Raw genomic sequence first — 144,179 nt, forward strand, 5'->3', positions numbered from 1 at the left:
ACGGACTTTGGGTAGAAATCACTGGAAGAAGAAAAGGAACCATACTTTAAAAGACTTCCATCTGTTGGGTTCAAAAATCTATTTTGTGTTTATTTGAATTTAGACGGGGGTTCCTAAACAACAACAAAAGCTTCTTACCATTTTATCACTTTCCTGGCACATTAATACCTTTTGGGGGGTGTTGTCTTCAATCTCTTGTAATCACTGGTTCTGAAATAAACTTCAGAAACTTAATGGGCCTGGGCAACAGCAAGAGGAGAGGAAATCAAAGCGGGGCCAGGATCAAAGGGGCAAACAGCTCTCAAGGTGGAAGTAGAGCCATCGACTCCCCTCGGCTGCCTTTTCCTGGTTTTCTCTTTAATAAACACCCAGCGTCCCTGCGCCAGGTCTAGAGCTGCAGAGAAGGCCTGACTTGAAAAACAAAGAGGGAGCCGGGGAAGAGAGTACTTAGCACTTGGAGAGGCCTCCGTGATATCTGGGGGAGTCGGTGTCAGCACCCGTGGTGGGAAAGGTTGAGGATGAGAACAGGACCGAGGCCCCGCGTGGCTCCATCCTCACCAGCCTTGCGGTTGCTGCAGAGATGTCCCCGGCCCCACAGAACGAAGTGTTTTTTCACTCACCTCTTTCTTCCTGCACCTTTTTTTTTTTTTAAATAATACCTTACTGTGTTTTCGGTGAAGGTTTACACAGCAATTTGGGTTCCCATTCAACGATTTCTACACGATGCATGAATATTCTCATTATTTCCGTTCTGGTTGTTCTATTTCCATTAATCTAGTTTCTCTGCCCCCTTACAGTCTCATCTTTGTTTTAAAATAATTGTTGACCGTTTGGTCTCTTATAGGTGATTTTTTAAAGGAGTACAGTACTGACGGGTGGTATTCATTATTTTTTGAGCCAGTTTGTTAGTTAGCCACAAAGTGACTGCAGAGATTAGTTTCGGTTCAAAGTTTGAAGAGTATCTCAGGGCAATAGTCTTGGGAGTCCTCCCATCTCAACCAGTCCAATAAGTCTTTTTTTTTTTTTTTGGAAATTGAGGTTGTGTTCCACATTTTTTTCCTATTCTGTCAGGATCCATCTGTTGTGGCCCTGATTGGATGGTTGTAGTGGTAGCTGGACACCATCTAGTTCTTCTGGTTTCAGGGTAAACCAAAAGAATCAAACCCATTGCCATCAAGTCAGTTACAACTCTTAGTGACCCTGCAGGATAGAGCAGAACTGCCCCATAGGGTCTCCAAGGAGCAGCTGGTGGATTTGAACTGCTGACTTTTGGTTAGCAGCCTAGCTCTTAACCATTGCACCACCAGGGTAGATGAGGCCAATGATAAGCATTTTGTTACCACTTTCCTCCTGCACTTTTATTTGTATTTTTACTGGCCTTCCTCCACTGTACAAGAAGCTCTCTGAGGACAGTCTTTTCACCTCACTCTCCTTTGTGTCTGTTTCAAAAAATATAAATAATAGACCAAATATAAATAATGGCCCAAAGCTCTCAGCAAATCAATGGCGAATGAGTCCAGGTGTTGCTGAGGGGGGATCCAGACCTTAACCTCAGTGATCACTGGCTTCAGCCAACCTTGGGCTTCAGCCTACCGCTGACTTGCTTCTGTAAGCCTACTTAAAATGTAGTTAAACTTTACAGATTATTTATCTTGGGGAAATAACTTGCAACAATTATTCTTTAGGATATCACCAAAGATGAAGCTCTTTTCATTCTCCCATTGGGGAAACAAGTGTAGATGAATAAACAAATACAAGAGCCAGAACTTGATAGGACTGCCTTGTTTTTCCGGATCTTGAAAGTTGTCCACCCTTGACAAGGTGCAGTCTTACCACTCTTCTGTCGAGCTCTATTAGTGAAAAATATTTGAATTTTCCTTCTCTGGCAGGTTTCCGCCTCCCACAGGTTCTGGCTTTTCGGGGTTTGATTGTACTCATCGTTAGTCTGCGGTAGGATAATTAAGGGATCTAGTTCTGCACTTAGTGAAGAACCAATTGCTGCTGAGTGAACTCTGACTCATGGCGACCCCATAAGTGTCAGAGTAGAACTGTGCTCCATAGGTTTTCAGCTCCGCGTCCCCTCACAGCGAGCAGATAGCAGAGAGGAATGAAGCCCAGGCAGAGGACTGGGAATTTCCACACAACAAGCTGGAGAATCCCCAGGACTCACGGCCCTGGCAGGGTTTCTAGTTGCTGGTTATCTCTGGCCGGTAAGGCTCACCACAGCCCGTAAACTGGTTTCTGGGACTCAGAGCCCGCTTGTTTCCCTGAAGCCAGAGAAAATGGACCTTTGGAGATGAATTAAATGACTACTCACCATGGTAGTTGGCAAAGATTTGGGGAAGTAATCAAAATATGGAAGGCTGGTTTTTTTTTCCCCCCCGTCTTTTAAGACTAGTGGTAGAGTCCCTGGGTGGAACAAATGGTAAAGGGTTTGTTTGCTAATTGGCAGGCTGGAAGTGTGAGTTCACCCACAGATGCCTGGAAGAAAGGCCTGGCCATCTACTTCTGAAAAATCAGTGATTGAAAACCCCGTGGAGCACAGTTCTACTCTGACACACACGGGGTTGCCACGCGTCAGAGTTCATTCGATAGCAACTGTTTTGTTTCTTAAGATTGTTGTTGCCATTGAATTGGCCCCCTGAACCAAAGAATACCAAAACCAAACCCGATGTAGTCAAGTGGATTCCAACTCAATAGGAACCCTATAGGATAGAGTAGAATTACCCCACAGGATTTCCAAGGCTGTAAATCTTTATGGAAGCAGACTGCCACATCTTTCTCTTGAGGAGCAGCTGATGGATTCAAATCACAGACCTTTCGGTTAGCAGCCAAGCACTTAATCACTGCACTACAGCTATAGGAACCAAACTGGGCCCCAGAGGTCTGGTCTCCACCACCCCTTCCTGTAACCTAATGAACCCAATGTGCCTGAAAGACAACCACCTCTAAGACTGAAGAGGGGCTGTGGCTTCACCCTCCTGCTGGGGGTGGCAGGGGGAGCTCAACAGTGACCACGGGTGATGCCTGGAGGCCAGCTTCGTACAGTGGCTTTGGAGTGATTTGGGCCTTTCTCTGTATTGTGAATATTTTCTGATCTGTAAAATTGGGATAAGAATACTTTATAGGATCAGTTGAGAAAGTACTCAGGAAGTGATTTTTTTGAGTTAATGAAGGAAAGAAAAACAGAGGATCTGACCTCTCATCCCATACATCCCCTTTCTGAAAATCCCAATGGCCTGGCAAAAGAATAACAGAAGAGGAAGAGAGACAGAGAAAGAAGGGGAGAGGGGTGGATGGAAGGAGAGCAGGGGAGAGTATTGTCAGGGCCTGCTTAGCGGGTCTGCACCAGAGTCCTGACCACCTAACCTGCCATCCCCACTGGGAGAGAATCAAACTGAGACCTTCTCTTTGTAGCAGTCCCAAGAATACTTTTTGCTTTGACACCTGGGTTGTCTATCCAGGATGAAAACATCCACGCTCTGCCCAAGGTCATCTATCAGCATTGTAAAAGGGAAGAAACAGGAGCCGGACTGTGCTTGGAAAGATTCTCCACTAAAGGGCTCCCTTTGAGTCAGTGACAGTAAATGGTCCTTGTGAAATCAGGGGTCAGGGGCTGGAAGCAAGAGCCCTAGTCCTCTGCACCTGACGGCTGAGTCATGTGGAGTAATCCCGGCAGGGTTTCTCTCTCTATAAAGCTAACTCAGTGACATCCAATTCAACAGACAGGCAAGGAGAGTCCAGCATGGTGCCTTTTACATAGTAAATGTACAAAGTAGACAATACACTTGAATGGATGAGTGAGTGAGAGAAATGGGCTCCTGCTCTCAAGGACTTTGTAATGTAGTAGGAGAGGCAGACACATAAACCCTGTCTACAAATCAGGATAAAATGGAGCCTTAAATGAGGCCCAAGGGGCAGAGGAAGGACAGATGATTTCTTCAGAGAGAGTGGAAGCCTCATAGAACCCCTTTCACTCTGCCAGTTAGTCTGGGCATTGTTGGGTATCTCTAGAAAGGCCAAACCACTTGTCTGCTAAATGCCGGCCCATTTTCAACCCTGCTTAGGGTATCCTAAGGGATCTTCCAGGTTGAGTTTACTGCCTCTTTATCTGAGGTCCCTTTATCTGCGCCCCCTCCTTCTGACTCAGGATGTGTTAGGGAGGCTAGCAGAGAGCAGGGGCTAGGCTGTTTAACAAACCTGGTACAGGGTCTAGCACGTAGCAGGGGGGGATAAATAAAACCTTTGATGACGACTGGAGGGAAAGCGAGAAATACGGCAGGCAAAGGCCCTGGGCCAATCTGGGTGGGCGCTCGGACCCCCAGGAAGGAGGCTCAGTCACCCCAAGCACTCCGACCACTCTGGGCTGCCCCTCCCCAGCAAACCTACTCTGGGGGATGTTGATTGAGGTGGGTGGCGGGGCGGATGGACGGGGGAGGGGGCGCGAGGGGCCCCGGGCCCAAGTTCACGCCTCCCTCCCTCCATCCCACGGTCAGCGGAAGCGATTATTCCCCCCCAGCGTCTGGCGGGGCTGGGGGCGGGCTCGCACCCCGAGGAGACACGGGCCTCCCAGCGGCCCCCTCTTTGATCGCGCCGCCACCCCAGGCCCAGCCCGGCCCCCTTCCTTGGCCCGGGGTCTGTATAACTAGAGGGTGTCCCCCGGGCGGTGCACTGGGGTCGCGAAGCGATGGCCGCAGCAGAGTCCAACCAGTTCCAGTTCGGGGAGAGCGCCCCGGTCCCTGGGTACCGGCCCGCCCCAGCCGGGACCTTCCTGCCGCCCCCGCGCCCCGCAGCCGCCCTGCTCCCCGCGCCGCCCCCGGGCCCCGGCCCGGCGCGCTGCCCCCCGGCAGCGGCGACCTTCGGCGGCTTTCCGTGGAGGGGCCCCGGGCCCGCCGCGCCGCCCCCTGCCGGCCTGGGCCCGCCGGCGCCCCCCACAGGCGCGGCCGCCCCGTCTGCGTCGCAGCGCCGCAAGCGCACGTCGTTCAGCTCCGAGCAGCTGCAGCTGCTAGAGCTCGTCTTCCGCCGGACCATGTACCCCGACATCCACCTGCGCGAGCGCCTGGCCGCGCTCACCTTGCTCCCCGAGTCCAGGATCCAGGTGAGCGGCCCGGCCAGCCGGTCGGTTCACGGTTCGCCCTGGAGCGGAGGCACTGGGAGAAGACGGGATCCAGGCGCCGGAGGCCAGACCTTAGCGCCCCCTTGCGACCCCAGTGTCCACTTGCGTTGCGTTGGGCAAGTTGCTTACCTAAAAAGCCTCAGTGTCCGGGGCTGTGAAATAGGGATAATAACAGTACCTGCCGCTTAGGAGAGCCCTGGTGGCGCAGTGGTTAAGCGCTCAGCTGCCAACTGAAAAAGGTCAGCAGCTCTGTGGGAGAAAGATGTGGCGGTCTGCTTCCGTAAAGATTTACAGCCTTGAAAACCCTAAGGGGCAGTTCTGTCCTGTCCAGTTGGGTCGCTGAGTCCGAATCGAAATGAAAGACATATATATTTGGGGGGGGGGAGGGGGTTTACTGCCTAGGATGATTGAGGCTTACATGGAATTATTGAGGTAAGCACTCAATATCGTATTAACTATAACACTGCCCCTGCGAGGAGGCTAGCAGGGCCTCTAAAATTGTCAGAAAAGTAAAACTGCGACAGGAACGTGATAGAAACTACTTCCAGACATTTTCCTCATCCAGGGAGAGGAGTCAGATGAGCTGCAGTTGGGGTTTGACTCTGGCTTCGAGTTTGGAATACCAGTTGCCGAGAAGTCGATTAGGACTCATAGCGACCCTAGAGTGTAACTGCCCCATAGGGTTTCCTTGGAGCAGCTGGTGGATTTGAACTGATGACCTCTTGGTCAGCAGCTAAGCTCTTAACCACTGAAAGGGCAGGGCTTGCTCACCTAGTGACTCCCGTGACCACTTTCTTGGCAGGTATTGTTTGTGGGATTTTGGTTCAAAAGGATGTTGTGTATTAGGGTAAAGCCAGAAGCATTTGGAGCGGCTCGCCTTTTTATCAGTTTGAACCAACCCCGTCCCTGAAAACAAAATCTAGTGCAGGGTGCCTTTATTGCCTGAAATAATTTAGATCAGAATCCTGGGGCTTGCAGGTAACGGGAGCATACCACTTTGCCTAGTAGTCTGTAACCAGCAAACTAGTCCTTGGTCTGTGTCCAAGCACAGTTTTAGGTAAAAAGAAAAACAAAAGACCAAACCAGTTGCCACTGAGTCGATTTCCAAGTCATGGCGATCCCATCCATGAGTGTGGGAGTAAAACTGTGCTCCAAAGGTCTTTCAGTGGCTGTGATCTTTCAGAAGTAGATCTCCAGGAAGAGCCAGGCCTTTCTTCTGAGGCATCTCTGGGTGGATTCGAACCACCAACTTTTCAGTTAGTAGCTGAGTGCTTAAGCGTTTGCTCCACTCAGGGATCCCTGCAGTTCTAAGTAGGAGCCTTCATTTTCACACTGGAAGAGAGTGGACTTGTTTTCTCTGCATCCCTGGTGGGAATTCATCTGTCAGTTTCAACAGCTGGGAGGAAATTTGTGGGGAAATGGTGAGAGGAAAATTTTATTCACAGAAGTGAAGTTCCCTGAGCAAAGTATCTCCTTGATTAATTTGACAAGGGAGTACAGACCTTAAAAAACTGATTTTCTAAATGATGTTAATATCTATCGTGTTTAAGTGTAGCAGCATGTTTTCCTAAGAATTCAAAATACTTCTAAATAGAATTTGTAAGAATTCTGATTGCCTCTGTCTACTTCTAGGACCCCATTTTTCATTGCATACGTCCCTATAGCGTATAGATGGAAGCAGGCATTATTCCAATTTTGGATGTGGGAATGGTGAGGCAGAGAAAGCCAGACGCTCCATGCTTCTAGCCGGCAGCCCAAGTACTTTCTGAAAACCACAGGGCTTTTGGATCAGGAAATGTTAAACTGGAACTGACGATGACAAACTCTGAACACAACGGAAGCGTAAGCACTTCAACCGAAAGCAGCTGTTTTCTCCCCTCCCAGGTGTGGTTCCAGAACAGGCGAGCCAAGTCACGGAGGCAGAGTGGAAGATCCTGTCAGTCGTCCGCTGGGCCAGGGCTTTGCCTCAGCCAATCCGCTCCTGGAACTGAAGCGAAGTGTGTGAAGCCCCAGCTGCCTCTCGAGGTAGATGTGAACTGCCTGCCCGATCCCACCAGGGGTGGAGGGGACCTCTCTGACCCTAGCTCCCAAGGCCAGAGTTTTGAAACCTATTCCCCACTCCCTGAAGACACTGGTTCAAAGCTGGACTTATGGGAGGAACACATCTTTTCTGCCTTTGGTAACTCTTGAGGATTCTGGGAGAAGTCAGGCTAAACTCGGAGCCATGATGGATGGCCGGGGAGACCTACGTCAGGACACTGTCCTTTCTAGCTTCCACGTTAAGGATGCTTTCATGTCAAGCTTGACGGTGGTTTTGGCTATCATCTCTCACTTTTGAGGGTTCCTCTCCTTTCAGCTCTGAACCTTTCCCCGTGGCTTAGTCTTTCTCAGTGGCACACACCCCCCAGGAGTTCTGGGACTCATTTTTACCTCTTTATCTCCACATCTGCACACTCAGTTCTGGGTGCAGCCCTGTTCCTTCTTGCCAGTCCTGTTCTTTTTTGGTGGGGGGTGGGGGACAGTTATTCAGAACTCATCTGTTTCACAAGGACCTCTCAACTGAATTGTTTCCCCTGTGTTCCCATCTTCTCCTATTCCCTCCAAGGCTAGTTACCTTAAACTGACTTAAACCTACCTCCTTCAACCCACCTCCTATCACCAAGATTTATTACTTTAAAAAAAAATTACCGTCACCTTTATACTTAATTGTAGGTCCGATGACTCTCCATCCAGATTATTTCAAGAGCCCCTACCTCTGGCTTCTCAACTATTCCTTGAAATTACCTTCTTTAGAAATCTAGTAGCTTCCAGTTGCTACCAAATTATAAAAACCTTTCAGTTATCTTTCCAGATAACCAACTGACATCATCTTTAGCCTACAGGACCACCGCCCCCCCCCCCGCAAAAAAAAAAAAACACACAACCCAAACCTGTTGCTGTCAAGTCGATTCCGACTCATAGGGACCCTATAACATAGAGTAGAACTGTCCCATAGGGTTTCCAAGGAGCTACTGGTGGATTTGAACTGCTGACCTTTGGGCTAGCAGCCAAGCTCTTAACCACTGAGCCACAAGGGCTCCTTGGACAGTCATGCAAATCTTCTCATGGTCTCCCATCCACAATTTGTGCCTCTGTCTCAAAAGCCGCTCCCTTCAGTGTTGGAACGAAATTACTGCCTTTCTTTCCAGTCAACACCCTCTTTCTGAAGACCAAAACTCTCTCTAACCAATCCTGGTTTTGTACGTGTTCCTTCAGCCATTCCAGCATTGCTCTTAGCACTTGTTACGGTACTTCTTTGCAACTTTAGTGGATTATTCAATGTTTGTCACCAATGCTTCAATGTAATTCTATTTAAATGAATTATTTCCTTTAGACAGTGCTTTTCACACCATTATTGTTCAGTACATATTATGTGGCCATGAAAAAAATTTCTTAAAAGAATTAAAAAAAAAAGTTTCTGCAAATGTAGTTTACAGTACAATCAATATTGTATCAGCAGGCAACTGTGCTGAGAAATTTAACTTGGTTAAAAGTATAACTTTGCTTGTTCAAAGTTTAGTAACACATTTATGAGTGTTTTGGATTTGGGAGCTTTCTCTTTCCCAATTTGTAAATTTTAATGTATGTAAACAATGTTCCCAAATTAAATGCATTGATATTCTGAAGATTTTAAACTCCTGAGGGCCAAAGAAAACTGTATAGGAGGTACCTGGGTAACTGTAGGTACGGTTCCTCTATAAACTGTGGCTTAGCGTAGGTTTGTGGGACGCCATGTCTCGGTGGTCAGTAAGAGTCTGAGCTACACTGCATGCCTTAGACATTGTATGTGCCAGCTGCCCTAATGTTCAGAGATGTTACTCAAATGGTTTGCACTTTTCAGAGTAGCAAATCCACTATTAAAAGCAACCAGGAGAACATAGGTCAGGCTTTACTAGCAAAGTGGACTTCGGAACCCTTTGAAAACTGAAACCCAAAATGAGATAATAAATATTAGCTAATATAATTTTAAGTGATTACTATGAGTCACACATTGTGCTTGGGACCTGTCATGGGGGTGGCCAGGAGGTCTGACAATCACAGCGAGCTTCAGAGATCTGTGACATGGCCCAACAAAATGATGCAAATGCATTCACAAGGCTGAAAAACGTGCATCATAAAACTTATAATTGCCTAAAAGTCACATTTAAAAATCTTACAGCTTATGAATTGTACTACTGCATTTACATTGTTAAATTCTATTTTTCCAAGTGAACAATTAAAAAATAGAAATATTTAAATCTTGTCATATTTTTAATTTTTGAAAACTGGGATTTTCTAAAATCAGAAGTGGCCCGTACCTCTCTCAATTTCTATGAGTCCCTCACTGGTAAATGTTACAGGCATCATCTCTTTAATCCTCACAATTACCATGTAAGGTAGGGACTATTATTTGCATATTAGAGATGAAGAAACTTAATTTAAGTAGCTGACCCACAATCACAGAGCTAGTTAAGTAGCATGGCCAGGACCCAAACCTAGGACTAGCTCAGCCCACACACGTATCTACCATCAGATAGTAGCTGGACTGGCTTTTTTATAGTCAGAACTAGTAATAAAGAAATATGATGGGTTTAGAACAACCCCAAATCAGATTTCTACATCTAAATGAGTACCGTTTCATCTTTCAAATCAATCATCATGGAAGCTCTTACTCTCATTCCAATGACACTAACATTGTTTACCACTCTTTACACCAATATTTATTTGGTGCCTATGAACACAGGGCCTGGGAATAAAATGGGGGAGCAAAAACAAACAGGACCTTTCCTCATGGAGGAAGGAGCCCAGAATGGAGACAAAAGATCACTCCAAGACATGTAAAATTGCAAATGTGACAAATGCTAGAAGGAGACATTGTAATGGATGTGGATGTTGAGGAAAGTTGCAGCTCAGGAGTCCCCAAGATGAAGAGGGTAGGAAACAGCACTGCATGTGTGAAGGCCCTGCGGAGTAAGGAGCAGGATGGTGAAGCAGGATGGTGAAACAGGTTGGGGAGGCCAGACCAGCATGGCTTTGTAGGCCAGGTAAAGGAGTTCTGAAATTGTCCTGAGCCCTAAATGACTTGAAAGGCTTTAGATGAGGGGATAATATGACCAATTTTGCATTTTAAGGAGATGAGTCTTCTGCAGGGTGGAAGATACATTTGAGGAGGGGTGAGTGGAAGCAGGGAGACAGGTTGAGAGATGGCTGCAGTGGTCTAGGCTAGGATGACGGTAACTGGGCAAGAGTAGTGGGCTCATGGAGATGGAGGGAAGTACAGGGATTCAAGAGAAAACATTTACTAGGCTAATCTTTTGTAGATCCTCAATGGTAGTAAGTGAATCTGAATTTTGGAACTAGGTTAAAGAATTCGGAACCAAATCTATATAAATGAAAAGCAGGTGGTATGCTTGCCTGTTGGTTCAGCCTGGCTTTGATAGCTTTCCTTTCAGAAATGTGTTCAGCGGTAGCAGCATCATTCAAGCCAATGTATATAAAAAAAAATGTATAGCTGATCCCAAATGACTACTTTGAACTATACAGACTTCTTCCCTAAACAGAAATAAAATTTAAATATATTTTTCAGCACAGTCCTTGCTGCCAACACAAGATGGCACTGAAAGGCATGAACAATGCTTAATTTAATTAACTATGTATAAAACAAGGTGCTATTTGAGACTTAACAAATGTAAAAGAAAAACATTTTGAAATACTTGCTTAATTCTAGACAAATATATTAAAATCAGCCTTTTACTTGTTCTTTACTAAGCCACACTTACTTGCTTAGTGTGATTCACTCACAGATGGGAAAAAACTCCAATAATATTGGATGGTGCCGTACTTCAAAATGACTGTAATGAATCTGTATTGTTTTCCCTAAAAATAAAATTTAGTGGAAAACCATTCTTCAAAACTTTTTTTATATAGGCGGAATACTTACCAACTTGTTGTATTAATTAAATGAGAATTTAGATATTAATTTTCATAGATCAATTTATTTAGAATTACAAATATCATTAAGAATAAAAGATTTATGCATTTCTTAATTAACATAACAATTTAGCTAAATATAAACTCTGCACTGAAGTTCTGCAGTGGCACAATACCAACAAAGAATACAGAAGCATTTTGAAACTATACAAAAATTTCAAATGGAAAATAATCTTGTTTAAGTTTTATTTTACATTAACATATAAAAAGTCTCATTTTATGAGACATCTGAAAGAGTCAATACCACCTTGACAGCTATTGCTTAAACTCTAAATCTGAAAACAATTTATTATACTTTAGCTTTATAATATTCTATATTAAAACAAAGAAAATTCCAAATACATACTTTTTACAAGATTAACATTCTAGACAGGGGTTTCCTTAAAAACACCCCCTCCCCCCCAAAAATCCCCAAACAAACCTTTCTTCTGCATTTCACAGCACTGGTTATTATATTTGTTTTCCTTATAAAAATCTTTTTACTTTACAAGTTGTGTACTGTTGGATTTTAACCAGTAATCTAGTTTTTTGTGCAAATAAACAAAAAATATGAAAATAGTGTGTTATCAGTCTTTTTTTTTTTCCTTTTGAATAAATCTCGTAACAATAGCACTTTTTTGCCCTGAATCAACGGGAAAAGACATGCCAAATCCACTTGCTGAAATTTAGCATTTTGCAGTAATGCTTTTTTCCTGTTCCTTCATTTTTTTCAACAGACAAACAACAAAGGTTTCTTTTATAAATTATGATAAATTAAATTACTTAAAATTATAAAATGATCTATAGAGCCATGTCACATTGCAAGTATATGTCATATATACTTGTAAAGTCCTTATTTTCCATCTCTATTCCAGTGGCTTCCTTAAAAAAGAGTACTTCCCACACCTCGTGATGGTATCTTTTGAAACTGAGATGTTGCTCAACTAAATCAACTGGAATTGTAATTTCTAGATGAATTTCCACACTGCCACTAATATGCACATTTTTCTTCTGTTCTCCATTGCAGTAGTTGTCTGCATGCACTGGGCTGATGTCACGCACATTAAAAAAATGGTTAACATATTCTTCCATGAAATTATATTAATGTGTTCAGACGTTTTCAGTTTAAAAATACTTGCTAATAAACATATGTAACATAAGCAATGCTACTGCAGCTGAATAAAAAAGAAAAATATAATGCTGGTCAGTAATGTTGGCTTAAGAAGCAGTATAGTATATTAAAATGCCTTATTTGGAGATTTTAATTTCCCTTGTTTTCCAGCAGTCAGGTATTTGGTGTTGGAAGCCTATATAAAGGAAAAGAACTTCTCAAAAACAATGTCCTATGCAGTTGGAATAATTAAATCTTCTCAGTCTCTGTTGGTGTTATTTGCTGCAAAGGCATGTAAGTTTCCCATCTGGCTCAAGCCACTCTGAATATGTGCAACATGAATTTCTACATTATTCTGAAAGCAGCTAAAGAAAAAAGAAATAGGGTTAGCTACATTATTTCACAAAATTTAGAAAAGCAAGTTTTAAAAAAGAAAAATTTGAAATTTAACTAGGATATAACTAATATAATGACCTCAGGGAAAGAATAAATTTCCTCTCATATATTAGCTGTAATTCTCCTTCAGAGCTAGCTGAAAAAATATGCTCTGAAGAGTTAAAAGGGAGCCACAGAAGTTCTGGGAAAAGAGGATGAGCCTCTTTTTAATTGGGGAAGCCCTATGTCTAAGCTGAACCTCCATGTTAAACCAAAAACTAATATAAATCTCCTGGTCCCTTTATCTAAAAAAACCCTTGTGAAATTTCTATTCTGCGAATAGACTGGATATAACTGAATAGCTCTTTTTAAATTTACTTAAAGGATGAACAAGTCACAGATATGCAGTATTCTTAAAACTTGTACTGGAAACCACTGTGAATTTAATGTAACAATGATTAGGGTGCGCCTAATGACTTACCTGATATTAGAAGCATCTATTGTACTCTTGATATCATTTAATGAATCTGTAAGTGATTTGAATTCAAAGGAATTCAGGTCTCCTCCTTCTGCAAGACACTAAAGGAAAAAAACGTATTTCAACATTTAATTACAGTTCAAATATAGACATGAACTACTGGATATAATCTACTGGTTATAATTTCTTAACAACAAATTAGCATAGCTTTGTTTAGTGTCAAAATTAAGAAAGTATTTTCTCTAAAATTTACCTTAATTTGTAATAAAATAGCTGTAAGTCTGGAGATTAAGTCTGTAAGGTTTTCATTTTCAACACAGGGCTGTCCTGTTGAGGAGTTTGCATGCCGAACAATTTCCTGTGCTTCTTCCTCACACCTTCGTCTCATATCTGTTGGCTGACCTGCAGGCTGGAGGCCCTGATCTGGAGCAAGCTGAGTACAGATGATGGGAACAAGACATACATTCAAAAGGCCACAGTTATTTCTGTGTGTGTTTGTACCCTGTTTTCAGATTTGAACTTTTACAAAATTAGCATTTATAATCAAAATCACTCTCGCCCAAGAAGTTTCTTCTTTTCTAAGTTTTTTTTTTAAGACCATGGTGTGTGTTTGTGTGTATTTAAGTTGTGGTGATATATATATATATAACAATATTTGCCACTTAAAAAAATGTTTTAAAAACTTTTTTTTTTTTTTTTTGGCTTTTCTTTTTATATAAATGAGGTCATACAATATTTGTCCTTTTGTGATTGGCTTATTTTTGCTCAGCATAATGTCAACAAGCTCCAGCCATACTGTAGCATGTATCAAAACTTCATTTTTCCTACTGGCTGAGTAGTATTCTGTTGCATGTATCTACCACATTTTGCTTATCCATTCATCTGCTGATGGGCATTTAGGTTGTTACCATCTTTTGGCTATTGTGAATAGTCCTGAAATTAACACTGGTATACAAGTCTCTTTTTGAGTATCTGCTTTCAAGTCTTTTGGCTATGTATCCAGGAGTAGATTTGCTGGGTCATATAGCAGTTCTGTTTTTAGTTTTTTTGAGGAAGTGCCACAGTTTTCCACAACGGCATTTTGCATTCCCACCAGCAATGGATAAGGGTTCCGGTTTCCCCACATCCTCACCGTTATTTTCTGTACGTATGTGTGTTTTCATCTCAGCCATCCTACTAGAAGTAAAATGGTATCTCGTTGAGGTTTTGATTTGCATCTGATGACTAATGATGTCGAGCATCTTTTTATGTGTTTGGTGGCCATTTGAATGTTCTCTTCTGTGAAATGTCTATTCAAGTCCTTTGCCCATTTTATGATTGGGTTATTTGTCTTACTGTTGTTAAGTTGTCGAAGTTTTATGTATATTTTGATTATTAGATTCAGTCAGTATATATGGTCTCTGTCAGTACTCCTACTTTGTTCTTCTCCTTCAACATTGTTTTAGCTATTTGGGGTGTTTTAAAAACTTTTTATTATGAACATTTACAAGCATACATAAAGATAGAAAAGTAGAATAGCATAAAGAACCCCCATGTGCCCATCACCCAACTTTGATATTTTGCCAATTTTGAGTTCACTTTTTAAAGAAGCATATTGCAATTTTCCATCAATCAGTATTTAAAAACACAACAGTTGTTAGGGAAATTGTTTTAATGGTAGCCATCCTGGAGAGGGGTGTGGGAAATATATTTCTTTAAAAAGAAACCAGAAATTAAAAATGTTTAGGAAAACATCTGAAGTTATTTGATTTGGATTAGTTTCTGAAATTTAAGGTGTGATAGCACTCTCAGTAAATATAGTATTTCATTCCAACCCTTTCACCAAAATGTGATTTGACCAAACACTTTTTATACAGCATTGGTTATATTTATTTTTTTCAACATCTTGTTGAACATTTTAACCATTTTTGAGTATACAGTTCAGTGGCATTAATCACACTCACAGCAAAACTATGAACATTCTGGTATACATATGCAGTATGACGGATCGCTTTTATATGGCCTTTCTCACCATGGTCTTGTTACTCCCACCAAAATACTGGTTGGGACTATGCAAATAAGGTGCTTGTGGCCCAAGAAGGGGACTGGACAGATTGCTAATAATACAAATAAGGCGTATGGCACCCTTGTGGGGGTGGGACCATGTAATTAAAGTGTATGGAGTCCCAACGAGAGGACTGGTCAGTTTTGCCACCCGATAGGCTTAAAATGAGCCAACCCAGAGGCAGAAAGGGGGGACCTCGCTACCACCAAGAAGAGACAGGAGCAAAGCATGCCCTCTAGACCCAGGATCCCTGTGCTGAGAACCTCCTAGACCCAGGAGACAGAGAGAGCTCTAACGCCAGAGACAGTACAAGATGGTGACAAGTGGTGGCAGAAAACAATAGGAGCAGAATCAGGAAACCAGCAGGGGATGGCGCAGTGGGCTTTCCAGCCCACAGAGTGAGGTGGCTATAGTGGCTGTACTCACCCATGGAGTAAGAGAGCTGAGTACCTTCAGGCTGAGGCTTACTGGAGAAGTGGGGTGCCTCCAGGCACTTACTGAAGCAGATAAAGAGCTTTGTAACACCAGCACAAGCTGAGTAGAGGCTGGGCCAAGGGGATGAGGGCCAGAGACTGGCATGCCTAAGGGCAAGGTTGAAAAGAAGCTGTCCTGTTCAAAGCACTGTATCCTGAGTTGTCGCTGATCCTGAATTGTAACCTGTTGTTGTTAGGTGCCATCAAGCTGGTTCCAACTCATAGCCAGTCTATGTACAACAGAATGAAACACTGCCCAGTCCTGCACCATCCTCACAATCATTGCTATGTTTGAGCCCATTGTTGCAGCCACGGGGTCGATCCATCTCATTGAGGGTCTTCCTTTTTTTTGCCGACCCTCTACCTTAGGCACTGGTCCCTCCTGATAACATGTCCAAAGAACGTGAGACAAAGTCTTGCCATCCACGCTTCCAAGGAGCATGCTGACTGTATTTCTTCCAAGATTTGTTCGTTCTTTTGGTAGTCCATGATATATTCAATATTCTTCACCACTACTATCATTCAGAGGCATCAATTCTTCTTAGGTCATCCTTATTCATTGCCCAGCTTTTGCACGCATAGGAGGCAAGTGAAAAAATCATTGCTTGGGTCAAGCACATCTTAGTCCTCAAAGTGACATCTCTACTTTTCAACACTTGAAGAAGTCTTTTGCAGAAGATGTGCCCAATGCACTATGTCATTTGATTTCTTGACTGCTGCTTCCATGGGTATTGACTGTGGATCCAAGTAAAATAAAATCCTTGACAACTTCAATATTTTCTGTTTATCATGATGTTGCTTATCGGAGCAGTTGTGAGGATTTTTGTTCTCTTTATGTTGAGGTAATCCATACTGAAAGCTGTAGTCTTTGATCTTCATCAATAAAGTCCTCTTCACTTTTAGCAAGCAAGGCCGTGTTATCTACAGATTGCAGGTTGTTTAATAATGAGTCTTCCTGTAATCCTGATGTCTTGTTTTTCTTCATATAGTCCAACTTCTCCAATTAATTGCTCAGCATACACATTAAATAAGTATGCACACCTTTCCTGACTTTAAACCATGCAGAATCCCCTTGTTCTGTTTGGACAACTGCCTCTTGGTCTATGTACAGGTACCTCATGGGCACAATTAAGTGTTCTGGAATTCCCAGAGGAAACCCTGGTGGCGTAGTGGGTAAGTGCTACAGCTGCTAACCAAAGGGTCGACAGTTTGAATCCACCAGGTGCTCCTTGGAAACTCTACAGGGCAGTTCTACTCTGTCCTATAGGGTTGCTATGAGTCGGAATCGACTCGATGGCACTGGGTTTGGTTTGGACTAGGTTGGAATTCCCAGTATTTGTAATGTTATCCATCATCTGTTATGATCCATACAGTTCAATGCCTTTGCATAATCAGAAAAACAGAGGTAAACATCTGTGATGGACTGAATTGTGTCCCCCCAAAATGTGTGTCAACTAGGCCATGATTCCCAGTATTGTGTCGGTGTCCATCATTTTGTGATCTGATGTGATTATCCTATGTGGTGTTAATCCTAACCTCTATGATGTTAATGAGGCAGAATAAAAGCAGTACGTTAATGAGACAGGACTCAATCTACAGGATTAGGTCGTATCCTGAGTCAATCTCTCCTGAGATATAGAAGAAAGAATTGAGCAGAGAGTGACGGGGCCTCATACCACCAAGAAAGAAGCACTGAGAGCAGCGTGTGTCCTTTGTACCCAGGGTCCCTGCGCTGAGAAACTCCTAGACCAGGGGAAGATTGATGACAAGGACCATCCCCAGAACGGACAGAGAAAGAAAGCCTTCCCCAGGAGCTGGGGCCCTGAATGTGGACTTCTAGCCTCTAAGACTAAATTTCTGTTTGTTAAAGCCATGCATTTGTGGTATTTCTGTTAGAGCAGCACTAGATAACCAAGACCGAATTTGGTACTGGTAGTGATGGGTGCTGCTCTAACAGATCCTTTTGATGTGGAAGCGGCTTGGGAATTGAGTAATGGGTAGAGGCTGGAAGAGTTTTAAAGCGCTTAAGAGTAAAAGCCTAGATTGCTGGCGAAGACAGCGAGAAGCAGCAGCAGGATATTATGGATTGCACTGTGTCCCCCAAAAATGTGTGTCAACTCGGCTAGACCCATGATTCCCAGTATTGTATGACTGTCTACCATTTTGTCATCTGATGTGATTTTCCTATGTGTTGTAAATCCTACCTCTATGATGTTAATGAGGCAGGATTAGAGGCAGTTATGTTAATGAGCAGGACTCTATCTACAAGATTAGGTTGTGTCTTAAATCAATCTCTTTTGAGATATAAAAGACAGACACGAGCAGAGAGACGTGGAGACCTCATACCACCAAGAAACAAGAATCAGGAGAATAGCACATCCTTTGGACCCAGGGTCCCTGCACTGAGAAGCTCCTGACCAGGGAAGATTGATGATAAGGACCTTCCCCTAGAGCTGACAGAGAGTGAAGGCCTTCCCCTGGAGCTGGCAACCTGAGTTCAGACTTCTAGCTTCCTAGACTGTGAGAGAAAAATTTCTTTATTAAAGCTATCCACTTGTGGTATTTCTGTTATAGCAGCATTAGATAACTAAGACATAGAACAACCAGGAGACCGGCACAAGACAGTAAGGGAGCTGACCCACAGAGTGAGAGAGCTGAAAGCCTTTGGGGAGGAGACTTCCTGGCAGAGTGGGGTGCCTCCAGGTACTTATTGGTAGCACCAAAGAGCTTTGGAACACTTGCCCAAGCAGGGCAGTTGCTGGTCTAGACCAAGGGTCTGAGGAGCCAAGAACTCAAAGATCCAGGAAGCAGAAGCTGAAAAGACAAGGAACACAGGAAGCAGAGCTGCTTCAGTCTGAAAGGGTAGGGCCCTTTGGAGTCTCAAAGGGTGGAACATGGCCTGCTGGGTCTCAAAGGGTGGGGCCACAGTCTCCGAGGTTTCCAAGAGTCAGGTCTTTACCAACTTGGTTCCGGAGTATGGGCATGCTGTTCACGAGTGGCAGTGGGATGGGGCCAGATCTGCTGCCTAAAGCTGAGGAGGTGGGGCTACTGTGTCCAAGGGGCAGAAGAACTGGGCATGGCTGAGGGGATAGGGCTGCCACTCAGATGCACTAGGAGAATGGGGCTGCCCAAAGTCTAGCGAGCAAAGTTGCTATTCCAGTGGCCCTGGAAGGCAGAGCTGAAGCCCAGGGCAAAGGGGCCTCTACCCAGAATCCAGAGTGTGTGGCTGACACCCACAGTCTGGCGGGCAGGGCCATTGTCTAAATGGTCTCAGAACAGAGGATTATTTTCAAGGCTTCAGACCTAATGCAATGTGTTCTGCTAACTTGCTTGGTGCCTGTTATCCCTTCAATTACTCCCATTTGTAATGGAAATGTCTACCTTGTGCCTGTTCTACCATTGTTCTTTGGAAGCAGGTAACTTGTATTCTAGATTTCACAGATGATATTTTGCAGAAGATGAGATTTTGGATTTAGAGTTGATTTAAGACTTTTGAGATGATATAAGGGGGTGGATGTGTTTTACATGTGGCAAGGGCTGAATTTTGGGGACCAAATAGTGGAATGTTATAGACTGAATTGTGTCCCCCCAAAACATGTCAACTCAGCTAGGCCATGATTCTCAGTATTGTGTGGTTGTCCACCATTTTGTGGTCTGATGTGATAATCCTATGTGTTGTAAATCCCAGCCTCTGTGATGTTAATGAGGCAGGATTAGGGTGTATCTTCAATCAATCCCTTCTGAGATATAAAAGAGAGAATCGAGCAGAGAGGAGAGGGACCACATGCCACCAAGAAAGAAGTGTCAGGAGTGAAGTGCATCGTTTGAATCCAGGGTCCCTGTGCTGAGAAGCTCCAAGACCAAGAGAAGATGATGACAAGGACCTTCCCCCAGAACCAACAGAGAAAGAATGTCTTCCGCGGGAGTTGGAGCCCTGAATTCAGACTTCTAGACTCCAAGACTGTGAGAGGATAAATTTGTTTGTTAAAGCCATCCACTTGTGGTATTTGTTATCTTTCTGGTATTCTCTGCTTTCAGCCAAGATCCATCTGATATCAGCAGTGATATCCCTCATTCCACATCTTCTTCTGAATCCAGCTTCAATTTCTAGCAGTTTCCTGTCAACGTATTGCTGCAACCATTTTTGAATTATCTTCAGCATCATTTTACTTGCATGTGATATTAATGATATTGTTTGATAACTGCCACATTCTGTTGGATCACCTTTCTTTGGAATGGGTACAAATATGGATCTCTTCTAGTCGGTTGGCCAGGTAACTGTCTTCCAAATTTCTTGGCATCTGTTTCTTGAAACACCTCAATTGGTATTCTGTGAATTTCTGGAGCCTTGTTTTTTGCCAATGCCTTCAGTGCAGCTTGGACTTCTTCCTTCAATACCATCTATTCTTGATCATACGCTACACTTCTTTTTGGCCATCTTCTTTTGGCGCTTCCTGCATCATTCAGTATTTTGTCCATAGAATCTTTCAATATTCCAACTCGAAGTTTGAATTTTTTTCTTCAGTTCTTTCAGCTTAAGAAATGCCCAGCATGTTCTTCTGTTTTGGTTTTCTAATTCCAGGTCTTTGCACATTTCATTATAATACTTTTACTTTGTCTTCTCGAGATGACCTTTGAAAAGTTCTCTCCAGCTCTTTTACTTCATCATTTCTTCCATTCACTTCAGCTACTCTCTGTTCAAGGATAACCTGTAACCTCTTACTTCCCTGTTAACCCCCCATAACTATGAGTTCTTTGTGGCCATTGCAATGAATTATCGAACCCAGCAGAGAAGTAGAGAGTGCCATGAGAGGGACGGCTTGTGTCAGATTTGGTAAAAAAGATTAGAGAGTGGAGGTATGTCTGACCTCCACCTCACAGGAATCATCCTTGGGCTGTTGATCTTGATTCTCCTCCCCCGCCTTGTGAAGTTAGAGGAGTCAGACATCCCCACCTCACCATTTTTACAACATCTTATCTGTTGGGTATACACTTAGGATTGGAATAGCTTAGTCATAGTATTTCCTCTCATTTTTTTATTTTTAAAATTAATACTGTAACTTCACAAGAGCTTTGTAAAAATTAAATGATCCTAGTTCATTAGAAAATAAGCTGTCAAAAATGGCCTTGGGTGCATAATGAAATTATGTAAAACAAGGTATCACCAACCCACTTGTGCATGCACCACCGGCTTCGTTGTCTTCTTAGACTGCTTGACCTGTATCTTCTGTGGACAGTTGCTAGCCCAGTGGGGACAATGTATTTATTGGGACAAGTTTTCCTTCTAACTAACTGACAACTATCAGGAAAATAAAAATAAATGATAACGGGTGACTAGAGGAATGAACAAAATACACTCACTAGTTAATAGGTCACCACAGTTCATTTTCCTCAAGTCAATTCAAGTAGATTGATAAAATCACTACTGCAGGTTAAGTCTTTGGAACTAATCTATTATCATAAAAAGCCAACTGTTTACGAATCTCACCACAAATTAAGAGGTGGCTTTCTCTGAAAACACACAAATACCTACTCTCTAAGAATATAAATACAGAAGCAGTCTAAACTCATCTCAATCATTTACTGGTACCTTGCAGTAAGAAACTCAAATTTTAGGTGAAACTTTTCAGCCACCCTCAAATATAATCATATGTTAAGATAATTCACAAATAACCATGTGATCCATGTATTTGAAGTTCAAGAATTCATAGTCCTAATGTAAGGTTTAAAGAAGGGGGAAACAAAATGATATACACAGCATGGTAACAACTATGCAAGGAAAAGCATGTATGTAAAAACAGACCAAGGGAAAATAACCCAAAATATGGCACTTGGAGCAATGGAATTGTAAGTATTTTTCAAAAATTTTTTGAGAGCTATATTATTTGTAATTAAAAACAAAACAAGAGAACTGATAACTCAGTGGGTAAAGCACTCTTTGACATTGACGCTAGGAGGAGTAAGAGTGTATACAAAGTATGGTTCGGCTAAAGGATCTTGTAAAGATTTTGTCTTAGTTTGGATTTTCCAAAATGTGAAGGTAATGGTAATTAAGCTTCAAATAAAGAATGGAGGACACAGTACCTCAAAGAAAATTTATGTCAATGACTTACCTCATAGCAGTACTGCTGAACTTTATGCAAAACTTTGTTGAGGTCTTTGTTTAGCTGTTCAAGCTCCAGAACAATGGTTGCATATCTTCGCTGAAATTCAATGCTGATGGGCATGGAATACGATTTCTGAGAAGAAAAAAAACAATCAGATTTTGATAAGTTTTTTTTGTTGTCTTTTTGCATAATGCAATTTCAATGATCTAATAGAAGATTTTACTTATTCACCACAAAGTAAAGATTATTAAAATTGTCTATACTTAATGATCTTATGTGTGATAATGGTATTACTGTCATTTAGGAGGTGGTCCTTGTTCCTAGAAGCATCATGATGTCTGCCATTTAATTAAAAAAAAAAAAAGTAAAAGCAGCAAAATGTTAACAGTTGAATTTATGTGCATGCTCCTTGTATTAGTCTTTTAAATTTTCCTTAGGTTTGTTATTTTTCAAAATAAAAAGTTGATAAAAAATTTTCTATATTCATTTGAAGTGTTCCAGTTATTTAAACACAGTTGATTCACCACCTGAAATCAATTCAATATAGCATAATGACTTAGAGCATGAGTGCTAGAATCAGATTACCTATGTTCAAATCCAATTCCATCACCGACTAGCTGTGTGATCTTAACCTGTGCCTCAATTATCTCATTCGCAAAATGGGGATAATAAAAACATCTACCTAATGGAGTTACTGCAAGGATTAAATGAGCGAATGCATAGTGCCTCCCACATAGAAAATGCTCAATAAATAATAACTGTTACCATTGCCGTCGTTTTATATTTTATATATATTGAATGGACTCTGATTCTGTTTTCTTTCCTCTCTTTCCAATACCGTCAATAAACTATACTCTCCATTCTACTCCAGCTACAGAGGCTAGCAATGTGATGTCTCCAGTCAAGCCAAATTTAAACACATACACCACCCACCCACCCCTGCAGGATTCCCAAGAAAGTTGATCATCATGTATTGGGGAAACACTACTGCTCCTTCTAGAAAGTATGGTTAGGAAAAGAAAGCACATCTAGACTGTACAGGGATAAACTACTTACATGGGCCCCAAATCACAGAACTGTATATTGTTTTGGTAACCTTAGAGATCATCCAGCTTACCCTTGTCATTTTACAGATGAGAAAACTGAGGTCTAGAAAAGTTAAATGTCATGCTTAATATTAATAGCACATAATGACCTGATGGTGATTACGATGATAGCTAACATATGTTGACTAGAGCTGACTAATGGCCAAGCCCTGTTCTAAGTGTTTTATGGGATCTCATTGAATCCTCAGACAAATGCCAGGAGAGGGGTACTACTATTATCCCATTTTACATATGAGGAATCTGAGGCCCATGTCCCATAGTGGTAAGGGCATTGGCTCAAGCGTTCTCAGAATTTCTCTGCTACTGTGGATCTAAAGCGCTAAGAGGAGGGGGAGGGGAGGGGAGAGAAAGGACAGGTTCTATACAGGCCTTGAATTATAGCCAGGACATCCTATTTTTATCTTATTGTTGGTGCTTCCTTAGTTGCTTCCCTTTCCTAAGTCTCAGATCTTTGTAGTGTTAAGTCCACTGGATTATACAAAAGATTTATATTTTATAAGAATGCAAGGGTAAGTGGGACATGCTGAATTTAACTTCATTTCCTTGCTGGGTTGGTGAACTGGAGGTTACTAAGGATAGAGTATAACTACTTTAGCTAAGCATTTGATCAAATCTCTTCCTGAGAATAAGTGTATACCTTGGCAGACTCAGAACTAGTTAATCAAAATTAAAATTATTAAAGGCTCTGTATCATCTTGCACAGAGCTCTTTAGAGAGGAAAAAAGGTCTCTATCCTCAACTTTTGTGTTCAACATTTTCCATGAATTATTTAAAGACATACAAAGGCTTTATCTATATACATCAAATGTACAAAGTTGGGAGGTGGCTAATAAGTTAGATAATGGAGTGACGTGACAAATACCTGAAAACTGTATGGGTATCATCCCCTACAAAATCCGCATCTGGTTACATCCCCAACATCTCAAAATACTTTTGGAGCCCCTTCTTCAAACTGTTCTCGAAGTCTTCACCATATCCCTTGACTACCCTCAATCATGGCAAATTTTCCCCTTATCTTTTTATATTCAAACAATGAAGTAATAACACAGAAGAATAAATGTGCAAAAATAGCTAAACCAGTTTCGACTAAAGAGGACACACAGGGGAGACTTGTATTGGTAGACATCAGACTGTAGTAACTAAACAAATACACCAATGAAACCAAACAACAGCCAATCTTTAAAACAAACCATACAAACCCATTGCCATATGAGCTGATTCCAACTTATTGCGACCCTATATGACAGAAACGAACTGCCCCACAGGGTTTCCAAGGCTGTGATCTTTACGGAAGCTGACTGCCACATCTTTCTCCTATGGAGCGGCTGGTGGGAATCTTTGGGTTCGCAGCCGAGTGTTTAACCACTGCGCCACCAGGTCTTCATTAAATTTCCATATATATGCTAGAGAATCAGTTTTATTTCTTCCTTTCCAGTATTTATAGCTCTCACTTCTTTTTCTTGCTTTATTACACTGGCCAGGACCTCCAGAAGAGAAATTGTGATAGTGGGCATCCATTGCTTTCTTAATCTTAAAGTTTTAAGAATCTCACTAATAAGTATGATACTTGCAGTAGGTTTTTTGTAAATACTCTGTATCAGATAAAGAAATTTCCTTCCTATTCCTAGTTTGATAAGTTTTTTTTTCCCCACCATAAATGGATATTTAAGTTTACAGATTTTTTTCTGCGTATGTTGAGATGAGCTTGTGGGTTTTCTTTACTCTCTCAATGTGGTGAATTACATTTATCTTTTTTTAAAAGTAATTTTTATTAACATGATAATCGTCAAGTCTCAGCTGCTAGTTTCTTAAAAAAATATGTAAGGCAATTTTACAGTTAATTTAAAAAGTAATACCACTTATTCTTAAAACTGTACCCACTGCCATCAAGTCAGTTCTGACTCATAGTGACCCTACAGGACAGGGTAGAGCTGCCCCATAGGGTTTCCAAGGAGCAGCCGATGGATTTGAACTGCCGACTTTTTGATTAGCAGCTGAGCTCTTAACCACTGTGCCACCAGGGCACCCTTACACTGTAGTCACTTTAAAAAATAGATAAAAGAAAAACTGCTTCAAACTAGACTCTTTCTGGAAACCAGACGGGCAGTTCCTCAAAAGGTTAAATGTAGAGTTACCATGTTTTTGTTGTTGTTAGGTGCTGTTGAGTTGATTCCAACTCATAGCAACCCTATAGGACAGAGGAGAACTGCCGCATGGGGTTTCCAAGGAGAGGCTTGGTGGATTTGAACTGCCAACCTTTTGGTAGGCAGCCGAGCTCTTAAACACTACGCTACCAGGGCTCCACAGAGTTACTATATGACCCAGCAATTCTAGTTCTAGGTATATACCCCAAGAGAAATGAAAACATGTATACACAGAAGCTTGTACATGAATGTCCGCAGCAGTCTTATTCATAATAGCAAAAAAGTGGAAACAACCAAAACATCCATCAACCAATGAATGGCTAAATAAACTGTGGTATATCCATACGATGACATATTATTTGACAATAAAAAAACTGCTGACACATGCTACATGGATGAACCTTGAAAACATTATGCCAAGTGAAAGAATCCAATCACAAAGAACATATTGCATGATTCTATTGATATTAAATGTCCAAAATAAGCAAATCTATAGAGACAGAAAGTAGACTGGTGGTTGCCTAGACCTGGGGGGATTGAGGGGAAATGGAGAGTTACTGCTAATGGGTATGGGATTTCTTTGTGGGGTGATGAAAATATTCTAAAGTTGAATATAGTGATGATTAAACAACTATATGAACTGAACTATACACTAAAAACCATGAACTGTGCACTTAGTTTAAATGGATGAATTATATGGTATATGAGTTCAATTTCAATAAAGCTGTTACTATAAACATTACAGGGACAATTTTGGCAACATGTAGGGAAAGAAAATCAACTTTTATAGTGGTGGATATGGAGGGAAAGAGGAAAAGAGGGTATGGTGCCCAGCGTTTCTCAGCTCCACCAATATGTAGTTTTAAAAATGGTTAAACACACACAAAAAACCCATACACATGACACGCATGCACGTGCACACACACAGCTCTCACAGAGAAAATCCACTTTTCCATTCTTGCATTATTATTAGTGCCCCCATGTGACAAATTTCCAGAGAATCAGCAATTATTAGAGAGACTGATTCAGAATGCCAATATCCACTTTTATACAGTGCTCAGGAAATTAAAATTTATTTTAATAAATTCCACGTGCACTATTGATTTGTATGTGAATGTTCTGTATGTTATTTTAAAGTATTTAAAACATATTTGAATAATCTAAAATAGAAAAGCATGTGAAATTAGTGAGTCTAGACAAATTGTCACCGACTTGAAAATACTATATAATTTAACCAAGAAAAGGTTGCTCAAAGTTTAACTCTGATTGAAATTGATCAAAGCTTGTCAGGTATGTGACTGAGAGAAGAAAATTGTCGCTGTTGCATTATAAAAGTGACTAAGACATTATAACAGAATCTAAAGTCACTTCCCCCCATTCATTTTATAAGTAGAATTTATTTGACTACTACGGCTTTATTTTGCTTTTGCTGGGATTAAAGTATAGTTAAGCTTTCAAAAATTAAAGGAGGCTTTACCAGACCAACTTTGTATTTTTCTCCACAAAGTTCATAAGAAAATAGTATGCCCACAACATTCAACTGCTCAGGTCATTTTGGTAAAAGCAGAACATAAACTGGCTTTCAACTTCAAAATTAAATTAAATAAAAATATTTGTTAGGGCAGAGGCTAAGTGGGGGTAGAGTAGATAAAATCAATCCTAGTTAGAGTTAAAAACACTTGGATCTAACAATGTAAATAAATGCTCAATTATTTCACTGTTATGAACCCGAAGCTTCACATACACACACACAAAAAAATGAATGAATGTATACCAAGATAATTTGTAATCTGTAATTCTGAAATACTCGCTATATTTCTGGAGATCTTTTTAACAATATTTCTGGAGACATTAAAAACGAAATCTCAAGATTTAATACCTAGGATCCCTTCTTTTACCAAGAAAGAATTAAATAATCGGGCAATTTGAATTTATCCCTGAAATACTCTGCAAAATTCCAACTTATAATAGATAAAATAGGATAAACAATACGTGTGTGTATATTAAAAGACATATGATATTTACTACCTCCATGACAAGGTACTATACATACATCACATCAGCATAATAGAAATGGCAGTTTCTGAGAATACTTTCCATATTTTATTTATATTTTAAGACTAATTTCAAAATCACATATCCACATATCTGTTTCCCTTTTTTGATGGTTCTACTTAAGCGTATGGTTTGTTAAAAGAAAGACTATAAGTATTACTATGTTTGTGACCTGGAATACAAAGCAGCTACTTTTAACAGAAATCCATCCCCCTCCACAGTTTGTCTTTAGTAACGGGTGTCAACAATCCTGAACATGGTGGTGATGGTCTCATAACAGGGTGATGCAATTAGTCACCGAATTTACCCTTAAAATGGTTAAAAAGGCAATTTCTTCATATGTATATTTTACCACAATAAAATTAAGAAAAACAAAAAATAATCTTTTGATATTAGCAGTAACTGGCACCTCTTTAAAAATCAACACAATTAGCAACAGTATTCATTCTACTTGTTGCTTTAAACAATCTAAATTGCAGTTCTTTCACTAAATAAGCAAGCATGAAATTTATGCTTTTCTGTCTTTTGGAAATATTTATCAAAGCACTATCGGGTGCTTACTTTGCTCTTCTCTCATAAGCCTGCAGGTTCATGTTTAAATGACACTGCCTTGGATGACAGAAAGAAAGAGAGGGAGGAAAAAGCCACATTGATCCTTCTGTTGTCTGAGAACATAATAGGTGTATGTTTTAAATATTTTATTACTAATGGCCAGGTCATGTTTGCCACTTGAAATTCTTTTATTTAAATGTTTGAGCGCTTTGCACTGTGATACTCAAGACATGAATGAGTAGAACGCTGCAGGCTTTAGACAAGTTGGAGAGTTTCCAAAATTAACTGTCCGTTTGTTCTTCTGCTGGCTATGGAAGCTGCGTATCTTCTTTGGACATCATAGGCATCTTAGCTCTGCAAGTACAACTTTAGTTCTGAATGAATTCTGCCACTTGGCTAACACTGGTATGTTGTGTGCATCCACCATCTCACTAGAATTACTTATTCTGTTCATATTAAATTTGGTTACAAATCTAACTAATGAGGGGCTTCTGGGTATTTAGGTCGTTCTAACTTACAGGTTGTACATTCTGTTTTCATAATTAGTCTATGGAGACCACCACAACTCCTGCAGCCCTCAACCCATTGCCCTCAAGTCGATTCCAACTCATAGCGACCCTACAGGACAGAGAGGAACTGCCCCATATGGTTTACAAGGAGCGACCAGCCTTTTCGTTAGCAGTTGTGCTTTTAACCATTGCCCCTGCAGTCCTAGATTCCATTTATTTGTTTCCAAATGTAAAAATACCATCGCGTTCCTGGAATAAACCTTACTCAGCTGTGATGATGTATCTTTTTAACATGTTGTTGAATTCCATTTGCTAATATTTGTTTAGAATTTTTGTACCTATGTCCATCTTGGAAACCCTGGTGGTGTAGTGGTTAAGTGCTACGGCTGCTAACCAAAGGGCTGGCAGTTCAAATCCACCAGACGCTCCTTGGAAACTCTATGGGGCAGTTCTACTCTGTCCTATAGGGTCGCTATGAGTCAGAATCGACTCGATGCACTGGGTACTGGGTTATGTCCACCTTGGAAACCCTGGTGGCGTAGTGGTTAAGAGCTACGGCTGCTAACCAAAAAGTCAGCAGTTTGAATCCATCTGGTGGTCCTTGGAAACTCTACAGGGCAATTCTACTCTGTCCTGTAGGGTCGCTATAAGTCAGAATTGACTCGACAGCAGTGGGCTTGGTTTCTGGTTTTATGTCCATCTAGGGTCAGTGAAAATGAGGAGGACCCTCAACAAGATGGATTGACACACTGGCTGCCAACAATGGGCTCAAGCTTAACAACCATTATGAGGATGGTGCAGGACTGGGTAGTGTTTCGTTCTGTTGTACACAGGGTCACTACGAGTCAGAACCAACTCGACAGTACCTAATGACAACATGTTCATGAATGGAGGTGCGCAGTGGTTAAGTGCTTGGCTGCCACCCAAAAGGTTGGTAGTTTAAACCCACCAGTTGCTCCGTGGGAGAAAAGACCTGGTAATCTGCTTCTGTAAAGATTACAGCCTTGGGAAACCTATAGGGCAGTTCTATTCTGTCCTATAGAGTTGCTATGAGTCAGAATTGACTCGATGGCAGCAGGTAGTAGGTTCATGAATGAGACTGGCTTGTAATTTTCCTCTCTTGTAACATCTTTGTTAAGTTTTGATATCAAATTATTCAAGTATTATAAAACGAGCTGGGAAGTGTTCTCATTTTTTTTTCTGCTCTCTAGAAGAGTTTTTGAAGGTTTTTGTTAATCTGGCTTGGAATAATTCATCTGAGGCTGTAGTCTCTTTGTGGGCAAGCTTTTAAATTACAAGTTCATTTAAAAGGTAGTTACAGGACTATTCAGACTTCCCTTTTCTTTTTCTGTCAGTGTTGACAAGTTGTGCCTTTCTAGGAATTTGTTCACATCATCTCAATTTTCAAACATATTGGCAGAAAGTTGTTTACAATATCTCCTACAATCTTTTTAATGTCTTTCAGATTACAGCAATAGCCTCTCTTTCTTGATGCCAGTTATCTGTATCTTTCAGTTATTTTTTCTTGATGGGTACTGCCAGGTTTATTAACTTTCTTAGTTCTTCCAAAGAACCAAATTTTCACTTTGCTGATCTTCTCTTAGATTTGTTTTCTATCTCATTAATTTCTTCTTTGGATTTAATATGCTGTTCTCTGTCTAACTTCTTGACGTGGATGCTCAACGCACTGATTTTTCAGTCATGTTCTAATACAGGCATGGCTACATCCTACAAGTTTTGATGTACACAATTTTCACTACCATTAAATTAAAAATATTTTCTAAATTTCCCTTATATTCTTTGATCCATGTTTTTTTTAAGAAGTGTATTCTTTAATTTTCAAGCATAAGAGTTTTTTTTTAGGTTATCTTTTTGTCACTAACTTCCAGCTTATTTGCACTGTGGTCAGAGAACATATTCTGGAGAGTTCTAATAATTTGAAAGTTGTTGAAATTATGCTGTTGAAACAGCATACAATCAATTTTTATAAATATTCCATATATGCTTGAAAATAATGGGTATTCTGCAGTTGTCAGGTATAATATTCTATATATGTCAATGAGATCACGTTTGTTAACTGTGTTTTTCAAATCTTCTATATCTTTACTTTTTGTTTGCTTGTTCTATCAGTTACTAAGAGAGCTATGGAAACTGCCCTGCTATAATTGTGAATCTTTCTTTTTCTTTTCAGTTTTGTCAATTTTTGCTTTATATATTTTGAGGCTAAGTTGCTATGTGCAAATTCTGAATTATTACTTCTTCTCGGATGAATTAAACCTTTCATCATTATCAAGTGCCCCTGTTTATATTCAGTAATATTTATTGCCCTGAATTTTACTTTGTCAGGTATTAATATAGCTATAAAGAACCTCTGTTGTTAAACTTTCTACTGTGTGTATCTCTTTATATAGTTTTAATTTTATCCTTTCCGGATCTTTTATATTAAATGTACATATCATGAACATCATACAGTTGGGTCTTATTTTTCTTTATCCAGTGTGACAATCACTGCCTTTTAATAAAAAATTTAACCTGTTTATATTTAATATAGGGAGTCCCTGGGTGGCACAAGCAGTTAACTGCTGGGCTACTAACCAAAAAGTTTGCAGTTTGAACCCACCCAGAGGCACCTTGGAAGAAAGGCCTGGCAATCTGCTTCTGAAAGAGCATGGCTTTGAAAACCCCATGGCGTATATAGTTCTAGTCTGCACACATGGGGTTGCCGTGAGTCAAAATCGACTTGACAACTGGTTTGTATTTTTTTTAATATTTAATATTGTTGTTTGCTGTCAAGTAGATTTGGACTCACAGCAACCCTACAGGGCAGTGCTGAACTGCCTCACAGTGTTTTCTAGGCTGTAGCCTTTATGGGAGCAGATAGCAAGGTTTTTCTCCTGAGGAGCCACTGGTCAGTTTGAACAGCTGACCTTGAGGTTTGTAGCCAAGTGGTTTTACCATTGTGCCACTAGGGATCCTTATAGTTAATATTATTATCCATATACTTAGATATAAATCTATCATCTTACTACTTCCTTTCTATTTGTCCCACCTGTTCTGTGTTATTTTTTCTTCTCTTGCCTTCTTTTGTATTGACTGAACATTTCCATTGCTCCATTCCCTGCCTACCTCCTCCAATTACCTTAGTAATTATTCATCTTTTACTAGTGTTTTAATAGGTGCCTCTTTAAAGAGGACTGTTCCTCATTCAGTTAGTCAACTACTTATCTGCTGTCTGGTTCTTCACCCATACCAATTCTCTTACATAATTTCATACCAAAGATGTCTAGTGCCACTACTCCCCATTTCCTCACCCATGTCAGATATTGGTTACGCGTGTTCCAGCCAAGCTCAGTCACTGACTCTTCCCTTCATTTCATATTTCTAGATAGCCATTTTCAATCAATCTGAGATAATACTTAAGATAAAACCTGTCATCTTATAAATTTGCAATCAAGATGTGAATTTCACTACAAAGACTTTAGTATTTTCTTTATAAATTGTTTATTTAAAAAATCTGATAGTGCTGTCCTATAAATAAAATTAACTTTTATATTTTTGGAATCATTAGATTAATAAAACAGGGCATTAACTGTCAAGATTACCTGAAGATGACAATTTAGATATTTCCTGATTTATTTATTCTGAATCACTTTTCATACTGTCACTATGACATCCTTAGGAAGAGGCACCAGTCCTAGGGATTCTACACTCATGCAAACAGCCAAAGAACCTGATACACCCATTAATCCTACTTAACCATATAGTCAGTGGCATTGTGTAAGGTCTAGGGTAATAAATCACGCTGTATTATTAAATTACTTACAATGTGCTCAGTATGATGACAGATAGTGATAGCGAATAAAAATTTTATAATAACACTTATCTCAAGTACTTTTAAATCCTTACATAGAAAGCCCTACCATTTCTAAATTAGACAAGCACACGAAGAAAAAAAGAAAGAAGTCCTTACCAATTTTTCTGCTTCTGTGTTCATTTCCCTTAATTTCTTGATGTGTTCCTTCTTAATCATGAGAATTTTGGATAATTTGGTCTACAGGCAAAGAAAAAATGTTTTGGAATAAACAGAGCACTTAAGTATATCAATTACACATCAAATTTCTAATTTTTCACTAAGATATTTCAACAATAAATTTTAGTGTTTAAATATAAATATAGTAAGGCATTTTAAAATCTGATTGACAGGAAGACACTATTTTAAAATTCATTATAACTAAGACATGTTAAAAGGACTGAGGGGTCAATCAGAACAAGCTCCCATTGGCCAAAAATGAGATAATTCATCCATCATTAACAATAATAATTGCAAAGGGGAGAAGCAGAAATATGTTAAAATGCATGTGTTCATAATGATATTAAAAAAATAGTATTTACTGTTGGAGAATACTGGGCACTAAACTCATTATTCTGTAAACTGGAAAACAAAAAGAACTAAGCATTTATCCTGCCTTTCCTATACAAAGTGTACCATTAAGTAACCCAATAATTGACCAGGGAAAGTTTTTTATACAACTATTTCAGGAAATAAATGAAGAAGGAAGAACGATAGAACTAGAAAAGCACCGTTAAGTGACCTTAATGAACGAATAGATCCAGGCATTGACCATCAACAGCTGCTCATATCATTAAAAACAAAGAGAGAACAAAATATTACAGGTCTCTATCAGAACACAAAACCACCAACAAAAGTAGTTACCTAAAAACAAACCAAGCCAAAAAAACCCAAACCTAATTAAAACTCTAGATCCAATTACCAAAGGCAGAAGAAGACGCTGAAAGACACCACAAGGCTTCAATCAGTAAAATCCAGACTAAGGGAAACTCTATAGACAAATAATCTGGTTTCTTCAACAAATAAGTTGTACGGGGTACAAGGACATTCAACATTTAAGTGACAACTAGAAAATTTGAACAGTGTCTGGATATTTAATGACATTACAAAATTTCTGTTAATTTCTTGAGGTGTAATGGTATTGTAGTTATTATACCAAACCAAACCCATTGCCGTTGACTCGATTCCGACTCATACCGACCCTACAGGACAGAGTAGAACTGCTTCATAGAGTTTCCAAGGAGCGCCTGGTGGATTTGAACGGCCGACCTTTTGGTTAGCAGCCATAGCTCTTAACCGCTACGCCACCAGGGTTTCTGTAGCTACTATAGTTCTTTAAAAAAAGAGTCCTTATCTCTTAGAGTTTCGTACAGAAACATTTACAAATATATGATATCTGGTATTTGCTTCCAAATTAATAGCAGAGGGAGGGAAAGAGAAGGAGTATAAATGAAACAGGGCTGGCCATGAGTTGATGACTGTTTTAGCTGGGTGATCAGTTACAGATAGATGCACACTACGTAATTCTGTCTACTTTGTATATGCTTTAAATTTTCCATCATAAAAACTGATCTAAGTTGATGCTGGCAGAAGGCCTGGTCAGAGAGGTTACAAACTTGTTCACTCAGACCTTTATATAGTGCTCATAGGCCTGGAGTGGCCTACCTTCTTCTCTAGGTTGTTAGTTTTATGGAAATTTGTGTTTCTTTAGAATACGAAGCAATAAAAGGAGTTTGGGATAAAGGTCACAGTCTTCCTCTCTCATGCTGTTCATTTTTCTTGGATTGCTTGTTTTTGATTAAAAAATGATGCTGTTTTTTCCTTCGAATTATTTTTAGAAGTGGACCATCTCTAAGAAGTGCACCAGTCTTTAGATTCCCCAGAAACCCTGTTGTTGGTGGTGCTGTTGTCAGGTTCCCGTCGAGCTGGTTTTAAACTCATGGCGATCCCATGTGACAGAGGAGAACTGCTCCATAGGGTTTCCTAGGCTGTAATCTTTATGGGAGCAGATTGCCACATCTTTCTCCTGAGGAACTGCTAGGTGGGTTTGAACCCCGGACCTTTTAGTTAGCAGCCAAGTGCTTAACCATCATGCAACCAGGGCTCTCAAATTCCCTAACCCCAGGAAATAAAGTTTCTTCAAAAACAAAATTCACTGTAAACTATAAATTATAGAACAGTCCAAAAAAAAAAAAATTTAATGGTATTTATTTTGTCATAAGAACCAGAACACCCGTTGCCACTGAGTTGATTCCAACTCACAGCGACCCTACAGGGCAGAGTAGCACTGCCTTATAGGGTTTCCAGGGAGCATCTGGTGGTTTTGAACTGCCAGTCTTTTGGTTAGCAGCCGAATTCTTAACCACAACACCACCAGAGTTTCCACAAGAAACACTAGAACATGAAAAGAAAAAAAAAAAATTAAAAACATAACCATTTACTTCATAGGTTAATATTAACAAGAGTAAAACAGCATCCTGTAAAACCTTAACCCAGAAAACCAAACGAGTTGCCACTGAGTCGATTCCGACTCATAGTGATCTACAGGACAGAGCAGAACTGCTCCACAGAGTTTCCATGGCTGTAGGCCTTTACATAAGCATACTGCCACATCCTTCTCCTGAAGAATGGCTGGTGAGTTAGAGCTGCTGACCTTCAGTTAGCAGCCAAATGCTGTAACCACTGCATCACCAGGGCTTCCTTGTAAAACCTTACACATTACAAAAGATAAGTACATAAAAAAACTTTTATTTTTCCTAGAATGACCTCTTAGATACCTTAATAAAGTGTTTTAACAGGCTTTACACATAGATTAGCCCCATTAAAAAAACCCATTGCTGTCCAGTTGATTTCGACTCATAGTGGCCCTATAGGACCAAGCAGAACTGCCCCATAGGGTTTCCAAGGCTGTAAGCCGTTATGGAAGCAGACTGCCACATCTTTCTCCTGCGGAGCAACTCGTGACTTTAAACCGCGGACCTCTGCATTAGCATACAGATCACTTAACCACTGAGCCACCAGGGCTCCTATCAAGAGTGTAACCCCTTGTCAAGTCGATGCCGATTCAGTGTGGTAGGGAGCGATTAGAGACCGTGCAGAACTTAGCTTCTAGCTCCCTCTAGTGGTGAGTTCTCTCTCTCTCTCTCTCTCTCTCTCTCTCTCTCTCTCTCTCTCTCTCTCTCTCTCTCTCTCTCTCTCTCTCTCTCTCTCTCCCCCCTCCCTCTCACAAACACACCCTACCTGTCCAAACATGACATGTTAGCTTTGGTTTTACTTCCAGTAACAGTTAAAAAAAAAAAAAAAAAAAGTACCCTATTTGTGAGAAGGGCAAACATTGGCTCTTTTCCTATTACCAACCTTTTGTATAAAAATATCTGTGGAAGCCAAAAATATAGGAAATTCTGTACTACAAGATTAGCAATATATGATTGAGAAATAATCATACACACACACACACACGCAAAAACAATAAGACTTTCTTCAAACCACACCAAACTGTAAAAGGTGAACACTTGTGAATATGAATTATGTCATAAACATTTTGTCACCACGAGTTGGAATTGGCCGGGTGGCAATGGGCTTGGTTTTTTGGTTTCAACTATCTTAAATCAAAGTTTTTCTTTCACAAAAGGAAAAGAAGAAACAAGTCAAACATTATTAGACTATGATTAAAACTAAGTAACTTATTTAATCTAAAATTGAAAACTAATGAGTCATTACATTCCTTAAAAGAACAATAATATCATGCTCAGTAGGCCATTACCGGCTTCTCAGAAAAAATGTTCTATGTATTTCTAAACTTATTTCAACTTAGATTTCTTAGTGTCTAATCACTAAATATTTAGCAAGTGAATATCCGTTGCTGGTCTTGGTAAAAGAATTTCTTTTAACGATAAACTATTAAAGACATCAAAACTGTCAACAAGATTACTAAATAATAAATAATACTAAAGAAAAACCTTCATATCACACAAGTTATAAACGGCTGACCCTTCAGAGTTTCACAGGGCATATGCTAGAACATATGAGTCCTTAAAAATAGTGAAATAAGAACCAAAGCTGAAGAAAAGCCCAATAAAAGACTCCACGCCTTTTCTGGCCGTGGTACCTTTTATTTTCAAGCTATGTTGGAAATAAGAGTTTTTAAAACCAACAAAATGGTAAAAGAACAATATGTAAAAATATTTTGGTTGTAGAAAAAATATCAACTTTATTAAAACACAAGACATTAATTGATATTTTTAACAGACAGCCAAGATACTCAGAGCAATTCTTACCACTTGGATAAGGAATTCTACTGGAAAACCGCCTAATGTTTCAGTGTCAGAGCCAGAAATTTTATTTCTCCAAGGTGACTGTCCTAATAAAGGATCATTATCCTATAAGAATAAAAGGGAATATTTAAATATTGACTGTTTAAAAGAAATATCTTATTTTTAGATAAAGGAAAAATTCTGTTATAACTAACATAATATTAAAAATACTAGCAAAAGAAAAATATTTCCAGAGTGGAGGCAATTATTTACTTATTTAATATCTGACAACTCAAAATAATTTGGGTACCTTCTGAAGTTGGTGTAATGAATGTGTATTTCACAAGAACATAATTCACATTAATAATAATCATTTAAGCTACTGGTGACATTTCTAAACTATTATTTACCGTAATAGGTGACTGGAGAGGAGGAGTATAATGTAACCGTGGCGGGGTCATGAAAAATCGAGAAGGCCGCTGTTTTTGTCCAAAGGCAGCAATTGGCATCGTCTCATGAGGCTCATTACTCTTTGGGAAGAGAGAATAGTCCACAGACTTAAAAAGAACTTTACCAATCATTTAAGCTCTATAACCATTATATTTCAGCTTGAAATATATATTAGTTCATTTGATATGACTTATCATAGAATATATTGCTCTAGAAAGATCAAAGGCTAGAACATAAGTCCAAGTATGAAAACACTACTACTTTGCTGCCGGAAGTTTGAACCCATAAAACACAAGAATTAAGACAAAACAACAACAACAAAAAAACACCAAGAATCACAGTTCAAAGAATCAAAGATTAATATTAAAGTGTTCTATGACCACCTTGGTTATCTGTGTGTAAGAGTATATGAATATTTCTTAATTTAATTACAGTCATGCATCGCTTAACGTCCACATACATTCCGTGAAATAGGATCTTGCTTGACTTGGATGTTTGTGAACACCACACTATATACTTAGCAAAGCTATACAGGATACCTTTTGGTTTACTTCCAAATCTACCTCTTCTTTGCCTCTTGCTGCTGCTATCACTAGCACTGGTTTTGGGACCTATGACGCACTTCATGGTAATATTTTCAAAAGAAAATTAAACAGAGAGATAATGCTACAATGCTCAACAGATGCTCAATACACGAGATCAGATGCTGCTGCTACAAGTCAAAGCATACGCTGTCATACGGTAAATTTTTTATTTGTAAGTAGGGAAAGCTCACATTAAAATAATGATAAAAAGTACAGTTCGGTACACACACAAGCCAGTAACAGGTGTTTATTATGACTATGAAGACGTGTGTGTGTTATAGATTATATATGTCTGCACCATTATGCAGCTGGCAGCACAACTGCTCTGTATACAAGAGACATGGGATACATGCTTTGCGTGTGTGGGAAGCTGTTACAATCTCACGTCCGCTACATCCCGTTCTTGGATCAAGATTTCTGAACTCTATTATAACCTTACGAGACCATAGTATACGTGGCTGGACACTGACTAAACAGACATTATGCAATGCATGACTGTAAACCCTTATCTGGATACTAAGAAATATTTGGGAGTTCTCAAAAAGAAAATTACTTTAATAAAACAGAAAAGCAACTTTTCTCTCTTGAAAGGAGAGGTTTAAATATTTTATCCTTTAGTGTAAAACTTTAAGGTTGGTGTACTTTCCCTATATTTAATCTAAATCTTTTTCCTCTATTTCTTCTCTTTATGAAGAATATTTGATAATGAAATCCTCAAAATAAACAGGGAGTCATAGTTTTTAAAAAGTATATATTGGAAAAGATTCTTCTATTTTTGCACTAAGGAGACAGAGAAATTTGGATGTTTAATTAAAAGTTCATAATCTTTAAAAATCAAGTTTATAACAAAGAAAGGAAAAGAGGGAAGCTAAAAATAAACAATTTAACTTCCGTAATGCTTGGAGGCTATTTTGTCATTATTCACTTTTAATAAACATTATTATTTATTTTTTAGTTCTTAAAATTATTTTAACTAATTAGAACGATATCCAATTTCCATGACACTGCTAAATCAAGCATGATCAAGAGTGGTTTAGTAGTTTAAAAGGCTGTGCCAGAAATTCAAAAGATCTGGATTCTAATCTCAGGTTGGTAGGGAACCAGTTCTAGAGCCTTGAATAAAGTACTTCACATACTTACGTCAAAGTTTCATAATGCACAAAGGAGGGGAATTAACACTCACCCTACAACTCTCTCAGGAAAAGCAGAACACATTTGAAAGCGCAAGGTATTATTTCATACTTTCAAAAGCATTCGCAAGAGGGCTACACTTTAACAAAACAGCCTGAATAAAGGCTTAAAAAAAAGGCTGTAGCCACAGATTATTTAGTCAGGAGTAACCGTTCTGTCATACTGAAAGGCTGTGTGGGTACAGTAGGATAGAGGAACCCAAACTATATCCCTTTCAAGTTTCTGGAAAATGTGGACGGCTTTAAGAATAGCTTGAGAATGAAGGGAGTTTTTACTTTTGCTTGAGGGGTCTAGTAAGAAGGGCTGGGAACCCCTAAGGATCTCTTCCCCTGTGACCTGAAGTCTTGGTTCTGTCATAAAATACAATGTCCAGAAAACTCTATATAACATATTGAATAGGCATAAAACACAAATGTATTATGAGATACTACTTACAAGGACTTCATAGTCAGGGATGGTATGGGTTCCAAGCCCTGCCCTATCAAAAGTCACTCTATAAGTAGCATTAAGAGTATCCACAGCATCTATTTGTCCAGTGAACAGACCATCGTGAACACCACGTAACCGTGCTGAGAAAAGAAACAAAGGTACTATGATGTTTGGGAGATACAAGAATCGTCAAACATAAAATTGTTCCAAGTATGTAATTTAAAAAGCAGAAAGTACAGTATTATTGTCTAGTACAGTTTCAAAATAGGCACACACTCTATTTTAGGTTTAGTGAAAAAACTTTTTTTGAAACAAAGGACAATGCTACAAATGATGATCAATAATTTGCTGTATAAAGAAGATCATATAACTATTAAGCTAACAAGTTGTTTTTAAAGGTAAAAATATTTTAAAATAATTGCTTTGAAGCCAAAGTTGAAAAAAAAAAAGCCAAGTAAAAGAATTTTTTCATTATACTCATGAGCGAAACAGTAGTAGTTCAATTAAAAAAAAAAAGACAACAACAAGGATGCTGTGCAGAAAAGAGTTAACACAACAGGCCTGAAACTGCTATCCTTAGAAAGGCCTGCCTGAAGGACTGGTAGCTGGTGGGCATCTGATGACTTGGATTTCAGGAATATTCCCACTGTTCTCTAACTGATAAGAGTGGTTTACTGTGCCTAGACTGTGTTTGTGCAACGTGGTTTATTCTAAACACCTACTCTCTTTCTGCGAGTTTGGAACCTAGGTATGTGCTAGGCAGAGAGTGCCTATGTGACTGGGCCCCACTAAAAATCCCGGGCACTGCATCTCTAATGAGCTTCTCGGTAGAAAACATTTCACACGTGCTGTTACAACCTGATGCCGACGAGAATTTAGCATGGCTTGTGTGTGTGTGACTTCCACTGGGAGAGGACTCTTGCAAGCTTGTGCCTGGTTTCTTCCACGTTTCACCCCATGTACCTTTTCCTTTTGCTAGTTTGTTTTTTATTTAATCCTTTCACTGTAATAAACCTTCACCATGGTAAGTATAACTATATGCTGAATCCTGTGAATCACCCAAGCCGGGGGTGGTCTTGGAGACCACTTACCCAGATGCCCATTGTGTCACTATTAGTTAAGTCCACTCTGAAATTACATCAGGAAAATCCAAACATTCAACATGAGTGAAAACTGTAATAGCAGAATTTTGAGTGATAACTACAAGAACAGCAGAATTTATGGCATTAAATTAGGCAAAGGGACATTTTATTTTGACAAAAAAAAATACAATAAACAATATTTTAATAGAACACAGAAATACTCAACACAAAAAATTAAAGTAAAAGGATCAATTGATAAAAACACATCGGTAGCAGAGGGCTAAAATATCACTTTTAGTTCCTGACAAATCAATTAAGAGAAAAATGGATAGGGATATAAAAGTCATGAATGATAAATACAGCTGAATGAACAAAGATATAAAGGGACTTCCAGTTATGTCGGTGTGAAGAGGTTGCTGATTTCTCTCTGCAAAAGACAAATATAAATTTGAACAAAATTGCCAAAATCAACCATTTTAGGGCACTAGAAAACTAATCATGTGCAAATAAGAAATTCAGAAATGTTCACCGTTGAAAATTGTCTAGAGCTTCAGGTAAGGACAGGAGTCAGTGGTCCTTCTGCATAAGGCTATTCTTACCTCCACCCCACCACCACCACCTTGGTTGGCGAGAATGGTAGTTTTAATAATGTAGGGCTAGCCACGAAAACCAGTAGTATTGCTGTCAGAAAGGGCAGACTCAGTGTAGGCCAAAGGGCAAAAACCTGTGGCTTTGCCAGTTAAAACTGGTGAACTTGATCAAAAAAATAAACAGGAAAAACCCATAGTTTTGTAAGCCCAACATAGTGGAATGGGCTGGGGTGAGCAGTAGACTAGTGAGAAACTTAACAGGGAGATCCTGGAATGAGAGAGCCATAAGAGGGCTGAGATAAGTTCTCTATACATCCCTGGCTACCTGGGAAATTATCTGAGAGAGTGTGGCAAAAAGTAAAAACTAAGGATGACTTTAGAACTTACAGCAACTTTGAATGTGTTCACCAACCCACACACAGATCAACTGGAGGCCTTTCAGGTTTGATGTGTTTGAGCACAACCTCTTCTCAAATCATTTGCTGACCACTAAGATAATGCAGACACAGGGTTGACCCCTAGGGAGCCAAGCTTAGAAATAAAAATAAGAATTAAAAAGCTGGGCAGAGACATTAGTGGTTTCACAAGCAAGTTACTAAAACAAACCCAATAACTGTCAAAAGAAAAAAAAAATCAGAACACAGAGTTGCAACATTATATAAAATATCTACATTTTAACCGGAAATTACTAGACATATAAAGAAACAGGAAAATGTAACCCTTACTCAGGAAAGTGTAGTGAACAGAAATGGACAGAGATATTAGATTTAGCAAAGACTTCAAAAAGTGGGTATTATAAACATGTTCAAAGAAGTAGGAAAATATGCTGATAATGATTCAGTAAGGAATCTCAAGAGAGAAATAAAAACTATACAAAAGAAACAAATATAAACTCTAGAGTTAAAGAATATAATAACTGAAAGGAAAAATTCACCAGAGGAGCTCAACAGCAGATTTGGGATAGCAAAATAAAGACTCAGTGAAAACTTTAGATAATACATTTTAGCAACTCTATATTCTGATATATTGAATACAGATCAATAGATATTATCCAATCCAAAGGACAGAAATAAGATTAAAGAAAAATGAACAGCACCTCAGAAACCTGTAAGATGTCAAGTGCACTTGTAACTGGGAGTACCAGAAGGAAGGAAAGAGAAAAGAGCAGAAAAAAAAATTTAAGAAATAATGGCCAAAAACCTCCCAAATGTGATGGAAAAATGAATCTACAGAGCCAAAAAGCTTAATGAACCCCAAGTAGGATAAACACACAGAGTACCACAGCTAAACACATCATGGTTAAACTTCTAAAATCCAAGGACAAAGAATATTGAGAGCAGTAAGAGAAAAGTAATTCATCACATACAAGAAAACAACCATGCGATTAACAGGTAACTTCTCATCAGAAACAATGAAGGTCAGAAGGCAGGAGAATGACATATTCAGTGTGCTGACAAGAAAAACACCACCAACCAAGAATTTCTATTCTACGAAGCTATTCTTCCAAGCTAAAGAAGAAATAAAGACATTCCCAGATGAACAAAAACCAATAATTTTTTTGCTGCCTAACAGAACAACAACAAAAACTTCAGGATAAAAGGAAATGACACCACAGCCAGGGAAGAAGAGCACCAGAAATGGTAAATAAGTGGGTGAATATAAAGAGCTTTGCACACACACACAAACATTTTTTTCTACTTTCTTCATTAAAAAAAAAAAAATTATAGCAATAATTACATTGTTTGGTTTATCACAGGTATAAAAATTACAAAATGGAACAGGAAGGAAATGGAGCTATATTGGAGTACAGCTGCTATATTTTACTAGAATTAAGTCAGTATTAACTTCAAATAGGTTGTGATTACATTAAAAATACATATCGTAATTGCTAGAGCAACCACTTAAAAAGAAAAACTTAACACATATAACTAAAAATATCAAGAGAAATTAAAATTTACACTAAAAAATATTTAACACAAAAGAAGGCAGCAGATAAGGAATAGAAGATCAAAAAATACACAAGATATGGAAACAAAAGTTTCAGTGTCTCTCTGAGCCCTCTCTCTCTAATGCAGCCTTCTCCTTGACAGCCATTTCTGTATTGGATTGCTTGTGTTGACAATGCAAAGTTAACAAAACAAAAACAAAAGCAGCAACCTAAGTTAGTACAAATGAGCACTCAGAAGAAAAAGTGTTGGTTCAGTGGTAGAATTCCCGCCCTCCATGCGAGAGATTCAGGTTCAATTCCCAGCCAGTGCATCTCATGTACAGCCACCGCCCATGCGTCAGTGGAGGCTTGCGTGCTGCTATGATGCTGATGAATGGGTTTAAGCAGAGCTTCCAGGCTAAGATGAACTAGAAAGAAAGACCTGGCAATCTACTTCTGAACAACAGCCAATGAAAACTCTATGGATCACAAGAGTCCAATCTACAATTGATCATGGGATTGGCACAGGACTGGCAACATTTAATTCCATTGTGCATGGGGTCACCATGAATTGGGAGCTGATTTGATGGCAGCTAACAAGAGATCAGGACGCCAAGTTCAAGAAAGAAAAATTATGCTGAGTGAAACACGTCAATCACAAAAGGACAAATATTGAATGAGAACACTATTATAAAGTAACAACAAAAGTTTAACAAACAGAAAAAAGAAAAAAAAACATTCTTTGATGGTTAGTTACCAGGGATGCGAGGGAGAGGGAAGGAAAATTACCAAACAGATAGAAGACGTGTTAATGTTGGTGAAGGGAAAGGCAATACACAATATAGGAGAAGTGAGAGGCAGGGCCAAGATGGTAGAATAGCCAGACACTACCGGTGATCTCTCTGACAAAAAAGACCCCAAAAAACAAGTGAAATGATTATATTTATGAAAAGCTAGGAGCCCTGAACATCAACGGTAAAGTCAGAAAACAGACTAAGTGGAAGGGGGGTGGAAGAGATGGTTCAGAAGCGGAGAGGAGTTGCCAGAACTGAACCACCAGGATCCCTCAGACACCTTGCCCGGCAGCAGCTGTCGTGGGCTGGTAGTAGTGTTCAGCTGCACAGGGAGAAGCAGCCAGCTGCACAGCCTACTCATACCTCTGGGACCAGAGAACAGAGCTCTCGGCAAAAGCTAAGTACTTGTGTATATTTTACTGTGCCCCCCGCCCTCAGGCCAGCTTCAGAGGCTGTTGATTTCCCTGGGCCTGAGAAAGGCCCCGTTGAGCACTGGGAATCATTCTCTTGGCCTTGGAGAAGGAATAAATTCTCAGTTGGGGGAAAGGATAATTTGTCAGCTCCACTAACCTGGGGAGCTCAGGACAGAAGCAGCTCCTGTCCAGGCATAAACGGTCCGTGGACTTTGAATACCCTTCCCTCCTGCATGGACCACTGTGGGCCTATTTCGGGAGAACAGACCCCAGACTGCAACTGTTTCAGCTGTGTGGTAGAGAGGTGGGTGTTTGATATTTGACACCACTTTGCCTATTAAACAGGGTTCTCACCTATCGACATCAGGAGCCTAAAGACTGGTGGCTCCACTTAGGTCACCCAGCCACCAGCAACAGGGGTCCAAGGATAGCTGGTACCTCCCAGTCCTTACAATCAAAAGCACTGGGTGCCCATGGTCCGTCTGAAGAACCCACCCACCCGTACGCTCTAGGGAAGAGAGATGTGCTTTCCTCAGAGACACTTGGGAGACGATTCTCAGCCCCCTGCCTTGTTCATAGCGTGACCCCCTGCTGCAACCAGATACCAGTACCTACACCAATTATCCCTGTCCCTCTAAGACTGTAGGACGGAGACCGTACCACACACTTGATGACCAGCTACCTGGACACCTAAACTGAATCCATACAAGAAAAGTGAATGGACTCCTAAACTAATATACCTGGTAACAGCTCTAGCCATCTGGTGACAGGACGTCAGAGCTTCAAAGGAGAAAATAATCAAGCTAGCTCACTCAAGCAATCCATTTAGGCACATCAAAACAAAGCAAGAAGCTATGATACAGTAAGCAAACATAAAATAAATAACTTATAAATGGCTTGGAGACAACAGTAAATATCAAATTCCATAAAGAAACATACCATGATAGCTTCAATAAGCTCTCAAAACAAAGAATCAAGGGATCTGGTACATGAAAGTGCCTTCCTGGAATTACCAGATACAGAATACAAAAGGTTAACACACAGAACCCTTCGAGACATCAGGAAAGAGATCAGGCAATATGCAGAACAAGCCAAGGAACACACAGATATAACAGTTGAAGAAATTAAAAAGGTTATTCAAGAACGTAATGAAAAATTTAATAAACTACAAGAATCCATAGAGAGGCAGCAATCAGAAATTCAGAAGAATAACAATAAAATTACAGAATTAGACAACTCAATAGAAAGTCAGAGGAGAATTGAGCAAGTGGAAGGCAGAACTGGTGAGCTTGAAGATAAAACACTTGGCACAATATATTTGAAGAAAAATCAGATAAAAGAATTAAAAAAAATGAAGAAACCTTAAGAATCATGTGGGACTCTATCAGAAATAACCTACGAATGATCAGAGTACCAGAGCAGGGAGGGATAACAGAAAATACAAAGAGAATTCCTGAAGATTTGTTGGCAGAAAACTTCCCTGATATAGTGAAAGACGATATCTATCCAAGATGCTCATCGTACTCCACATAAGGCAGATTTTAAAGAAAGTCACCAAGACATAATTGAACTTGCCAAAATCAAGGATAAAAGACAGAATTTTAAGAGCAGCTAGAGATAAACAAAAAGTCACCTACAAAGGAGGGCCAATAAGTTCAGACTACTCAGCAGAAACCCTGCAGGCAAGAAGGCAATGGGATGACTTATATAAAGCATTGAAGGAAAAAACTGCCAGCCAAGAATCATATATCCAGCAAAACTGTCTCAAATATGAAGGTGAAATTAGGACATTTCCAAATTAAAGTTTAGGGAATTCATAAAAACCAAACCAAAACTACAAGAAATACTAAAGGGAGTTCTTCGGTTAGAAAATCAATAATATCAGGTATCATCCCAAGACTAGAACACTGGACAGAGCAATCAGATGTCAACTCAGACAGAGAAATCACAAAAATAAATCAAGATTAAAAAATGCTCAAAACAGGGAAACAGCGATATTATGTAAAAGAAGACAACCTTAAAACAAAAAAGAGGGACTAAGAAATGTAGTCATAGATCTTTCATATGGAAAGGAAGACAAGGCGATACAAAGAAATAAAAGTTAGATTTAAACTTAGAAAAACAGGGGTAAATATTAAGGTAACCACAAAGGAGACTAACTATCCTACCCATTAAAATACAAGAAAAAAAAAAACAATATGAGAGAAGTCAGTACAACATAACCAGGGCAAGAGAGGATAAGGATACTGAGAGGAACTCAAGAATAAAGCACAACTACGTAACTACTATAGCACAGACAATCTTGCAACAATGGTATTAACAAACAATAATTTGCAAATGGATAAACAGGTAGGTAGATATGCCAAGAGGTGTGGGAGGGTGTAAGGGAGCACACCCACTGGCAGATACAGGCTTGGTGGGAGATACTTCTATATACACGGCTGTAGGTGCTCTTCGTGTATTACTATAGACAACAAAGCACACAAAGAGCAGAGTCAGGAAAACCTCTTAGACATAACCAAACACTGCACGGGATAAAATTCCTAGGCTTGAAGGCAAGGAACCATAGACTTGGGGGACATCTACGTCAACTGCCATAACATAGTTCAAAAAGACAATATTCTGCATCCTGCTTTGGTGAGTAGCATCTGGGGTCTTAAAAGCTTGTGAGCGGCAAGCTAAGATACAACTATTGGACTCTTCCCATCCAGAGCAAAGGAGAATGAAAAAAACCAAATACTCAAGGAAGCAATTAGTCCAAAGGACTAATGGACCACATGAACCACAGCCTACTTGACCCTGAGACCAGAAGAACTAGATGGTGCCTGGCTACCACTACCGACCACTCTGACTAGGATCACAACAAAGGGTTCTGCGGAGTGGAAGAATGTAGAACAAAAAATCAAATTCACGAAAAAGACCAGACTTTCTTGTCTGACAGAGACTGGAGGAATCCCCTAGATTATGGCCCTAAGACATCCTTTTGACCTGGAAATGAAGCCATTCCCAGAGACCACCTTTCAGCCAAACAATAGACAAGCCCGTAAAATAAGCAATAACACGCAAGAGGAAAGTGCTCCTTAGAACAATCAATTACACAAGATCAAAAGGGTGATATTTGCCCAGAAGCAAAGATGAGAAGGCAGGAAAGGTAGAAAATCTGGACAAAAGGCAATAGGAAACCCAGGGCAGAAATGGCGAGATGGCTGACATATTGTGGGGAATGAAATCAAGGCCATGAAATACTTCATATGCAAACTATCGAATGGGAATCTAATTTGCTCTGTAAATTAGATTTCACCTAATACACAATGAAAAAAAAAGAAAAGAAAAACCTGTTATTCTGGCTAACAGCAATATCTTAAGGCTCTGAGACTATTTACATAAGAAAAACATTCTTTACATACGATGAACATACATTCTAGTTAGGCCAGGACAGTGTGCATTTACACTTATTAAACTGGTTCATTTATTAATAGTGTCCCCTTTTACTCTCAAAAGTACATCTGTTTGGACAATAAATTATATGGTCACCATACCTCTATTAATGTTTTGCAAAGTCAAATACAAGAGAAAGATACAGTTCAAACACAACAGATTGCTTAGCTAGTGATTTGCTTGGAATTTGATGAACATACCTAATAGCATACAAAAAACCCAACTCTAGGAAGTAATTTATTACAAACAAGAAGGGACAGCTTTAATAATTAGGGGTCAGAGCACTGGCGAAGGCTAGGATCCAGAGTTTTGGGTTAAGCAGCAGTTGTCAAATTTTAACTTTTCCTTTACTTATATAAACATCTGTGTTTCCTTGATGATTTCTCTTTGTCCCTTTAACCTAGAGAACTGACAGAAAACCTGTCCTGAATTGCCATTCACTTTAAGATTACTTTCAGGCAAGTTCAGATTTTTTATAATTTCTTAACAAACTGATGACTTTTAAATCCTTTTTTATACCTTAACTTCTCCATCTGCATCCAGTTCTAGCTCCAGATCCATTCAGAGTAATGAATAACCTGGCCAACGACTTCATAAAGCAGTCACAGTATCATGTCTACAGGTGTTTCCCTAAAACTACTCCATTATTCAAATTTTCCTGGATGTACTTTGGTGTGTTTGTCAAAACTCTTGTGCTTTTAACTCTGTACCTGTCTGATTCTTTGCTCCTAATGCAAAATTCCTATATAGCTATTTTAAAATTCCTTTTGGTGTTTTTTCTTAACATGGTATTTTTGGTGAAAGTTTACACAGCAAATTAGGTTCCCTTTTAGCAATTTCTATACGTATGTTCAATGCCATTGGTGACACTTTTCATAATGTGTCAGCATTCTCATTATTTCCATTCTGCTTGTTCTGTGTTTCCAACAACCTAGCTTCCCTGCCCCCACCCCCCTTACCTTCTCATCTTTGCTTCAGGGTAAATGTTGACCGTTTGGTCTCATACAGATGATTATTTAAAGGAGCATAGTACTCAGGAGTGATATTTTTTATGAGCCAATCTGTTATTTGGCTAAAAGGTTACCTCTTGGAGTGGCTTCAGTTCCAATTTTAAAGTGTAACTCAGGGCAATAGTCTCGGGGATACCTCTAGTCTCTACGGGTCCGAGAAGTCTGGTCTTTTTTAGGATTTTGAGTTTTGTTCTACATTTTTCTCCCATTCTATCCAGGACCATCTATTGAGTCCCTAGTCACAATGGTCGGTAGTGACCAGGGACACAACTGACCAAGCTGTCCCACGAGACTATGGTCCTAAGCCTTCAATCCTGCGAGGTATTTGGCTATGTCTAGAAAGTACCCATAACTGTACTCCCTATGTACTTTATTATACATACGCAACACACACAAACATGTATATCCATCTTTTGATGTTATTTTTTAGGAAAAATTCATCTACTTGTAGTTTACTAAAAGCTTTTCCTCAGGAAGGAATGTGGAATTTTGTTTACAGTACTTTTCTTTCTAGGTAAAATTTCATATACAGTAAACTAAAAATTTAAGTGAACAATTCTGTAAGCTGTGACAAACAAATACATCCACGTTAAAACACACTTTTATGATCATATCTCAGGTTTCCCCACACCCTCTTCAGAAGAAACCATTTTTCTGATGATTTTCCACCTGTAAATTAGTTTTGTCTATTCTCCAACTTCACATAAATGAAATCATATGGTATCTTTTTTTTTTTTTTAAGTTTTCAGCTTCTCTTGCTCAGCATAATGTCTGAGATTCATCTGTATATCAGTAGTTATTCCCTTTATATTTTTTTGCTGAGTTGTAAGAACTTTTTATCCTGTCCTTTATGGTGTTGTATCATATATATTAATCTACATATGTAATAAGCCCTTAATATATTATCATTTTTCTTTAAAGACATATGTCATTTAAAGGAATTACAAGAAGAAAAAAAAATCTATATTTATCTATATATTTGTCATATCTGGTGCTCTCTATTCCTTTTCTGTAGATTAGAATTTTTATCTGGTATCATTTCCCTTCGATTGAAGAGCATCCTTTGTTAACACTTGTAGTATTTTTTCTGATGAAAAGGCACCTCCTAATTATATCACTGTTCTTCTTATACAACATGTTTTTCTCTGGTTGCTGTCAAGGTTTTCTCAGTAGTTTTTCAACGTTGTATTTGATTGTTGGTTTTATGTGCATGTGGGTTATCCTATTTGGGGTCTGATTTTCTTGGATCTGTCTATTTTATTTTTTAAATCAAATTTGGGAAAATTTCAGCCTTTATTTTGTTTTATTTATTTATTTTTATGTGCCATTGTCTCTCTCCTTTTGGGGGCTCCAATTACATATATGTTACACTACTGATGTTGTCCCAAAGATCTCTGAGACTCCATTAATTCTTCCATTTTTTCCTCCCTGTTTTCATATTGGATAATTTCTACTGATTTGCCCTCAAGTTCACTGACCCTATCTTGTGCTGTCTCCAATCTTCTTTTAAGCCCATCCAGTGAATTTTTCCTTTCAGATACTGTACTTTTCAGTTCTAAATTTATTTTATCTAAATAGTTTTTATTTATTTACTGAGATTTCCTCATCTGTTCATTTTGCCCATACTTCTAAGTTCTTGAACGTGTTTTATAACGGCTATTTTGAAGTTGCTGTCTGCCAATTCCAATAGCAGAGTCATCTCATGGTCTATTTCTATTGACTGCTTTTTCTCTTCACTATGGAATGTGTTTTCTTGTTTCTTTACAGGTCTAGTAATTTTTTATTGATGTCAGGGTGTTGAACTTTTTTTCTAACAGACAAGTTCCTGGATGATCTTTTTGTCCTGTCATGCTTGCTTTTATTGTGAGGGTTGATCCATTTCAATTATGAACTTAATCCTAGAGTGTGCCTCTAACTTCAGGGCACAACTTTACTCTTAAGTTTTGCCCTGCACACAAGCAGCCTGGCCCTTGGCTCAGGGTCCACAGTGAATTCCCACAAAGGTTTTCTAGGGCTCTATCCTCTATGCAGCACCTATTTCAGGTATCCTACCCTGCAAATTCCAGCGACGTCAGCAGTTCAGAACTCCAATCTCTGCTTCCTCAACTCAGTGAAATTACTGGTCATTTGGGCCCCATCTTCTTGCTCCACAGTAGAAATGTGCTCCCAGGTAAAAAGCCATGGAGATCACTGGGTTCACCTAATGTGCTTCCCTTTTTATCAAGGATTACAGTACTACATCGATCATTGGTAAATGCCTGAAAACAGTTGCAACATACATTTTATCCAGTTTTACTGTTCTGGGACCAGTTACTTAGTTATAATTAGAAGTGAATGTTTCCTATTATTTCATGGTCTTGTAGCTTTCGGAGAGCTGGTGCTACAGTGGTTAAGACCTATGGCTGCTAAGCAAAAGGTCGGCAGTTCAAATCTACCAGCTGCTCCTTAGAAACCCTATGCGCAGTTCTGCTCTGGTCTTTAGGGTCGATATGAGTTGGAATCAATTCAATGGCAACAGGTTTGGTTTTGTTTGCAGTTTTTAATCTCTTTGTACACTAAAACAACTATAATGTATACAACGGGCTGGAATTCAGCAGCTATTCCAATTCCCTCTGTGCTCTCCTCTACTGCACAGGTTGAAAAGCTAAAAATTCTATTTCCAGACTCCCTGCAGCTAGGGTTCTAAAGCAATTTGGTGCATTCGGGTGAGAATGGAGGGCAGAAGCATATTCTTTCTGCACTGGCTGTTATTGCCCACAACCCAGTCATGGAGATAGTTTTTTTTTTTTTTTTTCCCTGAATTAATGCTCCACTGTTCAGTCACTAGCTTCATGAGTATCAAGAGGCAACTGCAGAAGCAGTGACTTCCTTATCCTTAGACTACAGCTACATATAAACCTTCCTGAAATTAAAAGTTCCAGATGTCATTTTTGATTCCCTAACTTCCAGACCCTGGCAGAGATAAAACCAGTTTAATAGTGTTGTACTCAGAGTAATTGCTACAGGTCTAGCTTAAAACCTGCCCCTTCAATCTTTCCAACAAAACTTTAAGAAATAATTTCCTGTATTCAATCCTCTTTTGCTTAAAATAGCTAGGGTGATTTCCATTTTCTACATTTAAACTCTGATTGATAAAATAGTTATGCTCTTTTCTATGCCTACCACACACATTATTTCTGTTGTTCTTAGGTGCTGTCGAGTTGATCTCAACTCATACTGACACCATGTGACAGAGCAGAACCAGTCCCATAGCGTTTTCCAGGTTGTAATCTTTACAGGAGCAGAATACCAGTTCCTTCTCCTGTAGAGCCACCCCTTTGGTTAGCAGCTGAGTGCTTAACTGTTGCACCACGAGGGCTCTAGCCAAACCAAATCCATTGCTGTTGAGTCAACTGCGATTCACAGCAACCCTACAGGACAGAGTAGAACTGCCCAATAGGGTTTCCAAGGACATAAATCTTTACAGAAGCAGACTGCCACATCTTTCTCCCGTGGAGTGGCTGGTGGGTTTGAACCGCCCACCTTTTGGTTAACAGCTGAGTGCTTAACCACTGTGCCACCAGAGCTCTGCACCAGAGCTCTAGGTAACTCTAAAGCAGCGTACTATCCTCGAGAGTAGGCGCTGACAAATTTTTTCTATAAAGGGCCAGACAGTAAATATTTTAGGCCTTTTAAGTCATATGGTCTCAGTTGCAACTATTCAACTCTACCATTGTAGAGTAAAACCAGTCACAGACAATACATAAATTAATGAGCATGGTTGTGTTTCAATAAAACTTTATTTATGTACACTGAAATTTGAATTTCAGACAATTTTCATGTGTCATAAAATATTATTCTTCTGATTTTTTTCAATCACTTAAAACATGTAAAAACCATTCTAGTTCACAGATCATACATAAACAGGTAGTAAACTGGATTTGGCCTATGGGCCACAGTTTGTTGACTCTCTTGTTTAACATCAAATAGAAACTTTAAAACATTACTTTAAAATAGCTCTAGCAGTTGATTTATATGAACTTTTCTCGTATCTTGATATATTCAGTGCAGCCTTTTCTCCACTGTAACAAGACTACCTATTTATCAATTCTAAAATTTTCAGTCTTACCAAATAATACTGTCTGACTTTAAAATGCTGGAACACAATTAACTCTTAAGTAACTTTTAAGGCTTTCCTAATTCAGTCTGAGTGTAAGTCACTATATTCATGCCAGGTTCCCTCAAATTAGTAGTTACATTGTAGACTTTATACGGGGTTTTTAGACCTAATTTATTTTTTCAAGTATGCTTATCTCCCAACCCCACATCACCCTATCTCCACCTCCACCCCCAGACTAATTTTGTTAAGGAAGAGATCATGTCATGCATAACTTCTTTATATGGTAAGCTGTCACCATACAATGACTTACAACCAAATTTAGTTTTCTCTTTCCCAGCTGCACTTCACACGCAGGACAGTCTCTTCTCTAGCATTCTCCTTTCCTCTTAATTACCCATTTTACAATAAAATGGAAATAACTACTTATATAATCAGAAAAAGAGATATAAACATATAACTCGAGGTCCCCTTTCCTCCAGAAAATATTTTCTGATCAATCGCAACCATTTTTTAAAACTCTTCAGGACAATTACTATCCTGCCCACCCACTTAACTCCTTGTTATTTCTTATATGAATTGTCATTTTATTTCTCTATCAAATTATTAAAGATTAAGTTAAAATCAAGGTTTTGGTCGCATTTTCCCCCAGTAAATACACAGAATCGCTACTAAAAATTGAAAGAATTTATGCCCTTACAAAATATTGAACAAACTACCCACTGAAGAGTTTTATTTAGTCATTAGAAATGGACTATTTCTAGATCCAAGGACCACAAAAACAATGGTGTTTTTAAACTAATCAGCTAAGACTGGCTAGAGTAAAGGAGAATAAATGATGTGGAAGCAAAAGACAGAATCATTTAAAATTTAAAAATTGAAACAATACATATCTCTATAGTCTTCGATGGGGATTATGCCTCAATGTGAAGAAAATGAAAATATAACTGGACCAATAAACATCATGATAAAGGGAGGAAAATTTGAAGTTGTCAACAATTCCATTTGACTTGGATTAATAATCAATGTCCATGGAAGCAGCGGTCAAGAAATCAAATGCTATATTGCACTGGGCAAATCTACTGCAAAAGACCTCTTTAAAGTTTTTAAAAAGCAAAGATATCATTTTGATGAGTAAGGTGTGCCTGACTCCATTCATATGCATACGAAAGCTAAACAAAGAAAAAGACAAAATAATTGACACATTTGAATGGTGGGTGTTGGTGAAGAATATTGAATATACTGTTGACTGGCAGAAGAACAAACAAATCAAATCAATCTTAGGAGAAACAAACCAGTATGCTTCTTATAAGCAAGAATGGCGAGATTCTAGCTAGTTTACTTTGGACACATCATCAGAAAATACCAATCGCTAGAAAGGACACCGTATTTGGTAGAGAGTCGGCAAAAACAAGGAAAACCCTCAATGAGATGGACTAACACAACAGCCACAACAATGGACATAAAATGATCATGAAGATGGCACAGGACCAGGTGACATTTTGTTCTGTTACACATAAAGTCACCATGAGTCAGAGTCGACTCAATGGCAACTAAAGATTGTTTTAGTTTACGTTGTAGTAGATGTCACTTTGAATCAGAACATTTTTTCTAATTCCTTTTAAAAACAGACTTCACACGTGAAAAATAGTAACCTTCATATAGTAAATAGCTGCAGAACTATAGGGTTTAAAATTTCTAAATTTAAAAGCCATTCTGCTAGTAGAGGTTATCCTGGAGAAAAATTAAAAATCAAATACTAATGAGCTTATCTTCACTTACCCGTAACTTTGGTTCCAATAACCAGGGGCAAAGGAATTTCTTCTGGGAGATCTTTGAATTGTGAAACATCTGCAACTTTCCTTTGTTGTAACAGTCTTATTTTCTGCCGTTTCTGTTTTAATGCTGACCTCTCTTCCTCAAAAAATGCAGAAGAACATCTAGGATAAATTATAAAAATCATATAAACTGAAAACTGTCCTATACAAAAACTTAGCATCTCCTTGCACCCTCTTTTCTCTCATTCTTTTGAGTACTGTATTTTAAAAAAGTTCTTAGAAATAATTATTCCTCCTCAAATTATCTTTAATCTTTAAAAAAAAAAAAAACAGGACCTTGTAGACTCAAAAATTCAAAGGTCTAGTTTATTCCTTCTTATGAAGTAGGGAAATTTGTTCACTAACCCTTGGCAAAACTATGCCTGAATTCCAGGCCTCTTTAAGTCCAAACTTCAACTTCAACATTCTATTCCGAAGAACATGACATTTTCCCTCTGACCTGTGGGCACACTAATACAGGAATTAAAGAAGAGACCTGCCACCATGTAAACTTTTAATCATATTTCCTGCCTAGAAGTCTGAATATTGAATTCACTTTATCTTTAAGGCCTGTCTTACCTCCATCTTCTCATTGTAGGATGAATCAAAAGTATTTAAACATGGCTTTCATGCCATGGTATAAGTACCTTCAAAGGTACGTAATGAGCTCTACTGCCATTTAAATAGTCTCAGAATCCAAATAAAAAACAAAGAGCAAAACCAGATACTAGGACCAGCATAATTTATAATGTAGATCATTGTGAACAACAATGAATAAGAACTGGAAATATACAGAAAAACCGTAGCTGATAATATGATTTTTTTTTTTTTACATTATATATAAGGTTCCTGGGTGATGCAAATGGTTTGCACTCAACTGCTAACTGAAAAGTTGGCCGTTCGAACCCACCCAGTGGTTCCACACAACAAAGGCCTGGCAAGCTGCTTCCATAAAGATTATGGCCAAGAAAACTCTATAGAGCAGTTCTACTCCATAACGCATGGGTCGCCATGTGGCATCGACTAGACGGCAACTAGCTTGGTTTGGTTTCGGACACTATTAACTTCTGAACTGGCTGAATATGCATTCAAACAGTATATATGGGAAGAATATGAGAAGATCAAAGAAAGCATCATTCGGTACTAAAGAGCTGAGTAATCCCCATATGTCATAGGTCAGTTTGTGGCTTACGTAATTTGCTGCCTCAGCATTCATTAATTTCTCCTAGTGGCCCTTCACCTAGTTTCTGACAGGGCCATTCCTATCTTTTTACCCAGCCTCACAACAGTTATGGGCTCCAACTGGCCCTCCTGGACATGACCCGTATGGTTTCCTGTGATAGTGACCCTGCTGCTATCATGTAACCCAGTCTCTTAACATCTGTAGTTATTCCTTGCCCATCCTGGCCATATCCCATATGATTCCCTGTGACAAAAATTTCTCCCTTTTCCCACACTAATGCCCTAGAAGCCTTATTTATTTATTTTATTGTGCTTTAGGTGAAAGTTTACAGCTCAAGTTAGTTTCTCATACAAAAATTTATATAGACATTGTTATGTGACCCTAGTTGCTATCCTTATAATGTGACAGCACACTCCCCATTTCCACCCTGGATTTCTCGTGTCCCTTCAACCAGTTCTTATCCCTTTCTGACTTCTCATCTCGCCTCTGGACAGGAGCTGCCCATTTGGCCTCGTGTATCTACTTGAACGAAGAAGCACACTCCTCACGAGTATCATTTTGTCTTATGGTCCAGTGTCATCTTTGCCTGAAGAGTTTGCTTCAGGAATGGTTTTAGCTCTGGGTTAAGAGAGAGTCTGGGGGTCATGTCTTCTGGGGCTCCTCCAGTCTCAGTCAGACCATTAAATCTAGTCTTTTTTTTTTTAATTTTTATTGAGCTTCAAGTGAACGTTTACAAATCAAGTCAGTCTGTCACATATAAGTTTATATACACCTTACTCCATACTCCCACTTTCTCTCCCCCAAATGAGTCAGCCCTTCCAGTCTCTCCTTTCGTGACAATTTTGCCAGCTTCCAACCCTCTCTACCCTCCCATCCCACCTCCAGACAGGAGATGCCAACACAGTCTCAAGTGTCCACCTGATACAAATAGCTCACTCTTCATCAGCATCTCTCTCCTACCCACTGTCCAGTCCCTTCCATGTCTGATGAGTTGTCTTGGGGTATGGTTCTTGTCCTGGGCCAACAGGTTTGGGGACCATGACCGCCGGGATTCTTCTAGTCTCAGTCAGACCATTAAGTCTGGTCTTTTTGTGAGAATTTGGGGTCTGCATCCCACGGATCTCCTGCTCCCTCAGGGGTTCTCTGTTGTGCTCCCTGTCAGGGCAGTCATCAGTTGTGGCCGGGCACCAGCTAGTTCTTCTGGTCTCAGGATGATGTAAGTCTCTGGTTCATGTGGCCCTTTCTGTCTCTTGGGCTCATAGTTATCATGTGACCTTGGTGCTCTTCATTCTCCTTTGATCCAGGTGGGTTGAGACCAATTGATGCATCTTAGATGGCCGCTTGTTAGCATTTAAGACCCCAGACGCCACATTTCAAAGTGGGATGCAGAATGTTTTCATAATAGAATTATTTTGCCAATTGACTTAGAAGTCCCCTTAAACCATGATCCCCAAACCCCCGCCCTTGCTCCGTTGACCTTCGAGGCATTCAGTTTATCCCGGAAACTTCTTTGCTTTTGGTCCAGTCCAGTTGAGCTGACCTTCCATGCATTGAGTATTGTCCTTCCCTTCACCTAAAGTAGTTATCTACTAACTAATCAGTAAAAAACCCTCTCCCATCCTCCCTCCCTCCCCCCCCCATAACCACAAAAGTATGTGTTCTTCTCAGTTTATACTATTTCTCAAGATCTTATAATAGTGGTCTTACACAGTATTTGTCCTTTTGCCTCTAATTTTGCTCAGCATAATGCCTTCCAGGTTCCTCCATGTTACGAAATGTTTCATAGATTCGTCACTGTTCTTTATTGATGCATAGTATTCCATTGTGTGAAGATACCATAATTTACTTAACCATTCATCTGTTGATGGACACCCTGGTTGCTTCCAGCTTTTTGCTATTGTAAACAGAGCTGCAATAAACATGGGTGTGCATATATCTCTTCATGTGAAGGCTCTTATTTCTCTAGGATATATTCCGAGGAGTGGGATTTCTGGGTTGTATGGTAGTTCTATTTCTAACTGTTTAAGATAACGCCAGATAGATTTCCAAAGTGGTTGTACCATTTTACATTCCCACCAGCAGTGTATGAGAGTTCCAATCTCTCTGCAGCCTCTCCAACATTTATTATTTTGTGTTTCTTGGATCAATGTCTGCCTTGTTGGAGTGAGATGGAATCTCATCGTAGTTTTATTCTGCATTTCTCTAATGGCTAATGATCGAGAGCATTTTCTCATGTATCTGTTAGCTGCCTGAATATCTTCTTTAGTGAAGTGCGTGTTCATATCCTCTGCCCACTTCTTGACTGGGTTGTTTGTCTTTTTGTGGTTGAGTTTTGACAGAATCATATAGATTTTAGAGATCAGGTGCTGGTCGGAGATGTCATAGCTGAAAATTCTTTCCCAGTCTGTAGGCAGTCTTTTTACTCTTTTGGTGAAGTCTTTAGATGAGCATAGGTGTTTGATTTTTAGGAGCCCCCAGTTATCTGGTTTCTCTTCATCATTTTTGGTAATGTTTTGTATTCTGTTTATGCCTTGTATTAGGGCTCCTGACCTTGTCCCTATTTTTTTCTTCCATGATCTTTATCGTTTTAGTCTTTATGTTTAGGTCTTTGATCCACTTGGAGTTAGTTTTTGTGCATGGTGTGAGGTATGGGTCCTGTTTCATTTTTTTGCAAACGGATATCCAGTTATGCCAGCACCATTTGTTAAAAAGACTATCTTTTCCCCAATTAACTGACACTGGGCCTTTGTCAAATAACAGCTGCTCATATGTGGATGGATTTATATCTGGGTTCTCAATTCTGTTCCATTGGTCTATGTGCCTGTTGTTGTACCAGTATCAGGCTGTTTTGACTACTGTGGCTGCATAATACGTTCTGAAATCAGGTAGAGTGAGGCCTCCCACTTTCTTCTTCTTTTTCAGTAACGCTTTACTTATCCGAGGCTTCTTTCCCTTCCATATGAAGTTGGTGATTTGTTTCTCCATCATATTAAAAAATGACATTGGAATTTGGATCGGAAGTGCATTGTATATATAGATAGCTTTTGGTAGAATAGACATTTTTACTATGTTAAGTCTTCCTATCCATGAGCAAGGTATGTTTTTCCTCTTAAGTAGGTCCTTTTTAGTTTCTTGTAGTAGTACTTTGTAGTTTTCTATGTATAGGTCTTTTACATCTTTGGTAAGATTTATTCCTAAGTTAAATCTAGTCTTTTTATGTGAATTGGAGTTCTACAACTGCTCCGTCCGTTGTGTTCTCTGTCAGGGCGGTCACTGGTGGTAACTGTAATACCCTAGAAGCCTTTAAGCTGACCAGTAAGACTTCAGCCTGTGAAACCAGGGTAACCCCACCCTGCTTGCCATATATAAGCCCTCTCCTGCATTCTAGTTTGTTTTTGCCTTGTCCCTGGGCATATACCCCTGTGTGGCCTTGCACTGAGGTGTGCTATAGTTTCTTCTCTGGGACCTGTATTAAATTCTATTTGTTTTCTGGCTTTCCTGCCTGATTCTCACTTCCTCATGTTGCCCCTAAGATACAATCCAAGACAATCACAGACCTCCTTAGGGTCAAACTTAAGAAAGTATAAAAAACTGACTTCTGTGCTATATGGCATCATTTTGCAGTCTTCTTGGCATTAAAAACCCAGGACCCAGACTATTCCCCTACAGTTGACAATTATAATTTTGCTTCTCTCCATACTGTGATACTCACACTTCCTCTCCTGTACTCACTTTCCCCAATTAAATTTTTATTTTTTAACAGATTTATAAGGCATAATTGGCATCAATAGACTGCAAATGCTTAAAAGTGCACAACTTAACGTTTTATATATAGCTACATCCATGAAACCATAATCACAGCCAAAATAATGAACATGCGAAGATTTCCATCACCCCATGTTTCCTCCAGTCCCTTTGTTATTCCTCCTTTGCATTGTTCTCACCTCATCTCCCTTCTCAGACAATCACTAAATTGCTTTCTGTCATAACAGATAATTTGTATCTTCTTAAACGTTATATAAACGGAATCATGTAACATATAGTACTCTTCTGTCTGGCTTCTTTCACTCAGCATAATTACTCTGAGATTTATCCATGTTGTTGCATGTATCAATGGTTCATCCCATTTTATTGCTTAGTAGTATTTCATTTGGAGCTCTGGTGGTGCAGTAGTTAAGTGCTACGGCTGCTAACCAAAAGGTCAGCAGTTCGAATCTACCAGCTGCTCCTTGGAAACCCTATGGGGCAGTTCTACTCTGTCCCTTAGGGTCGCTATGAGTCAGAAACAACTTGATGGCAACAGGTTGTTTTTTTAATTCCATTTATTATGTGCCATAACTTGTTTATCCATTCATCTCTTGGTGGGCTTTTGGGTTGTTTTGGGTTTTGGGCTGTTACAAATGAAGTTGCTATGGATATTTGTGTACAGGTTTTTTGTATGAACATATGCCTTCATTTCTCTTGGGTAAATACCTGGGGTTGGAATGGCTGGGCTCTATGGCAGGTGTATATTTAACTTTTAAGGAAACCACCAAACTGTTTCTTGTTCCCAACAGCAGTGTGTGAGAGTTCACACTGCTCCATATCCTCACCAACACGTGGTATGCTCAGTTTTGTAAACCCCAGATACTGTGGTTTTAATCTTCATTTCCCTGATGACTAATGATGTTAAATATCTTTCTGTGTGCTCATTTGACATCCTTATCTCCTGGTGAAACATTTATTCAAATCTTTTGCCAATTTGTTAATTGGATTGCTTGATTCATAGTATTGAGTTTTGAGAGGTAACATTCTGGATCTAACATACCTACTTTCACCAATCAAATTTCATTTAAATAAATTCATTTTTTAACAGTTAATACATGCACATGGCTTCGAATTTAAAAGGCTCATAAAGCAATGAAAACTCTTTCTAATAGCTTTGTCTCTCAGTCACACAGCTTGCCTCCCAGAGGGAAACGTTGCTATAAGTTTCTTACATATCCTTCAGAGACACTTTAGACACACAAGTAAAAAATGTGTACCATATTTTTACACAAATAACGCATGTGTTTTACATTTTTTGCCAACCACGCAACTTACTTGTACATTTTTTCCTAAGCACGTTATACATGGTATATGCGTGGATGCATTATATATGTGGGTGTGCCATTTGCAGGAAAAAAACAGTGTTTCTCTGCTATTTTCTGCAAATAGCTATAATACACACTATTCTGTATTTTGCTCTTTTTCCTTACTATTATCTTAGTAACCACTTCTAAATCAGTACATAAAAAGCTGTTTTTGTTTTGTTCCCTGTTAAGTGGATGTATAGTTTTCTATGTCCATGGTGGTATCCATGGTGGAGTCCAGGGGTGATGAAAACAGTTAACATGCTTGGCTGCTAACCCAAAGGTTAGAGGTTTAAGTTTGCCCAGAGTGCCTTGGAAAAAAGGCCTAGCAATCTACTTCCAAACAATCAGCCATTGAAAATCTTATGGAGCACAGCTCTGCTCTGACATACACGGGATTGCTATGAGTTGAAATCAACTTGATGGCAACTGGTAGGCAGTAGGTAGATAAAACAAAACAAAACAAAAAACAAAGCCATTGCCTCTGAGTCGATTCCGACTCATAGCAATCCTACAGGACAGAGTAGAACTGCACTAAACGGTTCCAAGGCTGTAACCCTTACAGAAGCAGATTGTCACAAATTTCCCCTGTGAAGCGGTTGGTGGGTTCAAGCCACCGACCTTAGGGTTAGTAGCAGAGCACTTAACCACTGTGCCACCAGGGTTCCTTTACCATACTTTATTTAATCAACTCCCTATTTATGGACATTTAGGTTGTTGCCAAGCTTTTGTTCCTACAAATAGCTGCAACAAATAACTTTGTGCCTGTTGTTTCACTTGTTTATAAGCACTTCTGTGGTATGAGTTCTTAAAAGTTGTTATAGGTTGAATTCTGTACCCCAAAAAGACATGTTGGGGTTCTACCTAACTCCTGGTACCTGAGGATGTGACCTTCTTTAGAATTAGGGTCTTTGCAGATGCAGTCACATTAAGATGAGGCTATCGGGATGGGCCCTAATCCAACACTATTGGTGTTCTTATAAGAACAGGAACTTCTCGATATAGAAATACACAGGGAGAACATCATGTGATGATGGGGGGGAGGGGCCGGCAGAGATTTAAGTGATATGCCCAGAAGCCAAGGAAGGTCAAAAGCAATACGAGATTTTCTGATGGGTTAAAAAGCAGGCTAACACTAGAATACACCAAAAAAAAAACCCACTGCCGTCGAGTCGATTCTGACTCATGGCAACCCTAAAGGACAGAGTAGAACTGCCCCGCAGAGTTTCCAAGGAGCACCTGGTGGATTCAAACTCCTGACCTCTTGGTTAGCAGCTGTAGCTCTTAACCACTATGCCACCAGGGTTTCCAACACTAGAATAGGAAACGTTATTTAACTTGAAGACTAATTTTCAGAAAGTAGCATGTTGGATAGATTAACTTGATTTCTGTTTTTACATCAGTAAAACAGGCACTTGTGGGAAGGCTCTTGAGGAAATAAAAACTTTCACAAAAGATAATAACAATATACATATAATCTGATAGCTTACTTAAATATCTTTCAGGGCATTCTTAAATCTTTTTTGCAACACAGTGGTACTTATAATTAAAAAAAATAAGATTATATTCAAAGCCTGCGAAGTGAACAAAAATGAAATTGTACACTTAATTATAAGATGCATAAGTACACAAAGCATCAACATTAAAGCTGGTTAGCAAGATATATTTAATATATAATAAATTATCTCAGATGTTATATTTTGGTATTAGTCATTTTAAAGATTAAAATGAATTTACATAGTAATGACTCTACCAACCAATCCATCGATTTTATGTTAAATAAAACATTATTTTTACCTCCGTGGTTTTCCCATAAGCCGCCTGATTTTTCCCCATTCTACTCTTGTTAACTTTCTTGTCTTCAAATTAGGAAAAGATTCTTTTAGACATACACAAAAGTCATTATCACCTTCAAAAAGTGGTCTGTAAAGCAGAAGTGGTATTTTAATGGTTAATATGCAATGTGTTATTTTCCTAAAAGACATAAAATCTGAAATACAAATTCCGACTTTCAACATCACGTTAATTACAAGATGGCAAACTTTCATTTCTGCACCGTTCATATACAAAGCAGGGAAAATTCAAAGTGCCACAACTGAAATAATTCTTGGCATTTGTGAAACAAATAATTTGTAAAAGTTACTCAGGGAATATTGTCCGTGACTGAGATTCCAGGGACACTGATTGTTGTTAAACTTCTTCTAAGGACATCCTTTGGGAGACTACTCTTGGCACAGGCATTATGTCTGGTGATGATGAACAAATGCTAGCTGTAGAAACTTTATCCCAGAGGTAATACCATTACCAAGGAGACCTCTTTGGCGTTAAATCAGTTTTAGAAATCTAGAGGACTCTAGAGGGTTAGTTCTTGGAAATCCCAGAAGAACTCGGATCACACTAAAAGCTCTAAGCCTAAGGAAAACCCTGCGGGCAAAAAGAGAACCATTCTATTCGCAAGTTTGATAAACCAGGAAACAGTCTTAGCAGTGATGCATGAATGCATTGAGCTCAAATATGAACTCCATGAGATTCACAAGTTCCAGGGTAGTCAACTGCTTTGGAAAACAGAGAAAGGAAGTAAAGTGAAACAATCAGCAAAGTAAGCACCAATGACTGGTATATAAACACGGATTAGAAATCTTACAGAATTTTTCCTAAGTAAATTCTATTGTTGAATTATTGGGTTGCAGACAATTGTCTTACTATGTTCTACTTAAACATTTATGTATAACTAAGGTGCTTAAGTATTATCATTAAAAGAGAAAAACTATCCACCTAAAAAACTTATTGAATCATTTTTACCATTAATAACCATTTTTCTACTCTTATACTAGCACTATAATTTCAAGATCTATAAAACAAGTCTCACTCATTGCAACTAACGGTGCTTTGTTTTAGGATATCTCCATTCCATGGTGTTTGTCAATCATAATTCAAAGATACTTTCATTTAATTTTTGACAACAATGTACAATTTCCCAAGAAGAGAAAAAACAAAACTAAATGATATGAAGAACTAAACTGGAATGAGAAACAGAAAAATGAATGCAGGAAAAAATAGAATAAAAGGTTTTTTAGAAAAGGTTGTAGTTCATAACATTTGAACAACTTAAATTTCTGGTTCAAGGAATTTTTATGATATAAACCATGATACATACTTATCTATGTTTGAGTAGAACCATTCATATATGCACCATTTATGTGCTTTGGGAAGCTTGAGCAGGTTACGTAATCGAAAACCAATCTTCTGTGAGGCTTTCTTATCTGGTGTTGACATCGTTGCTGTAAATTTCTATATAATAAAAAAGATTAATTACAGCTCTAATAAGTGAAAATAAACATCTATAATATTGAATACATTTGTAAAAAGGCAGATACTGGTAAAATACTCAAAAACATTCAAGACAAATTTTTTGTTAGTGTTCAATATTCTGATTATTTTTTATAAAGTTAAAAATCTCCAGAAGAGATGCATTAAAAAACACAATATACCAACACTTAGTTGAATCAGCTAAAGCAGTGTTTACAGAAAAATTTACAGCTGTGAATGCCTATATTGGAAAAGAAGAAACATCTCAAATAACCTATATTTCTACTTAAAGAAACTGGAAAATGAAAGTCAAAGGAAATAATAAAGATTAGCGCAGAAATCAATAAAATAGAGGAAAACAAGTTGGTTCTTTGAAAGTTCAACATTATCAATAAATCTTTAGCTAGAATGACCAAGAACATAAAGACAAATGATATTTTCTTAACCTTATAGACACGCACTGCAACCCAAAAATCAATACCATGTCCAGTGGTAAAATACTAAAACTATTCTCTTCAAAGTGAGGAATATGACAAAAATGTCCACTATCGTCATATTATATTTTTTAACATGTTTTGGAGGAATTAGCCAATTAGATAAGAGGGATAAAAATTGAAAAGGAGAAAACAAAACTGTCATTATTTGTAGGTGACAAGATTGCCCCAGAAAACTTAAGAAAATCAATTGTAACTATTACAAACAGAAGAGAATTTAATAAAGTGGGTGAATACAAAATTGATAAGCAAAAATCAATGCCTTAAAAAATCACTCTTTCCTATATGTAACTGAAAAATGGTAAGACAATAGAACCAAAGATGTGCCCTGTTCACAACACAACAATGACAATTAAAAAAAAAAAAGACTAAATACCTAGAAATATAATTAACAAGAAATGGGTAAGATCTATGTGGAGAAAATTTTTAAAGTCTACTGAGGGACATCAAGGTCTTGAATAAGTGGAACAACAAACAGTTCTGGGATACGCAGTCTCAATGTTACATGTATATCATTCCCCATGAGTTAATTAAATATTAGTGCAATCGCAACAAAAAAAGCCGATAGGATTTTTTTTCCTAGCCAAGCTGATTCTGAAGTCCATATGGAAAAATGTGGAGGAAAACATGAGAAAAATCTAAAAACAGGATAATGTCTTAAAAAAAACTTGTTGCCATCAAATGGATTCCGACCCACAGTGACCTTATAGGACAGAGTAGAACTGCCCAATAGGGTTTCGAAGGCTGTAAATCTTTACCAAAGCAGACTGCCACATATTTCAACAGAACTGCTGACTTTTCTTTTGGTTAGCAGCCAAATACTTAAACCACTGCACCACCAGGGCTCCTTCTGTAGCACCAAGGCTCCTTAATAATGTCTTACCTGTTGCCATTAATATCGAGTCGATTCCAACTCACAGTGACCCTATAGGACAGAGGAGGGCTGCCCCATAGGGTTTCCAAGGAATGGCTGGTGGATTTGAACTGCCAACCTTTTGATTAGCAGCCAACAGCTTAACCACTGCACAACCAGGGCCCCATTAAACATAATATAAAGCCACATTAAAACATCTGACAGTAGCACATAGAGATATACCAGACATAAAAACATGAAAAAAAAAAAAAAAAAAAAAACTCTAGAAATAAATCCCAAATATAAACAGGAATTTAGTTTGTGATAAAGGCAGCATTTCAAGTCAATGTAGAAAAGATGGATCACACTCAATAAATGTTACCAGGACAACTAAGTTTTAAAAAATAAAAAAAGTTGCATTTCTACCCCATTTCTCACTCCAAAATAAGTTCTAGGTGGACTCAGATTTAAACACCAAAAAAAATATGAAAAAACAAATGTTGAGAATTTGAAAAATACAAGTTTTAGACAGGGGAGGGCCTTCTGAGGATAAAAAAACCTCAGAAAGTCATAGAAGAAAATAGGGTTGTATTTAACCCTTTACATTTTTAATAATTCTGCATGGTGAAAAACACAAAAAGTCAAAAGACAAACTACAACTCTGAAAAAAAAATTACAACCCACATAAAGGGCTACATTCTTAATGGATATTAAATTCTTACAAACTAGTCAGAAATGAAAAATTGAAGACAAGTGGCATTGCATTCATCGCCAAAAAGAACATTACAAGATCTATCTGGAAGTACAATGCTGTCAGTGTTCAATAATATCCACATGCGTGTAAGGAAGATCAGTTAAGACGACTATTACTCAAATTTACGTACCAACCACTAAGGCCAAAGATGAAGAAACTGAAGATTTTTAACCAACTTCTGTAGTCTGAAATTGATCAAACATGTAATCAAGATGCATTGATAATTACTGGTAATTGGAATGAGAAAGTTGGAAACAGAAGGATAGACAGTTGGAAAATATAGCCTTGATGATGAAAACAACATGGGAGATCAAACGACAGAATTTTGCAAGACTAATGACTTCTTCGTTGCAAATACCAAAAACCAGACGAGTTGTGACATCACATCAAGGACATCATACATGAAGAAAGCCAAGAGGTCATTAAAAAGACAGGAAAGAAAAGAAAAGAACAAAATGGATGTCAGAAGAGACTCTGAAACTTGCTCTTGAACATCAAGTAGCTAATGCAAACAGAAGAAATGACGAAGTAGAAGAGCTGAACAGACGATTTTAAAGGACAGCTCCAAAAGACAAAGTAAAGTATTATAACGACATGTACAAAGACCGGAACTCCAGAAAACTTAATTGTGCCCCTGAGGAACCTGTATGTAGACCAAGAGGCAGTCATTCGAACAGAACAAGGGGTACTTGTGGTCTAAAGTCAAGAAAGGTATGCGTTAGGGTTGTATCCTTTCACCATACTTATTCAATCTGTATGCTGAGCAAGTAATCTGAGAAGCTGGACTATATGAAGAAGAACATAGCATTAAAATAAGAGGAAGACTCATTAACCACCCGCAATATGCAGATGACAAAACCTTGCTTACTAAAAGTAAAGAGGACTTGAGGCACTTAATGACTGATGAAGATCAAAGACCACAGCCTTCAGTATGGATTACACCTCAACATAAAGAAAACAAAAATCCTCACAATTGGACCAATAAGTAACATCATGACAAATGGAGAAAACATTAAAGTTGTCAAGGATATCATTTTACTTGGATCCACAATTAACACCCGTGGGAGCAGCAATCGAGAAATCTGATGACACACTACACTGAGCAAATCTGCCACAAAAGATCCCTTTAAAGTGTTAAAAAGCAAAGATGTCACTTTAAGGACTAAGGTATGCCTGACCCAAGCCATGGTGTTTTCAATTGCCTCATACGCATGTGAAAGCTGGACAATGAATAAGGAAGACTGAAGAACAGATGCCTCTGAATTATGGTGTTCGCAAAGAATACCAAATATAACACAGACCGCAAGAAGTACAAACAAATCTCTCTTGGAAGAGTTACAACCAGAATGTTCCTAGAAGCAAGGATGGCAAGCCTTTGTCTCACATACTTTGGACATGTTATCAGGAGGGACCAGTCCCTGGAGAAGAACATTAGCAAAACACAGAAAGACGCTCAACAAGACAGGCTGACACAGTGGCTGCAACAATCAACTCAAGCACAACAACACTTGTGAGGGTGGTGCAGGACCGGGCAGTGTTTTGATCTGTCATACATAGGGTTGCTGTGAGTCAGAACTGACTCGATGGAACCTAAAATCAACGACAACAATAGGAAAATGACCAATAATCCAATGGAAAAAGAACATAAACAGTTTACAGAAAAGTTTTTAAACATATGAAAAGTGTCTTGAAAATAAAAGGTAAGAACCATATGATCTTATCGATTGACGCAGAAAAGGCATTTAACAAAGTCCAACACCCGTTCATGATAAAAACTTTCAGCAAAATAGGAACAGGAGGGAAATTCCTTCACATAATAAAGGGCATTTATACAAAACCACAGCCAACATTATCCTAAACGGAGTCTGAAAACATTCCCCTTGAGAAAGGGAACCAGACAAGGATGCCCTTTATCACCATTCTTATTCAACATTGTGCTGGAGGTCCTAGCCAGAGTAATAAGGCAAGAAAAAGAAATAAAGGGCATCTAAATTGGTAAGGAAGAAGTATCCCTATTTGCAGATGATATGATCTTATACACCGAAAACTCCAAAGAATCTACAAGAAAACTACTGGAACTAATAGAAGGTTTCAGCAAAGTATCAGGATACAAGATAAACATATAAAAATCGGTTGGATTCCTTTACACTAACAAAGAGAACTTTGAAAAGGAAATCACCAAATCAATACCATTTACAATAGCCCCCAGAAAGATAAAATACTTAGGAATAAACCTAGCCAGAGACGTAAAAGACCTATACAAAGAAAACCATAAGACACTTCTGTAAGAAACCAAGAGACCTACATAAATGGAAAAACATACCATGTTCATGAATAGGAAGACTCAACTTTGTGAAAATGTTAATTTTACCCAACATGATCTACAGATACAACGCAATCCCGATTCAAATTTCATGACATTTTTAACAATATGGAGAAACAAATCACCAACTTCATATGGAAAGGGAAGAGGCCGCAGATAAGTAAAGCATTACTGAAGAAGAAGAACAAAGCGGGAGGCCTCACACGACCTGATTTTAGAACCTATTATGCCATCACGGTAGTCAAAACAGCCTGGTACTGGTACAACAAAAGATACATAGACCAATGGAACAGAATTGAGAATCCAGACGTAAATTCATCCACCTATGAGCCACTGGTATTTGACAAAGGCCCAAAGTCCATTAAATGGGAAGAAGACAGCCTCTTTAACAATTGGATGGATATTCATCTGTAAAAAAAATGAAACAAGACCTATACCTCACACCATGTACAAAAACTAACTCAAAATGCATCAAAGACCTAAATATAAAATCTAAAATGATAAAAAAAAAAAAAAAAATAGGGACAATGCTAGGAGCCCTAAACAGAATACAAACCATAACAATGCACAAACACTAGAAAAGAAACTAGGTAACCAGGAGCTCCTAAAAATCAAACAATTATGCTCATCAAAAACTTCACCAAAAGAGTAAAAAGAGAAACTATAGGCTGGGAAAAAATTTTTGGCTACAACATATCCCATAAGGGTCTAATCTCTAAAATCTACAAGATACTGCATAACCTCAACAACAAAAAGACAAATAACCCAATTAAAAAATGGGCAAAGGAAAAATGATACAACCATTTTGGTAAACGATATGGTGCTTCCTTAGAAAGCTAGAAATAGAAATTCCATACGATCCAGCAATCCCACTGCTAGGAATATATCCTAGAGAAATAAGAGTCATCACAGAAATTGATACTTCACACCTATGTTCACTGCAGCATTGTTCACATTAACAAAAAGATGGAAACAAGCTAGATTCCCATCAACAGATGAATAAACTGTGATACATACGCACAATGAAGTATTACGCAATGCTAAGGAACAACAATGAATCTGTGAAGCATCTCATAACATGGATGCATGTGGAGGACATTATGCTGAGTGAAATAAGGCAGTCACAAAAAGACAAATATTGTATGAGACTACTACTGTAAAAATTGATGAAAAGGTTTATATCAAAAAGAAACAATATTTGATGGTTACGATGGAGGAGAGGGATGGGGATGGAAAAACACTTAACAGACAATAGGTAAGTGGTAACTTTGGTGAAGAGTAAGACAGTACACAATATTGGGGAAGCTAGCACAACCTGTACAAGGCAAGGCCATGGTAGCTCCATAGCCACATCCAAACTCCCTGAGGGACCGAATTGCTGGGCTGAGAGGTCTGGGGACCATGGTCTTAGGGTACATCCAGCTCAACTGGCATAACAAGAGTTTGTAAAGAATATGTTCTACATTCTACTTTGTTGAGTAAAGTCTGGGGTCTTAAAAGCCTGTGAGTGACCATCTAGGATACTCCACTGATCTCACCCCTTCAGGAGCAAGGAAGAATGAAGGAAATTAAAGATATATGGGAAATATTAGTCCAAAGGACTAATGGACTACATCTACCATGGCCTCCACCAGACTGAATCCAGTACAATTAGATGGTGCCAAGCTACCACCACTGACTGCTCTGACAAGGATTACAATAGAGGGTCCCAGACAAAGCTGGAGAAAAATGTAGAACAAAATTCCAACTCAAAAAGAAAGACCAGACTTGCTGGCCAGAGACTGAAGAAACCCTGAGAGTATGCCCCCCTCCGCCCGACACCCTTTCAGCTCAGTAATGAGGCCACTCCTGAGGTTCATCCTTCAGCCAAAGACTGAACAGTCCCATGGAACAAAACAAGACTAAAGGGGCGCACCAGTCTTGGGGCAGGGACCAGAAGGCAGGAGGGAACAGGACAGCTGGTAAAAAAAAAAAAAAAAGGGAACCCAAAATCAAGAAGGGAGACTGTTGACGTATTGTGGGGTTGTTAACCAATGTCATATAACAATGTGTGTACTGTTTGATGAGAAACTAGTTTGTTCTGTAGACCTTCATCTAAAGTTCGATTAAAAAAAGAAAAAAAAAGTCTGAGTGAGCCGGTGCAGTTCTGCACTGGGCTCTGAAGATAACAAAAAAAAAAAAAAAGAAAATGTTCTACATTCTACTTTGGTGAGTAGTATCTGGGGTCTTAAAAGCCTGTGAGCGGCCATCTAAGATACTCCACTGGTCTCGCCCCTTCGGGAACAAGGAAGAATGAAGAAAATTAAAGATACAAGGGAAGGATTGGTCCAAAGGGCTAATGGACCACATCTACCAACGCCTCCACTAGACTGAGTCCAGTACAATTAGATGGTGCCCACCTACCACCACTGGCTGCTGACAGGGATCACGATACAGGGTCCCAGACAGAGCTGGAGAAAAATGTAGAACAAAATTTCAACTCAAAAAAGACCGGACTTGCTGACCTGACAGAGACTGGAGAAACCCTGAGAGTATGGCCCCTGACACCCTTTCAGGTCAGTAATGAGGCCATTCCTGATGTTCACCTTTCAGCCAAAGATTGAACAGTCCCATGGAACAAAACAAGACTAAAGTGGTGCACCAGCCCTGGGGCAGGGACTGGAAGGCAGGAGGGAACAGGAAAGCTGGTAATAGGGAACCCAGGGTTGAGAATGGAGAGTGCTGACATGTCGTAGGGTTGTTAACCAATGTCATACAACAATGTGTGTACTAACTGTTTGATGAGAAACTAGTTTGTTCTGTAGACCTTCATTTAAAATTCAATTAAAAAAGAAAACAGTAAAAGTAATAATAAAAAAAAAAGTTAAAAAAAAAAAATCCCAGGACAATTTGAACATGTAGACTATGATCTGTTAGATAATAGAATAAATAAATGTTAGATCCTGAAAAAAAAAAAAAAGGGCAATGGATATGAACAGACACTTCACCAAAGACATTCAGGCAGCTAACAGATATATGAGGAAATGCTCACGCTTGGTAGCCGCTAGAGAAATGCAAATCAAAACCACAATGAGATACCAACTCACCCCAATAAGGCTGGCACTAATCCGGAAAACACAAAATAATAAATGTTGGAGAGGTTGTAGAGAGACTGGAACGCTTCAGCACTGCTGGTGGGAATGTAAAACGGTACAACCACTTTGGAAACTGAATTGGTTGTTTCCTTAAAAAGCTAGAAATAGAAGTACCATACAATCCAGCAATCCCACTCCTTGGAATTGATCCTAGAGAAATAAAAGCTGTCACACGAATAGATATACACACACCCAGTCCATTGCAGCACTGTTCATGATAGCAAAAAGATGGAAACAACCTAGGTCCCCACTGACAGACGAATGGATGAACAAATTATGGTACATACACACAATGGAATACTACGCAACAATAAAGAACAATGACGAATCCGTGAAACATCTCACAACATGGATGAACCTGGAGGGCGTTATACTGAGTGAAATTAGTCAGTCGTAAAAGGACAAATATTGTATGAGACCACTAATATAAGAGCTAAAGAAAAAGTTTAAACACAGAAGAAAACATTCTTTGATGGTTACGAGGGTGGGGAGGGAGGGAGAGAGGTATTCACTAACTAGATAGTAGACAAGAATCATCTTAGGTAAAGGGAAGGACAACATACAATACAGGGGAAGTCAGCACAACTGGACTAAACCAAAAGCTAAAAAGTTCCCTGAACACAAACAAACATTTTCAGGGACAGAGTAGCTAGGGCTGGGGTCTGAGGACCATGATTTTGGGGAACGTCTAGTCGATTGGTATAATAATGTTTATTAAGAAAATGTTCTGACGGTTTCAGGGGACATCTAGGTCAACTGGCGTAACAAAGCATATTATGAAAACGTTCTGCGTCCCACTTTGGTTAGTGGCGTCTGGGGTCTTAAAAGCTAGCAAGCAGCCATCTAAGATGCATCAGTAGGTCTCAACCCACCTGGAAGAAAGGAGAATGAAGAACACCAAAGACACAAGGAAAATATGACCCCAAGAGAAAGAAAGGGCCACATAAACCAGAGACTCCATCAACCTGAGACTAGAAGAACTAGATGGTGCCTGGCTACCACCAGGCGAGATAAGAAGGCAGAGGGGGACAGGAGCGGGTTGAATGGACATGGGAAATACAGGATAGAGAGGAGGAGTGTGCTGTCACATTGTAGGGAGAGCAACTAGGGTCATATAACAATGTGTGTCTAAAACATTTTTGTATGAGAGACGGACTTGAACTGTAAACTTTCACTTGAAGCACAATGAAAAAAAAAACCAAGAAAATGTTCTATATCCCACTTTGATTGAGTGGCATCTGGGGTCTTAAAAGCTTGCGAGCAGCCATCTAAGATGTATTAATTCGTCCCAACACCCCTGAAGCAAAGGAGAATGAAGAACACCAAAGACACAAGGAAAATATTAGCCCAAGAGACAAAAGGGCTACATAAACCAGAAGCTCCATCAGCCTGAGACCAGAAGAACTAGATGGTGCCCAGCTACCACCAATGACTGCCCTGACAGGGAACACAACAGAGTCCCTGACAGACTGAGAGAAATGTATGGAGCAGAACTCAAATTCACATTAAAAAAAAAACAGACTTAATGGTCTGACTGAGACTAGATGAACCCCTAAAGCCACGGCCCCCAGATGCTCTGTTAACCCAGAAATAAAATAATTCCTGAAGCCTACTCTTCAGACAAAGATTAGACTGGACTATAAAACATAAAATAATACACATGAACAGTGTGCTTCTTAGTTCAAGCGGATACACATGACCAAATGGGCGGCTCCTGTCTGGAGGCAGGATGAGAGGGCAGGAAGGGACAGGAGCTGGTTAGATGGGCAAAGAAAACCCGGGGTAGAAAGGAGGGGTATGCTGTCACATTATAGGGGTTGCAACTAGTATAACATAACAATGTGTGTATAAATTTTTGTATGAGGAAGTAACTTGAGCTGTAAACTTACACCTAAAGCACACACACACAAAAAATACCTTGACCTCACTCATAGGTGAAATGCCAACTAAAACAAGTGACATGCTATATTCTACATATCAGATTAGCAAAAATGCAGATGTTTGTTTATACACGGAGTTGGCAAAGTGTTCCAGAAAACAAGCTCTCGCATACACTGTTGGTAGAAAGTATAAAAGAGCACAATTTCTTTGGAGAATAATTTGGACTTACTTTCAAAACTTTAAACGTGCACATCCTATAATCCAGTAATTCTGCTTTTTGGGTATTTGTCCTAGAAAAACATTTACAATTTTATACAAACATTCTTGTGGATGTTCACTGCAGCATTTTTTAATAGTAAAAAATAAGCAACCATTTTTAAAAAATGCCCATGAACGTGAGAATTTATAAATAAATTATAGGGTAAGATTGAACATCACACAGCAGTAAAAAGAAATATATACATAATTTCCACTCATCTAATAAACAGCAGTTAAAAGGAATGACCCCGTCTGACGGTTTATCTGTCTCAATTAACATGATCAGATCTCAAAAATGGGCTACTGGGTGACAAAATTGCAGAATGACACTAGTACCATATCACATATCATGACACAAGACACTATAAATGTAATTTAAAAACTACATACACAAAACAATACCATATATTTCCTATGAGTAAAGTATTAAAAGTATCTAAAAGGTTTAAGAGGATTGTTCTTGCTGTTGGTGGTGCTGTCGACTCTCAGGATAATCAAACTAATTACGATTTCTGTAACTGGATGAGGAAGGCAGAAGATAGGGATGGCAGGTGAAGGTCAGGATTAACTTTTTATCTTTCATTTTAAAGTATGTTTTGGAAAAATTGTAGACTTACAGAAAAGTTCCAAAGAGCTTCTGTATGCTCCTCGCCCAGCTTTCCATAACGTTAACACTTACACAAGCATGGTATATTCGTCAAACTAAGAAATTAGCACTGGTACAATACGATCAACTAAACTACGGACTTTATTTGGATTCCACCAGTTTTTCTACTATTGTTCTTTTTTCTGTTCCAGAATCCAATCTAGGGTACCATGTTACATTTAGAAAATCAACTTTTTAATGTAAAAAATAAAAATTTTGAATACCTAGAGATTGTTAAAGATGGTCAGCATAAATAACCAAATTATTATAAAGTATTCATATTGGAAAACAGTGTTATTTTTCTTTCTATTAAGTTAGTGACTCATATTTTTTAATAGGATACTGGTAGCTCACTGGATATAAAAACGGTATTAAAGACTGGGGAAATGCATTTAAACTGTTAATGGGAATATAAATTATTTCAACATTTATGGATAGATTACTTGGTAGCATCTTCCAAATTTTAATGTAAATATCCCTGTAGTAACAATTACACTTTAACAAATGGAACTACATAATTGTGCGCAAAGATTTAAGTACAAGGGTATTCACCACCGTACTGTTCCCAACAGCTAAAAGCTGGAAATAACTAGAAAGTCCATCAATGGGAGTCTGATTAAACACATTAGTATAATGAAATACTATACATCTGTTAAGAAGAATATGGTAAGTCTGTGTATACTGGCACGAAAAGATATTGTTTAGCTGTTTAATGAAAAGAATAAGTTGGGATGGAGGAGAGATGTACTTATACATATTATATGTACATTTCAAGAAAAACAGATAAGAATACATAAGAAATTGTTAACAGTGGTAAAGAGTGGTTACTTATGAGGGACAGGATCAGAAGAGAGGAGGATTTATCATTTTATATCCTTCTACACATTTTTTTTTTCTAATGGAAATGTATTATTTTTATAATTTAAGTAAAATAATTTAAACCCTTACAGAGCTCCAATAGGATTTTATCTAGTGAAAGAAAAAACTATTTGTTAAATATATAACTATCATAAATTTTATTATTTTAGCTGAACTAAGTAAGACTGTCTTAAATTTCAACCATTAAGTTAATGCAGTGCTGTCCGTTTACTTCATCTTTTGCTGCTTGTATCTACTAAATCCTCCCCCATTGCCCACTTGCTACAACAGAACCCCAAGTTCGAGTAGTAAGCAACTAATATAAAATCCCTGAGAATCATTTCCCACACAGTAGCCCAAAATCATGCCTCATCATAACTAAGCCTTTTTGACCTTCTTTCTTCAACAAAAGCTAAGTAACAGTATCCCACTGCCATCGAGTTGATTCCAACTCATAGTGACCCCACAGTGTTTCCAAGGCTATAAGTCTACAGAAGCAGACTGCCACATCTTTCTCCTGCTGAGCTGTTGGTGGTTTTGAACCACCGAACTTTTAGTTAGCAGTCGATCACTTTAACCACTGTGCCTAAAATAATCCGTATCAGAGATGAAAGGGGAAACTCTTCACTACTGACTGTGTAGTAAAGAATTTGGCCTCAGTCCAAAGAGAAGTCTGGCCTTTGAGCCTGGTTCATGGGAGGTAACCACTTGAAATTTCCTTGGTGACAGGAGTGTCTCTGTTATTCATAGTGAACTTCCCAGACTACACCCACCTCCTAGACCATGCTTTGGGCATCTGATAAAACCAAAAACAAACAATCAAACCAGATGCCCTGGAGTCAATTCCAACTCATGGCAACCTTAAGAGTTATGGAGTAGAACTGCACTCCATAGGGTTTTCAAGGATGCAGAGCACCAGGCTCTTCTTCTGAGGCACCTCTGGGTAAGTTCGAACTGTCAGCCTTTCAGCCAGTACTAGTTAAGCATTTGCGTGACCCAGGGCATCTGATAATTCATGTTAACCAGGGCTTTGAGCCGGTTCATTCCAGTTTCAACCCCTGCTGAGAATTTGCATTTTCACCCCCACATATACTGAATCAAAATCTAGGTTTTAATAAGATGCTTAAGTGATTCTTATATATAACAAATTTTGAGAACCACCGCTCTACTAGTGGTTCTCAGAATTGGTCCCTAACCAGCAGCATCAGCATCACCTAGGAACTTATTAGAAATGCGCAGTCTCCGGATTTCTGGGATCCATGGAGTTGGCGTGACTCACCAAGGCCACTGTTCTGAGATATTCTTTTGAACCTTGAGCCTTGAAGAAACTGGTTCCTAAAAGTCACCTTTAAGTCAAACAATTGTCTAGATAAATTAGTAAAGACAGCTTTGGCATAGGCTCTTATGCTCTTTTGAATAATGATCTACGTGCAGTCAGTTTTGCAAAACAGAAACTCTAAGATCAGACTAGAGCTATGTTTCAGGGTAAGTAACTATTTTAATTTTTCTTTGAGACAATGCTGTGTGAATTCCTTCCTTACCACAAATTGTTTTTCATCAGTTCTGTTGGGGAGGCTTTTTCCTGGCAATGTCAATAAGACGGGGTATAAGAATCTTGGGAAGTTCTTTCTCTTTGGAACATTTTTGACTCCCTAGTCAAAATGCAGAGCCCTGGTGGTGCAGTGGTTAAGAGCTCAGCTGCCAACCAAAAGGTTGGCAGATTGAAACCGCCAACCACTCCTTGGAAATTCTTTGGGGCAGTTCTGCTCTGTCGTATAGGATCACTATGAGTCGGAATCAGTTGGAAAGCAAGGGTTTGGTTTGGTTTGTTAGTCAAAATATTACCCTGATTTGTAAATCATATATTAAACAAACTTCAGTCAATTTCTGTTACTGGCTTAATATGAATTTTGTTTTAACAGAACCCTTATCCAATGCTGCTGGCAATGTAAAATGGTGCAGCCCTGAGGAAAGCAATTTGGTGGTGCAAGGTGTAGGAGCCCAGTAAACAACTTGGCCTTTTGTCCTGGTTCCTGAGAGCAGGACCACACGAGTGGGGCCCCTACCTGACCAAGACGGACCACCTGAGGTCCCAGTGGTGACTAAGCCTCAGGAGGCATAAGACAATCTATCATGGCCATATGCTGAGGCCAATAAAAGGCTAAGGAAGATAAGAGGCTCATTGGCGCTGCCTGAGTGGACAGAGCAAGTATCTGCTCTCAGGAGGGTAAGGGCATCCCCTGGAGACATGCAAGCTCTGCTCCAAGACCCCACTCAGACCTCACCCTTTGTGTCTGTATCCTTTGTGCTTCTAAGCAAACAAGAAGTCAATTAAAATAAACTGTCATGCTGGAATTTTAAGCTTATCAAAAATATTCTTAAAAAATGACAGTGAATATATTTTTCAAACAAAAGCTAAGAGAATCTGTACTACAAGGAATATTAAAGGAAGCCTGGTTTAAGAAAAATCATACCAGGTGGAAACCTGGATCTACACGAAGGAATATAAGGTGACAAAAAAAGTAATTATGTGGTTAAATCTAAAAGACTTAATTTTGTCGCTTAAGTATTTGTTAATAAAATAACTATTTAAAGCAAAAATAACGTGTTGTGGAGCTTATAACACATAGAAGTAAAATGTATGTCAACAACAGCACAAAAGACGGAGAAAATGGAAGTGTCGTAAAACTACAGTCATAAGTACAGCACTTTCCTGAATTCGGTGAGTTGTTCTCACAAATTACTGGATCTAAGAGTAGTTTTGAGAACACTCAAAATTGCCGTTGATGTCAGAAGTCTTGAGCAGAATTGGCAGGTTACAGGACTATGCCCTTAACCTTGAGTTTGGCTAACTCCAATAAGATTTCTACAAACATCAGAAGGATATTAAGGGAACAGTGTGAACAATTTATGTTAATTAAGTTGATAATTTAGATGAAATGTGCAAATTCCCAGAACACAAATGAATAAACTAACTGAAGAAGAAATAGACAATCTGAATATCTCTCTATCTATTAAAGAAACTGAATTCATAATTAAAAACCTTCCCACAAAGAAAACTCCAGCCCTAGATAGCTTCACTGGAAAATTCCACCAAACATTCAAGAAGTAACACCAGTCCTACACCAACTCCTTCAGCAAACACAGGAGAAGCACTGTCCAATTCATTTTATAACTCCAGGGTACTCAGAATCTAAAATAAGACAAAGGCATTACAAGAAGGAAACACACACACACACATCAATATCCCTCATAAACATAAAACAAAAAATTATTAATGTTAGTAAAGCAAATTTACCAATACATAAAAATGTTGACGAGACAATTCTCTGGGCTTCTGCAAGTCTTCCTGGATGTGACAAGACTGCAAGGCCCTGACTGTTCTTTTCCCAGGCCTTTACTCACTGTTGTGCTTGCAGTGAGCAAACCTTGAGGGATGATAACATCTCCCTATAAAACAATATTGTTGTTGTTACGTGTTGGCAAGTCAGCTCCAACTCATAGTGACCCTATGCGCAACAGAACAAAACACCGCCTGGTCCTGCACCATCCTCACAATTGTTGCTATGTTTGAGCCCACTGTTGCAGCCACTGTGTCAATTCATTTCATTGAGGGTCTTCCTCTTTTTCACTGACCTTCTACTTTACCAAGCATGATGTCCTCCAGGGACTGATCTCTTTCTGATAACACCTCCGAAGCATGTGAGATGAAGTCTCGCCATACTCACTCCTAAGAAGTATTCTGGCTGTACTTCTTCCAAGACAGATTCGTTCTTCTGGCAGTCCATTGTATATTCAATATTCTTCACCAACACCGTAATTCAATGGCATCAATTCTTCTTCAGTCTTCCTTATTCACTGTCCAGCTTTCACACGCTTATAAGGTGACTGAAAAAACCATGGCTTGGGTCAAGTGAACCTTAGTCCTCAAAGTGACATCTTTGCTTTTGAACACTTTAAAGAGATCTTCTGCAGCAGATATGCCCAATGCAGTACATCATTTGATTTCCTGACTGCTCCTTATATGGGCATTGATTGTGGATCCAAGTAAAATAAAATCCTTGACAACTACAGTTTGTCTCCATTTATCACAATGTTGCTTATCAGTCCAGCTGTGAGGATTCTGTTTTCTTTATGTTGAGGTGTAATTCATACTGAAGGCTGTAGTCTTTGATCTTCATCAGTAAGCGCTTCAAGTCCTCTTTGCTTTCAGCAGCATATGGCAGGTTGTTAATGGGAGTCTTCCTCCAATCCTGCTGCCAAATTCTTCTTCATATAGTGGACTATTTTCTCAGCATACAGACTGAATAAGTATGGTGAAAGGATACAATCCTGACACACACCTTTCCTGATTTTAAACCATGCAGTATCCCCTTGTTCTGTTTGAATTACTGTCTCTTGGTCTATGTACAGGTTCCTCATGAGCACAATTAAGTGTTCTGGAATTCCCATTCTTTGCAATGTGATCTATCAATTTGTTATGGTCCAGACAGTCAAATACTTTTGCACAGTCAATAAAACAAAGGTAAACGTCTTTCTGGTATTCTGTGCTTTTAGCCAAGATCCATCTGACATCAGCAATGATATCCCCCGTTCCATGTCCTCTCCTGAATCTGGCTTGAACTTGACAGTTTCCAGTCAATATACTGCTGCAAACATTTTTGAATATCTTCAGCAAAATTTTACATGTGATATTAATGACACTGTGATAATTCCTGCATTCTGTCGGATCACCTTTCTTTGGAACGGGCAAAGATAGAGATCAATAAACAAACAAAAAAAAAAACCCAAACCCGTCACGGTTGAGTTGATTCTGATGCATAGTGACCCTACAGAACTTGCCCCATAGGATTTCCAAAGAGCAGCTGGTGGATTCGAACTGCAGACCTTCTGGTTAGCAGCCAAGCTCTTAACCACTGTGCCACCAGAACTCGATGGATCAATAGGTACCTGATTTCAGTGTCCTTTCCCTCAAATGCAACCCACTGCACAGGCAAGTGTCATGCGGCACCACTATGTTCCCCTCCATGAGACTGGGGTCAAAGGGAACTGACACAGACAGGTGATGCTCATGGAGCTTGCTATGCATGAGTAATTAAATACTTTGTTTCTGACACAGGAGTCTCAACTCTACCACCCACCAAACAACTAGGATAAAATCTCAAAACCTTCCTAGTTCTTGACAAATATGTCAGGACCAAGAAGGGTTTATCCAAGGAATTCAAAGTAGGCTAAACAAAAAACAGAACAAAAACAAACAAAAAACAATGTGGCTTACCATGTTATGAGAGAAAAAGAAGGAAGCTAGACCCACACCTTACACCATACACAAAAATTAACTCAAAATAGATCAATGACCTAAATATAAGAGCTAAAACCATAAAACTTTTAGAAGTAAACATAAACTCCCTTGAAACTCAGAAGCTTCAAGACCTTCTTTTAGGCAATCGATTGTTAGATATGACACCAAAAGCACGAGCAACAAAAAATAAATAAACTGCATTTTACCAAAACTAAAAGCTTTTGTGCATCAAGTGCCAAGTGAAGAGACAACCTACATAATTGAAAGAAATATTTGGAAACCATAAATCAGATAAGGAGCCCTGGTGACACAGTGGATAAGTTTCTGGCTGCTAACCAAAAGGTTGGCAGTTCAAATCTACCAGCTGTTCTGTGAGAGAAAGATGTGGCAGTCTGCTTCCTTAAGATCAAAGCCTTGGAAACCCTATGGGGCAATTCTACTCTGTCCTAGAGGGTCACCATGAGGTGGAATCGATTTGATGGCAACAGTTTTCGTTTTTTGATATATATCAGGTAACAGTTTAATACCCAGAACGTATAATACCAAAAACTTGTTGCCATTGAGCCAATTCCATCTCATAGTGCCCCTACAGGACAGAGTAGAACTGCCCCATAGGGTTTCCAAGGAGGGGCTGGTTGATTTGAACTGCTGACCTTTTGGTTAGCAGCCTAAGCTCTTTAACACTACGCAACTAGTACTCCCCTAAAACTCAACAACAAAAAGACTAACAATCTGTCTTGGTCATCTAATGTTGCTATGACAGAAATACCACAAGCGGATGGCTTTAACAAAGAGAAGTTTATTTCCTCACAGTAAAATAGGCTAAAAGTCTAAATTCAGGGTGTCAGCTCCAGAGGAATGCTTTCTTTCTCTGTTGACCTTCTTGTCAATCTTCTCCCAGACTAGGAGCTTCTCTGCACAGGGACCCCGGGTCCAAACGATGTGCTCAGCTCCCAGCACTGCTTTCTAGATGGTATGAAGTTCCCCCCATCTCTCTGCTCACTTCTTTCTTTTATAGCTCAAGAGATTGCCTCAAGACACAATCCAATCTTGTAGATTGAATCCTGCCTCACTAACACAACTCCCGTTGATCCTCCCTAAATATCACAGAGGCAGGATTTACAACATATGGGAAAATCACACAACACCAGGAATCATGGCCCAGCCAAACTTATACATATTTGGGGGGACATAATTCAATCCATGACATTCTACCCTTTGGTCCCCCAAAATCACATCATTGCAACATGCAAAACACATTCACCCCATCGTATCATAGCAAAAGTTTTAACTCCAAGTATAAAATTCAAAAATTCTTCATCTGTGAAATCTAGGATACAAGTATCTTGGTCATCTACTGTTGCCATAACAGAAATACCACAAGTGGATGGCTTTAATAAAGAAAAGTTTATTTTCTCACAGTCTAGTAGGTTATAAGTCCAAATTCAGGGCATCAGCTCCAGGGGAAGGCTGTCTCTCTCGGCTCTGGAGGAAGGTCCTTGTCCTCAACCTCCCCCGGTCAAGGAGCTTCTCAGGCGCAGAGACCCCAGGTCCAAAGGACATGCTCTGCTCCTAGCACTGTTTTCTTGGTGGTATGCGGTCCCCAACTTTCTGCTTGCTTCTCTCTCATCTCTTGAGATAAAAGGTGGTGCAGGCTACACCCCAGGGAAATGCCCTATACTGGATCAGGGAGGTGACCTGCGTGAGGGTGGTGTTACAATCCCACCCTAATCCTTTTAAACATAAAATTACAAATCACAAAATGGAGGACAACTGCACAATACTGGGAATCATGGCCTAACCAAGTTGACACATATTTTTGGGGGGACACAATTCAATCCATGGCAAGTTATCTGCTTCCAAAGGTACAATGGCAGAACAGGCACAAGTTAGGCATTTCCATTATAAATGGGAGAAACTGGAAGAAAAGAAGGCATAATAGGCACCAAGCAAGTCAGAACACATTATATTAGCCCTCAAGGCTTTGAATATAATCCTCTGTTCTCTGAGACAATTTACACAATGGCCCTGCCTTCCAGACTCTAGATGTTAGCCACACTCTCCAGATTATGAGTGGAGGCCCTCGGCCCTGGGCTTCAGCTCCGCCTTCCAGGCCCACTGGGACAGCAATTCTGCTCCCTCAGCTTTAGGCCACCATTCTCCTAGTTTGAGTGCCAACTCCACCCTTAGAAACACCAGAGGCCATGGTTCCACCCTTTGAAACCCCTGAAGTCATGGCTATACCTTTTGAGACTCTGGCAGCTCGGCTTTTTATGTTCCTCGGCTCTTCAGCTCCTGTTTCCTGGTTTCTTGGCCTCTTAACTCTGGCCTCACACCCGCATCTGCCCTGCTGCAGCAACTGTTCCAAAGCTCTGTAGCTCCACCTATAAGTGCCTGGAGGCACCCACTCAGGCAGGAAGCCTCCTGTGCACAGGCAGTCAGCTCTCTTGCTCTGTGGGTTGGGCAGGCCCAGCTACATGGAGAAGTGCCCAGAGACACCCCACTCTACCAGGAAGCCTCCTGCACACAGGCACTCAGCTCTCTCGCTCTGTGGGTCGGCTCCAGCGTTGTCTGGTGCTGGTCTCCTGGTGCTGGTCTCCTGGTTCTGCCGCTGCCACTTCTCTATCCATTTACTGTTTCAGAACTGCTTTCACGTTTTAGGTATCTGTTAGAGCAGAACCCCACTCTGGGTACCAAATCCTGCCTTGGGCGTCAGCTTCAGGGGAAGGCTTTCTCTGTCGGCATTTTTATCAATCTTCCCCCAGACTAGGAGCTTCTCCGTGCAGGGACCCCGGGTCCAAAGGACGCGCTCTGCTCCTGGCACTACTTTCTTGGTGGTATGAGGTCCCCCCATCTCTCTGTTTACTTCTTTCCTTTATAGCTCAAGAGATTGCCTCAAGGCACAATCCAATCTTATAGATTGAGTCCTGCCTCAGTAAGACAACTGCCGCTGGCCCTCCCTCATTAACATCATAGAGGCAGGATTTACAACATATAGCTAAGTCACACAATACTGGGAATCATGGCCCAGCCAAATTGATACATTTTGGGGGGGACATAATTCAATCTATGACACAACCCAATTTAAAAATGGGCAAAAGACATGAATAGACATTTCCCCAAAGAAGATATACAAATGGCCAACAAATACATGAAAAGATGCTCAACATCATTAGTTACCAGGGACATGCAGATCAAAACCGCAATGACATACCATTTCACACCCATTAGGATGGCTATTATTAAAACCACAGAAAACAAGTGTTGGCGAGGATATGGAAAAATTGAAAAACTTGGTGTAGAAGGAAATGCAAAATGGTGCAGCCACTGTGGAAAACAGCTTGATGGTTCCTAAAAATGTTAAACAGAGGAAATACTACATGACCCAGCAATTTGACTGCTAGGTATACACCCAAAAGAAATGAAAGCAGTAACTCAAAAAGACACATGGAAACCAATGTTCACTGCAGCATTATTCATAATAGCTAAAAGGTAGAAACAGCCCAAGTGCCTATCAAAAAGACAAAGAGATAAACAAATTGTGATATACACACAATGAAATATTCAGCTACAAAGAAAAATGAAGTTCTGATATATGCCAACACATGGATGAACTTTGAAAACATTATGCTAAGTGAAATGAAATAAGCCAGAGACAAAAAGACAAATATTGTATGATTCCACTTATGTGAAACATGTAAATCCATGAAGGCAAAAGAAGACTGGTGACTGCTAGGGAATGGAGGAAGGGGAAATGGAGGGACAAACATCATAGTGTCCACTTAAAATCAGTGAAATGCATTTTATGTGAATTATTCCTCAAAAAAGATTTATGAAAATCAAAATGGAACTACCCAGAACCCAACCCAGTGCCGTTGAGTTGATTCCGACTCATAAATGACAAAAATAACATATAATGTCCTTATACTGGCTGGGAGGAGAGAAGAGATATTGATTAACTATAGATTTGTTAATTCTTGAATACCTGTTACAATCTAAGAGTAATCAACAAAAGAATATAAATACCATGAATAATTTCCAAAAAAGTAGAAAAATTAAAAAAAGCTAATAAGGAAAATTTAATCAGTCAAAATAAGGCCAAAAAAAAAAAAAAAAACCCTAGGGAAAATCAGAGAAAAAGCAGAGTACATACAATGTCCAAAATAAGATTACAGAAATAAATTGAAACACATTAGTAACTGAAATATAAATGGACTAAATTTTCCAATTAAAAGGTGAAGATTATCAGATTAGATGAAAAACAAAATCTAATTTGTTTTAGAAGACTCATCTCAAACAAAAGGGTGAAAAAATTTTAAGGTAGAAAGAGACAGATTAATACCAAAAGAAAGCTGATATAGATGTATTATTATCAGCCCAAATAGACTTCAAGGCAAAACACATTATTAGAGATAAAATAATAAAAGGAACAATTCATCCAGAAGGCATTATAATTCTGAACATGTATTTACCTAAAATTACTTCCAAATATACAAAGCAAAAATTGATAGACTTAGAAAGAAAAACTGACAAATCTACCATCATCGTGAGAAACTTTCTCATTACTAATAAAATGAACCAAAAACTTTATAAGGATATAGAAAATTCAAACAACACAATTAGTCAGCTTGATCTAATGTGCATATATAGAACACTGCATCCAACAATTACAAACCACATGTTCTATTCACACACATATTGAACATTTAGAAAAACTGACTACTACACCCTAATGCGAGACTTAACAAATTTCAAAGAATCATGTTAGAAATTAACAAAAAGATCACTTTATCAGCTACAAAAGATATTTTCAGTACAACGACAAAAATGAGTATGGACTAGATAATAGCTATTGCTAGGAAATTATTATTAATTTTATTAGGTGTCATAATTTGGTTGGCACTAAAGTTTAAGCAGGATAACAACCTTATTCTAAGAAGGTACACTGTGAAGCACTTGGGGGTGAAGTAGTATGCAATCTACAATATAAATGGTTTAGGAAAAAACCTATATATAATGCATACATACACGCACACACACACATACATATGCATACACACACACAAAGCATATATAGAACTAGGTGGATAGCATACAGATGCCTATCACACTAGTCTTTCAATTTTTTTTTTTTTATGTTTGGAAATTTTCATAATAAAAAATTGGAGGGGAAAAAAGAACTTAAAAAAAATTCAGACCTTTGGAAATTTAAAAATCTTATCAAAGTTGAGTCATCCAGATTCATATATTCATACAACCTTGCATTCAACACCTACTAGCTAAGCAATAAAAAATACATGCTGGTATATTAGTTTCAATTAGGTCAAATTTTTAAATTGCATTTTACATGCTTATGTATACTTGTCCTTGACATTTTTAAAAAAAAGTTCAAGACGCATTTTTGTTCATTTTAGTATTTGAAATTATCATAATGGTAATTAAGAGTTTTCTGGTAGGACATAATGCTGATGGTACCTTTACTATATGCCAAGTTCTTGGTCAAGAAAATGACCTCTACTATGACCCACCCTATTGGAAAATTTTGTTTTTATGACACTTTTAGAAAAATAATGAAAAGGAAGTAGGAACGGACTATATCAGAAGTTGTAAGTTTCACAAGAGAAACATAACCATATTCTTCCTTTTTTAAATTGTACTTTAGATGACAGTTTACAGAACAAACTAGTTTCTCATTAAACAGTACATATATTGTTTCGTGACACTGGGTTAACAACCCCATGACATGTCAACACTCTCCCTTCTCCAGCTTGGGTTCCCTATTACCAACTTTCCTGTCCCTCCTGCCTTTTTGTCCGTGTCCCTGGGTTGGTGTGCCCCTTTGGTCATGTTTTGTTTTATGGGCCTGTCCAATCTGTGGCTGAAGGGTGAGCCTCAGGGGTGACTTCATTACTGAGCTGAAAGGGTGTCCAGGGGCCATACTCTCAGGGTTTCTCCAGCCTCTGTCAGGCCAGCAAGTCTGGTCTTTCTTCCTGAGTTAGAATTTTGTTCTACATTTTTCTTCAGCTCTGTCTGGACCCTCTATTGTGATCTCTGTCAGAGGAGTCAGTGGTGGTAGCCAGGCACCATCTAGTTGTGGACTCGGTCTTACAACCATATTCTTGATGTATTTACTCCTCCAATTTTCATTCCTTTGCTTCTTACATGTCCTCTATGATATTTTTTTAAAAAGGATGCCAACAGTAAAAAAGGAGATTATGATTTCATGCTATAAATTTTCCTCTTTTAAAGAAAGTCTTCTATATACTTCTCTCTATGATAAAGTAAGAAATATTTTTTTCTCTCATTTCCATATAAAGCCCCAAATTGATTCCATATTACCAAATCTATTTGCTTAAAGTTCACTATGCCTATGCTTAAAAGAAAAGGGTATATTTGTAGGACTAAGAATTGGCTTTCTACTCAGGTTTAAAGTCAACTACAATAGGAGTTGAGTTAAAGTAATGATTTAAACAAAAGAACTTGTTACTCAAAATACAAGGGAATAACAAATATAAACTTTATTTTGCTGAGCGACTGCTCGCTTCCTTTCATTAGAACAAAATTTCAGCACACACATACCTGTGGAACCATTGCAATCCTCTGGTTTCTTTTAGGTGACCTTGTATTTATTTGTCTGTCATCTTCATCAGAAAAGAGTCGACTTCTTTTTGAATTTCTGAAAGGCTATGGTAGAAATTTTTTATTTAATGAAAAAGCTGAATACTTTCCTTTTTTGTTCCAAAATACAATTCTATATTTGGAAAATAACTCTGGATTATCAGCAGTATAGAAGGACAACGTATGGGTAATCTACAGCACGCAATGCCAAATATAAATGATCTTAGGTTTAGAACGCAGTAACATACCTATTTATGAAATGTGTTTACAAATGAAACACCTAAGTGATGATTAAACTAAAACTAGAACACAAGTCACCATAGAGCACTGGTACCCCTGAATGGCAAAGATAGGAAAATAAGTTCTGGAAATTCCAGTTCACATTATGTTGGCGTCTGGGTTAATGCCAGTTGGGTGTATCATATGATGTGTCTGCTATATACAGCTAGGCTAGGGAAAAGATACCAGATTATTCCAGAACAGTACCTCTAAATGTATTTAATGTTATAGTAGCTCTGCTGTCAAAAAGTATTAACTGAGATTTCATTTGTGAATATAAATACAAAATACACATAACGGATACCTGATAAGTACTTGTAGAATATTGCTTTTTTTTTTTTTTTTAAACATACCAAAAGGACAATGACATCGTAGACATGAAAAATCCACAGTCCACCCTAGGTTTAGAGGTTTCATTAATAGAGAGGAATAACAAAAATAAAATACCAATTGAATCCACATCCTTTCTCAAATCCTTTTCCCACCACTTGAGGCAGAACTTTATGCCTATTTGGAAGGGGGACAGGTACAAATGGCTTCAGATGGGCCTAAGGCTCACAACATATGGGCGGAACCCAACTGGGTGAAGGCTAGAGGTATGGACTCTTAGAACTAAACCCACTCAGAGTCTCCACCTCCATAGTCTCTTTCCTGTTCCCTTGCCCTGACCATGGACAGAGGGGAAGAAGGCAACGATGGTAATGGAATTGATAGAGTGGGGAAAGTTCCTCACATCCACAGTGTTCAGTTGCCCAGGCTACTGTGCCTGCTTTGTCTATCTCAGCTCCAGTTCTGTTTCATGGCTGCCCCCCAAATACTCTGGCTCAGTACTATCACATCAGCCTAAGACCTGGGCAGGAGAGAAGGAGAGGGCTCAAAATCATTAGTCATGTCAACTCTATGTTCATCACTTCTACTTCTCATCCCTAAATGTACTTACTCTTGCTCTACACAAGATTTTAATACCTTGCCACTTATTTATACATCTTTTTGCAGGGACCAGAGCCATGTAAAATCTTTGCATATTTAGTAAAAGCATACTTCTGGGTTATTGGGGTTTTTTATTTGTATTTAAGGCAACACAATTACAAATGCTTAATGATGACCAGATTATCAGTGACTACAGATCAGATTATCTAAATAAGATCAATAATACTCAATAGCACTTAAGGACTCACACGCTTGCGGTTGGGGAAAAAATCTTGGAAAATTTTCACTGTGCTATAAAAGCTGCATATGGCAATTATATAGACAATTTGTTATGTTGTTAGATACCATCCAGTCAGTTCTGACTCACAGTGACCCTATGTACAACAGAATGAAACACTGCGCAGTCCTGTGCTGCCCTCACAATTGTTTTTACGCTTGAGCCCACTGCTGTAGCCGCTGTGTCAATCCACAGACAATTTAATTTAACTACCATTATTCTAAAGCATAAGGAAAACTCATCCCTTACCATTTCCACATTAGAGCCTGTGTTCCTGCCTTTCCAAACAGGAGTTTTCTGTAAAGAGGTATACTTTTCATTCCATGTGTTAGATAAGCTTCCCTCTGTAATGAATAATTAATATTAATAAGATTTAAGTTTAGTTCAATGGATTTCATACTATGAACACTACCTCTTTAGTAACAGTAATATATCTGAACTATTTATTTACCAATATGAAAAAAAATACTGTAATAATTTTAGTTTATTACAAATGAAAAATCTGTTCTGTATTTTTTTTTGTCGAAGCGTCTAAATAATATAAGGCAATGCATTGTGAAAGTATTAAATTTTCATACTAAAACATGTGTGGCTTTTCTTTCTGTTTGGTTTTTAGTAGTTCCTCCATTCTAGTTTGCCAACAATTATCTCATAAGTTTTCAGCATAAATCTGATTCAAAGCAGGGCAATGGAAAAAGCCTCTTGTAACCTTAAACTTAAAGCACATTTCTAAATGTTTTTTGCTTCAATCTGTAAAACCACTGGTAAGTGAAATTGAAATTAGCGTGGTGTTTATTTTCCTTAATTCAAAGACACATCTTCAGAGTTGTATGCAACCCTAGTTGTACACAAACTAGAAAATGTTTAGACATATTATAAAAATAAAAAAGAGTGAGTTTATTTTAGTAAAAAAGGATGTGCTTATTTAAGAGAGGTACACAGAAAACCTGGGATGAATATACAATAAGAAGTTATTTGTATTTTCTTTTATTTGCTCTTCAACATTTTCTAATTTTTCCTAAAAGAAATTCATATTAGTTGCATAATTTTCTCAAAGTTATACATTTTTTAAAAATACATAAGTTTAATATTGGGATAAAATAGAATATTTTTTCAGATGTCTATTTTTAAGAAGCAAATAAGAAGAGGTGGGATGGGATTGATCCTAGGCATTTTGGAAGATAAGTGGTCTCCTCAATTTAGTAAGTCACCAACCTAAAGCACAACACAGCAGCTTTAAAGACAAAAAGTACTAATGAACCTTTGAGAATGTGTAACTTGGCTCTAAGTTTACTTACCTAGTAGGCTCTTACTCAAGAAGTAAATTTCAATATAAACTATATTATGAGTTGGTCTAATGTACCCACAGAAAAAAAAAAGCAAGACCAAGGAGCATGTCTAATTTTTTTTTTTTTTTTTTTTTTTCAGAAAGAGAATAGAAGTTATCATTCTTTTATTCCAGGGTTCTTCCATTATTACTCAGAAGATAAAATCCTTAAAACAAACTATTATGAAAACCTGCATCTCAACACAGTTGTTTAATAAATGCTTTAAATCTAAATAAGATCTGTCTGTAATGTTTAATTAGAAAGTTCTTCAATCCATAATTTTAGGAAAAAATTTCTCCCTAATAATTTTTAACAATGGAGGACTTGTTATTAGAAAGTTCTTCAATCCATAAGTTTAGGAAAAAATTTTCCTTAATAATTTTTAACAATTTAAGGTTATCAGTGAACACCAATACGTAAAAACTATAATACATCAACCACAACTTAGAGAGAAAAAAGTAACACTACATTCAAATTAATTTAATAAATGAAATTCCTAGTTTATGCCATATCTAAAAATACTATAATTCTTACCTTTTAAACTGACAAGGGCTTTTGCTGAAGAGCCTACAATTAAAACAAATCAATAATTAAAATTAAAACAAATGAATTATTTCACAATCAAAGTGAGAGAAAAAGAAGTTGGTTGGGGATTTAAGTGGGTTCATTTAGTTTTAGTAATGTGTTTGAAGTGATGGTGGGATGTGTAATTAGAAATAACTAATAGAAAATTCCAGCTATAGACTATTCAAGCTGCATATGCCACATATATATTTTATATATGTGTACATATACACAGACACACACACAGAGGGAAGAAATGGAGAGAGACAATTGGGAGTCTTGCTGAAGTTGTGAGAAAGAGAAAAAATGTAGAAAGGAAAGACAAGTAGAGATAGAAGCAATGTGGGATTCTCCCCTGAAGTGTTCTGGTGCTAGAGAAGGAAATGAGAAAGGGAATTGACATTTATAGAAGCAAAGATCAGACATGCTAATGGACAGTGAAAATAAAAAATGCAAATGATTCAGGGATTGGCACAGCAGGTAGTCTAAGTCCCTGGAAGTCTAGAATGCCAGTGTGCAACATGTAAAGATCCAAGCTGGAAAGGGAGTCCAGAACAGCCAAGAGGGACCAGCATAAAGTTGGAGGAGTTCACTGACCAGTCGGAACAAACTTCAGCATATGTTCAAATATCCAGGAACTCCTCATAAATGCTCAATGTGTATTCTTAATAAAGCTCCCCAGAGGATTTTGTTACAGACAACCCTAAGACTCACTTTGATAAATACTGAGCTGCGGTGTTTCTCTCTCAGTGAATAGAGGACAGAATCTGTGGGTAAGGGGATGAATGGGAATTGATAGAGAAAGAAGTTTTTATGAGCGAGGGAGAGCAATAAATTTAAAATCTGAGAACTGGATATGTGCACTAGAAAGAAGTCCAAGGCATCTGAAAAATAATAATTGAGGATAACCTCAGGGAATAAAAGAACAAAAATCAGCAAAGACGGATCACCTCCTTGGCATTTAACAAAAGTAGCAATGATTAACAGCTTATATAAATGGATATCAGACTTTAAACAAGAAGCAACTGATAAAGTACGGCAGTATGGGCTACGAAACGTGTATCTCAGATCCCCTCAAGTGATTTTTCCTCTGCAGGCCAGTATGAAAAGCCTATGGGACAGACAACCCATCAACATCAAAATCAAAGGCATTCCTGCTTTTACCCAACTCTCTTACCTAGATGTGGAGAATGGGTAACAGAACATCTCAACAACTTCTCTATGCTAAACTGAAGTTAAATGACCTCCAGCAGTATAGTCAGGGGGAAAAAAAAAGGTCATATAAAGTCTTACTAAAAAAAAACTAGGAAGCAGCAGCAGCAGACAGTGTACCTGCGTAGCTAGCAAGGGTCCTGGTGGTGCAATGGGTTAAGTGCTGGGTTGCTAATTGAAAGGTTGGTGGTTCAAATCCACCCAGCTGTTTGAAGGAGAAAGACCTGGCGATCTGCTTCGGAGAAAATTACCCATTGCCATCGAGCTGATTCTGACTCACAGCGACCCTATACGGCAGGGTAGAACTGCCCCACAGAGTTTTCCAAAGCTCTAACCTTTTTTTTTCTAACCTTTATGCAAGCAAGCTGCCACATCTTTCTCCCTAGGAGCTGCTGGTGGGTTGAACCACAGACCTTTCTGTTAGCAAGCCCAGTGATTAACTACTGTGCCTGCAGGGCTCTTTTTTCTGTAAAGATTAGAGCCAAGAAAACCCTATGGGGCAGTTCTACTCTATCCCATGGGGTCACCATGAGCTTCAATGAACCAAAGATACCCAGCAACAACAGCAAGAACAATAAGGCTCACTGGAGAAAAAGTAACCACTCACTCATTCAGCAGATATGTATAGAGTGCTGACTACACTCTGGTGGAATTTACTCTCTAGTGAGGGGAGACAAACAAATACACATTCCAGGTGATAATCAGAAGTACGATGATAGTAAGCATAATAAAGCCGAATAATAGGGATTGGTGTGTGTGTGTAGCAGGCTGTTGTTCTCATTAGCTTCTCTGATAAGGTGACATTTGAGCAGACATCTGAAGAAGAGGTGTGAGCCACATGGATATCCATTCCTGCTCCATGAAGTCAGGAAGCATATATTGGGGATTCTGACCTTTAACATTTTTCCTTTTTTGTAAGGCAGTATTACATGGTGGTTAAGAACACAGGCCCTAAAAAACAAAGGCCAGACTTGCTGGACTGGTAGAGACAAGACGAACCCCGAGACATCGCCCTTAGATACTCTTCAAACTTGGAACTGAAACCACTCCCAGAGGTCACCTTTGAGCAAATGACAAATTGGCCCATAAGATACTATCACCCATGAGGGCTGTGCTCCTCAAAATAATCGTCTAGATGAAACCAAATGGTTAACATTTACCCCAGACCAAAGATGAGGAGGCTAGGGGGCTCAGAGAAGCTAGATTAATGGAAACAGAACCACCAAAATGGAAATAACGAGAATGCTGATATATAGTGAAGAATGTAACTAATGTCACTGAACAATACGTACAGAAATTGTTAAATGAGAACCTGATTTTCTGCTTAAACTTCCACCTAAAAATAAAAAACCTGATTAGCTGCATCTGAATCTTGGCTCTTCTACTTCCTTGTTTTAGTACCTTACGCATTAACCTGCCGTTTCTTCACCGGTACAACCCGTTGCCGCGGAGTCAATTCCCACTCATAGCAACCCTATAGGACAGAGTAGAACTGCCCTATAAGGTTTCCAAGGAGCGCCTGGTAGATCTGAACTGCCGACATTTTGGTTAGCGGCCAAGCTCTTAACCACTAACGCACTGGGGTTTCGAACTCTTCATCTCTAAAATGGGGATTAAATGAATGAATGCACTCATTCCTGGTATCCACGGGGGTTTGGTTTCAGGACCCCCACGGTTACCACGATCCGCAGATGCTCAAGCCGCTTATATAAAATGGCGTAGTATATATATATATATTTTTAAACACAGCACAGGAACTAAGTGTTTTGCTCTGAAGTTGAATAGTGACGATCTGGCCACGTTTAGGCCAGGTTCGGAAGCGTGTGTGGCGGCTTGGGTCAAAACAGGCACTTTTAAGGACAGCTGCGTCCGGGCCCTCCTGCTGCAAGCCACCCTCTGAGGCAGGGGTCCTTCAGGTAGGAGGGCCTGGGTGACTTTGGATGCCCGCACACTCTCAGTGCAGAGAGTACTAGGTCTTGGGTCTGCTAGCTTTGGACTCTGCTTCCGGATCCGAGAACTCTGCCGCCATCAAGCTCCACCAGATCCTCCCTCGGGCCAAGGAGTACGTGGGCGTATGTTCGCAACCCCGTTCCCGGTGTCCTCGCTTGTCCACACTGTGTCGGGGTGCGGCTGCCTCCATCCCCCAGGAGCTTCTTCCTTCACAGCCACGTACCAATCCAGGGGCAGAACGCTGTCTTGTGCTGCCTGCCGTGTTGCCCCCAGGCTCTTCAGCACCTTTTTTTGGGTAATATTTTCAATCTGCGGTTAGTGCACTGTAGATGTGGAACGATGGATACGGAGGACCGACGGTACATGTAAGAGCTCCGATCAGTGCACATGGCACATGACTTTTATATAGTGTTATTATTACTTTAACCAAAAAAAAAAAAAAAATCCACTACTGGGTTAAGAACATGGATTTTACACACAGGTCAGTCCGATTAAGTTAGAACCCTGCTGTAGTTGGGTATGTTCATTCATTCAACAAGTATTTATGTTCTAGTGCGAAGAAACACAATAAAGAAGTAAGGTAAATGATAATAACTACAACTCAAAGTAGTTGTTACACAGGAAATAAACAGGGTGATGTGTGTGTGTGTGCGCGTGCTTTACTTACAGTGGTTAGAGAAGGCTTCTCCAAGGAGGTAACATCTGAGAAAGACTAGCCACCAAAAAAGCCAGGGGACTAAACAATGAGTCTGGACTGAAAAAGGCCTGAGGGAGAAATAAGCTTAGAATATTCAAGAAACAGAAGAGAAAAAAAAAAAGCCATTGTGCTTGAAGCATAACAAGCAAAGAGTGGTAGGAAAAAAGGTCAGGGAGGTAAGCCAGGCATTGGCAAAGGAATGGGAATGCAAGCGTGAACAAAAACAGAAACCGAACTTGTTCTGGAGGGGCTTCTAATACAATAAGGGAGCCAGACACTAACCAATGACACAAACATGTAAAACTGCAACTGTGACGGCTGCCTCTAAGGAGTTACGTACTGCTATGAAAAGTTTTAGTAAGAAAATGTAATCTAGTCAGGAAGGACAGAAAACATCTCTCTGAAGAAGTTAAATGGTGGGGAGGGGAGGGAGAACAGTCCAGGTGGAGGGGATAGCATGTGCAAAGGCCCTGGAGAAAAGGGAGTCTGGTGAGTTGAGGGAATGAAAAAGGTCCAATGTAGCTCAAAGGGGCAGAATGAGAGGAAGACAAAATGAGGCTGGAAAAGTGGGAAGGGGTCAGACCACACAAGTCTTGTAGCTCATAAAGAGTTTTAAGCAGAAGGATGACACTAACATATTTACATTTTGAAAGGATCCCTCTGGCTGCGAGGGTGTGGGGGGGGGAGGGGTGTGCACGGTGCCTGGAAGAGTTGGATTAATTGAAGGCTGAAGTGATCAGATGAGATGGTGACAATTTGGGCTAGGCTGATGGTGAAAAGTAGGTAGATTTGAGAGACATTTAAAAGGTAAAAGTTACAGTAAAGGCTTAAATATGGGAAGTGAAAGGGGGAAGTGCCAAAGATGACCTCTACCAGATAAATAAAAGAGCTTTCATTAAGAGAGAAACCACTAAAATTATCTCTGTCCTGGAGTGGGGTTATGAGTTATATTTTGAACCTGTGAAGTTTGAGGGGCCTTTGAGGCATCTAAGAGAAGATGTGAAATAGGTAACAGATGTTAAGTGCAAGAGCTTAGAGGAAAGATCTGGGCTGAAGATAGCCTCAGTTCCCTCATACAGAAAATCAAACTCTTAAAAAAGTACTTACCTCAAGTGAAATAAGGTTAAACAAATATATGTAAAATGCTTTGCATAGTGTCGGTACCCAGCAAGTACTCAATGGCAGCATTTATTGTTGGTAATTTTATGTTGGTTATTAGCTAATACCTGGTGGTGTAGTGGTTATGAGCTACGGCTGCTAACCAAAAGGTCGGCAGTTCAAATGCACCAGGCGCTCCTTGGAAACCCTAGGAGGCAGTTCTACTCTGTCCAGTAGGGTCCCTATGAATTGGAATGAACTCAGGGGCAATGGTTTTTTTTTTTAAGCTAATATATTTTTTATTAGTCGCCTTGCCTAAACTTGGCAAAGAAACTTGTTATTTCCAGTATCAAACCGAAATCTCTTTTCTTTCTCAAGACCCTGCCCGGTTTCATTAATAATGCCTCTTCATATAAATGAGGTGCTTCTGTATACTTGATTCAGGGCAGTGTGACAAACCAGGTAAGGCAATCCCTGCTTTCAACAAGTTATACAACACATACACACAATATACCAGAGATGTCACAAACTAATAAAAATGATCAGGTCATACAGCTTGAGAGTGGAGCTGCAATCTGTTCCCATAAAGATTGCAGCCTAGAAAACTCTATGAGGCAGTTCTACTCTGTCACATGGGGTCGCAATGAGTCAAAATCAACTAGTCAACTAGATGGCACCTAACAACGACATGACTCCCAGGTTCCTTCAAAGAACAATAGGAAGTCCTCAATAAATATTTGATGATGTAGATGAAGCAAAATATTCCAAATGAGAGGTATACTGAAAGCCACTTACAATACCTCTTATTCAACAGAATGACTACCAAAAAAAGAAAAATTCTAAAAGGGGTAAGTCATCTTTACAGTAAAGATGATGAGGATGGAAAGAAAAAAAAAAAAAAACTTTTTCCAGATAAGAACTAGGTTGTGCTTAGTAGGCCCATTCTTACTTGGTAGCATCCTAAGTCACAATGAACTGTATTCTCCAATCAAGAAACAAAACTCACAAACAGGCTAGAGCTACTATCCACATGTGACTATTTAAGCTTAATTAAACAATTTAAAATTCAGCTCCTCAGTCCCTCTAGCCACATTTCAAGTACTCCATAACCACATGTCACTAGTGGCTACCCTATTGAACATCACAGAATAGAACATTTCCATCACTGAGAAAGTTCTATTGGAACTTAGCGCTGATCTAGAGCAAATTAAAAACACAAACTCTTTTTAATACAACTTTTCACTACAACTTGAGCTTTTTATTTACTTTATAGCGCATTAAGGATATACAACCCCATAAAGAAAACAGAATTGGCTGTATATAGCTCTCATTTTAAGCCTATTTGCCTTTTTCACAAATGATTTTACAGTGATTGAGCCTTCTTTTTATTATACTAAAACTCTGACGAATGATACATACACATAAACTGAATAATGAGTGTGGACTCAGGACCTTTTTTGTACTTTGCTAAAATACTTGCCTTTTTACATAACTTGTGCGATTTTTAAAATTACAAAATGAAGTTCCACTGTGCTTTGAACTATGGAGTTGGTGCTTTTACTTAGTAAACACATGTGAGCTGGTATGTTGCAGAGATCCCATGGATGGCAGAGTAGTCATGGTTAGTGAGCCCTGCACAGGGGCGGGTGTCAGGAAGAGTACTATATGTATGCTGTGTTGGTCACATCCCTGTGTACAAGGTACTCCCATGACTCTTAAGGACACACACACACACACACAGAGGAAAGTCTGTGGGATGGAGGCTACCTGAATGCTTGTGTATCCAGTCTGGATTACCTCTGGAAGGGTCCACAGCCACCTGTGGTCCCAGGGGAAGGGGCTAGCCTCTTGACACGGAAACACTTCTAGAGGTGGACACACCGGTGGGGAGGAGGGACAGGGACGATCACAAGTGCCCATAGAGGCAGGAACTAAGACGGGACAAGATCAGAGGCTGAGGCAAGAAGCCGGGGTTGTGACCACCCCCTCCCGAGCGCGAACCCTCCCCGGCCCCGGGACAGGCGAGTTACATAACCCCGGCAGGCGTCTCTCCGCGCCCGGTGACTGGTGCAGGCGGCGAGGGCAGCCCCCGCGCACCGGGGCCGCTCTTCCTCCACCTCGGCCGGGTGGCCCGAGTCCGGCCAGGGGAGCAGCCGCCGCCTCCTCCCGGCATAGGCTGGACTCCTGAGCTTTCGGTTTCCGGCCCTGGCGCTCACACAACCCCAGAAACCTACACACAGACACCATAACAAAGGCGGCGACACGGCGGCAACACCGGAGTGGAGGGACTAGGAGGACTACGGTGGGGCTGGCAGTCAGTCCCCCCTCCGGCGGAGGGCACGGCGGCCCCTCCTGGCCGGAAAGCTTCGGGGCGGGCGGCCGGGAGGAAGAAGGGGGGGTGTTTTGAGGTGCTACTCACTCTCGTCAGGCAACTGGTCGAGCTCCGCCATCTTGAACGAGCCGCGCCGCTTTTTCAAAGGCTGCCCGCCGCGGTGCATTGTGGGGCGGAGACTGTCTTTGCGAGGGAGGTTCGAATGCGAGCTCGCTGCCCTCGGCGCCGCTCCGCGCTGCTCCCGCCGCGGCGGGCTGAGGTGGGCCGGGCTCCGCCCGCGCCTGCCCCGGGAGGTGGGGCCGCGCCTCGCCCCTCCGCCTGCGCCCCGGGCCGGGCCGGAGGGCGGGAGGAGGGAGATGGCGCGGAGAGGCCCGTCGCGCACCTCCCCTGCCCGGGCCCGGCGCCGGAGCGCGGGGGGAGCAGCGCGAGCTCCCGAGTCCCGCCCGGGCCCCACTCCTGGCCCGCGCCGCCCGCCCCCTCCGGGGCTCGCTCCCGGCGCGCGTTTCTTGTCTCGCGCTGCAGCCGCGGGAACTGCAAGCTGTGTGTTCCAAGGAGGGGAAAGCAAGGGAAGGTGGGAGGGAGGCCCCGGCAGGCTGAGGCGGGGGCCGGGAGGAGGCACCTGTGGGCCTGGCGTGGCCAGAGAAGCCCTTGGTTCTCGGTCACGTTGCCCGAGGGGCTCCACTCGGAGTGTATTTTTCAGAGTTCCCAAAACCCACATTTCTCCTGCGCCTTCATCCACTCTTTTTTACGGAGGAGTGGTTCGTGCACTCAGGCCGCAGCTGCCTCGCAGTGTCCGCCCAGAATTCGGGATCCCTGCGGCCCCCTTCGAGCCGGGGACCTCCTCCCGACTGTTGGAACCTGCGCTGCACGGAGCCTAGGAGAGAGACCTTGAGAGGTCATGAAGTTAATCGTTTAGGCCGGCCCCTACGAATCGTTCTGCTCAGCGCCTTCATCCATTCTGCCCTGGCTCATACAGCGAGCTGGGAGAGAGTTACAACACGAATAACATGAATAACAGGTTTCCTGAGGATACAGACAGAAACCAATAGTGATACTACAAGGTGATGGAGTACCCTGATCAAAACTTGGAGAGACTCCTGGATGAGGATTCACCGTTTTCAAAGAAGCCCAGAGAATGATTTCACAATTCCTGTCTGTAAAACTGTCCAGTGATAAACCACCGCTGCTTTTCAACAATTCGCTTAAATGTTACCGAGCTCCAGTCCTTTCCAGGAACTTCTGGAGGAAGGAGGTTGTGGGGGAGGAAGGGAGACAAACAGTGAAAATACAGGATGGATGAATTCCAGGAAATAAAAAATGGTAGACCAAGATGAGGACCGAATCGTACACAAATGCCAGCCCAGGCTAAGGAGTTGGACTTGCCAAGAGCACTGGAGGCACGCAGAGAAGTCTTTGGTAGCATGGTTCCATTTGTGTTTTAGAACAAAAATATGGAACATGGATTGGCAGGGGACAAGATGAGAGTCCTAGAAACCAGTCAGGAGGAAGCCTGTTGGGGCAGGCACAGGAGAGGAGAGAGATGTCTGTACTAGTGGCTGCACAGGTTTGGAAGGCCTGGGTTGGTATTCCGGCTGCTAGCTGTGTAATCTGGAACCAAGTTTCTTAATTTAGTTCTCCATGCTTCAGTTTCTCATCTGTGAAATGCAGATAATAACAGGGTTGTTGTGAGGGTTAAATGATTTCATAGATGTAAAGCCTTTATAATAGTACGTAGCACTCGTTTTGACTCAAACGTTAGCTACTGCTGCTGCTACCGCTACTACTGAATAGGAAGTATCAACAGAGATGGAGGAACAGGAAGCTTCCACCTCTCAAATTGTTGCCATTAAGTGCCCTTGAGTCGGTTTCCACTCATAGCTACCCTATGCACAACAGAACAAAATCCTGCCCGGTGCTGCGCCACCCTTGCAATTGTTCCTATGCTTGAACCCATTGTTGCAGCCGCGGTGTCAATCAATCTCATTGAGGGTCTTCCTCTTTTTCGCTGACCCTCTGCCAAGCATGTTGTTCTTCTCTGGGGACTAGTCCCTCCTGATAACATATGCAAAGTATGTGATAGGTAGTCCTGCCATCCTTGCTTCTAAGAAGCATTCTGGCTCTTCTTCCGAGACAGATTTGTTCGTTCTTTTGGCAGTCCATGGTGTATTCAGTATTCTTTCTCTAACACCACAAAGTCCTCAGTTCTTCAGTCTTCTTTATTCATTGTCCAGCTTTCTCATGCATATGAGGCAATTGAAAACACTATGGCTTGGGTCAGGTGCACCTTAGTCCTCAAGGTGACCTCTTCCTTTTCAACACATGAAGAGGTCTTTTGCAGCAGATCTGCCCAATGCCTGTTTTGATTTCTTGACAGCTGCTTACATGGGTGTTGCTTGTGGATCCAAGTAAAATGAAATCCTTGACAACCTCCATCTTTTCTCCATTTATCATGATACTGCTTATTGGTCCAGCTGTGAGGATTTTTGTTTTCTTTATGTTGAGGTGTAATCCATACTGAAGGCTGTGGTCTTTGATCTTCATCAGTAAGTACTTCAAGTCCTCTTCACTTTCAGCAAACAAGGTTGTGTCATCTGCCTATTCCAGGTTGTTAATAAGTCTTCCTCCAATCCTGATGTCCTGTTCTTCTTCCTGTAGTCCAGCTTCTCAGATTATTTGCTCAGCATACGGATTGAATAGGTATGGTGAAAGGATACAATGCTGACACACACCTTTCCTGACTTTAAACCATGCAGTATGCCCTTGTTCTGTTCAAATGACTACCTCTTGATCTGTGTACAGATTGCTCGTGAGCACAATTAAGTGTTCTGGAACTCCCATTCTCTGCAATGTTATCCATAATTTGCTATGATCTGCACAGTCTAATGCCTTAGCGTAGTTAATAAAACATAGGTTAACATCCTTCTGGTATTCTCTGCTTTCAGCCAGGATCCGGATATCTGACATCAGCAATGATATCCCTGGTTCCACGTCCTCTTTCGAATCCTGCTTGAATTTCTGGCAGTTCCCTGTCGATATACTGCTGCAGCTGCTTTCGAATGACCTTTAGCAAAATTTTACTTACTTGTTTTGTTATGATGTTAATGATACTGTTTAATAATTTCCACATTTGTTTGGCTCACCTTTCTTGGGAATAGACATAAATATGAATCTCTTCCAGTCAGTGGACCAGGTAGCTGTCTTCCAAATTTCTTGGCATAGCCAAGTGAGTACTTCCATTGCTGCATCCGTTTGTTGAAGCATCTCAAGTGGTATTCTGTCAATTCCTGGAGCCTTGTTTTTCGCCAATGCCTTAAGCTTAGACTTCTTTCTTCAGTACCATTGGTTCCTGCTCCTGTGGTACCTCCTGAAGTGGTTGAATGTTGACCAGTTCTTTTTGACATGGTGACTCTGTGTATTCCTTCCATCTTCTTTTGATGCTTCCTGTGTCATTTAATATTTTCCCTATAGAATCCTTCAGTATTACAACTCAAGGCTTGAACTTTTTCTTCAGTTCTTTCAGCTTGAGAAATGCTGAACGTGTTCCCTTTTGGTTTTCTATCTCCAGGTGTCATGGATTAAGTTGTGTCCCCCAAAAAATATGTGTCAACTTGGTTAGGCCATGATTCCCAGTATTGTGAGGTTGTCCTCCATTTTGTGATTGTAATTTTATGTTAATGCAATTAGAGTGGGATTGATCAGGGGTCACCTCCCTGATCAGTGTAAAGGGAGTTTCCCTGGGGTGTGGCGTGCACCACCTTTTCCCTCTCAAGAGATAAAAGGAAAGGGAAGCAAGCAGAGAGTGGGGGACCTCGTACCACCAAGAAAGCAGCACCAGGAGCAGAGCACCACCTTTGGACCTGGGGTCCCTGTGCTTGAGAAGCTCCTCAACCATGGGAGGATTGAGGACAAGGACCTTCTTCCAGAGCTGACAAAGAAATCCTTTCCCTGGAGCTGATTCCTTGAATTTGGACTTTTAGCCTACTTTACCGTGAGAAAACAAATTTCTCTTTGTTAAAGCCATCCACTTGTGGTATTTCTGTTATGGCAGCACTAGATGACTAAGACACCAGGTCTTTGCCCATGTTATCATAATACTTTACTTTGTCTTCTCGAGCCACCCTTTTAAATCTTCTATTCAGCTCTTTTATTTCATCATTTTTTCATTTTGCATTAGCTATTCAATGTCCAAGAGCAAGTTTCAGAGTTTCTGACATCCATTTAGGTCTTTTGTTTCTCTCCTGTCTTTTTAATGACCTCTTGCCTTCTTCATGTATGATGTCCTTGATGTCATTCCTCAACTTCTCTGGTCTTCGGTCATTAGTGTTCAGTGCATCAAATCCATTCTGGAGATGGTCTCTAAATTCAGGTGGGATATACTCAAGTTTGTACTTTGGCTTTTGTGGACTTGTTGTAATTTTCTTCAGTTGCAACTTGAACTTGCATATGAGTAGTTGATGGTCTGATCTGCAGTCAGCCCCTGGCCTTGTCCTCACTGATGATATTGAGCTTTTCCATCATCTCTTTCCACAGATACAGTTGATTTGATTCCCATGTATTCCATCTGGCGAGGTCCATTGTATAGTCACTGTTTATGCTGGTGAAAAAAGGTATTTGCGATGAAGAAGTTGTTGGTCTTGCAAAATTCAATCATGCTATCTCCAACATCATTTCTATCACAAGACCATATTTTCCAACAACTGATCTTTCTTCTTTGTTTCCAGCTTTTGCATTCCAATCACTAGTAATTATCAGTGCATCCTGATTGCACATTTGATCAACCTCAAGAGGTGTGAAAAAGTTAGGCTTGGCAGTTCACTGGATGTGAGGGTGAGGGAGTACCATCGGTAATGCCAAGTTTCTGCCTTGGGCACCTGGGTAGTTAGTACTGCCACTTACTGAGGTAGGAGGGGGAGCAGGGTGTGGAAAGTTTTATTTTACTAAACAATCCTTCCCTCATAGCTAACTTAACCTCTCATATGCCTCATAAACAAGTTATGATCTGTCCTCTAAGAGGATGAAAAACAGCTGGTCCCTGGGGTCAGCACTTGGGGGTTTCAGCAACTTGCACTTCAGTATCAACCTGAGTTGAGTAAGAGAATGAAAAAATAGAAATAAAACATGAAGTAGGTTAGCTGAGTAGGAGAAGCCTGCTCTGTGCAGAACGTTTATTTAATGTAATGATTATGAAGCCTCCTCCGAGACCTCCCCCTGCTCCGCCGTGGTTCCCCTACCCCCTTGCAGCACGCCAAGCCACAGCTTCTAACTATGGTTTGGCCCGAACACACTGCGGCCCTAACCACAGTTTGAATTTGGTGCCAGAATCCTGCGCATGCGCGAACCAAGATTTTGGCGCATGTGCAGGACCTGAAGAGCTGTGTCCTCAATCTGTCCTTGGACCTGAACATCACCAACATGATTCAACATCTGGATCTCCAAATGTGGACATGGGAGGGTAAGGGTGGAGAGTTCCAGGCACCAAACCCAAGCCCCAGATGCCACTGGAAGTAAAACCTTCCCAAACTCCCTCAGACGGAGCAAGCGGGCTTATGGTTGCTAGACCCCTGTTGTTCTTTGTCTGCACAGAGAATAAATTTCCACTTTGTGTTTCCCTTGTAACTGGTGGTGTGGTGTCCGTCTTATTTTGATCGGCTAATAGGACAAGAACCCTCGTTTGGTTACAATCAGAAACTTCCACATCAGATGAAGGTAAGCCTGGTTTTGTCATAAGGTTGTTTTTGTTAGGTGCTGTAGAGCCAATTTCAACTCATAGCGACCCTATGTGATGGAGTAGAACTGTCCCATAGGCTTTTCTTGGCTGTAATCTTTACAGAAGCAGATCACCAAGGTCTTTCTCCTGTGGAGCCGCTGGCTGGATTTGAACCACCAACATTTCCATTACCAGCCTAGCTCTTAAGCCATTTGTGCCACCAGGGCTCCTTAACACAAGGTAATTTTTTCAAACAAACACAGGCCTACCATTTAAATGTAGATTTTTAGGCACTTTCCTTGATAATCTACGCTTCAAAACAAAAGCTCTGATTCCTCCTGAAGCCTAGAGCTGTATTCCAGCCCCATATGTGCCATTTACTAACTTTTTATAAAACAAAAAGTTTTACAATCACTAACTTACTTGATCTTCCTGACATCCTGGTAATTTGTGCGAGGACAGCAATGACCAGGTGATAGAATCAGAAATCTAGCCCACTGTCAGCATCTTAGTTTCTCCTTCTGATGTGAGAATAACACATGAGCATCACAGGGTTGTTAAATTTCTTCCAATTTAAAATGATAGGATTATATATTTGCACTTGTTTGCCTTTTTTTTTTTTTTTTAAACTAAATTTTGGATAAGGAAGCTAAGTCATGAAAACGCTAAATAAAAATACACCATAAGAAAATAAACATGGGACACCAAAGACACAAGGTAATTATGAGCCCAAGAGACAGAAAGACCGCATAAATCAGAGACTACATTAGCCTGAGACCAGAAGAACTAGATAGTGCCTGGCTACAACCAATGACTGCCCTGACAGGGAACACAACAGAGAATCCCTGATGGAGCAGGAGAGCAGTGGGATGTAGACTTCAAATTCTTGTAAAAAGACCAGACTTCATGGACTGACTGAGACTAGAACAACCCTGGAGGTCATGGTCCCCAGACCTTGTTAGCCCAAGACTGGAACCATTCCCAAAGCCAACTCTTACAGACAGGGATTGGGCTGTACTATAAGATAGAAAATGATACTGGTGAGGAGTGAGTTCTTGGCTCAAGTAGACACATGAAACTATGTGGGCAGCTCCTGTCTCGAAGGGAGATGAGAAGGCAGAGGGGGTCAGAGCTGGCTAAATTGACAGGGGGAGTACAGGGTGGAGAGCAGGAGTGTGCTGTCTCATTTGGAGGAGAGCAAGTGGGAGTACATAGCAAGATGTATATGAATTTTTGTATGAGAGACTGACTTGATTTGTCAGCTTTCACTTAAAGTACAATAAAAAGAAAAAGAAAATAAACATGGGCTACATTTTAGGCATATCAGATTTTATGATTTCAGTCCCATGCCCCATTAATCATATGCTGAATTACTTCTGTGTAAAATATCAATTGCAATGACTGAAGACACTGTATGTGCGTTAGTGTGCTGTGCTGTTGTTAGCTGCTGTTGAGTTGTCCCTGACTCATGGGGGCCCATGCACACACAACAGGTTTGGATCCTTGTGATCTATAGGGTTTTCACTGGCTGATTTTTGGAAATAAGTTGCCAGGCCTTTCTTCAAAGTCAGTCTTAGTCTGGAAGTTCAGCATCTGCAGTGCAATGGATCACTTTTATAATGCCTTTCTTGCCGTGGTCTTGTAACTCCTACCAAATGACTGGATGAGACTATGCACATAAGGTGCTTGTGAATAGCCTGCTGATAATGCAAATAAGGTGCATGGCACCCTTGTATGGTGGGACCATGCAAATACGGTATATGGAACCCTAACAAGGAGATAGGTCAGTTTTGCCATCCTGCTAAGCTTAAAATGAACCATCCCAGAGGTGGAAAAGGGGGAACCTCACTACCACCAAGAAAGAAGAGGCGGGAATGAAGTTCATCCTTTGAACCTGGGGCCCCTGCACTGAGAACCTCCTCGATGCAGGAGACAGAAAGCTGTAACACAATAGATGGCATGAGGATGAGAAGTGATGGGAAGCATGGCAGAGAACTAGTAGTAGCAGAACCAGGAGACCGGCAGGAAACAGCGTGGTGTGCTTCCTGGCCTATGGAATGAGAAACCTGAGCGCCTTCAGGCAGGAGGCTTGCTGGTGAAGTGGGGTGCCTCCAGGCACTTGTCAACAGAGCTATGCTTGCTGACCCATGGAGATAGAGACCTGAATGCCTTCAGCCCAAGGCCTCTGGGCTCTTATTGGTGGAATTTAAGAGCTTTGTAACATTTGCCCAAGCAGGGCAGAGGCTGAGTCTGCCCAAGACAGCCAAGGGCTGATGGCTGAAAGGCTGAGGGCCACAGAGAGATCTGCCTGCGGGCATGGCTGAGAATAAGCTGTCCTGATCGAAGAACTGTATCCTGAATTGTAACCTGTTACTTTCCTAATAAACCCTATAACTGTAAGTACAGTTTGTGAGTTCTGTGTGGCCATTGCGACGCATTATTGAACCCAGCAGAGAAGTAGGAGTGCTATGGGAAGAACAGCTGGTGTCAGAATTGTTAAAAAGGTTGGAGGATGGAGTATGTCAGACCTCCACCTCATAGCAGTCAGCATTGGGCTGTTGACAGTGATTCCCCTCTCACCTTGTGAAGTTAGATAAGGGGGTCAGAGGACGCTGCCCCCGTGCCATTTTTACAGCATCACAGCAACATGCAAGCCTCCACTGACAGATGGGTGGTGGCTGTGCATGAGGTGCATTGGCCTGGAATTGAACCCAGGTCTCCCACATGGAAGGCCAGAATTCTACCACTGAACCACCACAAAATGGTGGATGACCACACAATACTGGAAATCATGGCGGTCTTAGTCATCTAGTGCTACCATAACAGAAATACCACAAGTGGATGGCTTTAACAATGAAAAATTTATTTTTTCAGAGTCCAGTAGGTTACAAGTCCAAATTCAGGGTGTTGGCTCCAGGGGAAGGCTTTCTTTCTCTGTGTGCTCTGTAGGAAGATTCCTTGTCATCAGTCTTCCACTGGTCGAGGAGCTTCTCAGGTGCAGGTACCCTGTGTCTAAAGGACGGGCTCTGCTCCTGGTGCTGCTTTCTTGGTAGTATGAGGTCCCCAACTCTCTGCCTGCTTCCCTTTCCATTTATTTCTTGAGAGAGAAAAGGTGGCGCAGGCCACACCCCAGGGAAACTCCCTGTTGGATCGGAGAGGTGAACTGAGTAATCCTTTTATCCACAGGCAGAGAGATTAAGATTTTAACACATAGGAAAATCACAAAATAGAGCATAACTACACATGGCCTAACCAAGTTGACACATTTTGGGGGAACACAATTCAATCCATTACAATGGCTTACCCAAGTTGACAGACATTTTGTTGTTGTTAGGTGTCATTGAGTCGGTTCCAACTCATAGCGACCCTGTGTACAACAGAACGAAACGCTGCTCGGTCCTGCTATCCTCACAATCATTGTTACACTTAAGCCCATTGTTGCAGCCACTGTGTCAATCCATCTCCTTGAGGGTCTATCTCTTTTTCGCTGACCCTCTACTTGACAAAGCATAATGTCCTTCTCCCAGGACTGATCCCTCCTGACAACATGTCCAAAGTGTGTGAGACATAGTCTCACCATCCTTGCTTCTAAGGAGCATTCTGGCTATACTTCTTCCAAGACAGATTTGTTCGTTCTTTTGGCAGTCCATGGTATATTCAGTATCCTTCTCCAACACGACAATTCAAAGGCGTCAATTCTCCTTCCGTCTTCCTTATTCATTGTCCAGTTTTCACAGGCATAGGAGGTGACTGAAAACACCATGACTTGGATCAGGCACACGTTGTTCTTCAAGGCAACATCTTTGCTTTTCAACACTTTAAAGAGGTCTTTTGCAGCACATTTGCCCAGTGCAATGTGTGTTTTGATTTCTTGACTACTTCTTCCATGGGCATTGATTGTGGATCCGAGTAAAATAAAATCCTTGACAACTTCAATATTTTCCCTGTTTATCATTGATATTGCTTATTGGTCCCTTCGTGATGATTTTTGTTTTCTTTATGTAGAGGTGTAATCCCTACCGAAGGTGTGGTCTTTCATCTTTATCAGTAAATGCTTCAGGTCCTCTTCACTTTCAGCAAGCAAGGTTGTGTCATCTGCATAATGAAGGTTGTTAATAAGCCTTCCTCCAATCCTGATGCCCTGTTCTTCTTCACATAGCCCAGCTTCTTGGATTATTTGCTCAGCACACAGATTGAATAAGTATGGTGAAAGGATACAATGCTGACGCACACCTTTCCTGACTTTAAACCACACAATATCCCTTTGTTCTCTTCAAATGACTGCCTCTTGATCTATGTATAGGTTCCTCATGAGCACAATTAAGTCTTCTGGAATTCTCATTCTTTGCAATGTTATCCATAATTTGTTATGATCCACACAGTCTAATGCCTTAGCATAGTCAATAAAACACAGGTAAGCATCTTTATGGTATTCTCTGCTTTCAACCAGGATCCATCTGACATCAGTAATGATATCCCTGGTCCCACGTCCTCTTCTGAATCTTGCTTGAATTTCTGGCAGTTCCCTGTTGCCATATACTGCTGCAGCTGCTTTTGAAAGACCTTTAGCAAAATTTTACTTACCTATTTTTTTTTTTATGGTATTAATGATACTGTTCAATAATTTCCACATTCATTTGGATCACCATTCTTGGGAATAGGCATAAATATGGATCTCTTCCAGTCAGTTGACCAGGTAGCTGTCTTCCAAATTTCTTGGAGTGAGTACTTCCATTGCTGCATCCGTTTGCTGAAACATCTCAAGTGGTATTCTGCCAAGTCCTGGAGCCTTGTTTTTTGCCAATGCCTTAAGCTTGGACTTCTTTCTTCAGTACCATTGGTTTCTGCTCCAATGGTACCTCCTGAAATGGTTGAATGTTGACCAATTCTTTTTGGTATAGTGATTCTGCGTATTCCCTCCATTTTCTTTTGATGCTTCCTGTGTCACTTAATATTTTCCCCATAGAATCCTTCAATATTGCAACTCGAGGCTTGAATTTTTTCTTCAGTTCTTTCAGCTTGAGAAATGCTAAGTGAGTTTTCCCTTTTGGTTTTCCATCTCCAAGTCTTTGCACAGGTCATTATAATACTTTGTCTTCTCCAGCTGTACTTTGAAATCTTCTGCTCAACTCTTTTACTTCATCATTTCTTCCTTTGCTTTAGCTAATCAATGTTAAGGATCAAGTTTCAGAGTCTTTTCTGACATCCATTTTGGACTTTTCTTTCTTTCCTGTCTTTTTAATGACCTCTTGCTTTCTTCATGTATGATGTTCTCGATGTCATTCCACAACTCGTCTGGTCTTCAGTCATTAGTGTTCAAAGCATCAAACCTATGCTTGAGATGGTCTCTAAATTCAGGTGGGATATACTCAAAATTGTACTTTGGCTCTCGTGGATTTGTTCTAATTCTATTCAGTTTCAACTCGAACTTGCATATGAGCAATTGATGGTCTGTTCCACAGTCAATCCCTGGTTTTGTCCTGACTGATGATATTCAACTTTTCCATCATCTCTTCCCACAGATGTAGTCGATTTGATTCCTATGTATTCCGTCTGGCAAGGTCCATTTGTATAAAAAAGTATAGTCGCCATTTATGTTGGTGAAAAAAGATATTTGGAGTGAGGAAGTCATTGGTCTTGCAAAATTCTATCGTGTGATGTCTGGTATTGTTTCTGTCACAAAGACCATATTTTCCAACTGCTGATCCCTCTTTGTTTCCAACTTTCGCATTCCAATCTCCAGTAATTATCAGTGCATCCCGATTGCATGTTTGATCAATTTCAGACAGCAAAAGTTGGTAAAAATCTTCAATTTCTTTGTGTTTGGCCTTAGTGGTTGGTGTGTAAATTTGAATAATAGTCGTATTAACTGATCTTCCTTGTACACATATGGATATTATCCTATCACTTATAGCCTTGTACTTCAGGATAGATCCTGAAATGTTCTTTTTGATGATGAATCCAATGCCGTTCCTCTTCAAGTTGTCGTTCCTGACATAGTAGACCGTATGATTGTCCGATTCAAAATGGCCAATACCATTCCATTTCAGCTCACTAATCCCTAGGATGTTGAAGTTTATGCATTCCATTTCATTTTTGATGACTTCCAATTTTCCTAAATTCATACTTCATACATTCCCCATTTGGATTATTACTGGATGTTTGCAGCTGTTTCTTCTCATTTTGAGTCATGCCACATCAGCAAATGAAGGTCCCTAAAGCTTGGCTCCATCCATGTCATTAATGCCAACTCTACTTTGAAGATGCAGCTCTTCCCCAGTTGTATTTTGAGTGCCTTCCAACCTGAGGGGCTCATCTTCTGCACTATATCAAACAATGTTCCACTGCTATTCATTAGATTTTCACTGGCTAAATATTTTCAGAAATAGACGGCTGGATCCTTCTTCCTAGTCTGTCTTAGTCTGGAAGCTCAGCTGAAACCTACCTGCCATGAGCGACCCTGCTGGTATTTGAATACCAGTGGCATAGCTTCCAGCATCACAGCAACATGCCAGCCCCCACAGTACCACAAACTGACAGACACATAGGGGATACATACCTTAGGGGGAACACAATTCAATCCATAACAGCTACTAATTGAAAAATTGGACTCCACCAAGAGATGCATAGGAAGAAAGTCCTGGCTATCTACTTCTCAAAAAGCAGCCATGGAAAGCCCTATGGAGCACAGTTTAACTCTGACACATACGGGGTCACCATGAGTCAGAACTGACTGAACAGCAACTGGCTACTTCCTTTGACTCTGACCTTGGGCAAATGACTTAACCACTGTCAGGAAGTTTTAGTTTCTTTCTCCCTCTCTTGAACGGTATTTTACTCTTCTAGGGATGCCGTAACAAAATATCATGAAGTGGATGGCCTTAAATAACATAAATTTATTTTCTCACCATTCTGGAGCTGGAAACCCAAATTCAGGGTCTCGGCCATGTCTGTTCCTTCTGGGGACTTTGAGTGAGAGAGGAACTGTTCCATGCCTTTGTCCTAGTTTCTGGTGGCTGCCGGTAACCCTTGGCATCCCTTTGCTTATAGATGGAGCCTCACATGCTGTCTCCTCTCTGTGTGATTCTGTTTGTATCTGTCCTTCTCTTTATAAAGCACCACTTGGTCCCCTTATAAAGGGATTAGGACCCACCCTACTCCAGTGTGACTAATAACATCTGCAAAGCAAAACCTTATTTCCCTAAAGTCACATTCACTGGTGCAGGGGTTAAGACCTTAAGGTATCTTTTGGGGGGACCAAAATCCATAACAAAGGGTTATAAGGAGGATTAAATGATAGAATACAAATTATGTACCTATTAAGATTTCTGTTAGGTGTTGATTTCCTTCCTTTACTGGAACCCTTTTTTTACAACACAAAACATGTTTAATGGCTATCCTGTTAATGCTTTACAGAATCCCCTTACTGCAGTGTAATCTGAGCAGTAGAAGGAGGCACCAGGAGCAAGAAACAGGAGACAGGGGTTCTAAACTTGGCCCCATCGCTTGTGCACACTGTGATCTTAGACAAATTGTTGACCCTTTCTGCCTCAGTTTTTCCATCTGGGAGATAATTACTCTGTTGTACCTAGATCGTAGCGTGAGGATGGATACTGATAAATTAAGGTAATAAAAGGTAAAAATCCTTTCTCTACATATGCTAGATATCATGGATGAAACACCCAGGTGTAGTATGTAACTCTATCTCCCTAATGAAAAAATGTGACATCAAGTTTTTATTAAAATCTTATTTTCACACACCGTATACAAACTTTAACTTAAAATGGATTAAAGATCTAAATGTAAGAGCTAAAACTATAAAACTCCTAGAAAAAAATAGGTATAAGTCTTTGGAACCTTAGAGTATGTGACAATTCCTTAGATATGCCACAGAAACACAAAACAACCCAAGAAAATATATATAAATTGGATATCATGAAAATTAAAACTCATGTGTTTCAGAGGACACTATCAAGAAAGTGAAAAGACAACCCACAGAATGGGAGAAAATACTTGCAAATCATGTATCTAAGGGAAGGGCTTGTATCTAGAATATAGAAAGAATTCTTACAACTCAATAATAAAGACAACCCAATTAAAAAATAGGCAAAGGATCTGAATAGATGTTTCTCCAAAGAAGATACACAAATGACCGATATGCACATGAAAAGATTTTCAACATCATTAGTCAGTAGGAAAATAAAAATCAAAACCACAATAAGATACCACCTCATACCCACTAGGATGCCTATTAAAAAAGAATATATATATATATATATATATATATACACATATATATATATATACTGCTGGTGGGTATGTAAAACAGTTTGGCAATTCTTCAAAAGGCTGAAAACAGAGTTACCATATGACTCAACAATTTTACTCCTAGATATATACCCAAGAGAAATGAAAACATATGTGCACACAAAAACTTATATGTGCATGTTCATAGCTACACTATTCATAATAACCAAAAAGTGAGAACGTCCCAAGTGTCCTTAAATTGATGGATATACAAAATACGTTGTTTTCATACAATGTATTTTTTATTCAGTCGTAAAAGGAATGAAGCACTCATGCTTGCCACACTATGGATGAACTTTGAAAACATTATGCCAAGTGAAAGAAGCCAGTCATAAAAAAACCGCTTGAAATATCCACTTGACGGTATGAAATGTCCAGAAAAGGCAAACCTATGAAGACAAAGTAGACTAAGGTTAGGGCTGTTTGTAGGGTTGGGGGGGGTGGGGTGGGGAGAGACTGCTGAAGAGTATGGGGTTTCTTTTTGAGGTGATAAAAATGTTCTAAAATTGATTGTGGTTATGGTTGCACAACTCTGAATATACTAAAACCCACTGAATTGTACTCTTTAAATGGGTGAATTATATGGTTTGTGAATTATATCTCAATTTAAAAAATCTTATTTTTAGGCATTTTGGGTTTTGTCTCAATCTAAAATCTTTTGTTGTCACTTTCTAATGGACCCCTTTCCAAGCTATTTAGTGAGATGCAAAGTCAGAGAAGTTCTGCTGCACAATTTGAATGCTAGCTGCAAACAGAAGACCAAGCACAAACTGCTTTCCTTTTCATCCTGTCTTTTCTGCCAAACATTTTCCTTAAATTCTGCAAACCATGCTTGAAAGAGCAGCTGCTTTTCCTGTTGGACCCAAGTGGCTACAAGAATATGCAAATTATATTCCTGGCAGATCCTGTTTCCTTAGAATGACCCCTAGGAGGTCATCAAATACCTGTTTCTCCAGAGACCCAGGTAAAAGATTCATTTGGTTAAAAATAAAATAGGGAAGGGGATCATTAAACCTACTTCCTAGGGCTGTAGTGACAATTAAAAGAGATCACTGTGTAAAACACCTGGCAAACATCCCAGCACATGAACACCAGCTCCCTGCTGCTCTCCTATGTCCTGGTTCCCTAAATTGTGCCCAGAAGGAATTAAATGTATTTCTGAGATGCTAGTTCTAAAGACACTATGCTTGGCAAAATTTACTGGTGTACCCCAGGTTATTTACGGAGGTTTCTTCATTTTTCAACCAGCATAATGAAGCCAAGGCTAAAAAAGAGTAACACCTTCTTGAAGGAATAACAGCAACTTCTTTCACCAATATCCTGTGTAACTAGCTATGGAAAAGTCATGGAAGATTATTCCTTGGAAGCAAATTAGAAACATGCTCTCTGCACACACAAACACACTCAAACATTGTCCAGAATTTCCTAAATGAATTGTGGGGAACATCAATTAGGGGAGCACACCAGATCAGGCTACCCAAGGGGGAGATGTTGTCATCAGAAAGCTGTCTAAACCAGAAAGATTGAATGGCTCAACACAGATCAGATTTGTGGATTCTAATTCAGAAACATTGACTATACAGAACATGTGTCCATGGAGTGTAAGGAAACATCAGGAGTTGGATAATCACTCATGCTTTCTCTTCTTAACCTCAGCATTCAAGGCAGTCCAATAGGGTGCAATTAACCAGTGGTTGTTAAGCGATATTTATCAAGCGCCCACTAGGTGGCAGTGTAAGGAGCCCTGGTGGTGCAGTGGTTAAGCACTCGGCCACTAACTGAAAGGTTGGTGGTTTGAACCCATCAGCCACTCCATGAGAGAAAGATATGGCAGTCTGCTTCTGTAAAAGATTTACAGCCTTGGAAACCTTCTGAGGCAGTTCTACTCTGTCCTATAGGGTTGCTATGAATTGACTTGATGGCAGTGGGTTTGGTTTTTTTGGTTGTGTCAAAGAGTAAAATCTCTGAGTTGATTGAAACTAAAAGTAAAGAGTTTCATTGAGGGAATATAATGATTCAAATTGGGCAGCATTCAGGAAGAATTTCCAAAATGCTCTGTCTTTCTGGAGACAAAGTTGAGCTTTTATACACAAAGCTAGGCATGACTACTCCCACAAACATTTCAAAAAAGGTTCTTTCTTCATATCAATTAATCTTATCTCCTTCCAGAAAACCATCTGTGCACAAATGTTCTTTCCGAGGACATCACATTTGTGTCACATGCTCCTTGGAACATTCTAAGCACGTACATTACTTTTCTTTCTGTCTCCCTCCCCTGTTTACTCAGAGTGATCTGGATTAACCCTTTATTGAAAGCCTAGTTGTCAGCCATCTTGGCCTTGCTGAGAGCCTCAGTTTGGTTTTCATTCCCCCTTTATGATCTCAAAGACCTATAAGAGCACTTTCTTCTGCATGGTCTTTTAGTTGTGCTGTAACATAGTTGGCTGCTTTCAAGCTTTTAAGGCCCCAGATGCTACTGTGCTTTTATTCAGTAGCCGGGCACTAGCTAGTATCTTCACCGTGTCATTGATTAGTCACTCTGCTTTTCATAATATGATGGTAAAGGGTGTATGGAGTGAAAAAAAAAAATAGGTCAAATCTTTTAGAGGAACACATCAGTAATACACAAGGTGACAGAGTGCTAGGGCACAAGCTCAAAAGTTTTATAAACTTGAGTTTCCTCAAGGTACATAATCTGTGTGTGTGTGTGTGTGTGTGTGTGTGTGAGTGTGTGCTTTAGGTGTCTTTTCTAATATACATAGCCTCCTGGGGTAAAGTTAGTCAGCTTTTTGAGTCTGGCTTTTGGTCATCAAAGGCTTCTTTAATCTGTGACAATATTTTAACAATTCACATTGAATAGTGTGGAGTCAGTATGGGCAACATAAGGAAGGACTATGGACTTTCCAGTAATTATTCTAGACGATAGAACATTGAACATCAGCAGTATTCTCATGTAAACCTGATGGTAATTGTTTTAGTTTATTTAGTCTGGTGTACTTATTTTTGGTTCCATGTAATTCTGGATCAGTAACAGTCTGAAAATCTCATTAGCTTCTGAATAAGAGTTCTAGATTTAGCCTATTTTGTTGAAATACTTTGGTCAAGTCTTTTCAGTGAGTTAGTAAAGTAAAACTTATCTGCAGATGTCAGCTTTAAAATGTCCATGGTTAACTTATAACAATAATAATTCTTAAAAGTGAAAGACATTATGGGAATTATGATGATTAAGGTTGTGTGTCAGCTTGGCTGGGCCATGATTCTCAGTGGTTTGGCAGTTATGTAATGATGTGGTATGGCAGTTATGTAATAATGTAGTTATCCTCTGTGCTGTGATCTGATGTGATCAGCCAATCATTTGCAAAAGGAGTTTCCTTGGAGGTGTGACCCGCATCTAATATATATATGGATGTTCTGGCAAAGCTCACTTGGTTGCTCTGGATCCTGCATCTGGCTCATCATCATCTTCTCTGGTTCTTGGACTTGAGCCAGTGGCGTATCATCTGACCTGCTGATCTTGGGTTCACCAACCCCTGCAGCTATGTGAGTTAAGAGAAGCCTCCAGCCTGATGTCTGATCCATGGACTTGGGACTTGCCAGCCTCTACAGCCACATGAGCCATTTCATAGAGATAAATCTCTCTCTCTACATATATACTTCACTGGTTTTGCTTCTCTAGAGAACGCAGCCTAAGCCAGAATTAACTACAAAAGTAATGCAAAGCGAAATAAAATCAATTAAAAAGAAACTTTAGACAAAAATATCTCTAAACATAGTGAGTAACCTTATTTTCAAAGAACTTCAGATATACTATATAATAATCTTGAGACATAACACTGAATAGAATATGCTTAGATTATCAAGTCTCTCAACATCTGAATAGTAATGAAAACTCTGGGTAAATGATGTGAATTCTTCAGTTAAAACCATTGGCCTAGATGCTGCTGCTTTTTAAACTAAAGAAATAAAGTAGTGGCTAAGTTTATACTTCAAAAAAAAACTGAAATTGTGACTGATAATACTATACTTTTGTTGTCTAATATCAGACAAACTAGTATCAGAACACATCAGGGTCAGAGAGAACACTGACAAATCTCTAAGGACTTATATAATTTCTGAAATGTATTAGTAATATTCAACTCAATTTTACCTTAAAATTAAGCACATCTTTTGATTTGATAAGATTTCTTATGCAATTCATAACATATTAAATAAACCTAATTATTTTATATGGCATAAAGTCTATTTAAACACCTAATTTTTCAATAAAACTTTCACCTCCTAAAGATTTCCATTCTTCTGGGGGGGGGGGCCTTGACTCTTTGTCTTTCTTTGCTGTCCTCTTGGCAATAAGTTTAGCCTTCTTCTGTTGTTTTACAACCTTTCATTAAGAACAACGTAGTAGAAAACCAAATTCTAGGTCTGCATATTATTTAACATTAAAGATTTTTTAACAACCCTATAAATAAACCTATTAAATCTTAGATAACCTTCAATTCAACTTTGATCTTCTAACCTATCACAACCTTCTACATCCATCTAGGTGTGTGTGTGTGTGTGTGTGTGTGTGAGTGCATGCGCATGTTTGTTTTATTCTGAATCAACCAGTCTTTTTACTTTAGGACAAAATTTCTCTTTTCCTTTAACAGGATACATCTCGTATACACAGTCTAGCCTAGTTATCAAAAAGATCTTGGAAGCTCTTTTTAAGCTGAAATACTACAAAGCATAAAAACTTTTGTCAGAACAAATACATTTTCATTCATTTCTGGAAATACTAGGAATATTGAATTTATATAAGCACTTTACTTATTTGTAAGCTAATCAGAATAAAGCTCTTTGAAGGAATATTATAATCTAATTTAGTAATATCATCCAGAGGTAGGAAATTATTATATTTTCATAACCCTGCCTTTCACTTGCTTTATAGGATCCTTTAGAGAAGAATTTAGGATAATTTGTCCCTTTTCTAAGGCCTTGTTATACCAATCAAAGTAATCTATCCTTTTTCAGTGTACTTTTCAAATAGACTGATTTAAAAGATCTTGGCCCAACAAATTGACACAAGTTTGTTGGGTCCCTGAAGGGACTTATCTATATTGGGCAAAGGTCTCAGTCGTGGTGACTGCAGACCCAAAACTTTTCCTCATCGTAGTGTCAGGTGTTATAAGGATCACAGCCACTTGCACAATGGTATCTAAAAATAATTCATTTCTTCATTGAACTTTCATTGTAACATTGGGCTTTTTGTCTTCCCTGGTGACAGAGGGACCTATGCCTAATCCTCAGTCTTAATTATTTCTGAAAATCAGAAGATCTGGGCAAATTTGGCAGAGCCCTTATTCATCTGTGGAGCCACGCCGCTACTATTTCAAGTGCAAACACTTGAAACACAGAGGTGATCCCTCCCATTTTAGTTTTCCTATTTCTTCTTACTGCTGCAGCTGCGACTACATTGCTACTTGATTATCTTGGCAGAGACAGTTATCAGGACATTCTAGAAGGAGTCTCTAAGGTCTCTTCAAAGCTGCTCAACGAAAGCCTGTCTTGAAGGGTTTTTTGTTTGTCTTGCTTTGCACTGGGTATTCTCGGTGTTGGGGACTCAAAAAGCTATTATATGGGAGTCTAAATTTTCCCAGTCTCATGAGCCTTCCTTTTTGGTTTCTTTATGCCTCAAATCAGGTATTTTATTCTCAAATTAGAGGGACCTCCCTCTGCCTGATTATCACATGGAGTAGTTGATCTAAATCACAGAATCCAGGCTGGTAAGCCTCAACAAGGATCTTAAATTTGGTAGCAAATTTATAGTGGTCCTCGCATAGTTTTAGAAAATCTTTTACAATGCTTCACAGTTTGAACCATGTCTGAGGAGTGAAAGTGATATGAGCAATATCTTCATCTGTACTAGGGGCAGATTTTAAAAGTCATTTCAGGTAGAGGATTACCAGCTGGTTTCTTTGCGAAGAAAGTGAGTTTAGACAGAGTGTTATCAGAGGACAGCAGAGAAGAACATCAAGAAGTAACAGTCAGCAATGGAGCAGAGAGTGTAGGAGCTAAAATCTGACCTTTAAATTTTTTATCCTGTTTAGTTAATTTAGAGACAACGTCCTGCAGGAAAGCAATCTTAACTGTCCGGATGTCTTTTAGAAGCCTCTAAATACTAATCAAAATAGGCATCCCACTGAGGTTGTTTAATCTGGGAGCCTTGATTTTCCAATTCACTGCACAGAAAAGCTAACTTCAAAAGAACCCCAAAGTGGCCACTGGTTTTCCAAACTGTCTAGTAAAGTTATGCTAAATGGACAGGAACTCACACAATAAGGGATTAAAGTACTTGTTCATCTGGTAGACAGGAGTCCCCAAAGATAGATCCGAACTGCCCGTAGATTTGGCATTCCTCATTTTTCCAACAGATGGTCAAAACAAACTAGCTAGTCAAATATGCAAAACTTGCATACAAACCAAATCCTAGGAATAAACAAATTCTACAATAAAACTCAAAAAGCTTTGACACAAGAAAGTGGACCTCAAATTTGAGAGGTTATTTATCTTAGAATGACTCCCGAGAATCTGCAGAAGAGGTGAGCCAAATGGCTCACTGGTACCGGAGCCCAGGTCCTCAGCTCCTTGGGGTTGCTGATGGGCATGTACCTTTGAATCCCACAATTCTAACTTCAGAAATGTCGAAGAATAAAGTCTCTGATTTTATTGAGGGAATATAATGATTCGAATTGGGTAGCATTCAGAAAGAATTTCCAAAATGCTCCATCTTGCTGGAGACAAAGTTGAAATTTTATACACAAAGTTAAGCATAATCCCACAAACATTTCAAAAACAGTTCTTTTTTCACATCAGTTAATCTTATTTCTTTCAAGAAGACCATATTCGCGAAATGTTCTTTCCAAGGGCATCACATTTGCATCACATGCTTCCTGGAACATTCTAAGCACATACATTCCTTTCTGTCTCCCTCCCCTATTTACCCAGAGAGATCTGGATTAACCCTTTATTGGAGCCTAATTGTCAGCCATCTTGGACTTGCTGAAAGCCTCAGTTTGATTTTAGAAACTCCTTATCAGTTATGTGGCAGTATATTAATTTCCAGTAGTTGCTATAATAAATTACCACACACTGTGTGGTTTAAAACAAGAGAAATTTATCCTCTCACAGTTCAGGAGGCCAGAAGTCCAAAAACAAGCTGTCAGCAAGGTTGGTTCCTTCTGGAAGCTCTGAGAGAGAAACCGTTCCATGCCTCTCTCCTGGTTTCTGGTGCTTGCCTGAAATCCCTGGCATTCCTTGACCTCACTCCAATCTCTATTTTCTCATGGTGTCATGGATTGAATTGTGTCCCCCCAAAATATGTGTCAACTTGGCTAGGCCATGATTTCCAGTATTATGTGATTGTCCACCATTTTGTCATCTGATGTGATTTTCCTATGTGTTGTAAATCCTACCTCTTTGATGTTAATGAGGCAGGATTAGAGGCAGTTATGTTAATGAGGGAGGACTCAATCTACAAGATTAGGTTGTGTTTTAACCCAACCTCTTTTGAAATATAAAAGAGAGAAGTGAGCAGAGAGAAATGGAGACCTCATACCACCAAGAAACTAGTGCCAGGAATAGAGAATGTCCTTTGGACCCAGGGTCCCTGCACTGAGAAGCTTTTAGTCCAGGGAAAGATTGATGACAAGGACCTTCCCCCAGAACTGACAGGGAGAGAAAGCCATCCCTGGAGCTGGTGCCCTGAATTTGGACTTGTAGCCTACTAACTGAGAGAATAAACTTCTGTTTATTAAAGCCATCCACTTGTGATGTTTTTGTTACACCAGCACTAGATGACTAAGACACATGGCATTCCCTCTCCGTGCCTCCTCTGTGTGTCCTGTCCCCTTCTTCACCAGCCATTAGATTTAGGGCCCACCCTAAGCCAGTATGATCTCACCTTAATTAATTGTATCTGCAAAGAATCTTTTTCCAAATTAGGCCACAGCCTGAGGTTCTGGATGGATGTGAATTTGGGGAGGATACTGTTCAACCCACTACAGGCAGGTACATAGTGACATAGTGTCTGCCCTTACAGAGCTTACTGTATAATGGGGTTTACAAATTCTATAGGTAATTACAAGAGTGTGATGAGTGCTGCAATAGGGGTGAGAACAGGATGCTATCAGAGCATAGAGTAGAGGTCAGGGACAAGAAAGGTTTCCTAGGGAAGTAGGCTGTGAACTGAGACCTGAAGGATAAGTAGAATTTAGGAGAGGAAGTAAAAGAAGAAAGAAGTATTATCGTCAGAGAGTCATGTGCAAAAGCCCAGAGATGAGAAAGAACAGGGCTTTTATTCCAGAAACATTAAGTCATTAAGGATGGCCAGAGAGTTTAAAATGAGACATGTCAAGAGATGTTGTTGTTGTTGTCAGGTGCCGTCAAGTTGGTTCCGACTCACAGCGACGCCATGCACAACAGAATGAAACACTGCCTGGTCCTGCGCCATCCTCACTATTGTTGTTATGCTTGAGCTCATTGTTGCAGCCACTGTGTCAATCCACCTCGTTGAGGGTCTTCATCTTTTCTGCTGACCCTGTACTTTGCCAAGCATGATGTCCCTCTCCAGGAACTGATCCCTCCTGAGAACATATCCAAAGTATGTAAGATGCAGTCTCGCCATCCTTGCTTCTAAGGAGCATTCTGGCTGTATTCTTCCAAGACAGATTTGTTCATTCTTTTGGCATTCCATGGTATATTCAGTATTCTTCACCAACACCACAATTCAGTCAATACATTCCAGGTTCTGATTATTAATGGATGTTTGCAGCTGTTTCATCTCATTTTAAGTCATGCCACATTAGCAAATGAAGGTCCCGAAAGCTTGACTCTATCCATGTCATTATGGTCGACTCTACTTTGAGGAGGCAGCTCTTTCCCAGTTGTCTTTTGCCTTCCAACCTGGGGGGCTCATCTTCCAGCACTATATCAGACAGTGTTCCCCTGCTATTCTTAAGGTTTTTGCTGGCTAATTCTTTTCAGAAGTAGACTGCCAGGTCCTTCTTCCTAGTCTTAGTCTGGAAGCCCAGCTGAAACCTGTCCTCTGTGGGTGACCCTGCTGGTATCTGAATACCGGTGGCATAGCTTCCAGCATCACAGCAACACACAAGCCCCCACAGTATAACAAACTGACAGACACGTGGGGGGTCAAGGGATAGCACTAGGGATATAAACGGGCCACACAAGGGGAGACTTTAAAAAAAGTTTTCCTTAAGTGGGTTGTTGTAGCTATAGAGGTGCACCACTTAGTCCTTCTGCTGTGAGGAGTGTTCAGCTGGCTCTTTGTATTTGTGGGATCCACATTCACAGATTCAACCAAGCACAGGTTGAAAATATTCAGAAAAAAAAGCTCATGTTATTGCTAATGTGTAGTTAGGCCTAATACGGTTGCATCTGTACTGAATATGTACAGACTTTTTTTTCTTGTCATTATCCCCTAAACAATACAGTATAACAACTATTTACATTGTATCAGGTATTATAAGTAGAGATGATTTAAAGTATACAGGAGGTGTGCATAGGTTATATGCGCCTACTATGCCATTTTATATAAGGGACTTGAGCACCTGTGGATTTTGATATTCATGGGGGTCCTGGAACAAATCCCCCACGAGTACTGAGGGACGACTGTAGTTGGCTGACAGGCTCCAACTGCTGTACCCTAGGATCTGCTGCAGCATTCATACAGATGCCGTGCTCTCCCCAGGTTGTTGCTTGCCGATAAATGAGCATGGCAGAGCTGCTAGAGCTGGGCCGTTTCCGTAACGGTCATGTATGTTCTGGGGCTCCCGCATGGCCTAGGTTAACCTCAAGCATGGGTTAGCTGTATGTTTATCTACAGAACTGCCTGGGTCATGATGGTAATCCATGGTCAACACTATGGTATATATTAAATGATACTCTGTAGTCATTGGTCTGTGAGTTGTCTTGGGGCAGGATGTACCAGCCTGTCAGCATTGTTTAGTAATTGTTTCTTTGGTGGAACTTAGGAAGTTTCATATAGGATTGCTATGAGTTGGAATTGACTTGATGGCAACAGATAATGGGTAGCAGTAGGGAGCTTCAATGATTAAGGCAGGTGGTAGAGCTGGAATATGCCTACCTGACCAACCCACTGTAAGAGATCTCCACCATAAATGGATTTGAGCTTCCTGGTATGTATGCTGTTGATGGTTCCTGATCAGAGACAAAGCACAACCTGTGCAATCCTGTAGTGGGAGGACAAAGTGCCTGAGTTGTCTAGATCCATGCATTTTATAGCCTTCTCCTGCTGTTGCTATGCTGTATCTTTTAACTGTAAAGAACATTTCTGTGAGTATAAACTGTGAGTTCTATGAATCCTTTCAGCAAACAAATAAGGTAATTAAAGCATAATTAATATAGCCACTTATCAGCCTGGCCAAGATTTCCTCAGAGCTGCACCACAGTCTTAGTTTTCTAGTTTCCTAAAAGTCCAAATCAGAGTTTTGGCCATGTTGATACCTTCTTTGTAGGTAGTCCTGGCATTCCTTGATTCCTTGGCTTGATGATCCTCACGTGGTGTCTGTCTTGCCCTGTGTCTGTGTATATGTCTCTGTGTCTATGCTGCTTTTTATACAACTCAGAAGTAATTAGGTTTAGGATCCACCCTACTCTGATATGACCTCAATCAAGTATGTTGCACTACATTGCATTATGAAAAAAATGATTAAATTAGATCCACAGGTATAAGGGTTAGGATCCCAGCACATAACAGTGGTCATTTCCCTAGTCCCTGAGAGTATTACTTGGCAGTTGGAGTAACCCTCCTCATTGAGTCCTTGTGGAGTAAAAGCTGTTATAGTGAGAAAGGCTAAAGGCTAAGTAGGAGCCTCCAAAACTGCTGCCCACTCCCCACCCACAAAATATTAAAACAAAAACAAGATCAAATCCTGGGTGTGAGGATGATGGTTAGTGCTACCATTAAAGATCTTGAGGGTGTTGGGTTGGGGATTTGATTTTTTTTTCAATCATTTTAAGTTTAATAATTTATTAATAATAATAAAGAGAAGTTTTTCAGTACTTTTTAAATCACTCATCCACACTTTCACGTTCTATATATTTTCTCATGTTCAACAAATTGATCCAAATAACTTTATCCCACTATTTAAAGAGAATAGTCTCTGCAATCATTTAAAACCATAGAGTAAAATAATTTCACTGTTAGGAGCTTTCTCAGTTTTCCTAGTCCTTTTTTTTTTTTTTTTAACACGTAACAGTAGCTCTTAATCTTATTGGGATCTGGATCCAAAGTTACATTCTTCCTCACAAACAAAATGTAATCAAATTCATGTTTACCCCAAATACCATCAGGTTGAATCTTGTATGATTCATATTACATAATTAACGTCTTCTAGGGGAACCTGTTCCATGGAAATTCTCAATTCAGTTTTTAAAGGCCTCTGTGCTGCCCTTTGTTGTCCTTGGATGGTGCAGATGGTTAAATGCTCAACTGCTAACCAAAAGGTTGGCAGTTTGAACCCACCCAGAGGCACCTTGGAAGAAAGGTCTGGCAATCTACTTCCAAAATGTCACAGCCTTTGAAAACCCAGTGGAGCACAGTTCTACTCTGACACACTTGGGGTCCCCATGAGTCAGAGTCAGCTTGATGGTGACTGGTTTTGTTTGTTTGCTTTTTTGGTGCTACCATTCTTAATCTAACTGTATCATTTTCTTCAAGTTCTCCTGGATCACTTATTCGATGAGTACAACAATACTGTTAAACTAACCTAGAAGGTAACTTCAGCATATGATCTCTGCTGTAGTAGTAGCTTATTTTCTGTGTTCAATTAGAAGACCTGTAAGACTCAATGCAATAGTCCTTCCTCAATATTTTCATTCAGGTGACGATTCTTTTTGGTTCCAGGCCCAATTTTATTGTCATTTTCATCAATAAGAATATACTTTTCTGCCAGAAATTGGACCTGTTGCTCATCAAAACTGTCAATATTTATTTCAGAAATTGTTACAGTATGTATGTTCTGCCCTAAATACCTGTGCTTTGGCTGTAGTAGTGGGTCCTGTGACTGAGTCCCACAGCAAAAACCAACACTGCAAACCCTAAAACTCATCTCTCCTAGGTGCGGCAATGGTGGGCAGGCCACACTGGATTGTCTTAAAGATAACTCCTACCCAAGATTTTCTTCCCCACTCCTTGCCACAGTTGATTGGTTCGGGGACAGGAGCCAAAACCAATGAGTCATTTCCATAGAGATTTGGAAACGAGATCCAGAAGAGTAGATTTAGTCACTCTTCACACAGCTATACCATAAGGCACAACTTGTCTTTTTTTCCGGTTGTGTTTTCTGCCATATGGATAGGGAAAGCACAAAAAGCCAGTTCCCAGAGAAAAGGTGGCGGTGGACACATAGGAGGTGCAGAGACAGGAGAGGGAGAGAGCCCCCAGCAGTGTTCCCAGCCCTGGTTCCAGTCCTGTCCTTCCTGAGGCCTGGCTGTGCTCCAGCCCTGGGCTTGTTATTTGCAACCCAAAGCCTCACTAATCTCCATTTCTATGCTGTAGTTAAACTAAAGTATGCTCTCAAGGATTGAATTATGTCCCCCCAAAAATGTGTGTATTGATTTGCCTGGGCCCTGATTCCAGGTATTGTGATTGTGTGATTTTCCTATGTGTTGTAAATCCTGCCTCCATGATGTTAATGAGGGAGGATGGGTGGCAGTTGTGTTAGTGGGGCTGGACTCAACCAACAGGATTGGATTGTGTCTTGAGGCAATCTCCTGAGATATAAAAGATAGAAGCAAGCAGAGAGACAGAGGGAGCTCATGCCACCAAGAAAGCAGCACCAGGAGCAGAGTGCGTCCTTTGGACACGGGGTCCCTGTGTCTGAGGAGCTCCTCGAACAGAGGAAGATTGAGGACAAAGACCTTCCTCCAGAGGTGACAGAGACAGAAAGCCTTCCCCTGAGGCTAACGCCCTGAATTGGACTTATAACTTCCTAGACTGTGAGAGAATAAATTTCTCTTTGTTAGAGCCATTCACTTGTGGTATTTCTGTTATGGCAGCACTAGATAACGAAGACATATGCATATGTGTGAAGGATGGGAGGCAATGAAAACAGCTTAATTTATTTAGGGATGGTGTGATGGTTAAGATTGTGTGCCAACTTGGCTGGGACAGGATTCTCAGTGGTCTGGCAGTCATATGATGTTGTGATCACCTCCATCGGACCTGTTGCTCATCAAAATTGTCAATAGTTATTTCAGAAATTGTTACAATATGTATGTTCTGCCCTAAATACCTGTGCTTTGGCTGTAGTAGTGGGTCCTGTGACTGAGTCCCACAGCAAAAACCAACCAAACACTGCGAGGCCTAAAACTCATCTCCCCTAGGTGCGACAATGGTTGAGTCCTGCCCCACTAACACAACTGCCACCCATACTCCCTCATTAACAGCATAGAGGCAGGATTAACAACACATAGGAAAATTACACAATAACCGGAATCAGGGCCCAGGCAAATCGATACACACATTTTTAGGGTGACGTAATCCATGTTGGGATTTGATATGTGATCACCTCCATGACAGGATCTGCTGTGAGTAATCAATCAGTTGAAAGGAGCTTCCTTGGGCCTGTGGGCTGCATTGAATATAAGTGGACATTCTGGCAAGGCTTGTGGGCTTTTGCTCGTTCTGGATCCTGCAGTTAGCTCCTGTTCTTCTGACTTCTGGTTCTGGGGACTTGAGCTAGCAGCTTACCTGTGGTCTGACCTGCTGATCTTGTGTTTGCCAGCCCCTGCGGGTACATGAATCAGGGGAAGCTTCCAGCCTGACTCATGGACTTGGGACGTTCTAGCCTCTACAACTGCGTAAGCCGTTTCCTTAATATCAGTTCCTCTCTATATATTACACGTTTACTGGTTTTGCTTCTCTAGAGAACCCAGCCTAAGACAGGTGGGATTGTGGATAAATGTTGGCTTTTATTTTTACTTCTACAAATAGTTTGCATCACAACTAATTTTTAAATTGAGTATAACATACATTTAGTGTAGGGCACAAATCTTAAGTGTATAGCATCTTGACAATTTTTTTTTCTTTCTAAATCAACTTCTTTGAGGTAAAGATTGTATAAATAGAATATGGCCATTTTAAGTATACAGTCTGATGAATTTTGATACCTGTTGTATACCCCGCCACAATCAAAGAACATTTTTATCACCAAAAAGTTTCCTTCATACCTCTTTGCAGTCAATCCCATCCCCTCCAGAATTAGGCAACCATTGATCTTCTGTCACTATATAGTAGTTATACCTGCTCTAGAATTTTACATAAAAAGACCATGTTATATGTACTTTTTTGGATCTTTCTTTAGCTCAGCAATAATGTTTTTGAGATTCATCCATGTGTTTCATGTGTCAGTAGTTTGCTCCTTTTTATTGCTGAGTAACCCAGAACCCAGCGCCGTCGAGCTGATTCCGACTCATAGCGAGACCCTATAGGACAGAGTAGAACTGCCCCATAGAGTTTCCAAGAAGCGCCTGGCGGATTTGAACTGCCGACCTTTTGGTTAGCAGCTGTAGCACTTAACCACTACGCCACCAGGGTTTCCTAGTATTCCATTATACGACATGTCTCAATTGCTTGTCTATTTGCCTGTAGACGTGTATTTACAGTTGGGGTTATTGTGAATAAAGTTGCTATGAATATTTATGTACAAGCCTTTTGTGAGCATATGTTTTCTTTCTCTTGGGCAAGTACCTGGGAGTGAAATGGCTGGGCTATGTGGTAGGTGTATGTTTAACTTTATAAGAGCCTGCCAAGTAGTTTTCCAATGTGATTGTGCCATTTGACATTCCTACCAGCAACATGTGAGAGTTCCAGCTGCTCCGTATCCTTGCCAGCACTTACTATTATCAGTTTTTTAAGCTTTTCTTTCGTGTGTGCCATTCCAATAGGTGTGTAGTGATATCGATTTCTAGACCTGTTTTGATCAGAGAACATGCTCTGTGTTGTTTCAGTCCTTTTAAATGTGAGACTTGTTTTATGCCCTGATTATGGACTATTTTGGTGAATCTTACCTCTGTACTTGAAAAGAATGTATATTTTATGACTGTTAGGTAGAGTGCTATATAAATATCAGGTCAAATTTATTCATAATGTTCAAACCTCTGTCTACGGATTTTCTATTCTTTCAGTTACTGAGAGAGGAATGTCGAAATTCCAGCTGTAATTGTGGAATTGTCTATTTCTCCTTTCAGTTTTTCCTTCCTGTATTTTGAAGCTGTGTTATTAGGTATACACACACTTAAGATTGTTAGCTTCTTGGGGAATTTCCCCTTTTAGCATTTTATGTCTTTTATCTCTGGTAGTATTCCTTATTCTGAAGTCACTGTGTCTGATATTAGTACAGATTGCTTATGACTAGTGTTTGCATGGTATATACATTTTTCACCATTTTCTTTTTTTGTTAGTTGATGCTCAGCACCTACTCAGTCCTTCTCCAGTTTCTCATGGCTGCTCTGGAGGCCCAGCATTGCTCAGCCTCCTGGCCCATTTCAGGCATCATACTGGCCTGTGTGTATTGGCCTCACAGGTGGCATCTGGTGTGTTTCATTACAACTGGAATAGCAGGTCCAGGTCTTAACACCCAGTCGGGGAACACCACTGCCCTCAGGCCTTCAGATGTACCTGCAGCTGAATGCTGAGCAGGGGTGGAGCACCCTAGTGTAAGCAGGAGCATGACCAGGATCATTCTGATGACTCCCTGTGTTCAAGGAACACAAGCTACCCAGAGGGTTTCCTTTGAGATTTCGGTGCCTGACGACCTCACACCTCAGGGAGGGTGCATGATGCAATTAAAACAAATCAATGGCAGACTTTGGGGTTGGATAAAATCTGGGTTCTACTCTTTGCCTTGCCACGCACCGACTATGTGAATATTCTAGTTATCCACTTGTGCATAACAAAACACCCCAAGACTTAGGAGCTTAAAACCAACACCATTTTTTTTCTCATTCAAAAATTTACACCCATGTTGTTTTGTGATATTGATTGCAATCCCTACAACGGTGTCAGCACTCTCTCGTTTTCTACCTCAGGTTCCCCATGTCCCTTCATCCAGTTTTCTGTCCCTGCCTGCTTTCTTGTCTTTCTTTTTGGGCAGGTGTTGCCCCATTGGTCTCGTATACTTCACTGAACTAAAAAGCACGTTCCTCACATGTGTTATTGTTTTATAGCCCTGTCTAATCTTTGGCTGAAAGGTAGACTTTTGGAGTGGCTTTAGTTCTGAGTTAGCAGGGTGTCCAGGAGCCATAATCTCGGGGGTTCCTCCAGTCTCTGTCAGACCAGTAGGTCTGGTCTTTTTGTGTGTGTGTGAATTTGAATTTGTTCTACATTTTTCTCCCACTCTGTCCAGGACCTTCTATTGTGATCCCTGTCAGAGCAGTCAGTGGTGGTAGTCAGGTACCATGTAGCTCTTCTGGGCTCAGGTTTGTGGAGACTGTAGTTCATGTGGTCCATTAGTCATTTGCGGTAATATTTTGGTTTTGGTTTTCTTCAATCTCCTTTGTTCTGGACGAGATGGGACCAAGAAGTGTATCTTAGACGGCTGCTCGCAAGCTTTTAAGACCCCAGATGCTCCTCACCAAAGTAAAACGTAAAACATTTTCTTTATGGACTGTGGCCTACCGAGGGGATTGGTCAGTTTGTGGTGGAAGGAGGAGGATTATACAAGGGCCAATCCCACAGAGGCTGAGGAAGACCTCACTACCCTCAAGAAGAGGAGCTTGGAGCAGAGCGCATCCTTTGGACCCATGGTCCCAGGAGAGCGAGCAGTAACACTGAAGACAGTGCGAGACAGCGAAAAATGGCAGCAAACACACACAGTAGAGCCCAGCGATAACAGTACGAGTGGCAGGAACCAGAAGACTGGTGCAAGGCAGCTGCACTGGGCTTGTAGACCCACAGAGCTAGAGAGAGCTGAGTGCCTTTGGGCATGAGTCTTGCTGGTACCTCCGGGCACTTGTCAATGGAGCTAAAGAGCTATAACACTTGCCCCAGAAGGGCAGAGGCCAAGAGAAGGCCTGGTGGTGGGCCTGGCTGAGAGAAGGCCAGCCTGTAACGCCTAGAAGCTGAAAGCTCCTTTGGTTAGGAGCTGTCCTGGTTAAAGAACTGTATCCTGTCTCCTAAGGAGCTCTGGTGGTGCAGTGGTTATAAGCACTCAGCTGCTAACCAAAAGGTCGGTCAGTAGTTTGAACTCGCCAGCTACTCTGCAGGAGAAAGATGTGGCAGTTTGCTTCCACAAAGATTACCTCCTTAGAAACCGCATGGGGAAGTTTTCCTCTGTCCTATAGGGTCGCTATGAGTCAGAGTTAACTCGAGAGCAACAGCAGTGGGATCCTGCTTCCTGACTTGTATCCCGTTACTTCCAAGTTGATCCCGAGTTGTAGCCTGTACTTCCCTAATAAATCATATGCTTGTGAGTATGGTCTGTGCATTCTGTGTGGCTGTTGCAAGGTATTATTGAACCCAGGGTAGAAGTAGAGAGTGAAGGGGTGGGGGTAGCTGGTGTCGGAAATGGTGAAAAAGTTGGAGAGTGGAGGTACGTCTGACCTCGCCTCATAGGATTCAACTTTGTGCTGATCATGATTCTCATCCCTCTTCAAGTTAAATGAGGTCTGACACTACACTGTGATCCATAGGGTTTTCATTAGCTGGATTTTGGAAGTAGGTTGCCAGGCCTTTCTTCCTAGTCCATCTTAGTCTACAGGTTCTGCTGGAACCTGTTTAGCATTATAGCAACACGAAAGCCTCCACTGAGAGATGGATGATGGCTGTGGATAAGGTGCTTTGGCAAGGAATCAAACACGGGTCTCCTGAGTGGAAGGCGAGAATTTTACCACTGAACCACCACTGCCCTCCTTTTACTGACACACCAAGAATTTAAGAAACCTTGCAGCATCATACCAGCAACTGGCAAAGTCAAGCAACTGATTTTCTGAGCACTGAATAATGTGTACAGCTCCAATTTCTTTACAACACAGGTACAAAGTTTCACAAAGACTCTTTCAACTAAGCTTCAACCCAAAACTAAAAATCAAACCTGTTGCCGCTGAGTCGAGTCTGACTCATAGAGACCCTATAGACAGAGTAGAAACCCCCATTGGGTTTCCAAGGAGTGACTGGTAGATTCAAACTGCTGACCTTTTGGTTAGCAGCTGAGCTCTTAACCACGGCACCACCAGGGCTCCAGCTTCAGCATAAAAGAAACCCATTGCCACCAGGGCTCCAGCTTCAACATAAAAGAAACCCATTGCCGTTGAGTCAATTCTGACTCATAGCGACCCTATAGGACAGAGTAGAACTGCCGCATAGGGTTTCCAAGGAGCACCTGGTAGATTTGAACTGCCAACCTTTAGGTTAACAGCTGTAGCTCTTAACCACTACACCACCAGGGTTTCCAGCTTCAACATAGTGTCCGTTTATTAATGAAAAGATACAAAAGTTATAACATTGAAATGAATGACAGAGGGTTATACTAGTCACTCTCAAGTTTTTTTCATACATTTTTCTGTCGAATGAAATACTCTGCATTTTTCAAAATTAACAGTTAGTCTCCCATGAAATTCCACTGCCTCTATAACGTAGTTGTCTCTTGAGAATAATAACGAGAACCCTTTAGCCTACAGCTACTGCCAGGGACCTACGATCAAGAATTCACCCACCATGTTGCCAGTGAGTCTCTTTTCTATGCCCAGGTAAATCCTCCGTAAATTTCAAGACCCAGCTGCTACATTTTCAGGCCTCTTTCTGAATCACTCTAGCCCCTGCTGGTTTTTCTTTCTCCACACTCCAAAGACACAATAAACAAACAAACAAACAAACCTGTTGAGTGGATTCTGACTCATAATAGTTCTGACCAAATAGTTTGCTTCTTGATCACATTGTTGTCCCTAGCGGATTCAACAAATATTTATAGTGTGCCCATTATGCAGGAGAAAAATGCCCTCCAGTTGACTTTTAGAAGCAAATCTTGTACCTTGGTTGGTGTTCTTAGATTTATTGTGTCACCTGTCTGAGCAGCTGCAGGACACAGAGGAAGTATTTAATAAGTATTTGTGCATTTGTGGGCTCCACCCCTAGTCCTGGAACTTGTTCTTCCTACTATCTTAGTTCTTGAATTTCAGCTCTTACCCGGTCTCTGTGTTGAGCAAACTACATCGCATCTTCATTAATCATCAGCATTTTTAAGTTCTCAAAGTTACTTAGTGCCTCCTCTTAATTTCTTACTGTATCCTTCTAGGCCTGCTTCTAACATGTGATTTCCTCTCAGATTAGGTATGTGAATTTTTCTCTGTTTTTAGCTCTTGGCTTTTTATTCCCCTCATGTTGTTTCATTTGCACCTCACATGTTGGTATACCTTTTGGACACATACTCACGTATAGTAAGCTTTCCTTCCAATGTGGAAAATATTTTCAGTCCTTTATGTATTGAGAATTCTTAAGTGTTATCTGTTATGATATTGTTCACTATAAGTAACTGAACACACTCACTGGAATGCCTTCAAACAATAAAGGAATGGTGTCTTAGGCTGAGTTCCCTAGAGGAGCAAAACCAGTGAGATGTATATATATATAAGTATATATAAAAAAAACCCGTTGCTGTCAAGTCGATCCCAATTCATAGCGAACCTATAGACAGAGTAGAACTGCCCCATGGCGTTTCCAAAGAGCGACTGGTGGATTCTAACTGCCAGCCTTCTGGTTAGCAGCCTTCCCTTAACCACTGTGCCACCAGGGTTCCATTAACATATAGAGAGGGATTTAACTCAAGGAAATGGCTTTTGAAGTTGTGGAGGATGGAAAGTCCCAAATCCATGGGTCAGGCATTAGGAGGCTTCTCCTGACCCACGTAGTTGCAGGGGCTGACAAACCCCAAACTGGAAGGTCAGACAGTAGGCTGCTGGCTCACAGGGCTACAGGAGTAGGTGAACTCACAATCTACAAGTCAGGTGGCAGGCTGCTGACATCCCAAGAACCAGAGATCAGATGATGACGAATCAGATGCAGGAACCAGAGTGAGACTGACCCTTGCTGGAAGATCCATACCGGGAGGCAGGCCATACCCCAAAGAAACTCCTCTTTCAACTGACTGGATACTCATAGCAGATCTCATCATGGAGGTAATTACATTATATCAGATTTCATTATGGAGATGATTAAATTAAATTCCATTATGGAAGAGCAATCAGTCCAATGTCTGCTAAACCACTGAGAATCATAGCCTAGCCAAGCTGACATATAACATTAACTATCAGTTCACCCCTTGTCAACTTGACACCTGTACACGTCTCCTTAAGCCATACATGATATCTAAATAGACAATTTACAAAGTCATACTTGCACCTAACATGATACAACTAACATGTGTACAACTGAAAATGCACTAGCTCCATTTACATCTTATATAAGTAATAGGATAAGGGAGGGAAGAAAATAAAAGTATTTGCTATGTACACATATACACACACATGTTGTCGTTGTTAGGTGCTTTTGAGTCGGCATCGCTATGAGTTGGAACCATGTACAACAGAATGAAACACTGCCTGGTCCTGAGCCATCCTCAAAATTGTTGCTGTGTTTGAACCCATTGTTGCAGGCACTGCCTTAATCCATCTCGTTAAGGGTCTTCCTCTCTTTCGCTGACCCTCTACTTTACCAACCTTGATGTCCTTCGTTAGGGACTGGTCCCTGCTGATAACATGTCCAAAGTATGTGAGACAAAGTCTCACCATCCTTGCTTCTAAGGAGCATTCTGGCTGTACTTCTTCCAAGACAGATTTGTTCATTTTTCTGGCAGGCCATGCTGTAGTCAGTATTCTTTGCTAACACCATAATTCAAATGCATCAATTCTTATTTGGTCTTCCTTACTCATATGAGGTAACTGAAGATATCATGACTTGGGTCAGGCACACTTTGGTCCTCAAAGTGACATCTTTGCTTTTGAACGCTTTCAAGACGTCTTTTGCAGATCTGCCCAGTGCAATATGACGTTTGATTTCTTGACTGCTGCTTCCATGGGCATTGCCTGTGGATCCAAATAAATTGAAATCCTTGATAACTTCAATATTTTCATTTATCCTGATGTTTATTGGTCCAGTTGGGAGGATTTTTGTTTTCTTTATGTTGATGTAATAATCCATATTGAAGGCTGTAGTCTTTGGTCTTCATTGCTGAGTGCTTCAAGTCCTCTTCACTTTCAGCAAGCAAGATTGTGTCATCTACATATTGCATTGCAGGTTGTTAATGAGTCTTCCTTCAATCCTGATGCCATGTTCTTCATATAGGCCAGCTTCTCAGATTATTTGCTCAGCATACAGATTGAATAAGTATGGTGGAAGGATATAACCCCAATGTACACCTTTCCTAATTTTAAACCATGCAGTATCCCCTTGTTCTGTTTAAACAACTTCTATTTGTCCATATACAGGTTCCACAATTAAGTGCTCTGGAATTCCCATTCTTCACAATGTTATCCATAATTTGTTATGATCCACACAGTCAAATGCCTTTGCATAATCAATTAAACACAGGTAAACATCTTTCTGGTATTCTCTGCTTTCAGCCAAGATCCATCTGACATCAGCAGTGATATCCCTCATTCCATGTCCTCTTCTGAATCCACCTGAAATTTCTGGCAGTTCCCTATCGATGTACTGCTGCAGCAAGTTTTGAATCATCTTCAGCAAAATTTTACTTGCATGTGATACCAATGATATTGTTCAATAATTTGTTCATTCTGTTGGATCACTGTTCTTTGGAATGGGCACATATATGGATCTCTTCCAGTCAGTTGGCCAGGTAGCTGTCTTCCAAATTTCTTGGCATAGATGAGTGAGTACTTCCAGTATCACATCTGTTTGTTGAAGCATCTTAATTGGTACTCCATCAGTTTCTGGAGCCTTATTTTTTACCAGTGCCTTCAGTGCAGCTTGGACTTTTTCTTTCAGTACCATTGGTTCTTGATCATATACTATCATCTTGCCTATCAGTTTGTCATACTGTGGTGGCTTGTGTGTTGCTATGATGCTAGAAGCTATGCCATTGGTATTTCAAATACCAGCAGGGTCATCCATGGCAAAGAATTTTTAGCATATGTTCCAGACTAAGACAGACTAGGAAGAAGAAACTGGTGATCTACTTAGGAAAAAAAAAAAAAAAAAATTAGCCAGTGAAACCCTTATAGATAGCAGCAGAACATTGTCTGATACATTTTTGGAAGATGAGCCCCTCAGGTTGGAAGGTACTCAAAATACGACTGGGAAAGTGTTGCCTCCTCAAAATAGAGTTGATCTTAATGAAGTGTATGGAGTAAATCTTTCAGGACCTTCTCTTGCTGATGTGGCAAGAATCAAAATGAAAAGAAATAGCTGCAAATAACCATTACTAATCGGAACTTGGAATGCGTAAAGTATGAATCAAGGAAAATTAGAAGTCATCAAAAATGAAATGAAATGCTTGAGGGTTCATATCCTAGGCATTAGTGAGCTGAAATGGACTGGTTGGTATTGGCCATTTTGAATTGGACAATCATATGGTCTACTATGCCGGGATTGAGAAATTAAAGACGAATGGCATCACATTCATCATAAAAAACAGGATTTCAAGATCCATTCTGATGTACAACACTGTCAGTGTTAATATCCATTTGTCTACAAGGAAGACTAGTTATTATTCAAATTTACACACCAACCACTAATGCCAAAGATAAAGAAATTAAAAGATTTTTACCAGCTTTTGCAGTTTGAAATTGATCAAATATGCAATTAAGATACATTGATAATTACTGGTGTTTGGAATGAGAAAGTTGGAAACAAAGAAGAAGGATCAGTAGTTGGAAAATAAGGCTTTGGTGTTAGAAACGATGCTGGAGATCCCATGACAGAATTTTGCAAGAGCAACAACTTATTCATCAGAAATACCTTTTTTCATCAACATAAATGGTGACTGTACACATGGATCTCACCAGAAGGAATCGACAGGAATCAAATCAACTACATCTGTAAAAAGAGATGATGGAAAAGCTCAATATCATCAGTCAGAACAAGGCCAGGTGCTGGCTGCAGAGTTACTCATATGCAAGTTCAAGTTGAAGCTGAAGAAAATTAAAACAAGTCCACGAGAGCCAAAATATGACCTTGAGTATATCCCACCTGAATTTAGAGACCATCTCAAGAATAGATTTGACACACTGAACACTAATTACCAACGACCAGAGTAGTTTGAGGGATGACGTCAAGGACATCATGCATGAAGAAAGCAAAAGGTCATTAAAAAGACAAGAAAGAAAGACCAAAATGGATGTCAGAAGAGACTCTGAAACTTGCTCTTGAACATAGAGTAGCTAAAGCAAATAGAAGAAATGAAGTAAAAGGGCTGAACGGACGATTTCAAAGGGCGGCTCAAGACGACAAAATTAAATATTATAATGAAATGTGCAAAGACCTGGCATTAGAAAACCAAAAGGGAAGAACATGCTTGGCATTTCTCAAGCTGAAAGAACTGAAGAAAAATTAGTCTCAAGTTCCAATATCGAAGGATTATATGGGCAAAAAATTGAACAATGCGGGAACCATGAAAAGAAGATGGAAGGAATACAAAGAGTCTCTGTATCAGAAAGAATTGGTTGATGTTCAGCCATTTCAGGAGGTAGCATATGATCAAGAACCGTAAAGATTATAGTCAAGAAAACCATATGAAGTCAGTTCTACTTTGTAACACATGGGGTCACCATGAGTCAAAATTAACTTGATGGCAAAGGGTTTGGTTTTTTGGTTTTGGTATTTTATTCTAAAGTAGAACTGAAATGCTAAGTTGCTGACTTCTACACATGGGAGAGTTGAGAGACTGACTGAGATTTCAAGACTTCCCTCTTGCTTAGACTCCTAGCGACCCTGTCATACAGAGTTGAACTGCCCCATAGGGTTTCCAAGGAGTGCCTGGTGGATTCAAACTGCTGACCTTTTGGTTAGCAGCTGTAGCTCTTAACCACTATGCCACCAGGGTTTCCAAATGTAAGTAGGACTGCTAATGTTGCCAAGCACATGTAGTTCTCATTGTCTAGTCAGAGAAAATGAAGTACAGATGGATTAAGTGATGCACTCAGATTCACGTGTCTGTCACTGACAGATTCCCTGAGGACTTACTTAATTTCAGTCCATTAACTTACTTGCTTTCCATTAAACACAAGCCATTTACTCCAAGATGGTGGTTCTAAGGAGGGGGGGCTACCTAGAATTAAGACAGGACAGAACAGTTTTTTTTTTTTTTTAATAATTTTTATTGTGCTTTAAGTGAAAGTTCACAAATCAAGTCAGTCTCTCACACAAAAACCCATATACACCTTGCTACACACTCCCAATTACTCTCCCCCTAATGAGACAGGCTGCTCTCTCTCTCCACTCTCTCTTTTCATGTCCTTTTCGCCAGCTTCTAACCCCCTCCACGCTCTCATCTCCCCTCCAGGCAGGAGATGCCAGCATAGTTTCAAGTGTCCCCCTGATCCAAGAAGCTCACTCCTCACCAGCATCCATCTCCAACCCTTTGTCCAGTCCAATCCATGTCTGAAGAGTTGGCTTCGGGAATGGTTCCTGTCCTGGGGCAACAGAAGGCCTGGGGGCCATGACCACCAGGGTCCTTCCAGTCTCAGTCAGACCATTAAGTCTGGTCTTTTTACGAGAATTTGGGGTCTGCATCCCACTGCTCTCCTGCTCCCTCAGGGGTTCTCTGTTGTGCCCCCTGTCAGGGGAGTCATCTGTTGTAGCTGGGCACCATCTAGTTCTTCTGGTCTCAGGCTGATGTAGTCTCTGGTTCATGTGGCCCTTTAGGACAGAACACTTTTAATTTTTTTTTTTTTACTTAGGTATTTTTCAGGATTTTCTACCATTTCTTGGTAATGATTTTCGGTTTTCAAAACATAGAGAGAGGCCAGTGCTGGGGAAAAAAATGCAGGGGGAAGTGCTTATAAGACTTCTGGATATAAAATGACCTTCTCAGATCAAGAGCTTTGATGGATCAAAGGTGAAAAACTGAAATATATTTGGTAACCTGTCCTTGAAATATCTAGCGGCTCTAACTGAGCACTTGGGGCAAACTACCAACGGAGCAAGAGGTTTCTAAACAACAGAGTCCCGGTGTTCTTCCCTGCCTGGGCATGCTGCCAGTTTGACTCCTTGCTGCCCCTTTGGTTACCTTTGGAACAAGTCGGGGCTGTGAGAGGGCACTGCCGTCAGAGACATGGCTACCCATTTCCTCAGATACCTGAGTTTTCCTGGGCGGTGCTTACAAAAAGACATCAGTACAAGGAGCCCTGCCTTCACAAGCTGTCTGAGGAGGGAAGTGGACAGCTTTGTGGTGTGAAGGCACTGTGGAAAATGAACAATGAGCCCACTCCTCAGGAACAGCTACCGCCCATTGATCTCCCACACACGGAAAATTAAACCTCTGTGTGTCCTCCCAGCTCGGAGCTTACCCGCTGCTCCTGGACCAAGGGCACCATTTATCACCTCAGGTGGAAGAAAAGGACAGGGCACAGCAGGGCCAGGTGGGTTAAGGGTATTACCAAACTCTAAGGTAGGTCCTTGTCTGGTGTGCTCAGACTTGCCAATTATCTGGACACCAGTCTTTGAGAAAGTAACTTTATTGAAATGGGCAGAGCAAAGAGCTGGGAGGAAGATCCTCAGATCAGGTTCCCTGAGCTACGGGGAAGCAGGGCTTGTATGTGATTTGGGCAGCAAGATGGTAGCTGTGCTGGTGTATTGGGGCGGAAAATTCCAGAAGGTGGCCAAGAAGCAGGAGGTGATGTGGTTCTTGTCAGACCTCTGGCTGTGGGATAAGGTCCAGGTGATGCTTTTACTTCTGATTTGTTCCTCCTGTTGCTGCATCCTCTGTTGAGGTCAATTAGCGGTCACAGCTGGCCTTTCTACGCATGCGGGGTGGGCCAAGTCTGGCTTGGGCTAATTTAATGACTAACAGAAATTTACTGTCATTCGTAGGGTCAGGTTACAATCCCCCCTTGAGTTGTAACAATCCCCCTTTTAGTTGTAGCAATTCTTTAATCTTAAGGGATAGGGGTCCACGACTCATCTGGCTACTTCCTGCTGACATGGGGAGGAGTTTTAGGGACATAGGAACAGGAAAGGAATGCTTAGCTCCTGGGGGTAGCAGGTAAAGAAGACTTAAAACCAAAGACACAAAGGAAAGATTAGTCCAAAGGACTAATGGACCACAAATACCACAACCTCCACCAGACTGAGTCCAGCACAACTAGATGGTGCCTGGCTTCCACCACCAACTGCTCTGACAGGGATACCAATAGAGGGTTCCAGACAGAGCTGGAGAAAAATGTAAGTCACTCCTGAGGCTTACCCTTCAGCCAAAGATTAGACAGGCTCATAAAACAAGAGACAATAGATAAATGGTAACTTTGGTGAAGGGTAAGACAGTACACAATACCGGGGAAGACAGCACAGCTTGTCCAAGGCAAGGTCATGGAAGCTCCACAGACACATCCAGACTCTGAAGGACCAAATTACTGGGCCAAGGGCTGTGAGGACCATGGTCTCAGGGAGTATCTACCTCAATTGGCATAACACAGTGTAATGGATTGAATTGTGTCTCCCCAAAATATGTGTCAACTTGGTTAGGCCACGTGTGATTGTCCTCCATTTTGTGATTTTCCTATGTATTATAAGTCATAATGTCTGCCTGTGGTTAAAAAGGATTAGGGTGGGATGTAACACCCTTGTTCAGGCCACATCTCTGATCCAAAGGATTTTCCCTGGGGTGTGGCCTGCACCACCTTTTATCTCTTGAGAGATAAAAGGAAAGGGAAGCAAGCAAGAAAGTTGAAGACCTCATACCACCAAGAAAGCAGCACCTGGAGAAGAGCACGTCCTTTTGACCTGGGGTCCCTGCGCCTGAGATGCTCCCAGACCAATGGAAGACTGATGATAATGACCTTCTTCCAGACCCGAAAGAGGGGGAGAAAGCCTTCCCCTGGAGCCAGTGCCCTGAATTTGGACTTGTAGCCTACTTGACTGTGAAAGAATAAATTTTGTTAAAGCCATCCACTTGTGGTATTTGTTATGGTAGCACTAGATGACTAAGACACGTAGTTTATAAAGAAGATATGCCAGGCAGTGAGCTAAGTGGTTTTTCAGTTCAGTCTTCACGATAACCCTATATAAAGGGGCCACTGTTATTCGCTGCTATTTTGCAGATAAGGAAACAGCCACCTGGAAGTAAAGGCCCTTGACCCAAAAATCAAAAGCTAGCAGAGCCAGGATTTAAACCCAGGCAGATGATCTCCAGGATCCTTTTGTTATACTGCCACCAGAAGTGTTTTTGGCTCTCTTCTACTGCCAGGCCCTTTCATACACTCAGGTTTTCCCTTCAGTTAACAACCTCCCTGTAAACACTGTACACACACGCTGATAGTTCCCAACTTCTAGGCACCAGCGCTGTTTGCCAGCTTCTGCCGCCTTGTTCCACCTCCTGCCGCCTTGTTCCACCTCCTGCCGCCTTGTTCCACCTCCTGCCGCCTTGTTCCACCTCCGGCCGCCTTGTTCCACCTCCTGCCGCCTTGTTCCACCTCCTGCCGCCTTGTTCCACCTCCTGCCGCCTTGTTCCACCTCCTGCCGCCTTGTTCCACCTCCTGCCGCCTTGTTCCACCTCTAAGATTTAGGAGGGCAAAGAGAATGGCTGATCTTAGGTGCTAAAAGAAGCAAAGGAAATTGCCTGTATAAGCAGAATGCGTGCCAGTAACCACTGAAATGCAAGTCAGTCTCACCCCCGGCCCAGGAGACTGAAATAGAAATGGAGCAGGGAATGGGGTGTCAGGATGCAAAAGTTTAACGTATGTTATCTAAGATACCTGGAAACACTAAGTTCCGGGACTATTTAACGATCATCTGAAGTACTACAACCACAGGCTGCCTTAAGGAAAGGTCTCCCACGCAGCACTTCATAGGGGCCCAACTGGCACCTGCTTCTAGGGGCCACCTGACTCTCAACAGGGCAATGTAGCAGCTTGACCCAGGCAGGGCAGGTTGGTCTCTCAGAATACAAGTATTCACCCACATTGCCCACACTAGCTTAAGGTTTCCAATTAGACCTTTTAAGCACACAGTCAGTGTAGTAGTTACTGTGGTCTCCAGGAGCACGTAGCTTCCGCCAAATTCCTAAATGTCCTGACATCAGACACAAAGGCTCCTCTGTTATCACTTTGAATGGAATAAGGTAAACCGAATCTAGGGATGATTTCATCGAGGAGAGCTTTGCTTACCTCGGATGCCTTTTCCGTTGTCGGGGGAAGGCTTCTACCCATCTGGTAAAGGTTATCTACAAACACTGAAAGATACTTGAAACCTCCTGCAGTTGTTGGCATAACTGTTAAGTCCACTTGCCAGTCTTCTCTGGGTCTGGTCCCGTTGGCTTGTACCCCTGGCATAGGAGGTGGTGGGCCTAGTTTTGGATTGTTCTTTTGTCTTTTGTAGATTAGGCTCTTTGATCAGTTTGGCTAGCCAGTGAAACATAGTATCCCAGTGTAAAGTGCTCTCGTGAGCTGCCTTTATTATCCGGTGCATCAGGTGTTCTGGTATTAACCTGTCTTTGGAAATTGTGCAACCACCTGTCTTCTGCTCTGTTATTAAGGCCAAAGCCCTATTCACAAGCTCTGTTTACATCACATCAGGGGTTTTTGTTCTAGCAGCTTGTTTGGCTGCCTGATCCTTTAATCATGTAAGACTCTCCCTTCTGGTGCCCGGAGGAGTGTATAACTGCCACCTCTGTTGACCATAGTGCATTATTCAAAAAAGGTATCTCTGGTAGGCTTTCTTTCCTCCAGCTGAAATGCTTTTTGCTGTCACGGGCCTGCCAGAGTTTGGGGTGAGGTAAGGATGGTGACCATCTCAGAGGCCCTGAAGCTGTATGCCACCTCTGCCTGTGTTTGGCAGTTGTCCACCCTGCCAGTGAAGCCAGCCAACAGCTGGGCCTGCAGACTTGTCCCTGCCTGGGTGGCTGGAGGGTCCCCTGTGTGCCTGAGACAGCAGCAGAGGCCATGTTCTCCACCTCTTAGGTCTGTCGTGTATGTCAGTAAAGTTGTCCTCCCATTGTTATTGCAGCCCAGGGCTCCTCACTAGTTGCAGGCAGTCCCTGGGCCCAGTCAGTCAGAGTCATCAGCTGACAGCTGCAGGAGCTGTGTTATGGGTTTCCTGCTTGGACTGGGTTGGCTGAGAGGGGCACTCTTGTTCCAGTGGCCTTGTTGTTTGCCGTAGGCACACTGTCTCGGGCCTTGGGTTGGCCACCGGCCCTTTTGGGGCCCAGAGGACTTACCTCGAAGGAGGTATGCTTGCGCAGTGGGTTACCTCTGAGAGCTGCTGCCAGGAGCGAGGGCTTTTTCCTTGTACCTGGTCCCGATTATTGAAGACCTTAAAGGCAATCTCAGCAAGTTGTAAAGTAGTCATTCCTAGACCTCCTTCTAACTTTTGAAGTTTCCCTGATGTGAGGGGCACTCTGGCTGATGAGGGTCATATTTATTAACCCGGCATTCTCTGGTCTTCAGGGCTTATATCAGCAAACCACCGGTGTGCTTGGTACACCCGTTCTAGGAAGCTGGAGGGATTTTCCTCGGGGCCTTGTCGTACATCCTGAACTTTCCTAAGGCTCTTCTGTTTTGGGTTCCTGGCTGTAAACCAACTATCAGTTTTTATAGTTGTTCTAGCTGTCCTGCCCCCAGCCAATCATTTGGGTCCCAGTGTGAATCTATGGCAGGTACAGCCTGGGCTGCTGGGAGTCTAATACCATTCTGAGGGTTGAGGTTATGCAACCTGTTGGCCTCTTGGTGTGCATTTTCTAAGAGCATCTTCCATTCCTCTAGAGCTAAAAAACACTTTAGGAGTGACTGACAGCACAATTACGATGATGGCAAAGATGGACACGAACAAAGCTGTGCATTTTGGGTCATGGCTGTTCTTCCAGTTATACAGGTCAGAGGTAGAGAACAGTGTATGGACCCAGATATACCCTCTAGGCTGGCCCTTGTGATCCAGTCTGGCAGGCATTTGTCTCAGTGGAAATTGTGAGGAGCCAGCAAGCAATTTGCCAGAGGGGTGGCAGAGGGGTCTGCCAAAGTGGTAGCAGCTGCCTGGCCGGGAGCCAGGCCTACACCTCCAGGTGGAAGGAGTATGGATATATGCAAATCTCGGTGAGGCTCCGGTTTTCGACCTAAGCCCCACTCTATAAGCAAGAAGCCTGTGTCTGTCCCAGGCAAATCCTAGCTCCTTTTAGCATATCCAATTAAGTATAGGCTGAAGGCAGAGTTACAAGTTCTCTGTAGTACATTCAGCTAAATGCACAATCCTAAACACATAACCCTTTTTAAAACATTTCAGATTTGTTTTTTCTTCACACCCTATCTTCCCATTTATATACATATGGCCTAGACCTCTGGCTGGGTGGAACCGGGAGACCCGGGCCTCCTGCCAACCATCCCATTTATCTGGCCTGGCTTTTGTCCCAGGCCTCTTCCAGGTGGGGCTTTTCTCCCCTTCCTTTTTCCCCTGCACCATTAGTTTATACTGTTTTTGTAGGTTTTCATTTTGCCATGGAGACATCCCTCTCTTTGGTCATTTTGTCATAGTTAAGACACACTCACACACTCACACTCACACACACACACACACACACACACACACACACACTCAGAACCAGAACCAGAACCTGAACTTAACCAAAGTCAACAACCATAAACTAGGCTACCTGTTCTCTGCCATCAGTTAGGGGGCGTAGCGGGGCAAGATCACAAGAATGATTGTAGTAGGGCTTCAATCTTCCTAATGGGGATGTCTTAGTCCTACCCGAATCCTCCAGATACCGCCCCACCTCCAATCCCAAGCACTTAACACTTAAGAAGAGAAATTCCTAGGGCACTTACTAGTGGATATCCATACCAGAGTTAGTTTCTAATGCTCAAAGTGCTTTGGGCTGGTCGCCACCTCAGTCGTGGTTAGGAGACCCATCAATCCTCTGGAACAAGAGGCTGGGTGCTCGCTGAGGGTCGGTGGAGTTTCTGCTCATGGTTGAGGGGGCGCTGGGCTCCAGATGGAGGCCCCACATTGGGTGCCAAAATTGCTACCGAACCCTAGAAGGTGGGTCCTTGTCTGGTGTACTCAGACTTGCCAATTATCTGGGCACCGGTCTTTAAGAAAGTAACTGTATTGCAATGCACGGTACAAGGAGCCAGGAGGAAGTTCCTTAGATCGGTGAAGCAGGGCTTACATGTGATTTGGGCAGCAAGATGGCAGCTGTTCAGGCGTACTGGGGAGGGAAAATTCTACACGGTGGCCAAGAAACAGGAGGCGATGTGGTTCTTGTCAGACCTCTGGCTTTGGAATAGGGTCCAAAAGAAAAAAATGTGATGATTTTTTCTTCTAATTCATTCTCCCTGTTGCTACGTCCTCTGTTGAGGTCAATTATTAGTCACAGCTGGCCCTTCTGCAAATGCAGGACAGGCCAAATCTGGCTTGGGCTAGTTTAAGGACTGATGGAATTTTACTGGCATTCATAGGGTCAGGTTACAAGGGGACACACAGAACCCAAAGCGGGGAGATCCTGGGTTTTAAACTAGCCTTCTCGGGGCTCACACGGGATGTGGGGTTTATAATGTGGGGTGACTCCATTATGGGTTTCCCACTGCTCAGGCCCACCGGGCATTCTTCTGTCCTCTGCAGGAGGCCCTCCTCTCACACTGCCCTTCCAAGAGGCTGACGAGTGGGACCCAGACTCCTCTACTTCCCCCTTTCTTTTTTAAATTGATTTTATTTCTTTATTGTTATAAAAATATATCTAAACACAACATTTGCCAATTTGACTTTTTCAGGTGTACAATTTAGTGACCTCAGTTACAGTAACCGTGTCGTGCATCCATCACCAGTACCCACTGCCAACTTCCGTCACCATAAACAGAAACTCACTGCTTCCTAAACAAGGACTCCTCCTTTCCCCTCTCTCCCGCCCCTGGTAAGTACTAACCAACTTTGTTCTCCATACGTTTCCTATTCTGGCTATGCTTCCCCTGCCCCCGCCCCCTGCCCGTCTTGGAAACCCTGGTGGCATAGTGGTTAAGTGCTACAGCTGCAAACCAAAGGATCAGCAGTTCGAGTCCACTAGGCACTCCTTGGAAACTCTATGGGGCAGTTCTACTCTGTCCTATAGGGTCGCTATGAGTCGGAATCGACTCGATGGCACTGGGTTTGGTTTTTTTGGTTTTCCCCTTTCTTGCCGTTGTTTGCTGTTGTTAGCTGCCATCAAGTCACCTAGACTCACGGCGATCACATGTATTACAGAACAAAATGCTGCCTGGTCCTGTGTCATCCCCACGAGTACTTGCAGATCAAAGCCTTGTGATCCACAGGGTTTTCATTCTGAGTTTTGGAAGCACATCGCCGGGCTTTTCTTCATAGTCTGTGTCAGTCTGGAAGCTCTACTGAAACCTGTTCAGCATTTTAGCAACACGCAAGCTGCCACCGACAGATGGGTGGTGCCTGTGCACGGGATGCACTGGCTGAGACTCAAACCCTGGTCTCCGGCACAGAAGGTGAGAATTCTGCCACTAAAGCACCACTGCCCCCACTTGTTGCTATTATCATCCATTGCCATCAAGTCAGTTCTGACCCATAGCGACCCTATAGGACAGAACAGAACAGAACAGAACTGGCCCTT

The 144,179-nt window shown here is 40.5% G+C and overlaps 2 protein-coding genes and 1 pseudogene across 2 annotated transcripts; 1 reads left to right on the forward strand and 2 right to left on the reverse strand.

The window, feature by feature from the left end:
• Positions 1-4,687: 4,687 nt before the first annotated feature.
• MIXL1 (Mix paired-like homeobox) lies at positions 4,688-7,306 on the forward strand. The gene is made up of 2 exons (XM_049867926.1): positions 4,688-5,098; positions 7,001-7,306. The coding sequence occupies exons 1-2, from the start codon at positions 4,688-4,690 to the stop codon at positions 7,304-7,306; spliced, it is 717 nt and encodes a 238-aa protein (XP_049723883.1).
• A 3,917-nt stretch (positions 7,307-11,223) lies between these two features.
• Positions 11,224-97,632, reverse strand: LIN9 (lin-9 DREAM MuvB core complex component). Its single transcript, XM_049868278.1, has 15 exons — positions 97,461-97,632; positions 90,055-90,087; positions 88,442-88,536; positions 86,668-86,772; positions 63,434-63,567; positions 62,074-62,199; positions 53,948-54,105; positions 38,822-38,955; positions 36,572-36,691; positions 36,186-36,287; positions 32,029-32,109; positions 21,699-21,824; positions 13,322-13,501; positions 13,072-13,169; positions 11,224-12,580 (listed from the first exon to the last, which is right to left on the reverse strand). Exons 1-15 carry the CDS (start codon positions 97,537-97,539, stop codon positions 12,475-12,477), a joined length of 1,677 nt encoding a protein of 558 aa, XP_049724235.1. The 5' UTR covers positions 97,540-97,632; the 3' UTR covers positions 11,224-12,474.
• A 24,859-nt stretch (positions 97,633-122,491) lies between these two features.
• Positions 122,492-140,923, reverse strand: LOC126066681 (isopentenyl-diphosphate Delta-isomerase 1-like; annotated as a pseudogene).
• Between the last annotated feature and the right edge of the window lie 3,256 nt (positions 140,924-144,179).

Source organism: Elephas maximus, chromosome 24 (assembly GCF_024166365.1).
Source record: "Elephas maximus indicus isolate mEleMax1 chromosome 24, mEleMax1 primary haplotype, whole genome shotgun sequence".
In the NCBI taxonomy this organism is placed as follows: Eukaryota; Metazoa; Chordata; class Mammalia; order Proboscidea; family Elephantidae; genus Elephas; species Elephas maximus.

Coding starts and splice junctions, on each gene's coding strand:
- MIXL1 (XM_049867926.1), top strand. CDS start 4,688: ATGGCCGCAGCAGAGTCCAACCAGTTCCAGTTCGGGGAGAGCGCCCCG. Junction 5,099..7,000: donor TCCCCGAGTCCAGGATCCAG/GTGAGCGGCCCG, acceptor CTCCCCTCCCAG/GTGTGGTTCCAGAACAGGCG.
- LIN9 (XM_049868278.1), bottom strand. CDS start 97,539: ATGCACCGCGGCGGGCAGCCTTTGAAAAAGCGGCGCGGCTCGTTCAAG. Junction 21,825..32,028: donor ACACAGAAGCAGAAAAATTG/GTAAGGACTTCT, acceptor TTTTCTTCTCAG/AAATCGTATTCCATGCCCAT. Junction 13,502..21,698: donor TTCAGCAGTACTGCTATGAG/GTAAGTCATTGA, acceptor ATCTGTACTCAG/CTTGCTCCAGATCAGGGCCT.